This window comes from Archocentrus centrarchus, chromosome 20 (genome assembly GCF_007364275.1).
Source record: "Archocentrus centrarchus isolate MPI-CPG fArcCen1 chromosome 20, fArcCen1, whole genome shotgun sequence".
Lineage (NCBI taxonomy): Eukaryota > Metazoa > Chordata > Actinopteri > Cichliformes > Cichlidae > Archocentrus > Archocentrus centrarchus.
The window spans coordinates 2,572,718-2,716,896 of NC_044365.1; the positions used below are offsets into that span (position 1 = coordinate 2,572,718).

Sequence of the window (144,179 nt, forward strand, 5' to 3'; positions counted from 1 at the left end):
TCCCACACCCGAGTTTTTGCTTTGGCCACTGCCTGAGCTACATTGCACTTTGCCTGCTGATTCCTGTCAGCTGCCTCCGGAGTCCCACGGGCTAACCAAGCCCAATAGGACTCTTTCTTCTGCTTGATGGCTCCCTTCACCTCCGGTGACCACCATCTGGTTCGGGGGTTACCACCACGACAGGCACCAACCACCTTGCAGCCACAGCTCTGAGCAGCAGCCTCAACAATGGAGGTGCGGAACATGGTCCATTCGGACTCAATGTCCTCAGCCTCCCTCGGAATGCTGTCGAAGTTCTGCCGGAGGTGGGAGTTGAAGATCTCCCAGACTGGGGCTTCTGCCAGGCATTCCCAGCACACCCTCACAATACGTTTAGGTGCACCAGGTCTGTCCAGCATCTTCCCCCGCCACCTGATCCAACTCACCACCAGGTGGTGATCAGTTGACAGCTCAGCTCCTCTCTTCACCCGAGTGTCCAGAACATACAGCCGCAGATCTGATGATATAATTACAAAATCGATCTTCGACCTGCGACCTAGGGTGTCCTGGTGCCATGTGCACTTATGGATATCCTTATGTTCGAACATGGTGTTCATTATGGACAAACTGTGGTTTGCACAGAAGTCCAACAACAAAACACCATTCGGGTTCAGATCGAGCAGGCCGTTCCTCCCAATCACGCCCCTCCAGGTCTCACTGTCTTTGTCAACATGAGCGTTGAAGGGTAAACTGTTCCCTTGCTGTTACAAACATAGGGGTCTTCTGAACCGCTCTTTGTCTGGACCCTCACCCAGAACCAGTTTCCCATGTGAGACCTTACCAGGGGGACAAGCCCCTGGGCAACATAGCTCCTGGGATCACTGGGGCACACAAACCCCTCCACCACGATAAGGTGGCGATTCACGGAGGAGTGAATTGTTTGTTTGGCCCACATTTATAAACCAGCGATGATCCTGAATCATAAGTATTACATAAGTATTACTGCATTATGTATTTCCTTCTTTTGTTATTCATTATTCAACAGAACAACATTAACAGGACAAACAACAGCAATAATAACGCAAACAAAACACACAGCAGAGCTACACAACTGCAGAGTCCCAACTCTAAAAGATGAGGTCAAGTCATATATTTGAGTGACAGAGATAATATCAGGCTGATCTATGAATCATCCATATGTAGACTTGATTAGAGCCAAAAATAAAGCAGCTCCAGTATAAAACTGTGCACAAGCAAGAATGAAGTGCATTCATAAAGCTGCATTTATTCCAATCAAACTGCCAACAAGCTGTTTATTGAACTGGTTTAAATGTAAATATGCTGCAGATGTTGGTTAACAGGAGCTCCACAATGACTGCAGCCCTGCATCTGTTTCCTACCTGATAATAATGACAGCAACAAGAACAATGAGACACGTGAGCATAAAGAGCAAAAAAAGGCTGCTTTATTCATCATGGAAAGTTTCAGTTTGTTCAAACATGAAATCATCAAATCCTGAAAAATGACTTTTGTTCAATGGTTTCATGAACAGATCCACTTCATCCACACAGCTCCCAATCTCAGCTGTGTCCAATCACATCCTAAATGATGAGCATCATGATGATCACAGTTTAAATCAGTGTGAACAAGAGGAAGAAGGAACTGGAGTTGTAGATGTGCTGGTTTCCAAAGTGAGACCAAAGGTTGGTGATCAGTGAAGGTCTGCTGATGTCTCTGCTGAGGCTGATGCAGTGGGAGAGAAGCAGCAACATCAAACACGTCAATACAAATATTCCTGAAACATCTGGAGCTCAGAGACATTTACATTTTCATCTGAACAAACATGGAGCTCCATCAAAATGATCAGTGCAGAGAAGTGACAGCCTCCATGGCTGAGCAGACACAGGAAAGAGCAACAGCCAATCAAAGTCCTCCATTAAGTGGACAACAATCAATAAGCAGCAGCCATAAAGTGTGACTGACAGGTGACCTCTGTGCAGAGCAGAAACAACAATGAGCTCTCAGCAACGCTGATGGAGACCAAAGAGAGTGAAACACACCAAACTGTCCCTCAGTGACCTCTGACCCTTTCACTTTAATGACCTCTGCAGAGACTCCAGAAGCAAAAAGCACAAGTCCAGCACAGAGCGGCTGAGTGAATGTGGTCTGGACTCTGTGGAGGAGAGTCCTGGTTTCAGAGATGCTGTAGAAGGACAGAACACCTGCTCTGTGATCCAGGTACACTCCTACTCTGGAGGAGCACCTGAGAGGGGAGCTGCCACTTTGTTGGAGACAGATGCAGACCTGTGTGCTCAACAGCTCAGTGAGCAGGATCTGCCATTGTATCCCAATAAACAGTGATGTGAGGCCCTGCTCTGCTCATCTTTCTGTGTGCGACTGCTACACAAAGCTGCCCCCCCATCCCCCACCCCCCACCCCCAACCCATTTCAGGGCTGACTCCGCCCTCTTGGCTCGTGCATCAGTTTGAATGTGTTTTAAAGCTGACTGAGCCTTTGGCAGCTTCAGACTCCTAAAGGACCACAGCATCGACTGCAACAAAGCATCGCAGCCTCTGCTTCAAACGCTTCTAACAATTTGATCAGCATCAAATTACTGACAGAGACAAACAGAAGTCAGCATTTACTGCAGACTTTAGGACCAGATCTGTGCTCTTTGTCCCTGAGGTCAAAGTTCATCTTAAAGATTGTATTCCTCAGAGACAGTCAGACAGCTTAATAACAGATGAAGGATTCTTTTCATTGAATTTCATGTGTGTAGCAGGAAAAGTGAGTGTAGAGATTAAACATGTCCTTTGCAAGAGAGTCACTGATGATCCAAAAGAAGCTCAAATATCAGAATAAGTCAGTGTCTCAGGCTCAAATATCAGAATAAGTCAGTGTCTCAGGCTCAAATATCAGAATAAGTCAGTGTCTCAGGCTCAAATATCAGAATAAGTCAGTGTCTCAGGCCAAACAGGAGCAGCAATGTTCACGTGGAACATTTGACCCTTGAACTGCCTCCGGCTCACTGAACATGACCTTCAGATTGAAGGTTTCACAGCTGCTTTAGACTCCATTATTCTGCCTTATTAGTTCATCAACTCTTTTCTTGCAGCCGTTTCTTGTGCAACAAAAGTGACAAACAGAAACACAAACAGCTTCAGATTCATCGGGAGTTAAAATGTCTGGGATTTCTTCCCAGGAGTCACCGCCTGGAACGCTGATCAACAACTCCCATCAGGCTCCTGCTGAGACGCACCCAGCACCCCCACTCTGAAGGAGGGACTGGCTGCCACATTAAGACTGCACAATCTGGACAAAGTGGACTCAGAGCAGCTGCACAAATAACCAAATGGGTCGCACCGATCCACGAAGGGGCCACAGCTTGGGTCGAGTGGTTCTGTGCTCTGGATGGGAGGGGAATATCTGACAGTTCATCCACCTGCTGAATGGCATTTACAGCCCAATGGGACAGCCTGGGCTTTGACAAGGGTCTGCTAACCCCCCAGGGTTAAAGCAGACACAGAGCTGCTCCCTCTTCTTAATGCTCTGAGCGTGCCTGATTGATTTAAAGGAGCAGTTCAAACATTTGAAGGGTCACATGGCTGAGATTCCCAGTTTGAGGTTTGATCAGGAAATGATGTGAATGGATCCATGTGAAGTTGTTCCTTCCTGTTTTTAGGACTTCAGCAGCAACAGTTGACCTCATGTTACAATGTTGCAGTAAACACACACTGCTGTTATGGTTTCATTTTCTCACAGCTAAATCTAATGCAGCATTTCTGTTCCTGATTTTATCCACTGAAGCTGCACTGCTGGGATCATGAAGGAGCTTTAATGGGATTTAATCTAAATCAATAAGCTGCTGTAAACAGGCCATTGTGCTGCAGCAGTTTGACATGAAATATATGATTAATATAAAAGTGTAAAAAGGGTTGAATTAACTCTAACACTGGTACTGAGTTAATACTGAAGCTCACTCAGTGTTAGTGTTACATATACTCTATATGAGAGCAGAGCTTTGAACAGCTGAGCAGTTCTTTGTACTCAGGTCTGTATGATGGTCACATGGTCACTAACACTGAGCTGTTTCTGACATGAGCCTCAGTCAGGCTTCCTGCTGTCATTGGCATCATTACTGCAGTTCAGTCAGCAATGAAAGCAGCATTAAAACAGCAGCTTCATTTCAGTGAGACTTTGAGCTCTGATTGGAGTTCACACCTGGATGATGACAGGGACCACACATCCTCATCCTCAGTGTCCACAAGGTTCAGGAAGCTGGTGAGGAAAATGGAGGCAAAAAGATTGTGGCTTTCATTTTGGGCTTCACTCATTTGGTTCCAGTTGAATCGGCACATTGTTTCATTTTTCACTCCAATGTGATCGACGTCGATGAGACAAAGTGATGCTGATGCGAGGTGACTGCTGTGTTTGTGTCCTTGTGACAAAGAAGAATCCCACAGCATCAAACTCAGTGGAGATGAGTGAGGATCCTCTGAGGAGCACAAACTGCTTGAACATTGAGACGTTATTGTGACGAGCCGCTCGGCCCCGCCTTCCTTTGGAGCGGCTCTCCTGCAGCATGGAGGGCTGTGGCTCATTTCCAGTCAGTGACACTGGAACACCTGGGCCCAAGGTGTGCTCTATAGAAGAGCTCACAGCTCATTGGATGAGGGGCTCTCCTTCCTGAGACACTTGCGTGGATGTTGCGTTGCTTTCTTGCACTTGCCAACATTGCATATGTGATTTGTTGCCTCGTGCACTCGCTGACACTCCTGATTGTAGCGACTCCACACGTCATGGTTAGTTTCACTTCTGCCTTTGTTCCTTTCATTTCACACAAACAGTCTTTTCATTGGCGTCTGTGTGTGCGTCTCCCTTTGTTGTCGTGGCCGTGCGGCCCGCTTCGTCACAGTGATGTAATGCAGCTGTGAATATTCAGCATCAACCAATCAAAGGCTTCAGTTGTTGTTTAGGTTGTGAGTTTCCCTCTGGGATCAATAAAGTTCTTCTTTATTCTGATTGGCTCTTAGATTTTGTTAATACAACTACAAAGGTTTAAGCCAATCATACAGAGAGCCAGCACAGGAAGTCTTTAGGAGAGGTCAAAGGTCAGTGTGGAGCTGAAGCTCTGAAGGCCTCCTCCAGCCATCATCATCCACTGAAACATGTGGAGGTGCTGCCACCTGCTGGGAGAACTGCAGAAAACAACATGTTTCTTTGATCCACTTCCTGTCTGCAGAGGTGGGAAGTAATGAAGTACAAGTACTTTGTTCCTGTACTGAAGTACAGCTCTCAGGTACTTTACTGGAGTACTTTTTGTCCTCGTCACATGTTCCAAACAGGCTCGTTACTTTAGCTCTGACACATTTGAGGGAAGTTTTTCTTTGCCATCACTGCGCCTTCAACCTTCAGAGCCATCTGAGCCTAAATGGAGCCAAAGCTCTGTGATGGAGCTCAAACTGTGGAGATACTGGTGCTGTTTGTGTCCACAGCAAGGAGTCGGCCGTGCGCTCTGTTAGGGAATGTGTTTGTGTTTGGAGAAGAAAATCAAAGGTCCAGCTCAGCTCTGGCTTCCTTCCTGCTGTTGTAGTGCCATCAGACTCCACGCAGTGCTGAGGCTGCAGCCTGTGCTGGAACAAGTGAGGGAAGGCCTGCAGCTGGATGATCTTCTTCCTGTCATTAGGCAGGACCCACATATCTGCAGCCCTCTTTGTTCCTGGGGAAGACGGCAAAGGGAGCAAACGCACACTGACAATCTGTTGTGAAGCAGAACCAAGTGAACTGCTGTCAAATGTCATATTTATTGGCTCCAAAAGGTTTCTGGCTGTGATCGGATCCTCGCTGAATGCACAGTTTGTCACGGCGTCCGTTCTTCCTCAGCTCAGTGACAAAGGGACCAGCAGGCATCAGGCTGAGCTGGACATGATGGGCTTTATTCAGGACGTCCTTCATGAAGCTGAAGCTTCAGAGTTTTGGATTCTGTGCAAATCACAGCTTCAAATGTGTGCGATGAGATTTTGTGACCAATAGATTGAAGTGTGTGACTGCTTGTAGTCTTTAAAAACAGTCACCTGCCGCCTGTATCTGTGAGACTGAACAGGTCAAAGTTGGATTGTGTCTAAAGTGTGTTGATGGTAGTAGAAGGTCTATTTTAGAGGAACCCACAGTGAGCTGTGCTGTCTCTGTTTGCTGAGCGAGGCTCTGAGACTATAAAGACAGATGTTTGCACAGAGAAATCAATGGGCCTGAAGCTGCAGCTCTGCATCAACACTTTAACAAACTGCATGTGTTTGAGCTCTCTGTACAAAGACTTGATGCTGAGGATCCAAACACAGAAGGCCATTTTATTGCTTTTATTACTTCCCGCCTGGACTACTGTAATTCTCTGTACTTTGGCATAGATCAATCATCTGTGCGCCGCCTGCAGGTAGTCCAGAATGCGGCAGCTCGTCTTTTAACCGGTTTAAAAAAGCATGAACACATTACCCCAGTCCTGTCATCCCTTCACTGGCTCCCTGTCCGTTTTAGAATCGATTTTAAGATTTTATTGCTTACTGTTAAAGCCTTAAACAGACTGGCACCTTTGTATCTGTCTGAGCTGCTTCACTGTCACACCCCTGTAAGAGCTCTGAGGTCATCGAACCAGCTGCTCTTACAGAGGCCTAAAACTAGACTAAAACAGAGAGGTGATCGAGCTTTTGCAGCAGCAGCACCAAAGCTATGGAACGATCTACCTCTCCATATCCGCACAGCTCAGACGATACACACATTTAAATCTCTATTAAAAACACATTTCTTTTCCTTGGCATTTGGCTGCAGTGCTACCTCCTTTTAGATGATTGTTTTATGGTATTTTTATGGTACTTGTTTTAAACGTTTTAATTTTTAATTTTCTTGTTATTTATTGTTCTTAATGTTTTTATTTATTTATTTTATTTTATTATTTTATTTATTTATTTATATATTTTTATTTTTATTTAGTATAGTCCTTGGGGTTACAGATCTTGTACAGCACTTTGGTCAACGTCGTTGTTTTAAATGTGCTTTATAAATAAACTTGACTTGACTTGACTTGATTTCTAACCATCGTGCTTTGCTCAGGTAGTCAGTGCTCCTCTGACCCATTCAAGAAGCTTCTAATAGAGGCTTTTCATTGAGGTCCAGAACTGAAGCTGCTGGAAACAGCTGCTCTCAACTTCCTGTGCTGTTCAAGGCTGAACTCCATACTAACTGTGAGCTTTCTAAATGTGGAGGAGAAGCTGCTGCTGCTGCTTCATCTCTTTAGCTTTGCTTTAAACAAACACTTGTTGGGAATACTGTGTTCTCACATTTGGAGCATTTGGAAAGTCCAAACAGTCGAGCGCACAAACATGTTTGATGGTTTGATGGCAGCACTCTTCAGCATTGCTCAAAGACCTTAAAGGGAGGAAATGTTGCACAAAGATTTGATCCAAATGAGGAATTTTTCCCTCTTTTTAGTTTTTCCCAGCAAACAAAGATTCAATCCCATTTTTGAACTTGTTCAACTCTTCAAACATTTTTCAAACACAAACCTGAATTTAGGACACGCTCGAGTCCAGAGTTGAATCCAGCTCAGACCTTTGGTTCTGAAGCATCTTTGCATTGTTTGAGGCGCACACATTATGAGCCAATATCATGATATCAGCTTCTATTTACAAAGATGGATCAATGTGTTTGACACACTGTAATGTGTGGTCACATTATGTGGTTTAATTTTGTGGTATTGTGTGAATTTGGTTTATAATTTGGTTAAATTAGGGTCTTAGTTTGTGTAAGTGTAGTGTTGTCCCAAGTTCCAGCACAAGGGGGCACCCTCGACCCTTAGTGTGGCTCCGCCCTCAGACTCTGCAGAAGAAGGAGAAGGAAACACGCTGCTGTCTCCATCTCATCATGTTCCTGTTTTTCAGGATCAAATATAATGTGTTGGCAGCCCCCTCACTAGGGCCCTGTTACAGTTGTGTTACTGAGGACAACATGTCGCACATTTGGTGTGATTGTGTAACTGTGGCAGGGCTGATTTTGTGGGAACACTCAAAGATTTTTATGGAGCTCCATTATTTTTTCAGCTGCTGTTGGACTGAGATGTGCTGGTATCAGTGAATCAGCTGACTGCACCGCCAACCAGTCAGCTGATTCATTCAGGAACGAAGCGTCGCTGCTGCTGACGTCATAGGTCACGTGATGGTTTGGGCCCAAAGCGAGCCTGGAAGCGGTGGTTCTGTGGTTTTGGAAGTTCAGGCTTTGAAGCAGGTATCAGAGCTTCAGTGTGGCACTGCCATCACTGCTGTGGAGGAGTCCCATCGTCCACAGCTGCTGTGGGGGAGTCCCATCGTCCACAGCTGCCGTGGAGGGGTCCCATCGTCCACAGCTGCTGTGGGGACAGATTCTGTTCTTAGAGGCTGATGGTCCATCGAGATCCTCTACACCTACTAGAGTCTAGCAGGTGTAGGGGTCGGCGACCCGCGGCTCAGGAGCTGCGAGCGCCTCTTCAGCCTCCTTGTAGCTCCTCCTTCTGACCTTGATGGAACCCCCCACACACACACACCAATATGAAGATGAAGCAGTGAGCATGTGGAGTCCTGTCCATCTTTAGCTCAACATACTGATGCCAGCAGGAAGTGGATGAAGTCCAAATATGGCTCCCAGCTCCCAAATGACAGCCTGCAGTCCTGTGTGAAGGTCAAAGCCCCATCAGAGAGAAGATGTGCAGAGATGTTCAGAAGTGCCATCAAACAGGTGAGAGCAGCATCATTTAATAGGCTGTTATTGTTCAGAGGAACATTTGTTTCAGAGCTGATTTGTTTGGATGCTCAGCAGGTTAATTGGTGGACGTGGCTGAGGACACAAACAGAAGAGGATGACAGCACACTGACATGGACTTTAGTCACAAACATCACTAATCTGATGGAGACTTTTGGACTGATTCATTTGACAAATATGGAAGGACTCACAGAGGCCTGCATAGTTCAGTGTTTCCTTCATTCCAAGCAGACATACAGTAGTAGTACAGATGCACATACACTTGTGTTTGAGGCTTTCCTTTGTTAGAACAGCTCCAAAGAGAAGAAGAATCAAACTGATCAAACTTTAGAAGCTGTCTTATGTTTGGCAGCTGCAGCCAAACGGCTCTTTTCATAGTAAAGCTGCAGACGGAGCTGGACGCTCATATCAGCCCATGTTTGGACACAAATATGAGCTTCTTTCAGGGCTAATTGATAAAGTCAGTTACTCGTTAAGTCACGTGATTGACGGCAGCCACAGTTTCCCAATAAATATCCCCATTAGCTTCAGTGCAGCTCTATTCTGTATCTACTGGCTCCAGAGCTTCAGTGAAGCTGGATCATGTGATCCTGCATCAGAAACCTTAGGGCGGAGCTTCATTGGGCCTGCTCTCCTCCCAGAACACCTGTCACCTGTGAGAGGAAGCTAGAAAGCTGCAGGAACATCTCCATGATGCAAACACTGCCAGACTCTGTCAGTGAGCAGCGACTGAACAGTTACCCAGAATCCTTTGCTGTCCTCAGTTTGAAAGAGCTGCAAAATCAAAGGCTCATCTGTGTGTGTGTCCATGCTGAAGCATTCACAGTCAGCTTTGGGCTCAGGCTGCAGTGAATGTGGCCCTTTCTCAAAGGTTTCTTTGGCAGCTTTCTCTGTGTTCATGTTTCACAGCCTTCCAGCAGCTGATCTAGAAGCAGGAGGCTCGTGTGCAAAGATCTGTGAAGGAGAGAAAGATGGTGAGGAACATCTACACTGACCTTCAACACTGGAAACTCCAAAAGCTCCTTGAAAGCTTCTTCTCAGCCCTCAAAGCCAAACTTCAGCCACGAGAGCCGAGAGCATCGAGCTTCTTTGTAGGGACGTTCTCAGAAACAAAGACTTCATGTGTGCTGTGATCCTCAAAGCTTTGTTGGTGGACATGCTGGGCTGCTCCCATTAAGGCTTCAGGAGGATCGGGATGTTCAGGAGAGGATCTCCCATTTTCTGCTTCATCCACACAACTTGCACTCATCAGTGTGAGACTGCTGTGTCCCTGAGAAGAAGCATTTCCATGTTGGACACACATGATGCTCTTTTCACAGAGTTGTTCCAGAGAAATGCAAACAGGTGCAAACTGCTGTGTTTCCATAGATGAGCTCTGTATGAATGTGTGGACCAAAGACAGGCAGGTGTTTGGGAGCTCCTCAGGCACAATGAATGATCTCAGGTGGGGAAGGAGGAGACGAGCAGCACGAGTCCATTGAAGAGGCGGCTGCACTGAGGGCACAGGCAGAGGAGCTCAGCCCTGAGACGAGGGAGCCGCCCATCAAACAGCAGCTCCAGTTAGAGGTCTGGAAAGAAGCTTCGCACGCTGGCTGAGGATGACTGACAGCTGTGGTCATGTGACCAAACTGAGATCTGGGATGCACTTTGTCCTCGGAGCGCCAAAAGTCCAGCCTGGAGGGAAAGGAGGTGAGCAGCAAAGGGGCCTCTGACTGCCTCCACTTCACACACAGGCAACAGGTTTGCTGCATTTCAAAGGTGATGTTGGTGCAAATCCACACAAGTGAAGCCGTGATTGGAGCAGCTCCAACATCCAAAGGACACTTTTAGAAAAGCCAGTGTTTCTGTCCCGTCTGCAGCAGCTCCTCAGCAGCAACATCCAGAGACACACATCAAGCTGATGTTCTCATTCAAACAGTGCAGGATGTGTTCAGCCTCCAGTCTAGGAAGCACACGTTCTCCTTTTTCACACCAACATGGAGAAAGTGCTGAAACTTGGAGCTCAACAACCTGATGAGCCTCCATCAATCAGTGGATTCTCCCTGGAATCATCAATGATTTCCCTCATGTGCCCATCAAGCATCAGATTCAGATCCGTCAGCATGTTTCCAGCTCCTACAGCGTCTGTCAGCAGGAGGGGAGAGTCCAAGGGTCAAAGTGAGGAAGACTGTGGAACATGGGAATGATGTTTGTGTGTCTTTGGCACTGAGCGGCTCCCCCGGCAGTCCCTGCTGAATCCCAGCAGAAGCAGGAAGGCTGCCGGACCGCCCGATGGCCTCGGCCTCTAGAAGCCGTCCCGTTATGAAGGAAGCAGCTGGAAGCTGTTTGGAAGGCAGCTGAGCAGAATTCCTGTGGAATAAGTCAGTGATGAAGAGCAGCAGGAGTTTGTTCATCTGTTCTTCTGCTGCCATTCAGCTCCAATCACAGTGGGAACATCAGCTCACTCAAAGTGAGTCCTAGTTTGTTGCTGCTCAGCTGCAAACATTCACAGCATCTTCATTTCCTCACAGATTGTGTGGATATCAGAGATGTTGTGTTCAGGATGTGGCACTATTCCTCACATTAGAGACAAACTCCTTTTTCTCAGAGATTAATATTCTTTATTTTTATTGTGAAAGAGGAAAAAGAACCATAAAAACAAAAGATGGAATAATAGATCTATTTGCTTTTTATTTTTACAAGTTATACATAAACTTTGCAACATTCAGGAGAGAAAAAAATATTTAAAGGAGAAAAAAATTATACATTATACAAATATGCTAATCAGTTAACTTATTTGGGACACAAGAAATTAAAGCCAGCAAATGATGGAGATAAATGGAACAAAGATTATTGATACAATACTTCTGTAAAGTCTGGTTTTAATGGTTTTATGTATCTGACTCATTTAAGCCATAGATCAATAAATTTACTTTTCTTAAGATTGATGGAAAAAGTAAAAAGCTTCCATTATGTAAATCTCATTAACCACATCTATCCAATCAGAGACTTTTGAGTGTGTTTTTACAGGCTGATATAAAAATAGCAAATAAATACTAATCAGCTGATCTGATCAGAAAATCACAATTCCCCATAAATAAATGAAGGAACTGTAAAGGTATTTTATTATTGAGTACAGTAGTTATAATTTTGTGAACCTCTGCCCAGAATGGTTTTATTTTTGGACATTCCCAAAATATATGCCAGCGGTCAGCTTCCTGAGAACCACACAGCCTCCAACACTCAACTCTGCAGGATCCAAATCTGCTTTTTGCTTTGCTGTTATAAAAAACAATAAGACGTTTCCAATGAAACTCCTGCCACATATGAGAATTTGTACATTTCCACTGAGACTTAGATAAATGTAACCATTGGTCTGTAGATACATTACATCCCCTTTCCCATCTTACTCTGCTGTAGTCTGTGGGTATTTTTCATCAGTAGCCCTTTATAAATACTAGAAATAACCCCCTTAACCACAGTGTTTCCATATGCACCCAAAATGAGTTTTAGAATGGGATCATTAAGATCTGTTTTGGGTTTAATATTATATTCAAAATAATTGTGAACTTGCAGGTATCTAAAAAATCTGAATTCTCAAGCTGATATTGTTTTTTCAAATTTTCAGTCCCTAAATTTCTCCTTTTCAGTGAGTGAATAAAATGTTGTTACACCTTTTGGAAATCCAAAATTTAAAATGATTATCCATGAAGTTAGGCCTGAATCCAGGCTCAAAATCACACCATTGGATTATCTGTATTTTATCATTTAACTGATTCTCTCCTGTTATTTTATTCCAAATTTAATTGAGTTTTGATCCATGGGTTTGAATCTCTTTTATAAACGTGTCTAAATGTGTATAAGCCAGTGCTGCAGGTACAGGAGGAACTTTCATGATTGATAGTTCAATATCTTTCCTCCTAGCATTATATTGTGTGGAGCATAAATAAATAAGAGGCCTAACCTGGGCTGCATAATAGTATCCTTTAAAATAAGGTAACCCCATCCCCCCTCCTCCTTCAGCAGCTGTAATGTTTAATCTAACTCTGGGTTTCTTCTCCTGCCAAATAACTTAGAAATAATTTGATCTGTTTCTGAAAATTCTTTTGGAGTGATTTCTACTGAGAGTGCTCGAAATAGAAACAGATATCGTGGGATTCATTTTTACACAGTCAATTCTATGATTCAAACTGATAAAGGAAACAGTTCCATCTATTTATATCTTCTTTCATTTTTGTCAAGAGGGGAACAAAATTCATCTCTGCGAGCTGTGAAACATCACCAGGACAAATTCATCAGAGTGAGGAGGAGGAGGAGGAGGAGGGGGAGGAGGAGGAGGGGGAGGAGGGGGAGGAGGAGGAGGAGGAGGAGGAGGAGAAGGAGGGGGAGGGGGAGGAGGAGGAGGAGGAGGCAGCTGAGGGATGGAGAGGAGAACAGACGGGCTGACCTCTCTGACTCAGGGACTGCTAGAAGAGTTTAAACTCTGAGTTTCCTGCATTCCCAGAGATTCCTATCATGAACTCTAACACTGTGGGGAATTCCACTCAGAAACACTCAGAGATGAAGAGAACACGGATCAGCTGAAAAAAGCTTTTTGGATTCTGTCAAATCCAAAGTTTGATGAATCCAGCTTCAGATTCAGTCTGAGTCATTCCTTTGATTCCAATCAGCACATTTATTGATCATTAGTATCCACATTAAACATTAAGCAGTGTAGGCTCCGCCCACTGAGGTCACATGATTCAAGGATCATCTCCAACCACAAACACACCTCCACCTGCTGCAGTTCTCCCACTGAACCACTAGATGTCTTTATTATCTAAATGATTGCAGACATACAGCCCCCCCCCCCCCCCCCCCCCCCCCCCAGCAGGGCTCAGATCACATGTTTCCTGTTATTATGTGAAAAAGCAGAAAAAAATCTACCAGTGTGCAGATTTTCACACTTTTTTCATGTGCTGAACAATTCTGACCTGATGGACGATATAAATGAAGCAGGTGAGACAGATGGTTGGTATCAATATTAATGTTCTGCTAATATATGAAAAACTACTTTAAGGAAAACACTGAAACTTATAGATGGACACATATTTGATCTCCAAGCACCCAAACCTGATGTGTAATTCCTAAAAACATTGTGTCTATGATGGAGATGTTGTTGGAGGCCTTTCCAGGTGATGTTCTCCTGACTGTGATCCAGAATGAAGCCTGAAAAGCTGAAGCCAGTGTCAGACAGAGACTCTGCAGAGACTGTGTAGAAGGACAGAGCAGCAGCAGAGCATCCAGATCCACTGATGATCCTCTGGCAGATCCACAGGGACACACAGGGATGATGGTGGACTCTACATTGTGTCTGACAGTGGAGCTGTTCTCAGAGCAGTTCACTCTGCAGCACTGACAGTCATCTGCACTTCTTCTCATTCCTCTGTCAGTCACTGCTGGATGAAGCTCTCCTCTCCACTCCACCTCCCAGTAACATGGCCCAGTCAGAGCGTCTCTGCACACAAGCTGCTGCTGCTTCAACCTCTCTGGATCATCAGGACACAGCTCCTCCTCTCTCAGCACACACATTGAAGATTGAAGTTCATCCAAATGTTTTTCCCTCCTAGTTTTAGTTTGGAGTCTCATGAACTCTAATAACCTTGGTCTGTCCACTCTGAGCTCTTTAGGAACCCCAACAACAACCCCAACAATTCATAGGGGATGTTTCAGTCCCTCATGTAATGGTTCCAGCTGTTAACTGGAGGAACTCCATCCAAACATCTGCTCTCACAAAGTTCTTCATCACCTACAGACTGTTTCCTTCACTCCTTTAAGCTGGAAAATGAATGCAGTCATTGGTCCATGCTGGGAAAATGTCTGCATGCTGCTTTGTTCAGAGAGCTGATTGGCTGCTGACAATGAACTGATGCTGCATCAGAGCATGTGAGCTTTCCAGGAGCCGTTACTATGGTGAGCTAAAAGCTCCCAGAGTCAGCCAGTGTTTGTTAGAGCAAAAAGGCCCAAACAGGAAGTGTTTGTGTCCAATCCTGAAGCCTGTCACCATCCTCCTCTCACAGCTTCACTGAGGAAAGCAGCCACTGAGAAGGCTGCAGCTTTACAGGAAACACTGGATCTTTGCTTTCATACTAACTGTGTTTAGTACAATACTGCTGAGAGCAGCATGGACTCCCTCCAACCCTCTACTTACTGCAGTGTCTCCAGTCTGCAGTGTGGACTCTCCTTAAGATCAGACAGCTGCTTCACATCTGGATCCTGCAGCTTGTTTCCCTTCAGGTCCAGCTGTCTCAGATGGGAGGGGTTGGACTTCAGAGCTGCTGCCAGATAATCACAGCTGATCTTTGACAAACCACAGTTCACCAATCTGTATAAAGAATCAAAGATGTGAGTTTATTAGACAAAGTTTGAAATCATTCAGTGTTTCATAATCAGAGCTGAAGAAGGTTCAGAATGGAGAAGTTTAGAAAAACTCCAAACAGCTGAAGCCAACAGGATGCAGCTTCAAACTGGAATCCAAACTGTGCAGAGTTTTCAGACTATCTGCCCGATGCAGCCACTTTGATTTTGGACATTTGAATCTCTGTTCTAGGACTAAGTCCTTCAATCATTTCTTCCAGTTGGTCCAACAAGACAGACTCAGTATTGGACATGTGTTCTGGCTCCATGAGGGGAGCTTCTAAATCTGATGTGATGGCCCCTCTGGCTCTGTCAGATCTCAGTACTGAAGAGAGGTCAAACTGAGCACACAGTTGTTCCAGTCTGGACCAAAGACTCTATACTGGAACTGAGGGACTGCTCTGACTGCACCCACTGGGACTGTTTAAAGGCTCATGTTCTGACTCAGATCATCTATTTCTACTTCCATTTCTTTGGCTCAAAAATGGGGATTCCTTTGAAAACAGGAACTATTTTCCCCAATAACGAGCCCTGGATCAGTAAATCACTGAAACATGTTCTCAGTCAGAAGAAGCTGTCTTGTTCTGAGGGAGATAATCCAAAGATTGAGGCACAGAAACTTGTTCAAAGAGAGATGAAGCAGCTAAAATCAGGTCTAAAAGGAAAGCAGAGGATGAGCTGAATAAAGGACACTCAAGGCTGGCTTGGAAAGGAATGAAGTCCATGGTGGGGATGCAGAACAAGGACAAAAGGGCATTTTTTCCTGATAAATCTGATCCTGAATCAGCAGCAGAGTCAGACTCATCTGATTCCAGCTTTGATCTCATTGATTTCAATGAAGAGCTTTCTGATTTTAGGAAAGGGGTGGTAGGCTCTAAGCTTCACACTTGTAGGGAAAAATGGGGATTAAATAAGCTTAATTCCTTTGGACATAAAAGCAAAGGTAACAGGAGTGTAATGTACTTTGCATATAATGTGTATTGTGTAATGGAAGAGGAATAATGTTATGTAAATATAATATGTTTTCCTACAAAGTGGCTGAATGTAACAGAGCTAACACTCTTAGTTCGTATTTTCTGAGTGGTCAGTGAAGGTGGTCTGTGCATGTCTACCTGTTGTAATTGGCTGGGTGTGATGAGAGAGGAAGGAGAGGAGAACGAGAGAGAAACAGAGAACGGACGCAGCAGTGTTGCGCTAGCACACGATAAACTAACAAAAGAGAACTGACTAGTAAATACTACCCAGTGACTGTTAGTAGGAGGCGTTTGGAGACCCCCTGCCCGACAGCTGTGCAGCCGCAGACGACGGCGATTCAGAGCGAGGCATCAGCATCGGCGGCTAGCAGCTAACGGCTAGCAGGAGCTCGGCGCGGTGACGAGCGCCATCTTCTTTGCCCTGTCGGTGGCGAGTGGTGAGCGGAAACAGACTGCAGACGAGAACTGGTTGACTGTCGTCCGGAGGGGACGAGAGGATGAGCTGGTTCGCCACGCGGAACTGTAAGTCAGACGTTTCTGGTGCAGCTATCGGTGAGTGAAGAGGAGTTTCGCCGCTGTGCTGCAGCACACAACAATCAGGCCTGCAACGTTTGTGTGAATGCGAGCGTGTGTGGGGGGCCCATGTATGAGTACTGTTAAGTGACTGTGTATATTTGAATGACTGAGTAGTCAGAATTAACCCTTATAAAAACTGCGCAGAGCAATTGGCTGAAATTTTTTCATTTCTTTTCTCAAAATCTCTTGAGTTTCATAAAGTGCCACGTATATGGAAGGACTCTATTATTGTACCAGTGCCCAAAGTTAAAGCACCTAAATCATTAAATGACTATCGTCCTGTAGCTTTAACTTCACTTGTAATGAAAATATTTGAGAAACTTGTAAGAAATGAAATTTTTTGTGCCATTGAGACAAAATTAGACCCCCTCCAATTCGCCTATAGAACAGGGAGGGGTGTGGAGGATGCTGTGTGCACTTTGCTCCACAAGGTTCTGGAGCATCTGGATGGTGCACGTAATTTTTCTCGTTTGCTTTTTATAGATTTTTCATCAGCTTTTAACTGCATCCAGCCCCATATTTTAGCGAGACGGCTTATTAGTACATACAATCTTGATTCTGGTCTGGTATCTTGGCTCATGGATTTTTTAACAGATAGACCACAGAGAGTGCGAGTCAACAGCATTTTATCAGATCTGCTTTTATCCTCCACTGGTTCCCCTCAGGGATGTGTCCTTTCTCCACTTTTATTTGTTCTCTACACAAATGAGTGTCAGAGCCACTATAAGAACAGATATATAATTAAATATGCAGATGACTCAGTGATCATTTCTCTGCTCCATGATGCAGATCTTGACCATGGCCCGGTTGTAGACGATTTTGTAACATGGTGTGGGAATTCCTTTCTAGACATAAATGCATCAAAAACAAAAGAAATGATCATAGACTTTCGTCAGAAAACCTCATCAATACCTGCTGTTCATATTCATGGCCAGGAAATAGAGGTAGTGGAGAAATACAAATATTTGGGCACTATACTGGACAACAAACTGTCACTTGATGCAAATACAGATGCCATTTGTGCAAAAGCTCATCAGCGTATGTATTTGTATCGAAAACTTAGGGGTTTTAACGTGGATAAGATTTTTATGAAAATGTTTTATTCTTGTTTTATTGAGTCTGTTTTAACCTTTTCTTTAATCTGTTGGTTTGGTTCTCTGAGCCTCAAGAACAAAAGAAGGTTAGAGAACATTGTGAAACTGTGTAGCAAGGTGGCAAATGTAAGTTTTAATGATCTTGCCCTCCTGTACAGGGTGCGAGCCACCCAAAAGGCAGAAAAGATTCGGGGTGATAGCACTCACCCCCTGTCCTCAATGTATCAGTTATTACCTTTAGGAAGGAGGTACTCTCTGCCACAGTGCAGAACAAACAGATTTAAATTCTCTTTTATTCCCAATACTATTAACTTTTTGAACTCTTTTAGATAATTGTGTCCTTGGTTGTGTGTGTTGTATGTTTGATTGTTTTTATAGATTTATTTATTTTGCTGTTGGCTGCAAAACAAATTGCCCCTCGGGGATAATAAAGTATTTGATTAAATGATTAAGCCTAATCCATTCGGACTGATTGGGAAAAGCTAAGGTTGAGTTCAATATTTTTACTGGTATTATAAGAATACAAGTGTTTTATCGTTTCATTTGTGTCTTACATTTTGCATTTCCAAGTGTGGTTTCTATCTTGAGTTCACGTTCAGTAAATGTTACGTTTCGGAGTTAAAGAGTCGTCTGAGTCAGTGTTATTTTAAATAGTGTGTGATTTAAGTTTCTTAATAGTAAGTCGAGCATCACATCATTGGCCACAAGTGAACCTTCGAGGTATCCACTTTGCATCGAACCCACACCCCACCTAGTTTGGTCAATCCTGGGGTTCCCGGTCTGAACACAATATAAAGCGGTGGGGTGCTACACACTGATGAGGTGTTTGTGAATGTCAGAGTGTTCCTCCTTCTCTTTGCCATCATTCATGGTGGCAGTGGAGGACATTTGGATGTTGGACTGTGTTTTGGATGTTGTGTGTCTGTTTTGTGTTGGACTGCTGTCTGTAAAGCAAACGGCCATTTTGGTTTGGATTTCAGTGTCAGACAGACTTAAGGTGGAATGAAGTGTTTGAGAGTTTCACAGTGAATTATCCAGTGGAGGATTTTTCTTCTTCTTTGAAGCTTTGAAATGTCAACATTGTTCTGCTACAGTCAATGGACTAAAGCAGAGAAGAAGAACACAGACTTTACCATGAAGATCCTCAGTGTGGATCAGTATAATATCAGCCTTATGTCTGCAGTTTAGTGTTTCACATCAGATTCATCTCAGCACAACTAAAACATGGAGACTGACCTCAGAGTTTCAAGAACACATCGTGGACTCTCCAGAAAACCACACAGATGCTTCACTCCTGAATCCTGCAGCTTGTTGTTACTCATGTCCAGCTCTCTCAGATGGGAGGGGTTGGACTTCTGAGCTGCTGCCAGATAATCACAGCTGATCTCTGACAAACCACAGTCCTTCAAGCTGTATAAAGAATCAAAGATGTGAGTTTATTAGACAAAGTTTGAAATCATTCAGTGTTTCATAATCAGAGCTGAAGAAGCTTCACAATGTACAAGTTTATAACATGGAAACTCCAAACAGCTGAAGCCAACAGGATGCAGCTTCAAACAAACACAAGAGAAAATTCTGAGAAAATTCAGAATTTTTCACATTAAAACTTTATAATAAAAACTACAAACACTTGAAAAGTCGTGTTGTTCCTTCAAGGAACCTCATGGCTTCACTTTTAAAGGTGAAGTTCTGCAGAGAACGTTCTCAATGCTGAACAACCTGCTGCTAGAATTCATGCTTTTGACTGTGGCTACAATCAGCAGAGGAACCGTCCACCGAGGGTGAAGCTGTTTGCACTTTGGAAGTCCTGGATTCATCACACTGATGTTAATGTTAGCTCACTTATTGTGCCCAACGACCTTTAACCTTTGTTTTAGGGAGAAATGAGCAGACGGTTCACTCGTTCAGCTCAAAGAAAGGTGGTTTATTGACAGGAGCCAAACATTTGTCCAGTCCAGCAGATACTGGATTTAATTTGTCTCTCGTCTTATTTAGAAGCCCTAACAGTGAGACAGGCAGTCAGTGTGGAAATCCTCCTTCTCTGAGTGTGTTTCTGCAGAGCTTTATACCACCCTCTCTCTGCTTTGGTCTTTCTGAGTGAAAATACAAAGTCTGCACATGTATTTATGAGTCCAAGCAGTGATTTAATCCTGCAGCTTAACACACATTTGATTCCCTTTGTGTGAGAACTGCAAGTGTCCAGAGTGAGGACAGGCTGAGAAAGCCACTGCTGCAGATCATCTGTGGGCTCTTTGAGGGAGAGCTGATGGGACAGAGGCTCTCCACCCCTGATGAGACACCAGGACAAATTCAGCACTGTGTGAGGAAGAGGAGGAGGAGGAGGAGCAGCCAGCAGCAGCTGAGAGATGGAGGTAAGAACAGGGGGAGGACAGACAGGCTGTTGTCTCTCTGTGAAGGAGCGCTACAACCGTTTAAAGAGCTCCTTCAAATCCATCGTTTTAGGACATGTTCGAATCCTTTGACCATCAAAGTGGGAGTTTTCAAAGGTGGAAAAAGCTGCCAAAGTGTCTGATGAAGGACATTAGCTAACTGTAATAACATGACAGTGTTGTGTTTACAGGCCCGTGGTCTCTCAGCCTCAGAGACATCACAGACCAATCAAACATCTCAGTTTCATCTCAGCAAAATTCACACTAATGAGATCAAATGGAGATTTTCACGTTCATCTCTGTCAAACGATGCTGAACGAGACGCTCTCACAGCTGATGTCATGGTCGCTAGGCAACCTGAGCGGCCTCCGTAGGCCGGACCGTCCCGTTTAACGGCCGTTCACTTCCGGCCTTCACGGCTTTAGAAGGATGCAGCCCCTGAGCCCCCTGGGATCCAGCTACATGTTCATGAAAAGGTACCTGATCATTTGGCAGCAGTAACAGTAAAGAGGGGAAAATTAATGCCACAGATATTATTTTATGTTTCAGGAACATTATGCAGTGTTAATGGCTGCTGGGATCTTCTTCCATCACAGCTGGTTTTTCCCTGTAGCTCAGTCATTGATCCTCACAGGACTGTGGAACATCAGCACTTGGAGAGGGATTTGAACCCTCGTCTTCATTCTGTGAGCTTCCACCTCTGTGATCTCTCTGATATACTAATGAGTGTCAGAGCAATCAGAGATCAGGATTGGTCCTTCAGGATGCTGATGACTCTGGAATCAGGAGTCTTCTGGATGCTGTGGAGTCCCATCATGGCCCAGTCCTTGATCAGTGTGTTAGCTGCTGTGACCAGTCTGTCTCCAGGCTCCAAAGAAACAGTCTGGACCGAACTCCCACCCACACCACCCTGTGGCCCCCACCACACCACCCTGTGGCCCCCACCACACCACCCTGTGGCCCCCACCACCTCCACCTCCATGTTAGAGGAACTAATTGTAATGTTCAGACTGCAGTGAAGCTTCCTCCACTAGGTGGCAGTGTTTGATGAGAAAGTGTTAGTGTAGCTGCCCTGTAGGCAGGAACAGGAAAATGCAGGATTTGTCCTGAAATTGGGAAAAGTGGTTAGCACTATGGCCTTAAAGCAAGAAGGTTCTAGGTTGGAGCTTCTTGGTCAGCTGGGCCTTTCTGTGGACTTTGGAGGTTCTCCCACAGTCCAATGAAATGCTGCTTAGGTTCATTGGTGCTTCTAAATTGGCTGTAGGTGTGGATGTGAGAGTGTGTGCTTCTCTGTGATGGACTGCTCACCTGTTCAGGTGTACCACGCTGTTCCCTTCATCAAAGTTACCAATAAAGTTCCAAAGAAGAAAGAATGCAGAGTAATGTGCTGATTTAAAGCCTTTGAAGTGCTTCAGATGATATCTGTCCACTTGTGTCCACTAATTGATGAATGTCAGCTCTCTAATGCAGCTTTGATCTTCACAGTCTGCTTTATGAAGCTCATTCTAACCCTGAATGTCAGAGTGTTCCTCCTTCTCTTTGCCATCATTCATGGTGGCAGTGGAGGACATTTGGATGTTGGACTGTGTTTTGGATGTTGTGTGTCTGTTTGTGTTGGACTGCTGTCTGTAAAGCAAACGGCCATTTTGGTTTGGATTTCAGTGTCAGACAGACTTTAAGGTGGAATGAAGTGTTTGAGAGTTTTCACAGTGAATTATCCAGTGGAGGATTTTTCTTCTTCTTTGAAGCTTTGAAATGTCAACATTGTTCTGCTACAGTCAATGGACTAAAGGCAGAGAAGAAGAAACCAGACTTTACCACGAAGATCCTCAGTGTGGATCAGTATAATATCAGCCTTATGTCTGCAGTTTAGTGTTTCACATCAGATTCATCTCAGCACAACTAAAACATGGAGACTTACTGCAGTGTCTCCAGTCTGCAGTGTGGACTCTCCAGAAAACTACACAGCTGCTTCACTCCTGAATCCTGCAGCTTGTTGTTGATGAACAACCCCACGTTCCAGAACCAGGAGTCGTTACTCAGGTCCAGCTTCTCTCAGATGGGAGGGGTTGGACGTCAGAGCTGCTGCTAGATAATCACAGCTGATCTCTGACAAACCACAGTCCTTCAAGCTGTATAAGAATCAAAGACGTGAGTTATTAGACAAAGTTTGAAATCATTCAGTGTTCATAATCATAGCTGAAGAGCTTCACAACGTACAAGTTTACAAAATCACTTGAATTGAATTTATTTATTTGGTAGGGTCAATGCACATTAATAAACAAATTGTAAATGCGCCAGAATTAGCAAAAGGCTATTTTTTATCTGTTGTCCCTAGACAAATCGCAATTTGTCTTGCTAAAAAACAACTAAGGTTATACAATCAAGGTTAAAATGACTAAACTACACAAATTTGTCAAAATAAAAAGAGAAAAAAGAAAATACAAGCAATACAAACAATACAATAAATACATAGGGAAACTACACTCGATTTTCATAAAGTATAAGTAATTACAACTAAATTAATTGTTCATATTCATGGCAAAAAACACATGTGGTCCCAAGATTGGATTAGGAGAAGGTGCTTGTTATAAAGAATGTTGACAGATGTGATGTGTTATGAACCAATTCTTTAGTTGTTTTTTTTAAATTGATTATAAGTGGCAGATGGTCTGATTGTCTGAGGAATAGAGTTCCACTCCCATGCAGCTGTAACCGAAAATGCACTCTGACCAAAACCAAATTTCCAGAAAGGAACAACACAATCTTCCCGGATCCCCCTCTTGTTAAACAAGATGTATTGTTCCTTATATTTACGAACTGAGTGAGTGGTGGAGATGACAGACCTTTAACAATTTTGTTAGAATCTAATGACATTCTCCCAACCCAAGAACCCATGTTTTTCTAAAATATTGCAATGATGATATCTTTATGTTTTTTTTGTCCAAGATTTTGATTGTTTGTATAATGAGTCTATGGATTTCAGTGCTGTTGTATTTGCTTGTGACCAAGTTGTGAGAAAATAAGTTATGTGTGATAAAACACATGCATGCATGAACAATTTAGAAGCCTGTAGTGATAACTATGGACTTATAAACCTAAAATTGACAAACTAAATTTAACACAATTACAAACTTTTTTAATCTGAGGTTTAAAAGTGAGTTTTGAGTCTATTATGATACCGAGATATTTACATTCATTCACAAATTGTAGTTTTTCCCCATCCACATAAATATTTGCCTCACAATTTAGTAAGTTTAGATTTAGAAAAGAACATTCCAACTGTTTTTACTTGCATTTAGTTTTAAGCAGGACTGGTTTAACCAATCTGATACATTAGCCAGGGACTGTGTAAGCTCATGGGCTACTTGAATTATGTTTGTACCATGTGTATAAATAACAGTATCATCAGCGTACATTTGAATAAAGACATTAGGACAAACTGAGGGAAGGTCATTTATGTATAGAGCAAATAACAACAGCCCCAAAATGGAACCTTGGGGAACACCTGTTTACAAAGGCAGAGAAGATGAAATGTAGTGTCCAATTCTAACTGACTGTGACCGATGTGATAGATATGATTCTATCCATTTTATTGTATCTAAGGAAAAATTTAATTTACTTAGTTTGATCAATAGTATTTTATGATTTATAGTGTCAAAATCTTTTTTCAAATCAAGAAATACAGCACCAACAACACCACCCTTATCCAATAAGTATTTTAAGTTTTCAATGAAAAAACAATTTGCGGTCTCTGTTGAGTGCTGAGCTCTAAAGCCAAATTGCATGGGGTGAAGTGAAAAGGAAGAGGTGTTTAGATGCGCAACCATTTGTTGAGCAAGGAGTTTCTCAGCTATTTTAGACACTGTGGGTACAGTGTATCACAAAAGTGAGTACAGATATTTAAGTATATCTTTTCATGGTACAACACTGACAAAATGACACTTTGACACAATGAAAAGTAGTCTGTGTGCAGCTTATATAACAGTGTAAATTTATTCTTTAGATATTTAGGCATAAATTTTTCCGCCAGGCTCTCAGACTTGGTGCGATTAAATCATATCCCCTTATTAAAAACAATAGAGGATGATCTCACACGTTGGAATAGTTTACCTATATCACTCATGGGGAGAGTTGCTGCCATTAAAATGATGGTTTTACCAAAAATTAATTATCTATTTTCACTGATCCCTAATAAACCTACTCTTCCTTGGTTTCAGTCACTAGATTCAAACATCTCAAAATTTTTATGGAAAAACAAACCATCAAGAATAAGCTTAAAACTTTACAAAAGCCAAAACACAGTGGAGGTCTGGAATTACCAAACTTTTATTACTATTTCTTAAGCAGTAGATTGCAGTATATTTCAAAGTGGATCAAATCCAATTCATTAGACAACCCATGGCTGGATCTAGAACAGGCACTTTGTGGAAAAATAAAAATCTCGGATTTACCTTTCATTAGCCCTAGTATTAAACATCATAACTGCTATAAAAGCCTTAGTATAAATACCTCTCTGACAGCCTGGTGGGAATTTTTAAAAATAACTAAGTCTTCACTTATCCCCTGTAAACTAACAGCCATTTGGAACAATCCAGATATTTGTCAGAAAAAGAAAATGCTGAATTTTCCGTTATGAAGAAGAAGAAACAGCCTTTATTGTCCCACAGAGGGGAAATTTGGGTGTAACAGCAGCCGCAGTTATTATAAATATAAATAAAGATATAATAATTCACACTATTAAGAAAAGAATATATATAAAATCAACAAACAATATTAACCTTAGTACTACTAATAATAATAACACTATATACAATGTACATGATGTGATAAGGTGTGATAAGGGTGTAAATAATTTAAAACACATTATCCAAGATGGAAACCTTATTACATTCCAAGAACTTATATCAAAATATAGAATTGAGAACGGTAGATTTCTGGAATATCAACAACTTACGTCCATCTTACAGGGAAGATTTAACCTTAATCAATTGAATCTAGAAATGCCTACATGGGTAACAGAATTTCTTAACCTCTGTACCCCAAAATTGTTGTCAAAATTATATAAATTATTACTAAAAACTGATGATTCAGTTTCCCTCCCAATTGCAAAATGGGAGCGTGATCTTTCTGTTAACCTGGATCAAAATTTATGGACAGAAATATGTTTAAATATCTTCAAAATGACTAAAAGACCCCAAGTACAACTTGTACAATATAAAATTCTCCATAGAACGCACTAGACTGGACAAAGGATGTTCCAAATGGGCCTTACATACTCGAACATATGCACCTACCAATTTAGAGGAGAATTATCTACATGCTCTGTGGTCTTGTGTACCTGTTCAGAGATTTTGGCAGAGGATATGTGAAGACCTATCCACATGGTTTAGCTGTCGTGTCCCAACTTCCCCAGACTATGCATCTTAGGTGACGTCAGTGAATTAGTAATGGAGTCAAATATATCACACATAGTTCTTACCGCCTTGTGCATCGCTAAGAAAACTATCCTCATGAATTGGAAGTCAAAAAATAAACTATGTATTACTCAATACAGAAATTTATTAATAGACCATGTTAGTTTAGAGAGAATGTCTGCTTCATCTAAAGACCAATTGGAGGAATTTGACTCTCTTTGGTTCCCACCGATCAGCTCCATTACTTAGTGGGGGTGGTTGGCTGTGGGTTCTGCTCCTGATGTGCTTTGTAGGCGGTCAGGTGAGGACTCTGGAGGCCCGTGTAGCTGGTAGCCTCCTGAGACTGGAGTCCTGGGGCGACCTTCTGGTGATGTCTGTGTGCCTGTTCTAGTTGATGGTGGTGGGGGCTTGGATGGTGCTGCCTTACAGTCCTGGGGTGTGGGCCGGGGTGCTTGGGGTGGTGGGTGCCGGCCCGCGGCCGGTTGGCTGGTCTTCCCTGTGTGGCTCGGGGGCTGGGGTCTGGGGCCCGGGCCCTGGGGCCGTGCCGGCTCCCGTGGGTCCCCCCTTGCGCTGGGGGGTCTCTGCTGTCCCGGGTGCACCACCAGGTGGGGTGGGTTGACCTGGCCTGCGTCGGGATGTCCGGTCTGCACTGTTGGGGGCCTGGGGTGCCGGCATTGCGGGGGGTGGGATGGGGGGTGGGGTCCGCGGTGGGGTGGTTGGTGGGGACAGGGCACCATATTTCCAACTCAGGCCAGTATGTTCTGTCGCTTGTTTGTGTCTAGTGTCGAGTGAATGGGCGTCGAGTGAATGGGCGTCTAGTGTGAGCGGGCTACCCTCTGCAATGGGGGCGGTGGCCCCAGTCTCAGGTGCTGCAGTGCTCTGGGATGCTGTCACCATGGCCCGGGGCTCACCCTTTAGACATGGAGGGTTTTGGAGGGGGGCAGTTGGTGCTTGTGGTACAACTGCCCCCTCAATTTTAACTGCACCCTATACACCTCATTCATTCACAAACATAAACACATACACTTACAAGTTGGGCAGGGGGAGGGGGGGTGGGTCATCTCACACCCCGATTTCTTACACCTCGCCCGGGGTGGGGGTCGGGTAGTTCCTTGGGGACTGGGCTGGCGGTGTCTTGGGGTCAGTGTTGGCCCTGGGGTGGTTTCCACTCGCCCCATCTTCAGAGGGTGGGTAGCTATGGATGAATATGTGTCTTTGTATTTGTCACTGTCTTCGTGAGTATGGGTGGGTGAGTGGATGTGTACGTACGGTGTATCTGTGTTTATATGTGTGTGGGTGAGTGTGTGTGTGCATGTATGTGTATTTGTGCATAAATGTTTACATGGGTATGCTTGCCGGTGTGCGTGTGGTTGTATGTTTGGCTGGACCTGGGTCTGGGCCTGTGCCTTGCCTCCTGGCCACTCCTTGCTGGTTGCCTCCTCCCCCCTGCCCCCCTGGGTGTGGGTACCTCCGGGTTCCGGTGGGCTGGATGTTGACGTGGGTGGTGGGTGGGGGCTGGATGTTCTGACGTGGGTGGTGACCTGCTCCCCTGGGGGCTGCGGCGCAGGGCTACATTGGCTTCTTCGGCGTGGGGGGGGGCTCTGTGGGGGCTCAGGCAGTCCTCGAGGGCCGGGGGCCCTGGGGCCTTGCTGCCGGCCCGTACCTGGAGCTGGCCGTTGGGGAGGGCTAGCTTCTCGTTGCCTCGGATTCTCTGGTGCCCTTGCTCCTTGAGTGGAGGGACTCCGTCTGAGACCTCCCTCCCCCGTCTGCTGGGGTGGGTGTACGGTTGTCTTTGGAATGAGTGGCCGCGGGTCTTCGTAGGTCTTGATGGGCTGCTGGTGGCCTGGGCTTCCTGGGGCTCTCTTTGCCTGCCTGTAGCTTCTGATGGGCAGAGCTGTGGCGTTCTACCCTCATTGGTAAGTACATTTCATGACACAGACACAAACACTCACGTAATCATAATACAAAATGGTTGGTTGTGTAACCAAGCAATTTTTTCCCCACACAATTTTTAATTTTGCAAGTATTGTCAATATCTTTTATGTTTAACAAGTGACTAAATTTGGTTTATTTACTTGTGCTCTTTCCTATTTTTTTCTCTCTATTCTCTTTTTCCCCCTCTCTCTCTCTCCCTTTTCTTTTCTTTTTCTTTTCCTAAGCCTGTCAGCTCTGGCAAAATTTGTCACACAGTATCTTAAAAATAACTCAAATAAAATAAAGGGTCACACACTAACACAGTGTTTTTCAACCAGTGTGCCGCGGCAGAGATCGTCAGGTGTGCCGTGAGAAATTATCCAGTTTCACGTAATATGCCATGAGTGTCTGTGCTGTAGTAGTGAATGGAGCATAATCATGTAATACTCTTCCATATCACTAGACTAGCAGGTAGCGAATTGCATTGTACATAGAGACAAGAGAATTAAGCCGTGTTTCCATACAGACCGACTCACCGCGATTTGACGGCATCTCCATTAGAATCAGGTACACTTTGCCGGTCCTTTTTCCTACTCATTCACCCCGGTTCTAAGCGATCCGAAGCAATACAAAAATATGACGCGGAGTACAGCATGCCACCAACTGGCCAGGGAGTATCGTCACTAACGGAGGCATGAGAGCGACTCCTTCACCACAATAATTTTTAAAACCCCACAGCAAGAAACTGGAGTCATGCAAAGCACCGGTTGAATGCCCAGACCGACAGGTTGCAGCGGTAGTTTTGCAACATGAGAGCCATCTGAAACACACACACAGTATACATATATAAACCAATACTGCCGGGCGATCGCCGCTACCAGCCGAACAGCTGGTTAGCACAGAGCCTGAGGCGGCTGATCAAAGGAACTTTGATTTACTGTAATAACGCGACCGTTTGTCCTATCGAAAAAATTCAAACGGTTCTGAAAGCTGAGAAACTGCACTTCACACCCAACATAGGGTATTACTGTGGTGTTATTACGCAAATTGTTGCCGTAACTCCGCGAACGGCGGCACTTTTGAAGTACACTGAGCCGATTATGACGTTCGGTGGTATAGGGTTATAGTTAACAATAACCTTCATCCATTAAAACATTGTACGGGGACTTATGCACGATGATATTAAACTGGCATTAGCTGTGAGCTTGCCTCTATCTCATGTATTGTTGTGTTGTGTTATTCCTGGTAATAGAATGCTGTTGGACAGAATTAGAGTTTGCAAAACACTGAAGTTTTCTACTATAAGACCACATTGTTGTGGCATTTGTTACGTTCAAGCTGTGTTTTGAAGTGGACATGTTAAGTGCACTTTTTATTTGAAAGAAGATATATATTATATGATAAAGTTCTTTTTTGTGTTCATTTGATTCCTATTCAAGACACTTTGATAAGAATGACTATATTGTTAATATAGGCTACAGAGTATCATTTTTTTAAACATTTTTGGCTGGTGGTGTGCCTCGTGATTTTTTTCAATGAAAAAATGTACCTTGGCTCAAAAAAGGTTGAAAAACACTGCACTAACAAGAGAAGCCTATAGAGAACCTATAGAGCTCACCTTGAAATAGCAAATATGTTTGGCACAACAACGCGTTCAGGTCACAGTTCTGTTTGCAAGATCTGCCAGACATGACAGGCTAAAAAAATAAATAAATAAAAAAAATAACTCAAGATACAGCCATTAATGTCTAATCCAGCAGCAACAAAAGTGAGTACACCCCTTAGTGAAAGTTCCTGAAGTGTCAATATTTTGTGTGGCCACCATTATTTTCCCCAACTGCCTTAATTCAATTCAATTCAATTCAATTTTATTTATATAGCGCCAAATCACAACAAACTGTCGCCTCAAGGCGCTTTGTATTGTGGGTAAAGACCCTACAATAATACAGAGAAAACCCAACAGTCAAAACGACCCCCTATGAGCAAGCACTTGGCGACAGTGGAAAGGAAAAACTCCCTTTTAACAGGAAGAAACCTCCAGCAGAACCAGGCTCCGGGAGGGGGGGTCATCTGCCGCGACCGGTTGGGCTGAGGGGAGAGAAAGACATGCTGTGGAAGAGAGCCAGAGATTAATATCAATTAATGATTAAATGCAGAGTGGAGTAAAACAAAGTAAATAAGGTGAATGAGAAACAGTGCATTATGTGAACCCCCCCAGCAGACTAGGCCTATAGCAGCATAACTAAGGGATGGTTCAGGGTCACCTGATCCAGCCCTAACTATAAGCTTGATCATAAAGGCAAGTTTTAAGCCTAATCTTAAAAATAGAGAGGGTGTCTGTCTCCCGAATCCAAGCTGGAAGCTGGTTCCACAGAAGAGGCGCCTGAAAGCTGAAGGCTCTGCCTCCCATTCTACTCTTAAGTATCCTAGGAACCACAAGTAAGCCAGCAGTCTGAGAGCGAAGTGCTCTATTGGGGGGATATGGTACTATGAGGTCTTAACCTGTTAACTGGCAAGGGCCCGCCCCCGGGCCCTCTGTAGCGATTTCCGACTTTGAAGCCTCATAGCGTCACAGTAACGCTGCCGTTCGCCCTCACGATGCTTTTATATGACAGACTAGACCTCAGAATTCGATTGACACCTCATTAGCCAATCATGTTATGAAATGGATTTTCCAGAGCCAATAATATCCAGAGAGCGTCATGTGACATTTAAGGACATGCCCCCAAATGTTCTCCAATCGTTCTTATTGGTCAACTCTAACCTGAAATCTAAAACCACAGATGGATAGCCAATAAAATTCCCGACACGTGGGTATATGGCACTATGGGGTGTGTTTTCACATGAAGGCATAAACTCCCTGCGTATTCAGTGCGTATTTGCTGCGTCCTCCATGCGTAAACCAAACAGGAAGTAGGAGTCTATGCGCTGACGTGCATAAACAGTATTTACAATGTTTTCTCTCGGCAATGGATTGTCAGAATGCATCAAAAACAGACTACATTTATTCAACGAAGTGACTAAATGACTCACGAGAGTGGATTATTTGTATTAGAGAATGTCGTCGCTGATTTGACCAGTTTTATCGCTGCAAATGAACACCTGTTACTCAGAAGGCAGAAGGTAAGTTTTTATTCTCAGCTCTCGTATTATATGCCGTTCTGATGTAAATATGTATGTAATGCTGAGCTTGGCATGCACCATTACACAGAAAATATAACCGTGCGCCGCTGTGGCGCCACTTATATTGTGTGTTTGCGTGGGCGCTGTATAGTGTGGTGATTTACGTATTGAAATGTGCCAGGTGTTTGGGGGTAGGGAAAGGTGTACTGTAAGTATCGATTGGGGGTTTCGCGGGCTTCTCTATTACGTCAGCATCACCCGATAAAAGGGCATGGTGAGGTGGACAACGTCTCAGAGCTTCATTTGAGATTCGTCGTGATCGCATCGTTGTTTTGGAGTTTTGCGAAATGGCACAGCGGGCCGCCGGCAAGACCAAGTTCAGCGCTCAGGAGGTTGTGGAATTGCTCACACGGAGAGAGAGCGACATTTCAGCATCAGACTTTTTGGGTTCAACTGATGATCCAACATCAGAAGAAGATTTGTTTTCCGATGGAGATGACCAGTAAGTGTCTAAAGTTTTACAAGTTGGGGGTGGGGGTTATTGTATGGGAGGAGGTTGTACATTTTGTATCAGACAAGGACTACTGGGAGGATTGTGTGGTTTTTATTTTATGTGTGTATGCATGTTGCATTTACTGTAACTTTTTTGATATACAATGTATTTATTTGTGTGTGTAAGGGAATCACTGAAAAATGACTGGGTTTTTGGTGCATGAAGGCCTGACATTTTCCTTCTTTTACAAATTAGGGGAACCTCTGATCATGAGTGGCAGCCAGCCAAAGAGAAGATGGTGGAAGAGGCTTCTTCATCTGATGAAGAGGATCTAATGCCTGTTACAGCACAGGCCAGAAGGGCCAGTGCACCACATGTGACAAGCCATTGTGCTTTGTCCCAAACAGAGATGCTATAACCAGTGGCACATTGAAAATTCCATGTGAGGGGGGGGGGGGTAGAGCAGAATAATTGTAAATAGTTGCAGTTTGCTGTGCTGTGTTTTTTTTTACATTACTCTGAAAAATAAAATAGCATTTACAGAAATGGTGATTTGTTTTGTGACTATTTTTTTTTTACAATGTACAATAGTGTCATTCATATTTTATTGGATTAATATGGCTTTATTTATGATTTATTCAGTAATTTTGTGTGTAGTACAGGATTCCTCAGGACAGTATCTTTGATTAGAGCCCTCATTGATGACTGTATGTTGAAGCATTGAGGAGTTACAGCCCTTTAAAATTTGCATGTCAAAGGGGGCTAGATGCGGCACTTGGACTATCCAAATGGCACATGAGAGAGCACGCCAGGGCATCAATGCACAAAAACCTTTACAAAACAATAGGCTTTTGTGCTATCTTGATGAAATTCGAAATGCACGACAAAAAGACTTCATTCTACAGCTCCAATGTATTTTCCAGTCGTTACCTTCTATATTCAGTGTGTAGTTATATGATAACAATCAGGAAAAATCTAGGCGAGGCAAAAATTGTCTACTTTTTCTGTGTTCCAAACTTAATAGCTACAAACTCATTACAGTTACAGTGCTTTTGACTACATAAATGAAAAATATAGGTTGTCTGCTTCGCAAAGACACTAAACTTTTGTGTGTACTCCAAAGAGTTCAGGAACAGCAGCTGATTTAATTTGGGTATGCTTTTTCAGGCGTTTTTGTTTTTTTTAGCCGCCAGTTAAGTGGTTAAGATAAGATGGTGCCTGATTATTCAAGACCTTGTATGTGAGGAGAAGAATTTTAAATTCTATTCTAGATTTAACAGGGAGCCAATGAAGAGAAGCCAATATGGGAGAAATATGCTCTCTCTTTCTAGTCCCTGTCAGTACTCTAGCTGCAGCATTTTGGATCAGCTGAAGGCTTTTCAGGGAGCTTTTAGGACTGCCTGATAATAATGAATTACAATAATCCAGCCTAGAAGTAATAAATGCATGAATGAGCTTTTCAGCATCACTCTGAGAAAGGATGTTTCTAATTTTAGAAATATTGTGCAAATCCAAAAAAGCGGTCCTACATATTTGTTTAATATGTGCATTGAAGGACATATCCTGGTCAAAATGACTCCAAGATTTCTCACAGTGTTACTGGAGGCCAAAGTAATGCCATCCAGAGTAAGTACCTGGTTAGACACCATGTTTCTAAGATTTGTGGGGCCGAGAACAAGAATTTCAGTTTTATCTGAATTTAGAAGCAGGAAATTAGAGGTCATACAGGCCTTAATGTCTTTAAGACATTCCTGCAGTTTAACTAATTGATGTGTGTCATCTGGCTTCATTGCTAGGTAAAGCTGAGTATTATCTGCATAACAATGAAAATTGATGCAGGCTTTCTAATAATACTGCCTAAGGAAAGCATGTATAATGTAATAAAAATGGTCCTAGACAGAACCTGTGAACTCATAATTAACCTTAGTGTGTGAAGAAGACTCCCCATTTACATGAACAAATTGAGTCTATTAGATAAATATGATTCAAACCACTGCAGTGCAGTACCTTTAATACCTATAGCAAGCTCTAATCTCTGTAATAAAATGTATGGGTCAACAGCATCAAAAGCTGCACTGAGGTCCAACAGGACAAGTACAGAGATGAGTCCACTGTCAGAGGCTCTAAGAAGATCATTTGTAACCTTCACTAATGCTGTTTCTGTACTGTGATGAATTCTGAAACGTGACTGAAACTCTTCAAATAAACCGTTCCTCTGCAGATGATCAGTTAGCTGTTTTACAACTACTCTTTCAAGAATCTTTGAGAGAAAAGGAAGGTTGGAGATTGGCCTATAATTAGCTAAGACAGCTGGGTCAAGGTGATGGCTTTTTAAGTAGAGGTTTAATTACAGCCACCTTGAAGGTCTGTGGTACATATCCAACTAATAACGACTGATTGATCATTTTTAAGATTGAAGCATCAATAATTGGAAAGACTTCTTTGAACAGTCTAGTTAGGAATGGGATCTAACAAACATGTTGCTGGTTTGGAGGAAGTAACTATTGAAGTTAACTCTGAAAGATCAACTGGAGCAAAAGAGTCTAAACAAATACCAGCAGTGCTGAAAGCAGCCAAACATGAAGAATAATCTTTGAGATGATTATGAATAATTTTTCTCTAATGTCTAAAATTTTATTTGTAAAGAAATCCATGAAGTCACTACTAGTTAACGTGAAAGGAATACTCGGCTCTACAGAGCTCTGACTCTTTGTCAGCCTGGCTACAGTGCTGAAAACAAACCTGGGGTTGTTCTTATTTTCTTCAATTAATGATGAATAGTAAGATGTCCTAGCTTACGGAGGGCTTTTTTATAGAGCAACAAACTCTTTCCAGGCTAAATGAGCATCTTCTAATTTAGTGAGACGCCATTCCCTCTCAAGCTTTCGGGTTATCTGCTTTAAGCTGTGCGTTTGTGAATTATACCACGGAGTCAGGCACTTCTGATTTTGAAGCTTTCCTTTTCAGAGGAGCCACAGTATCCAAAGTTATACGCAGTGAGGATGTAAAACTATTGACGAGATAATCAACCTCACTGGGAGCAGAGTTTAGGTAGCTGCTCTGCACTGTGTTGGCACATGGCACTGAAGAGCATAACAATGAAGGAATTAGATCCTTAAACTTAGTTACAGCACTTTCAGAAAGACTTCTACTGTAATAAAACTTATTCCCCACTGCTGTGTAATCCATTAAAGTAAATGTAAATGTTACTAAGAAATGATCAGACAGGAGGGGGCTTTCAGGGAATACTGTTAAGTCTTCAGTTTCTATGCCATATGTTAGGACAAGATCCAGAGTATGATTAAAATGGTGGGTGGGCTCCTTTACATTTTGAGAGAAGCCAATTGAATCTAACAATAGATTAAATGCAGTGTTGAGGCTGTCATTCTCAGCATCTACATGGATGTTAAAATCACCCACTATAATTATTTTATCTGAACTGAGCACTAAATCAGATAAAAAGTCTGAGAAATCAGACAGAAACTCTGAGTAGGGACCAGGTGGACGATAGATAATAACAAATAAAACAGGTTTTTGATTTTCCCAATTAGGATGGACAAGACTAAGAGTCAGGCTTTCAAAAGAATGAAAACTTTGTCTGGGTCTTTGATTAATTAATAAGCTGGAATTGAAGATTGCAGCTAATCCTCCTCCTCGACCTGTGCTTCGAGCATTCTGACAGTTACTGTGACTTGGGGGTGTTGATTCATTTAAACTAACATATTCATCCTGCTGTAACCAGGTTTCTGTAAGGCAGAATAAATCAATACGTTGATCAATTATTAAATCATTTACTAATAGGGACTTGGAAGAGAGAGACCTAATGTTTAACAATCCACATTTAATTGTTTTATTCTTTGGTGCAGCTGATGAAGCTGTATTATTTATTGTTTTTGAATTTTTATGCTTAAATAGCTTTTTGCTGATTTTAGCTTTGGTTTTTGGTGGTCTGGGAGCAGGCACCGACTCTATGGGGATGGGGTTTTGGGGGGATGGCAGGAGGAGAGAAGCTGCAGAGAGGCGTGTAAGACTGCAACTCTGCTTCCTGGTCTCAACCCTGGGTAGTCAGTTTTTAGGAGGGTTAATAAATTTGGGCAGATTTCTAGAAATGAGAGCTGCTCCATCCAAAGTGGGATGGATGCCGTCTCTCCTAACAAGACCAGGTTTTCCCCAGAAACTCTGCCAATTATCTATGAAGCCCACGTCGTTTTTTGGACACCACTCAGACAGCCAGCGATTCAAGGAGAACATGCGGCTAAACATGTCGCTCCTGGTCTGATTGGGGGAGGGGCCCAGAGAAAACTACAGAGTCCGAATCGTTTTGCAAAGTTACACACCGAGTCAATATTAATTTTAGTGACCTCCGATTGGCGTAACCGGGTGTCATTACTGCCGACGTGAATAACGATCTTACCAAATCTACGATTAGCCTTAGCCAGCAGTTTCAAATTTCCATGAATGTCGCCTGCTCTGGCCCCTGGAAGACATTTGACTATGGTCGCCGGTGTCTCTAGCTTCACGTTTCTCAAAACAGAGGCCCCAATAACCAGAGTTTGTTCCTCGGCGGGTGTGTCGCCGAGTGGAGGAAAAACGGTTAGAGACGTGAACAGGTTGGTGGTGTACCCGGGGCTTCTGCTTAGGACTACACTTCCTCCTCACCGTCACCCAGCTGGCCTGTTTTTCCCTGCTGCTCGGGATCCTGCTGGGGGGGAGCTAACGGCGGCTAAGCTACCATGGTCCGCACCCCGCTACAGGGGCCTGGCTAGATGTAGGATTTTCCAGGGTGCGGAGCCGAGTCTCCAGTTCAGAAAGCCTGGCTCAGATCTACAAACAGACTACATTTATTACAAGTACCGTTACTGCTAAAGGAGGCCGAGGAGTAACTAAACATGTGACACCCAGAGCGGAAGTGCAGGAGAGACAGGAGAAGAAGCCATGCTGGTAGTGAGTCGGCTAAGGGCTAAGCTACTAGCTGAGCTAAGCTAGCGAATTTCTAAAAACAAATAAAGTGAGTAATGTGAATACAGGTGATTCAGCAAAGAGTATGCTATTTAATGTAGGTGAAGATTACACTAAAATATGTTATTAACCAGATAAATCGAGTTATACAGATATAACAGCTAACAGACAGCAAAACACTGTGCTCCGAAACAGGAACAGGAAGTGATACAATACCGCAGTGAGAGCCAAACACCAAGACTCTCTGGTAAACTCTCCTGAGTTTACCAGAGCTTCACAGGTTGCCACTGGAATGCTTTTCCACTCCTCCATGATGACATCACCGAGCTGGCAAATATTCAAGACTTTGCTCTCCTCCACCTTCCACTTGAGGATGCCCCAAAGATGTTCCATTGGGTTTAGGTCTGGAGACATGCTTGGCCAGTCCATCACCTTTAACCTCAGCCTCTTCAATAAAGCAGTGGTTGTCTTAGAGGTGTGTTTGGGGTCATTATCATGCTGGAACACTGCCCTGCGACCCAGTGTTCAGAGGGAGGGGATCATGCTCTGCTTCATTATTTCACAGTACATACTGGAGTTCATGTGTCCCTCAAGGAAATGTAATTCCCCAACACCTACTGTACTCATGCAGCCCCAGACCATGGCATTCCCACCACCATGCTTGACTGTAGGCATGACACACTCATCTTTGTACTCCTCACCTGATCACCGCCACACATGCATGAGACCATCTGAACCAAACAAATTAATCTTGGTCTCATCAGACCATAGGACATGGTTCCAGTAATCCATGTCCTTTGTTGACATGTCTTCAGCAAACTGTTTGCAGGCTTTCGTGTATACATACTTCAGAAGACGCTTCCTTCTGGGGTGACAGGGATGCAGACCAATTTGATGTAGTGTGCGGCGTATGGGCTGAGCACTGACAGGCTGACCCCCCACCTCTTCAATCTCTGCAGCAATGCTGACAGCACTCCTGCGTCTGTCTTTCAGAGACAGCATTTGGATGTGACGCTGAGCACGTGCACTCAGCTTCTTTGGACGACCAACACGAGGTCTGTTCTGAGTGGACCCTGCTCTTTTAAAACACTAGATGATCTTGGCCACTGTGCTGCAGCTCAGTTTCAGGGTGTTGGCAGTCTTCTTGTAGCCTTGGCCATCTTCATGTAGAGCAACAATTCATCTTTTAAGATCCTCTTGAGTTCTTTGCCATGAGGTTCCAACATGGCACCTCATGGCAAAGAACTCTCTGAGGTGCCATGTTGGAACTTTCAGTGACCAGTATGAGAGAGTGTGAGAGCTGTACTACAAAACTGAACACACCTGCTCCCTATGCACACCTGAGACCTAGTAACACTAACGAGTCACATGACATTTTGGAGGGGAAATGACAAGCAGTGCTCAATTTGGACATTTATGGGTGTAGTCTCTTAGGGGTGTACTCACTTTTGTTGCTGCTGGTTTAGACATTAATGGCTGTATATTGAGTTATTTTGAGGGAAGAATAAATTTACACCGTTATATAAGCTGCACACAGACTACTGTTCATTGTGTCAAAGTATCATTTTGTCAGTGTTGTCCCATGAAAAGATATACTTAAATATCTGCAGAAATGTGAGGGGTGTACTCATTTTTGTGATACACTGTAAAATAATAATTGGTCTGTAGTTACTGATGGATAAAGGATCGCCATTTTTATAGACTGGAATGACTGATGCTTTCCAAACACTGGGACATACTGCCTCTGAGAAGGATTGATTTAAGAGTTTGGTTCCCCCGCCTCCTGTATTATTTTCAGATGTTGCTAATTTGGTTGTCAAGAAAGGCCACTGCAACTTTAAATAGTTCTATTATATCCTTTATTTGGCGTAATAAAAAACCCAGATTAAGATACAGCTTTCTCTGTTTACCAGTTAAAAGGGGGGGATTAGCTGCGCCTTCATTTCCTCTTTACCTATGGGCTGCACAGTGTAGGTTCCTTCTGGAATGGTCCATAGATGACCCTGCCTCTGCATGGCTCAGTTGTGAGTCAGCCTCCTTAGACAGGATGCCCCTGCGGAATTTGTTATGTCTCCCCTGATACGGCTGCAGCATTAGGAAAAGACAATGTGCTTTTAAAGAATATGTTAAATATCTGGCATAAAGTCAGGAAATCAGAAGGATATAACCATTGTTTTTCCTTGCTAACTCCTATTCATGAGAACCCTGACTTTCAACCTGGACTTCAATCTGGGCTTGCAGACACAAAGGTATAAAAGTTGTGGGAGACATGATTGAGGACGGCTCAATTCTCACATTCCAACAAATTAAAATTAAATATGGCATCCCCAATAAAGACTTCATTAAATTCCTGCAAGTCAGAAACTTTATTCAGTTTAAGTTGAAAAAGTTCACTGACGGCGTGGCTATTTCTCCAATAGAATCTGTTAGCAAATAATACGCAACTTAAATCCTTCACTCAGAAAGTGTATAGGGCCCTCAATGATCTCAATGTAGATAATTCTGTCAAAGTAAAAGGCAAGTGGGAAACTGATGTGGGCATAATAGAGGCTGAGGAATGGGAGGCCCCGTGCAGCCGACCCTCAAAGGTTCTGGTGTCTAATTCCTTTTGGGAGAGACAATTTAAGATCTTGCACAGGCTATATATTACCCCTGAGGCCAGACACAGGATGAACCCAACACTGTCGGAACTCTATATTAAATGCCAATCTACTGTTGATCCTTTCTTCACTGTTTCTGGTCTTGCCCCGATATCCAACAGTTTTGGGGTGTAATAGCTCAACAGTTGGAAAAAAATTTTCAGCGCAATTTGCTTCTGAGCGCAAGGACTTGTTTGTTGGAACTGACTGAGGAACTTCCTGCTGACCTTCACAACAACAGGCTTTTACATATTCTGCTTCATTGTGCTCGGAAATGCATACTGGCTGTTTGGATCAGCAATAAAGTCCCCACCCTCAATCAGTGGAAACAAACTGTGGTTGGTATCATTCCATATGAAGCGTTCTCTACAGCATTGAAGGATAAGCCCTTTTTATTTTATCGGACCTGGGATCCATTCCTTACCTACTTAGGTGCCAATGCATCCCGCAGGATGAGATCAGGTCTTTTAGACCTGGCCTGGGATAAACATGCAGACTAGGGTTTAATCCCGGGATCCGGGATTCCCGGGAAATGCGATCAGAACCATTTCCCGTTTCCCGGGAAACGTTAGACGGGAAAACCGGGAAAAAAGTCGCGCGCGTCGATTTGACTCTCAGAAAGAAAAGAAAGCTTCAGAAAGTTAAATTTAAGGAAATATTGAGAGAAGGGTTCGTTTAATGCGAAAAGCATTACTCTTCATTTCAGGCACGTTCAGCCTCCGTTTAAGGCTTCAGCTTCATCTCAAGCGTTTTAATAGAGGTATTACACAGTTGTGCTTTTTCCTCTTTAATTGTTGAAATCGTAGGCAATGTGTTTACCCTAAGGTATTTTGTATTATATAATTTTATATTATTATATATTGTTATATTGCATTATATAGCCTATAAAATATGCCTGCCCTGAACAATAAAGAAATATCTGTTTAACTTCGAGTGTTTCTTTTCCTCGTTTGCAGCCGCTTACTAACAATCATGAATTAGGATACGGGCCTAACGTGTGAAGAAAGTATCATGAAATAGATTGCTTTAACATATTTCGCTTTTAAAATGGAGTTGAGTAAAATGTATATTTTTTAGGCTATAAGGATTGGCCAGTTTTTCAAAAGACGATTCACAGCGAACCTACTTTAACCCTCAGACACGGTGTTATAAATTTGCTGTTGCCAGAATGGCAATGACCAAGTCGTAGTGCATTACTCAAGGCCCTGTGTTATGTCATATTATAGTGAAGTACGGTAGTTAACTTTTCAATGACTATTACAGCGTTCCACTGGTGGAGATATAGCGCAACAGATGTCGCCACGACAGCGTGGCTGAGCCTTTATCAATGCTGTGGAGATGAACCGTATTGTTTTGCACCAGCAGTTGTAAAATATCTTGGTATAATTCCATGTACAATGGAGGAATATTCGAATTATATTTGTTAAGGGAGTGTTGAGGAACGATACAACACCGCATAGCTCGAGCACTCGAATGTCGAGATGTAGGTTTTATTGCGTTAATCAAGCCGACGTTGCCCCCTACTGGGCATAACAGGACATAGCTGGAAAGCTACCTCTACAGTATCACAATAGGTTAAGGCCGACACAGGCTACAGAAGGCCTAATTAAAATAAAAAAATAAATAAACTTTTTCCCGGGATTCCCGGGAAATGGCTCGTCATTTCCCGGGATTTGATTCATGTCATTTTCGGGAAAAATATTAAACCCTAATGCAGACCTATAGTTTGATATAAACTTTACCATATTTGCATATATGACTGTTCTTTCGTAGTCTCCCTGAGCTATTCTGTCCAAATAATTTATTTTACATTCCTTGGTGTTTTTTTTTTTTTTTTTTTTTTTGGTCTGTTTTGTTTATTCTTTGTTGTGTTGTTTGGTAATGCAGCTGCCAGCTTCCACACTTATATTTGATATTTTATTTTGTTTTGTGCTGCTTGGTTTGGCTGTATTCTGTACACTGTTGCTTGTACTTGTACTGTATTGTACTTTGTCTGTCTTACCTGCTTTGCAAAAATGTTCAATAAATATATGTTTAAAAAAAAAAAAAAGAGTTTGGTTAATGGGGTTATCAATGTGGAACTAAGATCTTGAATGTATCCATACCATATATGTGTAACACCGAAATTACTTAAAGAGATCTTACCTCAGGATTTTCCTTCCAAAATTTAAGGTACGGAAGCTTGACTGATTTGGGCCAGAAGGTTCGGCTACAGGAAGGAGGTATGAAAAGAATGAGACTCAGACGCAGGTTGTAGTTTTGAATATGGCCGGCTTGTGTATTTTAAAGAAAATATATTGTAACAAAGAAAATAAATTTTAAATAAAAGTTTCCCTTTGGTACCAGTAATCTTATTTTACAATCAATTGGCAATTTCAAAGCTCTCCCGGGTGCACCCTTCTAAATTCACAATTCAGGTCTCAGTTCAAAGCAAAACCTTTTAGTGATAAAATCAATTCCACATTGCATTCAACCATTTAGCAACAACACCTTAATTTGGAGGGATGGTCCAATATGTCCATACCAGGTCCTCTTCCTGCCTGTGGGAGTGTGCTAAGTCCGTAGAAGTCCTTAAGAAAAATGTCCAAAAGTCGCGAATGTGTCCGTGTAGGTGTGTGTGTGTGAGAAAGAGGACAGCAAGTGCCAAATGGTATGGAGAGGATTCTTCCTGCTGCTGCCTTACCACACTGAGCAGTGTAGCAAGGGGAGAAGTCGGCTGGTTCATCTGAGGGGTTGGCTGGCCATCACAATCAGATCGATCCAAACATATCAAATGATACAACACACAAAAAAAAAAACCTGACCTGCCAACGACAGTGTCATAAAACACAGTGAGTTTTCATTAAACTACATTTCACAACTTGTTAGCACTTAGAAGCGCTCCTTGGAACATGAACCATGTTTACAATTCAAAATGAATTAGTGCAAAGTGCAATAACCTTAGCATAGTTTTTAACTGTTTCTTCAGGCTCCTATCAATAGTTTAAATATTTACAATCTCAATCACATTCTTAATAAAAAACAAAACTTATTATAAACCTTTTGGTTTCGATAAATATGAAAACACTTTACTCACACTGAACTAAAAAATTGCAAATAAGCCAGGAACAGGTAAAATAATTTGCTCACCGATCTCACGAGAGGCCAGCGCAACACAAAATGGCGCCGCCTCTGACTCTCTACAACCAGAAATACAGAGAGAACCGATCCAGTCAACATTTGTGAGCTCAACGCATCACTCCAGCAGTTTACATACACAAAATCATGCTTAGCATCAGTAACGTTGCTAACTACTTACTATATATCGCTTTTGTGCTTTTTTTTTTTCTTTTCATCTCCCTTTTCCTTAACAGCACGCTCAGCATCAGAGTCGCAGCCGGAAAAGAAAGAGGAAAGCCTGGCCCCCGTGACAGAAGCGGTGGGCGGGACAATGCGCCACTAGGCAGCAGATCATTGCTAAAGCGATGCTTGCATTTTTTTTCTTTCAGCTACTGATTATAACAATAATCAGTAGCTGAATAATAACAAATAAAACATAACTTATAAAACATAACTGTTGAACTAAAAGCACTGCAATAACACATCTAAACTGAACAGCCTTGCTTCTAGATCTTAGATTCAGAGCTTCTCCAGCTCCTCTGGATCCACTACATTTGAATCCAACATGTTCCACTGGTTCCCTCTCTTCATGTTCCACACTGCCCTGGATTAGGTTTTCCTACAAGCTGCATAGTTGACTTTAATCCTGTGTGACCTTCCTGACCTACAAATACAGCTTCTTCCCTTCTCTTTCTCCCTGTTGTCTTGACTCCATCCACTTTTCCCTCACTTCTGTGGAAGTGTCTTCCCTTTGTCCCTGTGTCTCACCTGTGCTGCCATTTCTTTGGCATGTTGAATCCTATCAGTGCTTTTCCTCCCACTTTACAAAGAGCCACCTCCACCTGGTCTCCTTTAAGTTCCTGTTTAGCCAAAGTGTCTGCCATTTCATTTCCTTTCATATCCACATGTGCTGCTCCCAAATCCATTTCATTTCCCTGCCCTTCTCCACCAGGTGAGGATCCAGCAGGAGTGCTTCATCCAGGAAATCTGGCCGGCTCTTTGAGCTGAAATGATGTGAGCTAGTAAGCACTGAAGCTGCATCTGAAGCAAAGATCACTTTTTCTTCCTGTCACTTTTCTGTCCACTGCAGAGCCGTTATTATTGCTGTCATTGCTGCTGTGTATACTGCTGTGTGCTCTCACATCCTTTCTGATTCACTCACTCTCAGCTTTGCTGTTGCACATCAACTTCCTCCATGACCTGTTTCCATGTCTGCAGAGCCGTCTGTGGAAATGTGCAGGTAGCCTTGGTACAGCTGATCCAGATGTTCCATCAAGAAATGTCTGCTGTTGTTCCTGTTTCAGGTTGATCATCATCCATGGAGGTGGAGCTGCTAGAAATCCTGTTGGACTAAACTGGACTTCCACTGCTGGATTCTCACCTTCCCACCTGGAACCACTCCTCCTTGGCCTTTCTCTCTCCCAGTTATCAGTTCAAAGATATTTGGCACCAGCACCATTTATCATTTTTAGTCCATATTCAGGTAACAATGAGTTGAAGCTGCTGTCCTGTTGGAGGCTGCAGGTCTCCTCGAGGGCCTGGCTGACTGCCACAGATGTTGGGCTGATGTTTGCTCTGCTCTACACTCTCAACACTGAACATCCAGAGAACTGGAGCTAATCTAAGAGCCGAGAGCCAAACTGATCCAGGAACAGCCTCTGAGTGTTGGACTCAGACTGATTAGATTTAGATTTAGGTTGGTTTGAGCACAAAGCCCTAAAGACACATTTCTCATATGTCAGCACTACTGAGGGGCAGCTGGTCCCATCTGTGGACACACAGTACTACACAACTCATCTCATACTCAACACACACACTTTGCATCAATCAGCAGCAGTTTGACTGGTTTCCAGGTGAGCTTCAGGTGAGCATTTAGGATTCCTTCAGTCTTTGAGTCACAGAGCATCACATGACCTCACCAAAGCTGATTGGTCGATTGCAGTGACGGTCCTGGAGCCACATTAATTGTGATGTTGTAGGAAGAACAGGAACACGGGGATATCAGCCTGTTAGTGGGTTTAGTCGTTCCTGTTTGTCCTTCTTATTGAAGTTACCTGCTGAGAGCTCACACTGTTCTCTGTAGGAATGATGTCAGTCTGACTCAGCACATGTTTGGAGGCATGTTTGACTCTGCAGCACATTTTGGGGCTGATGTTTGCTCTTCTGGAAACTCTCAGGATAAAATATGGAATATGCAAAGGAATGGAGACACATTTCAGTCTTTATGGACCTTTTACTGTACCTGCCACCATCATTCTGCATCGTTGTATTTAAATGAACTTCATGGTTTTTCTTCTTGTCTGATGGTTGCTGTTCAAAAATGTTTAATGCCATCAGCTGATCAAATCCTGTCTGTGGTTAAAGTGCTGATTTATTGCTAATTTTTTTCAAATCAAAGCTCTGAAAAAGAAATGCTTGTGTGCTCGTACATGTGAGGCTGCTCATTCACCGCAGTCCTTCCATTAAAGTAGAAACAGCACAGTACACATGCAGCAGGTAATACAGCCACTAGGGGGCGTGCTCGCTCTCAGCTTCCTGCAGCCAGTCAGAAAAAATGCAAATGAGGGAAAATCTGTGACGGCTTCAACAGAAATAACGACTGTTTTTACCGAGCAAAACCACGAGCAACACGTCAGCAATGATCCATCCATACGTTAGAGGAGAAACAGCTGTTAAACTCCAGGAACATCTTCACCTGCTTCACTGTCACTGTGTGGGTGGACCTGACTGAGCCCCGCCCACACAGTTTTATACTTAGAAATGTGAGTAAGAACAGTACTCAGTTAATCAGGGTCCCCTCTCTCTGAATTAGGAAAGGTCGGGAAGTCGGGCGGCACCCTGTGGAGGACCCCATGTGGGCAGTGGACCGTAAATTGAGCATCACATCTGTCAGACAGACTTTAAGGTGGAATGAAGTGTTTGAGAGTTTCACAGTGAATTATCCAGTGGAGGATTTTTCTTCTTCTTTGAAGCTTTGAAATGTCAACATTGTTCTGCTACAGTCAATGGACTAAAGCAGAGAAGAAGAACACAGACTTTACCATGAAGATCCTCAGTGTGGATCAGTATAATATCAGCCTTATGTCTGCAGTTTAGTGTTTCACATCAGATTCATCTCAGCACAACTAAAACATGGAGACTGACCTCAGAGTTTCAAGAACACATCGTGGACTCTCCAGAAAACCACACAGATGCTTCACTCCTGAATCCTGCAGCTTGTTGTTCGAGGTCGAGGACCCGTAGTAGTTACCCAAGCCCAGCTCTCTCAGATGGGAGGGGTTGGACTTCAGAGCTGCTGCCAGATAATCACAGCTGATCTCTGACAAACCACAGTTCATCAATCTGTGTAAATAATCAAAGATGTGAGTTTATTAGACAAAGTTTGAAATCATTCAGTGTGTCATAATCAGAGCTGAAGAAGGTTCAGAATGGAGAAGTTTAGAAAAACTCCAAACAGCTGAAGCCAACAGGATGCAGCTTCAAACAGGAATCCAAACTGTGCAGAGTTTTCAGACTATCTGCCCGATGCAGCCACTTTGATTTTGGACATTTGACTCTCTGTTCTAGGACTAAGTCCTTGAATCATTTCTTCCAGTTGGTCCAACAAGACAGACTCAGTATTGGATATGTGTTCTGGCTCCATGAGGGGAGCTTCTAAATCTGATGTGATGGCCCCTCTGGCTCTGTCAGATCTCAGTACTGAAGAGAGGTCAAACTGAGCACACAGTTGTTCCAGTCTGGACCAAAGACTCTATACTGGAACTGAGGGACTGCTCTGACTGCACCCACTGGGACTGTTTAAAGGCTCATGTTCTGACTCAGATCATCTATTTCTACTTCCATTTCTTTGGCTCAAAAATGGGGATTCCTGTGAAAACAGGAACTATTTTCCCCAATAACGAGCCCTGGATCAGTAAATCACTGAAACATGTTCTCAGTCAGAAGAAGCTGTCTTGTTCTGAGGGAGAGAATCCAAAGATTGAGGCACAGAAACTTGTTCAAAGAGAGATGAAGCAGCTAAAATCAGGTCTAAAAGGAAAGCAGAGGATGAGCTGAATAAAGGACACTCAAGGCTGGCTTGGAAAGGAATGAAGTCCATGGTGGGGATGCAGAACAAGGACAAAAGGGCATTTTTTCCTGATAAATCTGATCCTGAATCAGCAGCAGAGTCAGACTCATTTGATTCCAGCTCTGATCTCATTGATTTCAATGAAGAGCTTCTGATTTTAGGAAAGGGGTGGTAGGCTCTAAGCTTCACACTGATGAGGTGTTTGTGTGTGAATCTCTTAGTGGGCTCACAGAGAGAAAAAGCCCTGGTCCTGATGCTTTGGGAGGGAGATGATGGAAGTGTTGGTGAGGAACTGAGTGGGGGGAGATTTTCAGACATTTTCCTCCTTGGAACAACAGGAAGTTCCAGCATATGGAAAGAATCTATTGTGGTGCCAGTGGCGAAGGCTCAGTCTCCTATGGCACTTAGTGATGATGGTCCTGTGGCCCCCCACCTCCACGTCTTTATTAGAGGAACTAATTGTAATGTTCAGACTGCAGTGAAGCTTCCTCCACTAGGTGGCAGTGTTTGATGAGAAAGTGTTAGTGTAGCTGCCCTGTAGGCAGGAACAGGAAAATGCAGGATTTGTCCTGAAATTGGGAAAAGTGGTTAGCACTATGGCCTTAAAGCAAGAAGGTTCTAGGTTGGAGCTTCCTGGTCAGCTGGGCCTTTCTGTGGACTTTGGAGGTTCTCCCACAGTCCAATGAAATGCTGCTTAGGTTCATTGGTGCTTCTAAATTGGCTGTAGGTGTGGATGTGAGCGTGTGTGCTTCTCTGTGATGGACTGCTCACCTGTTCAGGTGTACCACGCTGTTCCCTTCATCAAAGTTACCAATAAAGTTCCAAAGAAGAAAGAATGCAGAGAAATGTGCTGATTTAAAGCCTTTGAAGTGCTTCAGATGATATCTGTCCACTTGTGTCCACTAATTGATGAATGTCAGCTCTCTAATGCAGCTTTGATCTTCACAGTCTGCTTTATGAAGCTCATTCTAACCCTGAATGTCAGAGTGTTCCTCCTTCTCTTTGCCATCATTCATGGTGGCAGTGGAGGACATTTGGATGTTGGACTGTGTTTTGGATGTTGTGTGTCTGTTTTGTGTTGGACTGCTGTCTGTAAAGCAAACGGCCATTTTGGTTTGGATTTCAGTGTCAGACAGACTTTAAGGTGGAATGAAGTGTTTGAGAGTTTCACAGTGAATTATCCAGTGGAGGATTTTTCTTCTTCTTTGAAGCTTTGAAATGTCAACATTGTTCTGCTACAGTCAATGGACTAAAGCAGAGAAGAAGAACACAGACTTTACCATGAAGATCCTCAGTGTGGATCAGTATAATATCAGCCTTATGTCTGCAGTTTAGTGTTTCACATCAGATTCATCTCAGCACAACGAAAACATGGAGACTGACCTCAGAGTTTCAAGAACACATCGTGGACTCTCCAGAAAACCACACAGATGCTTCACTCCTGAATCCTGCAGCTTGTTGTTACTCATGTCCAGCTCTCTCAGATGGGAGGGGTTGGACTTCAGAGCTGCTGCCAGATAATCACAGCTCATCTCTGACAAATCACAGCTCATCAATCTGTATAAAGAATCAAAGATGTGAGTTTATTAAAGTGAAAATAAAGCTGATGACATTTGATTTGCTGCAGTTTCTTTATGAGGGAGCAGTACATACAAACAGCTGCAGAGGGCGTGTATGATGGATTGAACATCAAACAGGAAGTGTTGAGCTGAAATCTGCTCAGAATGAATCAGAATCAGAATACTTTATTGATCCCAGAGGGAAATTACTATTGTTACAGCTGCAACCGTTTCATTTAAACGAGTAAACCTAAAACACAATAACATACACTAAAGGCATAAAAATATAAAGACTAAAGAGATAATTTGAATATATACACATCTAAATCTATACACATATGAAACTTGTGAGTGCAAAAATTTTTAAATAGGTGTCATTATATTAGGGCTGCATAAAACGATTATTTTAGTAATCGAGTATTCTATCGATTATTCCAGCGATTAATCGAGTAATCGGATACGAAATACTTTTTTTTATTAACAGTTTATCTGCATATTTTAACTTCCGTAATGCAGTTTCTCGCCATGTGAACAAATAGCGGTGAATGGAGCAGCTACAAAGTTCTCTTTTCTTCACCTTAACACTTGCTGATCAGGTGCTTGATGAAGGACCTCCAGCTGTTTCACAGATTTAATGGTGGTTACTAAAAGAAAAAGCTGCTGTTTTGGACGCTGGAAAAACGTTTCCTTTTTCACTACTTGAGCTCACCGTTACAGCTGCGCCTCTTTGCGCTTGCGCAGTTAAAACCGCTGCCTGCTATGAGTCCATCCATCCATCCATCCATTTTCTTCCGCTTCCCGGATGGCCGCACTCCTCACCTTATCTCTAAGGGAGAGGCCAGCCACCCTTCGAAGGAAACTCATTTCTGCCGCTTGTATTCGCGATCTTATTCTTTCGGTCACTACCCAAAGCTCGTGACCATAGGTGAGGGTAGGAACGTAGATCGACCGGTAAATCGAGAGCCTCGCTTTTACGCTAAGCTCCCTCTTCACCACGACGGACCGGTGCAGCGTCCGCATCACTGCAGAAGCAGCCCCGATCCGCCTGTCGATCTCCCGTTCCCTTCGCCCATCACTCGTGAACAAGACCCCGAGATACTTAAACTCCTCCACTTGAGGCAAGAACTCGTTCCTGAGCCGGAGATGGCACTCCACCCTTTTCCGGCTGAGGACCATGGCCTCAGACTTAGAGGTGCTGATTCTCATGCCAGCCGCTTCACACTCGGCTGCGAACCGTTCCACTGCGAGCTGGCGGCCCCCCCCTGATGAAGCCAACAGAACCGCATCATCTGCAAAAAGCAGAGATGAGACTCTGAGGCCACCAAGGAAGAAGCCTTCCGCCACCTGGCTACGCCTAGAAATTCTGTCCATAAAATTATGAACAGAATCGGTGACAAAGGGCAGCCCTGACGGAGTCCAACACCCACAGGAAACAAATCCGACTTATTACCGGCTATACGGACCAAGCTCTCACTGTGGTTGTACAAGGACTGAATGGCCCGCAACAATGGGCCAGACACCCCATACTCCCGCAGAACCTCCCAAAGAACACCCCGAGGAACACGGTCGAATGCCTTCTCCAAGTCCACAAAGCACATGTAGACTGGTTGGGCAAACTCCCACGCACACTCGAATATCCTTGAGAGGATAAAAAGCTGGTCCAGCGTTCCGTGACCAGGACGAAAACCGCATTGTTCCTCCTGAATCCGAGGTTCGACTAACGGACGCACCCTCCTTTCCAGCACCCTGGCATAGACCTTACCGGGGAGGCTGAGGAGTGTGATCCCCCGAAAGTTGGAGCACACCCTCCGGTCCCCCTCCTTAAAGATGGGGACCACCACCCCGGTCTGCCAATCCAATGGCACTGCCCCAGATCTCCACGAGATGTTGCAGAGGCGTGTCAACCAAGACAGCCCTACAACATCCAGAGCCTTCAGGAACTCAGGGCGAATCTCGTCCACCCCAGGGGCTCTGCCACCAAGGAGTTGTTTAACTACCTCAGTGACCTCACCCCCAGTGATGGTCAAGTCATCCCCCTCATCCCCAGACTCTGCTTCCACTACAGAAGGCGTGTCAGTGGGATTCAGAAGGTCCTCGAAGTATTCCTTCCACCGTCCGACTATAGCCTCAGTTGAAGTCAGCAGCACCCCCCCCCCGCACTATAAACAGTGTGAGTGAAGCACTGCTTTCCCCTCCTGAGTCGCCTGACGGTTTGCCAGAATCGCTTCGATGCCGTCCGAAAGTCTTTTTCCATAGCCTCACCAAACTCCTCCCACACCCGAGTTTTTGCTTTGGCCACTACCCGAGCTGCATTCCGCTTGGCCTGTCGATACCTGTCAGCTGCCTCCAGAGTCCCACAGGCTAACCAAGCCCGATAGGACTCTTTCTTCAGCTTGATGGCTCCCTTCACCTCCGGTGACCACCATCTGGTTCGGGGGTTACCACCACGACAGGCACCAACCACCTTGCAGCCACAGCTCTGAGCAGCAGCCTCAACAATGGAGGTGCGGAACATGGTCCATTCGGACTCAATGTCCTCAGCCTCCCTCGGAATGCTGTCGAAGTTCTGCCGGAGGTGGGAGTTGAAGATCTCCCGGACTGGGGCTTCTGCCAGGCGTTCCCAGCGCACCCTCACAATACGTTTAGGTGTGCCAGGTCTGTCCAGCATCTTTCCCCGCCACCTGATCCAACTCACCACCAGGTGGTGATCAGTTGACAGCTCAGCTCCTCTCTTCACCCGAGTGTCCAGAACATACGGCCGCAGATCTGATGATACGATTACAAAATCGATCATCGACCTGCGACCTAGGGTGTCCTGGTGCCATGTGCACTTATGGACATCCTTGTGTTCGAACACGGTGTTTGTTATGGACAAACTGTGGTTTGCACAGAAGTCCAATAACAAAACACCATTCGGGTTCAGATCGGGCAGGCCGTTCCTCCCAATCACGCCCCTCCAGGTCTCACTGTCATTGCCCACGTGAGCGTTGAAGTCTCCCAGCAAGACTATGGAGTCACCAGATGGAGCACTCTCCAGCACCCCACCCAGCAACTCCAAAAAGGGTGGGTACCCTGAACTGTCATTCGGCGCATAAGCGCAAACAACAGTCAGGACCCGTTCCCCAGCCCGAAGGCGCAGGGAAACTACCCTCTCGTCCACCGGTGAAAACTCCGACGTACAGGCAGCAAGCCGGGGGGATACAAGAATACCCACCCCAGCTCGCCGCCTCTCACCGAGGGCAACTCCAGACTGGAACAGAGTCCAGCCCTTCTCCAGGAGACTGGTTCCAGAGCCCAGGCCATGCGTTGAGGTGAGCCCAACTATGTCTAGCTGGTATCTCTCAACCTCACGCACTAGCTCAGGCTCCTTCCCCACCAGAGAGGTGACATTCCATGTCCCAACAGCCAGTTTCGATAGCCGGGGATCGGTCCGCCAGGGTCTCCGCCCTCGGCCACCGCCCGACACACATTGCACCCGACCCCTACGACACCTCCTGCCGGTGGTGGGCCTGCAGGAGGGCGTGCTATGCCTGCTATGAGTGTTTTCAAAAACTAGTGGCTGCGGGAGCCATGGCGCATGTGTGAGTAATGGTGTAATGCTTTGTATTCACAAGCATTCTCGAAAATACGTTTCTACTGCAGGTCTATATTTAGTCACTAATAAGGGATTAAAGTATAAAAAATATTTTGAAGGAGCCCCTCAGTCCTGGGGGGCGGGCCTTCCGGTACCGAACCATCGCTAGTGCTAATGGCCCGCGCTCGCTAGCAAACTAGTTCTGGTAGCTACAGCTGAAGTAAAGACAAAAATAGCAGCTGAAATTCTCAGCGAGCACAACACACACAGACACACAGAGAGCAGTGGAGGCGTGGAAATGCATGTCAGCGACAGTTGCCACCCGTCCCGTAAAGTATGGAACACGGCATGTTACGGAGCCGTATACGGATTCCCGTAACATACGGGGTTCTGTATTTTACGAGACAGGTGGCAACTCTAGCGATGATCCACTCTGTGTTAAATGAAATCCATCGCAGCGACGGAGAGCTTTTTAGAATGTGTGCTTGTGTATACGTGAGTGATTCACACTCCAGTCCAGTAGGTGGCGGTAATGCAGTTCTATGTTGGTTTGCCAGCCACCAATAAACCCACAAAAAAACGTCAGCACTAATGCTGCTAATGCTAGTGAGGAGCGCCGCTTACACCGAGACAGCTGAGCGCTGCAGAGTTTAAACGAAGCATCGACACAGTAAATTTGTGTCGATAAATTTTTAGAATCGATTTAATCGAGTTAATCGATGAATCGTTGCAGCCCTACATTATATATATATATATGCACAGTCCTTTTTTGTACAGTGTATAAGTGTATGTACAATGTATATGGAAATGTAAACAATTTTATGTACAATTGAATACTGATAAATGAATGACACTGATGCACCACAATGTCACCTATTAAGGGAGGAGTTATAGAGTCTGATGGCCACAGGTAGAAATGACCTCCTGTGGCGCTCTGTGGTGCATTTAGGTGGGATGAGTCTTGCACTGAATGTGCTCCTGTGTCCCATCACTGTGTTGTAGAGTGGGTGGGAGCCATTGTTCATAATCGCCTGCAGCTTAGACAGCATCCTCCTCTCCGACACTGCCATAAGCGAATCCAGCTCCACTCCCACCACATCACTGGCTTTGTGGATCAGTTTATCAAGAATCAAGAATCAAGAATGCCTTTATTAGTCCCACAAATGGGGAAATTGCAGTTAACAGAACATCCATCCAAAACAAAAACATAACACAGACAGGGGGGGGACAGATGTCTGAGGTCATGCAACCGTTTCTCAACGGCGCTACCTTTAGCAGAGAGACAGAAAGAGATACATTGGGATAGTTAGGTTCAAAAAAATCATCTCATACTGTGTTCATAAAGAACACCTTACGAGGTTCCAAAAAACACCTCAGCAAAAAGCATATTGCACATATAAAGCCGGGAGAGCAGTATGGTGGGTAGGGTCAGGGTCAGGAGGGGACGCAGACGGAGACGAGAGGGTGGGGGCATTGTGGAGCCCAGATGCCAGCTCCCAGGCAAACAGTTTGCTGATAGTGATGGAAGTTCATCAGCAGCCTTGGTACACCAGATCCAGCTTCACAAATCACAGAGAGGGCTGAGGGGGATAGCGGCCTTCACACATAGTTCTGGAGAGATATGATTGCCAGCCAAGGCCGGCTAGGGAGCCGAATTCTGATAATGCAGGTGTTGTTTTGGAACAGGCTGCTTGTTTTTTCAACAGCCTTCAGTCTCACTGGGAAACCATTCAATAAATCCAATAATCCAAATTCATTAGTTACCGTCCTCACTGAGCAGAACCGTACCTTATCTCCAGATCGAACCCCTCTCACCTGCTACTCCCCAAGTCTACGGCTCAGGTTCATCAGGCTTTGAGTCTGAGTCTGTACCATTCTGGTCAGCCCATCCACCTGGGTCGGCAGCCTCTGCAGATGTCGAACTGCCGTCCAGGTTTTCTTGATTTCACGGTAAATCAGGTATCCTCCAAGCCCAAACAGAAAAGATACCGCTACCAGATAGCCAAATATGTAAGCGTCTTCCACGTCTTCCACCTCTAGGGCCGAGAAGCACACAGGTCTCCACGAGCTCCAAGAGTCGATGACGTATCCAACCGGGTCTGTTCCACTCGGACACGCAGGCTCCCCTTTCCCAGATCTCATAGTGGAAAAAATTCGATCCATGGTCTTGAAGGCCCAGTTTGCCAAATCCATATTGCTCTCAATCTTATTCTTATTCGAACAGTGTGCAAGAGACGCTCTCACAGCAAGCAGCAAGCAGGAAAGATAGGGAGGGCAGGGAGAGAGATAGAATGCGACCGTCCCCGTCAGAGGCTGGAGCAAGAAAATTTTATTATTATTGAGTCTTTTGCCGTCTGCCGCCCTCAGTCTGCTGCCCCAGCATGCAACAGCATAGAGGATGGCACTCGCCACCACAGACTCATAGAAGATCCTGAGCATGCAGGTGCAGGTGTGTCACAGGTGAATGTGGGTGGACTGTCACACTCTGTCACAGCGTAGCACGAGCGCACTAACATCCACTCTGATGGGAGTTTATTAGACAAAGTTTGAAATCATTCAGTGTTTCATAATCAGAGCTGAAGAAGCTTCACAATGTACAAGTTTACAAAATCGCTTCTTCTTCTTCTTCAGCGGCTGACAGCCAACATAAAGATGTATTACTGCCACCTAGTGGCTGCACTGATGACATGAGAGCAGCAGCAAGGATGGGAGGTTCCAATCCCACAAAGCCTTTGGGCACTAATCTGCACAGCCCACTAGTACATGTGACCTTTGACCCCTGATTCTCTGAAGAATTCCTGTTTCCCTTCCAAAGCTCCAAAGTGCTGCTGTGCCTCCATTGATAACCCCCTGCAATAACACATCTAAACTGAACTCCTGCACAGCCTTGCTTCTAGATCTTAGTTTCAGAGCTTCTCCAGCTCCTCTGGATCCACTACATTTGAATCCAACATGTTCCACTGGTTCCCTCTCTTCATGTTCCACACTGCCCTGGATTAGGCTTTCCTACAAGCTGCATAGTTGACTTTAATCCTGTGTGACCTTCCTGACCTACAAATACAGCTTCTTCCCTTCTCTTTCTCCCTGTTGTCTTGACTCCATCCACTTTTCCCTCACTTCTGTGGAAGTGTCTTCCCTTTGTCCCTGTGTCCCACCTATGCTGCCATTTCTTTGGCATGTTGAATCCTATCAGTGCTTTTCCTTCCACTTTACAAAGAGCCACCTCCACCTGGTCTCCTTCAAGTTCCTGTTTAGCCAAAGTGTCTGCCATTTCATTTCCTTTAATATCCACATGTGCTGCTCCCAAATCCATTTCATTTCCCTGCCCTTCTCCACCAGGTGAGGATCCAGCAGGAGTGCTTCATCCAGGAAATCTGGCCGGCTCTTTGAGCTGAAATGATGTGAGCTAGTAAGCACTGAAGCTGCATCTGAAGCAAAGATCACTTTTTCTTGCTGTCACTTTTCTGTCCACTGCAGAGCCGTTATTATTGCTGTCATTGCTGCTGTGTATACTGCTGTGTGCTCTCACATCCTTTCTGATTCACTCACTCTCAGCTTTGCTGTTGCACATCAACTTCCTCCATGACCTGTTTCCATGTCTGCAGAGCCGTCTGTGGAAATGTGCAGGTAGCCTTGGTACAGCTGATCCAGATGTTCCATGAAGAAATGTCTGCTGTTGTTCCTGTTTCAGGTTGATCATCATCCATGAAGGTGGAGCTGCTAGAAATCCTGTTGGACTAAACTGGACTTCCACTGCTGGATTCTCACCTTCCCACCTGGAACAACTCCTCCTTGGCCTTTCTCTCTCCCAGTTATCAGTTCAAAGATCTTTGGTGTGATGGAACCTCTGGATCCTTTCAATGAAGCCCAGTAAACTCCTGCTAGCTGCTGGCGTCTCAAAGCATCTCTCCTACTGCAGTCCCCCTTCTTACCTGCAGGTGTCGCTGTTGGAGGCGTTTTAATCTGAATTTCAATAAGGAATACTTTCCAAAAATGATTTTATAAATGATGGTGAGATTTGGTAAAGATTAGTTTCAGTCACTTCCTGTTTGGAACATTTTGACCTCCCTCATGTGTCACTAAAATAAAGGAGGACCAACCTCCTCTGCTTCAATGGACCAGCCACCACTGATGGACAATTTTGAATATGTGCTGATGCAGAAGTGAATGGATAATATAACTTTATTGATGTCAACATGCTGCAGTCACAGAGATGGAAATAATCACAGAGGTACCCTGGGTAATGATGAGCCAGGATCTGGTGGAGTTTACCTCAAACTGGCATTTCTCCTGAATAAGCTGACGAAGCGTTTCAAATCCAATTCTGAGTCCTGGCACAGCCAGAAATACTCTGAGGACACTGCCATGGTGGCGTGCATCAGGAAAGGACACAAATCTGAATACAGGGATCTCATTAAAGCCTTTAGTGAGTCACAAACAACAACTCATACTGAGCACCTCTAAGATGAAGTACAGTTATGTTCAAAATAATAACAGTGCATTTAAAGCATGAGTAAAGCTTGGAATCCTTAAATTGTTTTTATTTCCAGGCATTGGGGACACTGCAAATTATATTCTAAATCAAAATATGACGAAAAATGTATAATTTTCCAATTACTTAACAGGAAATGAAGAAAAATGAATGTTGGGCTGTTCAAAAAAAAAGCAGTGTCTGCATTTTCCTTTATAAACTCAAATATTCACTTTATGAACTGAAAAATATTTAGGAATTAGCATTCCTGTGAATCACTAAACTAATATTTAGCACCATAACCACTGTTTCTGAAAACTCATTCACATCTGTGTTGCATGGAGTCGACCAACTTCTGGCATCTGTGAACAGGTATTCCAGCCCAGGATGATGTGACAACTTTCACAATTCCTCTGCATTTCTTGCTTTTGCATCAGAAACAGCATTTTTGATGTCACCCCACAAGTATTCTATTGGATTAAGGTCCGGGGATTGGGCTGACCACTCCATAACTTTAATTTTGTTGGTCTGCAACCAAGATGCTGCTGCTTACTGGTGTGTTTGGGGTCTTTGTCTAGTTGAAACACCCATTTCAAGGGTATTTCGTCTTCCGCATAAGGCAACATGACCTCTTCAAGGATCTGATATATGCAAACAGATCCATGATCCCTGGTATGTGATAAATAGGCCCAGCACCATAGTAAGAGAAACATCCCCATATGATGATGCTTGCACCACCATGCTTCACTGTGTACTGTGGCTTGAATTCACTGTTTAGGGGTCGTCTGACAAACTGTCTGGGGCCCTTGGACCGAAAAAGAACAATCTTACTTTCATCAGTCAACAAAATGTTTCTACATTTCTCTACAGGTCAGTCAATGTGTTCTTTGGCAAACTGTAACCTCTTTAGCACATGCCTTTTTTTTAACAGTGGGACTTTATGGGGGCTTCTTGCTGACAGATTAGCTTCACACAGGTGTCTTCTAATTGTCACAGTACTCACAGGTAACATCAGACTGTCTCTGATCACCCTGGAGCTGATCATTGGCTGAGTCTTTGCCATCCTGGCTATTCTTCGATCCATTTGAATGGTAGTCTTTTCATCCATTTTAGAGCATTAGAGATCATTTTAGCTGAGCAGCCTGTCGTTTTCTGCATTTCTTTATGTTTTCTCCTTTTCAATCAACATTTTAAAGAATGCTTTTCTTTTGAACGATCTCTGGAACGGACCATTTTTCTCAGGTTTTCAGTAAGAAATGCATGTACAACATGTGTTGGCTTCATCCTTAAATAAGGGCCACCTGATTGATGCCTGTTTTTTTCACAGAATGAATAGAATAAAATAGAATAGAATAGAATAGAATAGAATGCCTTTATTGTCATTATACAGGATGTACAATGAGATTGGAGGGCCACTCCTGTTCAGTGCCATGCAACAGAAAATCAAACTCTCTAAAATAAAAATAAAAATATAATCTAGTATAATCAAGAAATATACAGAAAATAAACAATGTGTAAAATATACACATTGACCTCACTGATTGGACTCTACACTGCTATTATTTTGAACACACCCCTTTCAATTAATTATTCAATTACACAGACTCAGGAGCATGCATCTCATGAATGTTGGCTCTGTTGGTTTTCTATCACTCTACTACACCTACCACTGCACGTATACTGACGCGGGCGCCAAGAGTAAACGACAGCTTACGGGGCAGCGCATTTGCGTTTGCCTGTGATGGATATGGTCGTTTACGTACCACCAGAAGCAGCGTGGGCGTAAAGGTACGGGGGAGCTGGCTGACGGGAGGTGTTAACGACTCTACTTTACATATGAATAGCAGCGCTGCAAGCCGAAGCAGCGACAACAGACTAACGTGGCTTTGCAGTCATTGGATGAAAAAAATGACATCCCAATTCATCACTCACATGTGATTGGTTGGTAGAGCTGTCCCCCATTGGCCTTTATAAAGACAGCCCTGGGTAAGCCCCTCCCTAATAAATAATAACCCAGTAATAAAAATTATTTTTAAATTATTACTATTTCTGTGATATCTTCTGTTATTTTCTGTGTTGTATTCATGCCATGCTAATAACCTCAACTAAAGGGAATTCAATTATGAAAAACAAATTGTGAGGCACAAGTTAGAATTTTTGTTTTTTATTTATAAATCAATATGCACATACACACACGTCATGTAATATATATATATATATGTAATATATATATATATATATATATATATATATATATATATATATATTATAAAAATCCCAGCTCGCCCCTACGGGTGGTCTCTTTTGCCCTCCAAGCTCGGGTCCTCTACCAGAGGCCTGGGAGCTTGAGGGTCCTGCGCAGTATCTTAGCTGTTCCCAGTATTGCGCTCTGCTGGACAGAGATCTCAGATGTTGTTCCAGGAATCTGCTGGAGCCACTCTCCCAGTTTGGGGGTCACTGCCCCGAGTGTTCGATTACCACGGGGACCACTGTTACCTTCATCTTCCACATCCTTTCCAGCTCCTCTCTGAGCCCTTGGTATTTATCAAGCTTCTTGTGTTCCTTCTTCTTGATGTTCCCGTCACTTGGTATTGCAACGTCTATCACCACGACTTTCTTCCTTTGTTTGTCCACCACTATGATATCCGGTTGGTTAGCCACCACAAATTTGTCTGTCTGTATCTGGAAGTCCCACAGGATCTTAGCTCTGTTGTTCTCAACCACCCTTGGGGGCCTGTCCCATTTTGACCTCGGGACTTCCAGGTCATACTCGGCACAGATGTTCTTATATACTATGCCGGCCACTTGGTTATGGCGTTCCATGTATGCCCTGCCTGCTAGCATCTTGCACCCTGCTGTTATGTGCTGGATTGTCTCAGGAGCATCTCTGCACAGCCTGCACGTGGGGTCTTGCCTGGTGTGGTACACCCCAGCCTCTATTGATCTCGTACTTAGAGCTTGCTCTTGTGCTGCCATGATTAGTGCCTCTGTGCTGTCTCTCAGTCCAGCCTTGTCCAGCCATTGGTAGGATTTCTCTATGTCAGCCACTTCTTCTATCTGTTCTGTACATGCCGTGCAGAGGCCTGTCCTTCCATGATGGTTCCTGTTCTTCATTCTCTTCTTTCTCAGGTCTCTGCTGCCTGAGGTACTCACTAAGCACATGATCCTTTGTGGCCATCTTCCTGATGTATTCATCGATCTTCATTGTTTCATCTAGGACAGTGGTTCTGACACTCACTAGTCCTCGGCCACCTTCCTTCCGCTTAGCTAACAGTCTCAGGGTGCTGGATTTGGGGTGAAACCCTCCATGCATGGTAAGGAGCTTTCTTGTCTTAACATCGGTGGCTTCCATCTCCTCCTTTGGCCAGCTTATTATCCCAGTAGGGTATCTGACAACTGGCAGGGCATAGGTGTTGATAGCCCGGATCTTGTTCTTTCCATTCAGCTGACTCTTCAGGACTTGCCTTACTCTCTGCAGGTACTTGGAGGTTGCAGCTTTCCTAGCGGCCTCTTCATGGTTCCCATTTGCCTGTGGGATTCCAAGGTACTTGTAGCTGTCCTCAATGTCTGCAATGTTGCCTTCTGGTAGTGTAATCCCCTCAGTTCTGACTACTTTTCCTCTCTTAGTTATCATCCGACTACACTTCTCCAGTCCGAATGACATGCCGATATCATTGCTGTAGACGACGTCCTCCATTGTCGTACCAGGAAAGCAGCTCATTGATTGTATGACACTGAGATCATTCCAGTCTATTAAAAAGTTATGAAACAAACAGGCATGTCCACGTGCGATCACAGCAGAACACTGTGTCCATTTTAAATATGAAGTGGCTTACTGATGATGATATAAACATGGAGTTTCCTTCCAGCTGCTAAATGTGTTTAATTCCAGCATTATGGCTTTATTTTGGTCATTAGTTTGGTACGAAAAGTGTTTTGTTAATGGTTGGACAGCGATGAGTAGTTCTCTTTAAATATGAACTTTGGCTCCTCTAATTTTATACACATCATCAGATTAAACAGTTAGTGTCCCCCCTGTAGGCCCACCACCCGCAGGAGGCGTCATAGGGGTTAGGTGCAGTGTGTGTCAGGTGGTGGCCAAGGGCGGAGGCCCTGGTGGACCAATCCCCGGCTATCGAGACTGGCTATTGAGACATGGAATGTCACCTCACTGGTGGGGAAAGAGCCTTAGCTAGTGTCAAAAGTTGAGAGATACCAGCTAGATATAGTTGTGCTCACCTCAACGCATGGCCTGGGCTCTGGAACCAGTCTCCTGGAGAGGGGCTGGACTCTGTTCCAGTCTGGAGTTGCCCTCAGTGAGAGGCGGCGAGCTTGTATCCCCCCCACATGCTGCTGTTCATCGGAGTTTTCACTGGTTTACGAGAGGGTTGTTTCCCTGCACCTTCAGGCCACGGAACGGCTCCTGACTGTTGTTTGCGCTTATGTGCCGAATGACAGTTCAGAGTACCCACCCTTTTTGGAGTTGCTGGGCGGGGTGCTGGAGAGTGCTCCATCTGGTGACTCCGTACTCTTCCTGGGAGACTTCAATGCTCACGTGGGCAATGACAGTGAGACCTGGAGGGGCATGATTGGGAGGAATGGACTGCAAGACCTGAACCCGAATGGTGTTTTGTTGTTGGACTTCCGTGCAAACCACAGTTTGTCGATAATGAACACCATGTTCGAACATAAGGATGTCCATAAGTGCACATGGCGCCAGGACACCCTAGGTCGCAGGTCGACGATCGATTTTGTAATCGTATCATCAGATCTGCGGCCGTATGTTCTGGACACTCGGGTGAAGAGAGGAGCTGAGCTGTCAACTGATCACCACCTGGTGGTGAGTTGGATCAGGTGGTGGGGGAAGATGCTGGACAGACCTGGGGCACCGAAATGTATTGTGAGGGTGTGCTGGGAACGCCTGGCAGAAGCCCCAGTCCGCGGGATCTTCAACTCCCACCTCCAGCAGAACTTCGACAGCATTCCGAGGGAGGCTGAGGATACTGAGTCCGAATGGACCATGTTCCACACCACCATTATCGAGACTGCTGCTCAGAGTTGTGGCTGCAAGGTGGTTGGTGCCTGTCATGGTGGTAATCCCCGAACCAGATGGTGGTCACCAGAGGTAAAGGGAGCCATTAAGCTGAAGAAGGAGTCCTATTGGGCTTGGTTAACCTGTGGGACTCCGGAGGCAGCTGACAGGTATTGGCAGGCCAAGCAGAACGAAGCTTGGGCAGTGGCCGAAGCAAAAACTCGGGTGTGGGAGTTCAGTGAGGCTTGGAAAAAGACTTTCGGACGGCATCTAAGCGATTCTGGCAAATCGTCTGGTGACTCAGGGGTGGAAAGTGGTGCTCTACTCACATGGTTTATAGTGCGGGTGGGGTGCTGCTGACTTCAACTGAGGCTATAGTCGGACGGTGGAAGGAATACTTCAAAGATCTCCTGAATGCCACTGACACGCCTTCTGTAGTGGAAGCAGAGTCTGGGGACAAGGGAGATCACTCGCCCATCACTGGGGGTGAGGTCACTGAGGTTGTTAAACAACTCCTTGGTGGCAGGGCCCCTGGGGTAGATGAGGTTCGATCTGAGTTCCTGAAGGCTTGGGATGTTGGAGGGCTGTCTTGGTTCACACGCCTCTGCAACATCGTGTGGAGATCTGGGGCAGTGCCATTAGAGTGGCAGACTGGGGTGGTGGTCCCCATCATTAAGAAGGGAGACCGGAGGGTGTGCTCCAACTTTGGGGGATCACACTCCTCAGCCTCCCCGGTAAGGTCTATGCCAGGGTCGTCCTGGTCGTGGAACGCTGGACCAGCTCTTGAACCTCTCAAGGATATTCGAGTGTGCATGGGAGTTTGCCCAACCAGTCTACATGTGCTTTGTGGACTTGGAGAAGGCATTCGACGTGTCCCTCGGGGTATCCTGTGGGAGGTCCTGCAGGAGTATGGGGTGTCTGGCCCATTGTTGCGGGCCATTCAGTGTCTGTACAACCGCAGTGAGAGCTTGGTCCGTATAGCCGGTAATAAGTGGGATTCGTTTCCTGTGGGTGTTGGACTCCATCAGGGCTGCCCTTTGTCACCGATTCTGTTCATAATTGTTATGGACAGAATTTCTAGGCGTAGCCAGGTGGCGGAAGGCTTCTTCGTTGGTGGCCTCAGAGTCTCATCTCTTGCTCTTTGCAGATGATGCGGTCCTGCTGGCTTCATCAGGAGGTGGCCTCCAGCTTGCAGTGGAACAGTTTGTAGCTGAGTATGAAGCAGCTGGCATGAGAACCAGCATCTCTAAGCCTGAGGCCATGGTCCTCAGCCGGAAAAGGGTTGAGTGCCCTCTCCGGCTCAGGGATGAGTTCCTGCCCCAAGTGGCGGTGTTCAAGTATCTCGGGGTCTTGTTCATGAGTGATGGGAGAAGGGAGCGTGAGATCGACAGACGGATTGGGGCTGCTTCTGCAGTGATGCGGACGCTGCACCGGTCTGCCGTGGTGAAGAGGGCGCTTAGTGTAAAAGCTAAGCTGTCGATTTACCGGTCGATCTACGTTCCTACCCTCACCTATGATCATGAACTTTGGGTAGTGACCGAAAGAATAAGATCGCAAATACAAGCGGCAGAAATGAGTTTCCTTCGAAGGGTGGCTGGCCTCTCCCTTAGAGATAAGGTAAGGAGTGCAGCCATCCTGGAGGGGCTCAGAGTAGAGTCGCTGCTCCTCCACATCTAAATGAGCCAGTTGAGGTGGCTCGGGCATCTGACTAGGATGCCTCCTGCCCACCTCTTGGGTGAGGTGTTCCGGGCATGTCCCACTAGGGAGGAGGCCCCGTGGTAGACCCAGGACACCCTGGGGAGATTATATCTCTCGGCTGGCCTGGAAACGCCTTGGGGCCCCTCCGAATGAGCTGGAGGAGGTGGATGGGGAGAGGGAAGCCTGGGCTTCTCTGCTTAGGCTCCTGCCCCCGTGACCCGGCCCCGGATATGTGGAAGAGAATGGATGGATGGATGGATGGATGGACAGTTATTGAATGGAGACACATTTCAGTCTTTATGGACCTTTTTCTGTACCTGCCACCATCATTCTGGATCTTTGTTTTTAAATTGACTTTATGGTTTTTCTTGCTGTCTGATGGTTCCTGTTCAAAAATGTTTAATGCCATCAGTTGATCAAATCCTGTCTGTGGTTAAAGTGCTGATTTATTACTAATTTGTTTCAAATCAAAGCTTTGAAAAAGAAATGCCTGTGTGCTTGTACATGTGAGGCTGCTCATTCACTGCAGTCCGTCCATTAAAGTAGAAGCAGCACAGCACACATGTAAGGCAGCAGTTAATGCAGCCACAAGGGGGCGTGCTCGCTCTCAGCTTCCTGCAGCCCGCCAGAAAAAATGCATAATGACTTAATGTGTGCTCTGTGTCAACAGCTGCTGGAGGCGAGGGCGAGTGTCCTGGCAGCTAAGGAGGTTGCCTTCTGGGACGGTGTCACCACTGACCTCATGTTGGATGAGGAAGATGGCATCTCAGAGGGTGTATCGGGCTGGATTAAGAACCCCAAGCTTCCCCAGCCAGGAGCTCAGTGACCTCTGAGCCAAACTGCAAGACAGACTAGAAGCTCACCCTAAATACAACGCCGTGCACCATAAGTGTTTGTATGCTGGACCATGCTCTGAGAGAAAGCCACCACCACATGGCCCAGAAGTAGCAAAGCATTATATGTCATAATGTTTTTGTTTTCTCTCTATATAATGTATGTATATGATCTGTGTGTATGTGCATATTGCTTTATAAATTAAAAAGAAATTCAAACTTGTGCCTCACAATTTGTTTCTCTTAATTGAATTCCCTTTAGTTGAGGTTATTAGCATGGCATGAATACAACATTTCATACAAGGTATATCACAGAAATAGTAATTAAAAATAATTTTTATTACTGGGTTATTATTTATTAGGGAGGGGCTTACCCAGGGCTGTCTTTATAAAGGCCAATGGGGGACAGGTCTACCAACCAATCACATGTGAATGATGAATTGTGATGTCATTTTTTTCATCCAATGACTGAGAATCTACGTGGGTCTGTTGCCGCTGCTTCAGCTTGCAGCGCTGCTATTCATATGTAAAGTAGAGTCGTTAACACCTCCCGCTGCTCCCCCGTACCTTTACCCCCAGCTGCTTCTGGTGGTACGTAAACGACCATATCCATCTCAGGCGAACGCAAATGTGCTTCCCCGTAAGCTGTCGTTTACTCTCGGCACCCGCGTCAGTATGCGGGGTTGAAAATCCCTATTTTCATGGAGTGTTTTTCAACATAAACACTGATAACACAACAACAATCAGCTGTTTTAGTTGCAGTCTGTCTGCACAAGAGCAAAGAGGTGGAGCCGGTGAGCTCAGATGGAGCAGAAGGAAATGTTTTTCTAGCGTCCAAATGAAGCTTTTCAGCCCGGTAACCTCCATTAAACCTTTACTGGGAAACAGCTGGAGGTCCTTCATCAACCACCTGATCAGTAAGTGATGAAAAGAGAACTTTGTAGCTGCTCCATCCACCCTGTTTGTTTCACACAGGGAAAAACTGCAGTATGGAAGTTAAAATATGCAGATGAACTGTTAATATGAAAAAAGTATTTCTTATCCAGTTACTCCAGTAATCGATGGAATAGTCGATAGAATACTCGATTGCTAAAATAATCGATAGTTGCAGCCCTAAGGAAATTTGCAACATACCATAAGCCAATGCATCACCTTCTCACATAGCAGCAACAGGATTCAGGTGATAGAGCGATTGTTGTAAGTAAGTAAAATTCATTTATATAGAGCTTTACACAGACAAAAAGTCACAAAGTGCTGTACAATAATTAAAACACAATATCAAAAAAAACAAAAAACAGATAAAACACCACGTTAAAACATGTTAACATTACCATATTAAAGGAAAAAGAATAAAAATAAAGTCAACAGAAAGTCTGGTAAAACAGAAAAGTTTTCAACTGTTTTGTAAAAAATGCCACAGAGTCAGTGAAATGGAGCTGGAGTGTGTTAGGGATTATTTTTTACTTAGTGAATAAAGGACAAATGTTTAAAGGTAAACTCCAGTAAATTAAATAATAAACAGTGGATCAACCAAATAATAAATAAATAATACATTGTTATTTAATGTATTATCCACCCCCATGCTTCACTCTGGGCATGCAACAGTCTGGGTGGTACGCTTCTTTGGGGCTTCTCCACACCGTAACTCTCCCGGATGTGGGGAAAACAGTAAAGGTGGACTCATCAGAGAACAATACATGTTTAACATTGTCCACAGCCCAAGATTTGCGCTCCTTGCACCACTGAAACCGATGTTTGGCATCGGCACGAGCGACCAAAGGTTTGGCTATAGCAGCCCGGCCGTGTATATTGACCCTGTGGAGCTCCCGACGGACAGTTTTGGTGGAAACAGGAGAGTTGAGGTGCACATTTAATTCTGCCGTGATTTGGGCAGCCGTGGTTTTATGTTTTTTGGATACAATCCGGGTTAGCACCCGAACATCCCTTTCAGACAGCTTCCTCTTTTGTCCACAGTTAATCTTGTTGGATGTGGTTCGTCCTTCTTGGTGGTATGCTGACATTACCCTGGATACCGTGGCTCTTGATACATCACAAAGACTTGCTGTCTTGGTCACAGATGCGCCAGCAAGACGTGCACCAACAATTTGTCCTCTTTTGAACTCTGGTATGTCACCCATAATGTTATGTGCATTGCAATATTTTGAGCAAAACTGTGATCTTACCCTGCTAATTGAACCTTCACACTCTGCTCTTACTGGTGCAATGTGCAATTAATGAAGATTGGCCACCAGGCTGGTCCAATTTAGCCATGAAACCTCCCACACTTTCAGTTTAATTGTCCAACCCCTGTATTTACATCTAAACGGCATATAATACGAGGACGAGCTGAGAATAAAATGTAACACGTACCATAAATACTTTTAGAGTACAGCTGTTCGGTCGTGAGATTCTGTAAAACTGGTCGAATCAGCAGCAAAATCCTCTAATAAATAATAATCCACTCTCGTGAGTCATTTAGTCACTTCTTTGAATAAATATAGTCTGTTTTTGATGCATTCTGACAATCCGTTGGTGGAAAAAATATTGTAAACACTGTTTACGCACGACGGCGCACACACTCTTACTTCCTGCTCAGTTTATCAAACTACATGCTATGTAAACAAAGTAGTCACAATCTGCGTTCTTAGAAACTTATTACCTTCATTGTTTCATCAGTTCGTACAGAGCTTGGGAAAAAAGGTTTTCTGCTCCATCTTCATGGAGCACACTACAGAAGGACTTGCAGCTCTCACAAATGATCTCACCCACTGACTTTAAATTACTCGTAAACGATTTTGTTACTTCATCACTGGGACCCTGTTCTTGTTTTGTATGACCATGTAAACATTTGGCATTTTATTTACTATTTATTGCACTATTTCATTGTTGTAAATTTAGTATAATTTGGAAACAGGTCTCTCTTGCAAATGAAACACTGAGTCTCAATGGGATTACCTGTATAAATAAAGGTTAAAAAAAAAAAAAAAGTTTCACGCACAGAGGACGCACTGACTACGCAGGGAGTTTATACATTCATGTGAAAACACACCCCGTAGCGCTACATACCCATGTGTCAGGAATTTTATTGGCTATACTTCTGTGGTTATGGATTTTGGGTCAGAGTTGACCAATCAGAACAATTGGAGAACATTTGGGGCATGTCCAGAAAAGTCACATGACATTGTCTGGTTATTATTGGCTCTGGAAAACCCAGTTCATAACATGATTGGCCAAATGAGGTGTCAATCCAATTCTGAGGGTCTAGTCTGTCATATAAAAGCACCATAAGGGTGAACTGCAGCGTTACTGTGACGCTATGAGGCTTCAAAGTCGGAGAGCGCTACAAACGGCCTGCAGGCGGAACACTGCCAGTTAACAGGTTAATCAGGGTCTCCTCTCTCTTGAAGCCTTGACATGTGAACATTGTTCTGCTACAGTCAATGGACTAAAGCAGAGAAGAAGAACACAGACTTTACCATTAAGATCCTCAGTGTGGATCAGTATAATATCAGCCTTATGTCTGCAGTTTAGTGTTTCACATCAGATTCATCTCAGCACAACTAAAACATGGAGACTGACCTCAGAGCTTCAAGAACACATCGTGGACTCTCCAGAAAACCACACAGATGCTTCACTCCTGAATCCTGCAGCTTGTTGGAGGTCAGGTCCAGCTCTCTCAGATGGGAGGGGTTGGACTTCAGAGCTGCTGCCAGATAATCACAGCTGATCTCTGACAAACCACAGTTCTCCAATCTGTATAAAGAATCAAAGATGTGAGTTTATTAGACAAAGTTTGAGCTTGAAATCATTAATATTGTACCACTGTTAACAACATCACATTGTGTTGAAATAAAGTTTAGTTTTGTGAATAAATGTGTGAAATGCTCCTAAATCTAAAGTGAAAATAAAGCTGATGACATTTGATTTGCTGCAGTTTCTTTGTGAGGGAGCAGTACATACAAACAGCTGCAGAGGGCATGTCTGATGGATTGAACATCAAACAGGAAGTGTTGAGCTGAAATCTGCTCAGAATGAATGCAGGTGCAGGTGTGTCACAGGTGAATGTGGGTGGACTGTCACACTGTGTCACAGCGTAGCACGAGCGCACTAACATCCACTCTGATGGGAGTTTATTAGACAAAGTTTGAAATCATTCAGTGTTTCATAATCAGAGCTGAAGAAGCTTCACAATGTACAAGTTTACAAAATCGCTTCTTCTTCTTCTTCAGCGGCTGACAGCCAACATAAAGATGTATTACTGCCACCTAGTGGCTGCACTGATGATATGAGAGCAGCAGCAAGGATGGGAGGTTCCAATCCCACAAAGCCTTTGGGCACTAATCTGCACAGCCCACTAGTACATGTGACCTTTGACCCCTGATTCTCTGAAGAATTCCTGTTTCCCTTCCAAAGCTCCAAAGTGCTGCTGTGCCTCCATTGATAACCCCCTGCAATAACACATCTAAACTGAACTCCTGCACAGCCTTGCTTCTAGATCTTAGTTTCAGAGCTTCTCCAGCTCCTCTGGATCCACTACATTTGAATCCAACATGTTCCACTGTTTCCCTCTCTTCATGTTCCACACTGCCCTGGATTAGGTTTTCCTACAAGCTGCATAGTTGACTTTAATCCTGTGTGACCTTCCTGACCTACAAATACAGCTTCTTCCCTTCTCTTTCTCCCTGTTGTCTTGACTCCATCCACTTTTCCCTCACTTCTGTGGAAGTGTCTTCCCTTTGTCCCTGTGTCCCACCTGTGCTGCCATTTCTTTGGCATGTTGAATCCTATCAGTGCTTTTCCTCCCACTTTACAAAGAGCCACCTCCACCTGGTCTCCTTCAAGTTCCTGTTTAGCCAAAGTGTCTGCCATTTCATTTCCTTTAATATCCACATGTGCTGCTCCCAAATCCATTTCATTTCCCTGCCCTTCTCCACCAGGTGAGGATCCAGCAGGAGTGCTTCATCCAGGAAATCTGGCCGGCTCTTTGAGCTGAAATGATGTGAGCTAGTAAGCACTGAAGCTGCATCTGAAGCAAAGATCACTTTTTCTTCCTGTCACTTTTCTGTCCACTGCAGAGCCGTTATTATTGCTGTCATTGCTGCTGTGTATACTGCTGTGTGCTCTCACATCCTTTCTGATTCACTCACTCTCAGCTTTGCTGTTGCACATCAACTTCCTCCATGACCTGTTTCCATGTCTGCAGAGCCGTCTGTGGAAATGTGCAGGTAGCCTTGGTACAGCTGATCCAGATGTTCCATGAAGAAATGTCTGCTGTTGTTCCTGTTTCAGGTTGATCATCATCCATGGAGGTGGAGCTGCTAGAAATCCTGTTGGACTAAACTGGACTTCCACTGCTGGATTCTCACCTTCCCACCTGGAACCACTCCTCCTTGGCCTTTCTCTCTCCCAGTTATCAGTTCAAAGATCTTTGGTGTGATGGAATCTCTGGATCCTTTCAATGAAGTTGAATAAAGCATAATTAACCATTGGCATAATTTTGGGTTCATAAATGTGAATATCCAACTCCAGACGAGTCACTGCCAGTTTGCTAGAGGTGGCTGTCATTAGCACTAGCAATCGTAGTGCCGGAAGCCTCCCAGTACCAAGGGGCTCCGTCAAAATGTTTTTTATGCTTTATTCCCTGATTAGCAACTAAAAATAGACCTGCAGTAGAAACGTATTTAGGAGAATGCTTGTGAATTACAGCGTTAAGCTCATGCAGCCCCCAGTTTTTCAACAAAAACAACAGCAGCAGCTGTTTCACAGTCTGTCTGCAACGCAAAGAGGCGGAGCCGTTACTGAGATGGTGAGGTCAGGTGGAGCAACCGGGAAACAGCTGGAGGTCCTTCATCAACCACCTGATCAGCAACATGAAGAAAAGAGAACTTTGTAGCTTCTCCATTCACCTTGTTTCACACAGAGAAATCTGTAGTATGGAAGTTTAAAAATGCTGATGAATTGTTAATATGAAAAGTTATTTTTTATCTGATTAATTAATAGAATAATTGGTAGAATACTCAATTGCTAAAATAATCAATTGTTGCAGCCCTACTTGTATTCAGAAAGCCATAGTCAAACATTAGTTTTCAGCACCAGTGGAGCTATGAGAGGCCTTCAATAAAAATCTACAGGTGGCTGATATTCGAATGCAGGAAATGCTTTTAGCACCTGATCGATAAAACATCTGGATTAATTTTTTTGCTTTTTATGTGATTTCTGCAAACCCATTAGTGGAAGGAAATAGCACTCGATGACACATTTTGTTAGATCAATTTGTGTTGTAGTTCTAAATTGTGACCTTGAAATATTAAAATAAAATTATTTTATTATTATTTTTTTATTTTTCATCTCTCAGTATATGTGTCACTCGCAGAAGCTGGTAGCGGCTACCAGCTTCCGGTAGTATTTGCGGCTCTCTGTGTTTTCTGTTCCGTAGAAACCAGGTCGGATTGGCTCTTTGAGTGTTAAAGGTTGCCGACCCCTGCTCTAGTTAGATAGCAGCAATATGATGAGCTACCGGCAGGGAAACTTTTTATTCACAAAATGAATGAAGTAAACAAAGCCTCGACATAGGAGGTAGCTAACGCCAGTATCAAGAATGTCACTGAATCCCAGGACAAAAACGAAAAACACAAAGCCAAATAATATTAAAAACATGCAGTACAGTTTTATTCTCAAGGAGCTAAAAGCTAGCACACAGCACTAACAGAAGCAGAAGGCACAATGCTATTACTATCAAAACAATGGCCAGGATGCCAGGACGTCATATCAACACACAGGTTTGTTAGACTTCTTATTTATTTATTCTTTTGACCTGTATGGCTGTTTTCTATGAATATTTGTTAGGACACACTTGAATAAGAGATTTTAATCTCAATGTGTTTTTCTTCCTGGTTAAATAAAGGTTTGAAATGAAAAAAAATTCATGTCTAAAATAAAGTTTGTTGCCATTTTAGTGTTATTTGGAGTTTACCGCTTTGCTGCATCTGTGGTTTCTCTAGAGAGAAGGAACTGACCCCTGAATCAGATGAATTCTTTCAGCAAATCCCTCTTGATACTGGCAGAGGTTGCTGAAGCTCTCGTCCTTGAAGTGCTTCACGCAAACATGGAGAATTTTCCCCACTGATGTGACTACCTTTCCGAGAAAAAGAAAATTTAACCAGGCACTTCGAAGAGGCTCTGATGCCCGTGGGCAATGTAAGGAATTGTGTGGGTTAAAACACCCAACAACCGAACATTTTGACTTGTCTACTTGCAACTTCAGCATAACTGAACTGGACTACAAAATTGCTGCGAGACAAAGAAATGGAGAATTCACAAAATTGGTCAGCCAGAAGTAGGGATGGCACGATACCACTTTTTTACGTCCGATACCGATATTTTACAATTGGAAATCTGCCGATACCGATACAAATCTGATCTTTTTTAAAAACAATTCTTTTTAAATGCCTGGATGCATTTCACATAAGTCAACAGTCTCTCACACAATCGCTCTATCACCTGAAGCCTGTTGCTCCTATGTGAGAAGGTGATGCATTGGCTTACGGTATGTTGCAAATTTCATTAGAGCTGTAACTTTCAATTATTTTAGTAATCGACTCTTTTATTGATTATTCCATCGATTACTCAAGTAATCAGATAAGAAATACTTTCTTTCATATTAACAGTTCATCTGCATATTTTAACTTCCGTACTGCAGTTTTTCCCTGTGTGAAATAAACAGGGTGGATGGAGCAGCTACAAAGTTCTCTTTTCTTCATTTACTGATCATTTGGTTGATGAAGGACCTCCAGCTGTTTCCCAGTAAAGGTTTAATTCCTGGCAAGGTTTAATTGAGGGTACAGGGGGAAAAGCTTCATCTGGATACTATAAAAACATTTCCTTCTGCTCCATCTGAGCTCACTGGCTCCGCCTCTTTGCGCTTGTGCAGACAGACTGCACGTAAATCAGCTGACTGCTGCTGTTGTGTTATCAGTGTTTATGTTGAAAAACTGGGGACTTCGTAAGCGTAATCTTGTAATGCTTTATATTCACAAGCATTCTCCTAAATACGTTTCTACTGCAGGTCTATATTTAGTCACTAATCAGGGATTAAAGTATCAAAAATATTTTGACGGGGAAGGGGTCCTTCCGGTACTGGACGGTCACCAGTGCTAATAGCTGCGCTCGCTAGCAGTATGTCCGGGAGCTGAAGTAGAGAAAAAAATAACAGCTGAAATTCTCAGCACAGCGAGCACAAACATGGCAGAGCGGTGGAGGCGTGGAAAAACATGTCAGCGATGATCCAGTCAGTGTCAAAGGGAATCCATCGCAGCGACGGAGAACTTTATAGAATCTGAGGAGAGTTTTATTCTAACTCCTGATCCCCCACTCCATTCCAGTAGGTGGCCATAATGCATAAGCTCTAAGCTGGTTTGGTCAACCGCAGACCCACAAGAAGAAGATGAAGACAGAGAACTCTAATGCAGCTAATGTGGGTCGGATCGGATCGGATTGCATTTTTTATTTCTTTCCGATATCCGATCCAGTAATTTAGGCTAGGATCGGACTGATACCGATACTGAATATCGGATCGGCACATCCCTAGCCAGAAGTCCATGTTTAATGTTTCACATCAGATTCATCTCAGCACAACTAAAACATGGAGACTGACCTCAGAGTTTCAAGAACACATCGTGGACTCTCCAGAAAACCACACAGCTGCTTCACTCCTGAATCCTGCAGCTCGTTCCAGTTCAGGTCCAGCAGTCTCAGATGGGAGGGGTTGGACTTCAGAGCTGCTGCCAGAAAATCACAGCTGATCTTTGACAAACCACAGCTCTCCAATCTGTATAAAGAATCAAAGACGTGAGTTTATTAGACAAAGTTTGAAATCATTCAGTGTTTCATAATCAGAGCTGAAGAAGCTTCACAATGTACAAGTTTACAAAATCACTTCTCTTTCTCCCTGTTGTCTTGACTCCATCCACTTTTCCCTCACTTCTGTGGAAGTGTCTTCCCTTTGTCCCTGTGTCCCACCTGTGCTGCCATTTCTTTGGCATGTTGAATCCTATCAGTGCTTTTCCTCCCACTTTACAAAGAGCCACCTCCACCTGGTCTCCTTTAAGTTCCTGTTTAGCCAAAGTGTCTGCCATTTCTTTCCACACATTTTTGCTCAGCTTGATTTATTTGCTGCACCCAAGTCAGTTTGGACTCAAAGTGCGTCCGGCAAAATGTCCCTGACTCCACTCTTTCTGTTTCCCCCATACACACTAATAAAACAGTCCTCTCCTGTGTACTTTCTAGGAAACTTCTCCATGTTTGTGTCCACTGAGGACCACAATCCCCATGTAGCTGCAACATCTGGATTTGCCCAGCTGTTTAGGGGTGCCACAGCGGATCATCTGCCTCCATCTCCCCCTATCCCAGCAACCTCCTCTGTCACACCAACCCTCTGCATGTCCTCCTTCACTACATCCATGAACCTCCTCTGAGGTCTTCCTCTGTTCCTCCTTCCTGCAGCTCCATCTTCAGCATCCTTTGTCCAGGATCTCCTCTCTCCCTCCCCTGCACATGTCCAAACCATCTCAGCCTCTCTGACTCTGAGCTGTCCCTCTGATGGATTCATTTCTAATCCTGTCCATCCTGCTCACTCCCAATGAAGATCTGAACATCTTCAGCTCGGCCTCCTGTCTCTGTGTCAGAGCCACCGTCTCCAAATCCTCCATCACAGCAGGTCTCACTACCATCTTGGAAAGCTTCCCTTTCACTCTCAGGATCATTTGATGACTTTAGGATCCATTTACTTCCAAATGCTTCAGTGAAACAAGCTGACAATGATCACACCATCACCTGGAGACACGCTCAACTATCTGCTGAGAACAATGTGATTTTTGTTTAATGTTTAAGATCTGCTGATGAAAAAAAAATGGGATCAAATGATAAATTTATGTGTTTATTTCACAGAGCAGTGGTGGCTGCTATATGTAAATTGGGGGCAAAAATGAAAGTACACTAAGCTCAAATATCTGACAGACATTTAATCCCAGTTTGGCCTCATCCTGGGCCGGATTATCCAACACACACTCTGGCCACAGGCCCGACCCATGCACAGCTGGGGGTCCATCTAAGAGGCCAGAAACAAAAGCAACAAGCACATAAAGCAAATCTTACTAAAACACGAGGATCTAATTGTATCTTCTGAGAAATCTATTGAATTGGTAGAATCCAGTAGAGTGCTGGTGTTCCAGCCTCTTCTATGGTTTTAATCCCATTGAGCCAAAGTGAGAGAAAAAGGAGCTTTATGGAATGAAGAACTCTGATGAATGAGTCATTACAGATACACCTGAATCACAACACTCACAACACTCCAGCAGTCGCACCCATAGGCCATCAGCTGTGCAACAGTGACACAAATATATGAACTGTGTTCAATATTTAGGCACTTTGTTCATTTCTGTGCTTCAGCTCTTCTTCAGTTTCACCACTGCAGCCAAAACGTTTCAAAAGGAGCAGCTTTTACTTTGAAGGCCAGCTGTCTCTGTTTCCTGTTTGTTCCTCTGCTTTAACACACACCTCACCACAGCAGCTGTGTGGGTGTCTCTGTAGCAGCCATATCAGCTTCTGATCCATGAACATCATCACAGCTCCTAACTTCACCTTTATTAGCTTTGACATTCATGTCTTTCTCTTCTTTCTCTGAGCGTCTCTCTCTCTGTTTCCACAGAAGCTCAAAGTCTCTGCAGCCTGTTTGGATCTGCTATCATCACATCTTCAACAGCCTCATTCACATCCCTCACACACTCTACAGCCTCATCAGGACTGACTTCATCTTCACTGACTGATGGAGCACAACATGAACCTGTGGAGGCTGAAAAACTGTCCTGTCAAACATCTCCCCGTCACCGCTCCACTTCTGTCAGCCTTTAAATGAACTGCTCACGTCTGTCACTTCTATTTGGAGCCAAAAGGAAAAAGTGTCGTTCAGTCGTTTGGAAAGACACAACATTTCTGAAAGCACTCCAACTTCTTCACATTTGTCTTCAGACACATCCTGAACATTTAGGAACCAAAGAAAGTTTCAAACATCAATCAAAGATCTGAAATATAGAAACACAACAACAGCTGCAGTCAGTGAACTGACCTCAGAGTCTCCAGTCGACAGTTTGGACTCTGCAGTCCAGCACACAGAAGCTTCACTCCTGAATCCTGCAGGTTATTGTAACTCATGTCCAGCTGTGTCAGATGGGAGGGGTTGGACTTCAGAGCTGAGGCCACAACTTCACAGTGAGTCTCTGAGAGTCGACACAGAGTCAGTCTGTGATTAGAGAAAATATGAACTGTGTTATTGTAAAAGCAGAAATGTGCATTATAAACACAGACTGTGATGTGATGAACATCTGCTCTGCACATCTGTGCTTCAGCTCCTCTCAGCTTCCTGTGTTTGACACAATGATTGTCTGCAGCCTCTCTCAGACCTGCACACTTTTAATGAGAAGCTTTGTTTGGCTGCAGATCTGCAGATGAAGGAGGAAAATGGCCTCACATTTAGGCTCCATAATGTCCACAGTCTGTCAGTCACAGCTGATCCAGAGTCAGAGTCAACACCAACATTTGGACTGTTTCCTGCTTTGAATCTGACTCCAGAACAGTTTGAATGAGTTGAGCTCAGTGAAGAGTTCCAGCTGGGAAAGATGATCTCTCTTTGCTACCTGTTGCTGTCAGGTACAGCTCTGAGACAGGATTTCAATGATTTCCAGCTTCATAGACAGAAGCATCATCTGATATAATCATATTTGCACTGCTGTAGCTCTTAATGGCTGAGAACAAATGTGACTCTCCTGCTTGTTGCGTCCACCTGAATAAAACAAAGTCCTGATCATTAGGATGTGAAACACAGCAGGTAAGTTCCCTGCAGGGATGTCAAACAGCTGTGGCTCTTGGACTTGGAGCTGGCAGAGATTTGTGTTCACCTGTGTTCCCAGGTTTTTACTCTCCCTCCACATTACCCTTTATGTCTTTATTGTCCACGTTCCCTCCTGCTTTTTGTCCTGTTGTCGTCTGCAGCATCTGCTCCTGGTTGTGTGTCTCTCTTTTTCCCGGCTGCCTGAAGTTCCTTGTTGTTGTTTTTGGATTCTGTTCCTTTGGAGGGATTCTGCATGATGTTGCTCTAGAATCAAGTATTAAAGTGGAGTTCACGTAAGCCTTCTGAGTCCACACTGGGGTCCACTCTTTGGCTGCCACACAGCAGGTTTCATGACCCCTTCAGCATCACATCGAGCAGATTGATCAGAAATACTGATAATAATAAAGACGCCTGTTTATTCAAACAACAACACTTCTGCTCTGGAGCTAAACAGCCTCTGACCCAGTCAGAGCTTTTTACAAACATTTTTCCTCTCCAACTGTGGATCCTTCCACATTCCAGCTCCAAATGTTCAGAGCAGGTCTGTCAGCGGTGTCATGGTCCTGGGCCGGTGGCCCAGTATTCTGTGTTCTTGTGATATAGTTCTGTTTTGCTTTGGTTTCTCTGTTTCTGTTGTGCTGGTCTCAGTTCCTTCGGTGTCTGTATTTCCAGGTGTTAAGCCAGTGTGTACTCTGTTAGGTTCTTTCCTGTTTTATTTTGGTAGGTCTTTTGTCTGTGCGCTTTGGGTTTAGTTTTGCTTCCTGTGTTTTTTTCCTCCCAGTTGTTTCCCATTTGCCCATTACCTGCTGTGTATATATTGTCGGTGTTTTCACTTTGTCTTCATCGCGTCGTCATCGTTTGCTCCCCGGCTGTATACCCTCTGTGTTCTGCTTTGGCTTTCAGTTCATGCCCAGTTGTATTTCCCTTTTGTCACTTTGCTCCTGGCTCAACCCTGCACTACGCTTAATAAAAGACTGTTTTATCTCCTACCTCATCTGCCTTGGGGTCCCCTTCCTGCCTGCTACACAGCTGATCCTTGACAAGCGGCTTCTTTGTAGGAAGAAAACCATCCTGACTCCATCTAGATGGTGCTGAGAGCAACCAGAGCTCCCTGAAACTGAACTGAGACACAAAACATGAAGAGGAAGCAGGAAGACTGCAAACAAAGGTCAGAGGTCAACATGAGCGTCAGACTGCAGCCTGTTACACCATCAGGGGTGGGACTCACTGAGCTCTCTGATTAAATAGTGGAAGATGCTGGAGCAGCTACTAAACACCTTTCCAGCCTCACATTTGTAACACACCTGAACCGCTGCCACACAAACACTGGAATATAAAGTCAACAGTGAGCATATGAGGAACCATCGAGGTCCACATAAACAGAACTGTGCCAGTCCCAGTTACACCATCACAGACTTTATGCTCACCACTTCCTTTCAGTGCCAAACCTCACATTTCCATACAGATCCCTGGTTGTGTTTAATATGATGGGAAGCCCTCACTCAGTAGCAGGGTTATTATAGTTAACGAAAACAAACGAAATAATGAAAACTGAAATTGAAAAAACATTGTCGTTAACTGAAATAAATAAAGACTAAAATTAAAAGTAAAAAATCATAACTAACTAAAACTGTATTGTGAGTTTCAAAAACTAACTAAAATTATAGATAAAATGACATTCCTTCTCTTGTTTGTCATTTGATTTCAAAGCCTTGTGGATTGATCATTTTCCGCACTCCGAGTTGAAACTGGGAGCACCGTCGGGCAGCTGTGTGCGTGCGTGCGTGTGCTCACCGAGCTGGTCCTTAAAGTAATGAGTGTCTTGTTGTGAATGATGAAAAATGTTTGAAACACGTCTCAGTGAGGAAAAAACACCAACGTCAAAGTCCACCTGAGAAGCGCACACAAGGCAGCTACGGAAACCGCTCTGAACCGACGGAATCTGGCGTTCAGCTCCGGAGAAATGAGACTACTCCTCACTGCCATGCAGCCGCAACGTTGTGATGAACCTGTTCCGTCCTTGTGCATTTCCACTTTATCAGTGAGAGAATGACAATCAGGAACAATCAATATAAGGACTCACAAATGTCAGCAAATTCCTGGAGGGAGCTGCTAAAACTGTTGGAATGGACACGAGGGAATGAAGAAAGTGAAAAAACAGGGACAAATATGTTTGCAGCCAAAAAACTGAGCACAAAGAGCGAGGACCAAAAGAAGTCCCAGCACCGCATATAAAACACCAGCACACGACTGTAAGTGTAACAATTCCAATTCTTTGTTAATAGTGTTTATAGTTTACAGTTGTGTCTGCCTGTTATGTTCATATTTATTTATATAGAATTTCACAAAAATTATTTCATTTAACTTATCTGATGTGGTTGTATAACTCCGGTTGGTGTGCGGAACCTTTCTTTTCTTATTGTTTTCTGTACCCCTACGTTTTCTGGGACAACTCCTTTATAAGATGGTGGCGCGGCGCGTTAACACGCAGCGGCCACTCTGGGGTCGAAAAACTGTGTTTTTTTTGTTGTTTTCAGGATAAGGTTCTAAGTTTGTTTAGGACAGTTTTGTTTATAAACGTATGGAAACCACTTTCGTCTTAGTTTACAACCGCCAGACACTGCTACAATTGAGAAAACAGTCAGAAACCAACCTGCAAGATGATCTGCGGCAAACTCTGCATGAACTCTGCCTACTTCGCGAACCAGGCCTGCAGTCTTCAGGTGACCGGGGGAGGGGGAGCCGCAAGCGGTGCTCGAGGAAGCAGAAGCATGGAAAGCGAGCCGGGGTCCGTGCTAGGCTAAAAGTTAACCCAAGCCGGCCGGCTCTACCATCGTTATTCCTCGCAAATGCATGGTCTCTGGAGAATAAACTGGACTGTATCAGACTTCAGTGAACTACCCAATGTGAGTACAGGGACTGTTGTGTTTTAATTTTCACTGAAACATGGCTTAGCGACAACATTCCAGACAGTGCCATTCAGCTAGACGGGCTAGCATCGTATTGCGCCAATAGCAATGCAGCTCAGTCCGGTAAAACACGGGGAGGAGGCATTTGTGTTTACATTAACACAGAATGGTGCAAGGACTCTGTGCTTGTTGTGGCGTATTGTTCTCCAATGGTGGAATTTGCTATTGTTAGATGCAGACCTTTTTATTTACCACAGGAATTCACCAGCGTGCTTATTGTCACGGTGTATCTTCCGCCCAGCGCGAACGCAAAGGAAGCTTTGAGCGAACTTTACAGAGCCATCAGTGAACTGCAGAACATTCATCCAGACGGACTGTTTATTATCGCTGGGGATTTCAATCATGCAAATCTCAAGTCTGTTCTTCCTAAATTCCATCAGCATGTGGACTTTGCTACAAGAGGAGTGAACACACTGAATAATGTTTAAACGAACATTGCCGGTGCGTACCAGGCAGAGCCCCGCCCCCACCTCGGATACTCAGACCACATCTCTGTAATGCTAATTCCAGCATACAGAGCACTTGTCAGGCGCTCCAGACCTGTACAGAAACAGGTGAAAACCTGGCCAGAAGGATCCATCTCTGCTCTTCAGGACTGTTTTGAGTGCACTGACTGGGACATGTTTAGGGAGGCTGCAACATACGGCGATTACACTGATCTAGAGGAGTACACGACTTCAGTGACCTGCTACATCAGCAAATGCATTGAGGACGTTACTACCACTAGAACCATCACCTCCAGACTCAACCAGAAGCCGTGGACGACTCCAGAGGTGCGTGCACTGCTGAGGGCCCGAGACTCCGCCTTTAAACCAGGTGACTGGCTCTGAGAACAGCGAGAGCCAGACTGTCCCGGGCAATCTGAGAAGCAAAGCGCGCAGGCGGCCAGAACATCCACAGCCACTTCCAGAACAGTGGTGACACACGGCGCTTGTGGCAGGGCATCCAGGCCATCACCAACTACAGGACGACTCCACCCATCTGTGACAGTGATGCCTCCCTTCCAGATGCGCTGAATGACTTCTACGCTCGGTTCGAGGTGCAGAACAACATGTTGGCGAGAAAGATGATCCCACCTCGTGACGACCAGGTGCTTCGTCTCACCACAGCGGATGTGAGGAGAACTCTGCACAGAGTCAACCTACGGAAAGCTTCTGGACCAGACAACATTTCTGGCCGAGTGCTTAAAGGATGTGCAGACCAGCTGGCAGATGTATTCACTGACATCTTCAACATCTCCCTGAGTAGCGCCATTGTTCCAGCGTGCCTCAAGACGACCACATCATACCCGTGCCAAAGAAGTCATCTGTGTCATGCTTCAACGACTATCGTCCCGTAGCACTCACGCCTATCATCATGAAGTGCTTCGAGAAACTAGTCATAAGGCATATTAAGACCCTACTGCCTCTCACCATGGACCCACTGCAGTTTGCGTACCGTCCAAACTGCTCAACGGACGGACGCCATATCCACTGCACTTCACCTGGCTTATACACACCTGGACAGAAAGAACACTTACGTCAGGATGCTGTTCATAGACTTTAGCTCAGCATTCAACACCATCATTCCTCAGCATCTAATTGGAAAGCTGAGCACACTGGGCCTGAACACCTCTCTCTGGAATTGGATCCTGGATTTCTTGACTGAGAGACCTCAGTCCGTCCGGATCGGCAAGGACACCTCCAACACCACCACACTGAGCACTGGCGCTCCCCAAGGCTGTGTGCTCAGTGTGGTGGTGTTGGAGGTGTCCTTGCCGATCCGGACGGACTGAGGTCTCAGTCGGATCGGCAAGGACACCTCCAACACCACCACACTGAGCGCCAGTGCTCAGTGTGGTGGTGTTGGAGGTGTCCTTGCCGATCCGGACGGACTGAGGTCTCTCAGTCAAGAAATCCAGGATCCAACACCTCTCTCTGGAATTGGATCCTGGATTTCTTGACTGAGAGACCTCAGTCCGTCCGGATCGGCAAGGACACCTCCAACACCACCACACTGAGCACTGGCGCTCCCCAAGGCTGTGTGCTCAGTCCACTGCTGTTTACTCTGCTTACGCACGACTGTACAGCAATGCACAGCTCGAATTCCATCGTTAAGTTTGCAGATGACACAACTCTGGTGGGACTCATCAGCAACAATGATTTGTCAGCGTACAGAGAGGAGGTACAACATCTAACGGACTGGTGCCAAGTCAACAACCTGTTTCTGAATGTGGATAAAACCAAAGAGATGGTCATTGACTTTAGAAAGACACTAAGGGACCACTCCCCACTGCACATCGACGGCTCATCTGTTGAGATCGTCAAGAGCACCAAATTTCTCGGTGTTCATCTGGAGGAGAATCTCACCTGGACCCTCAACACCAGTTCAATCACCAAGAAAGCCCAGCAGCATCTCTACTTTTTGAGAAGACTTAGGAGAGCTCATCTGCCATCCCCCATTCTCACCACGTTCTACAGAAGAACAATCGAGAGCATCGTGGACGGCTGCATCACTGTCTGGTTTGGAAATTGTACTGCGTCGGACCGCAGGACACTCCAGCGAGTAGTGAGGACAGCTGAAAAGATCATCGGGGTCGCTCTCCCATCTCACACGGACATTTTTAACACCCGCTGCATCCAAAAAGGTCTCAGCATTGTGGGTCACCCAACCCATCCATCACATGGACTTTTTACTTTTTACTGGGAGACGATACCACAGCATCCGGACTAACACAGCCAGACTTTGTAACAGTTTTATCCCTCAAGCAATCAGACTCCTCAATTCAGCACTGTAACAATTTCCTCTGTACTGACTGTATTTGACTATGTTATTTGCATTTTTTGCACACCTGCTAGAACTACTTTTTAGGCACTTTATCCGCATTGCCAATTTTACGCTGCTAATGTACATGTCACTACCTCATGAACCATTGTACCATCTATTCACCATCATGTACTAACACTTGTCTTTAGTCCTGTCTTTAGTCCTGTCTTCTAATTACTTGTTTAGATTGGGGAAAATTAGGAATATCTTTTGTAGTTATTTGTAGGTATTTGGGTCTTCCCAAATAGGAAACCCTGGATGACGAGTGAAATCCAGGCCCTGATCAAAGAACGAGATTCAGCCTTCAGGACAAAGGACCGCTCACTGTACAGCATGGCCAGAAAGAACCTAAGGAAAGGCATCCGAAACGCAAAGGAGGCCTACAGGAAGAAGATAGAAAGCTATTTGATGGACAACAACTCTTGACAGATGTGGAGGGGCATCCAGACCTTAACAAAGAGGCCAGAGCCCCACATCCTCTGAAGCAAGCAGCAGCAGGCTGGCAGAGGAGCTCAACAACTTCTTTGCTCGGTTTGAGACCACCACACACCTGGACCACCAGCTCTCCAAAGCTCCAACACCCCTCCTCTCTCCCTCCAGGAACATGAAGTGAGGAAACAACTGAGAGCAGTGAACCCCAGGAAGGCTGCTGCACCGGATGGCATCCCAGGAGCAGTGAACAAAGCATGCGTAGACCAGCTGGCAGGGATCCTCACCAAACTCTTCAACCTGTCCCTGGCACATGCCACTATCCCCACCTGTTTAAAGGCCTCCACCATCATTCCCATCCCAAAAACAAACAGCATCAGCAACCTCAGCGACTACAGACCCATAGCCCTCATGTCAGTAGTCACGAAGTGCCTAGAGCAACTGGTCTCCAAACACATCAGGGACCACCTCCCTCCCTCCTTTGACCCCCACCAGTTTGCCTATAGAGCAAACCGGTCCACAGAGGATGCCATTGCAATAACACTTCACAGAGTGCTGAGCCACCTGGAAAACCAGAAGAGCTATGTGAGAATGCTCTTCATGGACTACAGCTCAGCGTTTAACACAATCATACCGGATATCTTAACCACCAAACTGATAAAACTGCAGATCCTCCTTCCCACCTGCATCTGGATACAGCACTTCCTCACTCATCACCCACAATCTGTCAGATGTGGCCCCCATCTCTCCTCCACACTCACACTCAGCACGGGTTCCCCTCAAGGCTGCATGCTCAGTCCTCTACTGTACGCCCTCTACACATATGACTGCACTCCAACTCACCCAACCAACATCATCATCAAATATGCAGATGTCACCACCATGGTTGGGCTCATCTCAGGAGGGGATGAGACAGCATACGGGGCTGAGGTAGGAAAACTGTCACACTGGTGCTCAGTGAACAGTCTGACACTGAATGCTCTAAAAACCAAAGAACTGATAATGGACTTCAGGAAGCACCAACAAGACCACACCCCCCTTGAAATAAATGGTGAACATGTAGAAATTGTCACCACCTTCAGGTTCCTCGGCACCCACATCTCAGCTGATCTCTCCTGGACTCAAACACCAAGGCCCTAGTTAAGAAGGCTCAGCAGCGGCTTCACTTCCTCCGTGTCCTCAGGAAAAACCATCTGGACAAGAAGCTGCTGATGGCCTTCTGTCACTCCTCAGTGGAAAGTGTCCTGACGTACTGTCTGGGTGTATGGTACGTCAGCTCCACAGCTGAAAACAGGAAAGCAGTGCAGAGGGTTATCAGCAGCGCCCAAAAGATCATCGGCTGCCCTCTGCCCTCCCTGGAGGACCTATCCAGAACCAGCTGCCTCAGGAGAATCAGCGCAGTCACAGGAGACCCCTCACATCCTGCCCACAACTGGTTTGACCTGCTACCCTCAAGACGACGTTTCAGGTCAATCAAATCACACACCACCTGACTCATGAACAGTTTCTTCCCCTGGGCCATACGGACTGCAAATAGACAATGACCCCCCCCCCCCCCCCCAAAAAAAGGGAAAAAAAAGGGAAAAAAAAAACCCCTGTGAAATCTAATGTACAGTTTTGTGTGTATTTTTTGGTGTATATTTAATGTGTATTGTATGTACAGTAATGTACAGTTTCTATTTGTACTGTCAGTATTTTTCTATTTATTTATTTTTATTTCCCTATATTTATAGCACAAAGAAACAGACTTTGTAATGGAGCATGCACAATTTCGTTGTACCATGTACAATGACAATAAAAGGCAATTCTATTCTATTCTATTCTATTCTATTCTATTCTATTCTATTCTATTCTATAATATTGCACTGAGATGTGGGTGTTGCACAGTTAGAGTGTGTGTGAGTTCAGGGTGGTATAGACTGCACAGTGTGTCCAGTTTCTCAGCACAAAGTGCAGCTGCAAACACAGCGTGGAGACCTGCTCTCATTTTATTCTTTTTACCTGAAAAATTTGCACATTTTCATCAGCTTGAAATATATTAATTTTCCTGATGTTACTTTTGAAGAAAAATATGATTTTATATTTTATTTAATGTGTTGAGGAAAAGGTCGCTGTATTCTTGCCACTCAAATGTATATTGCTGATTAAAATTATTATTTTTAATCCTGTTCGGTGACTCAGACCATCTTCAATTTTGGCCCGTCCCATGATTGAGTTTGACACCCCTGCTAGCTGGTCTCTCTGTTTGTCTAAGCCAGGGGTGGGCAAACTACGGCCCGGGGGCCGTATGCGGCCCGTTAAGCTTTTTAATCCGGCCCCCCGAATTTGAATCAATTATAATGGTAAACCTTGTTAATGTTTTACTCTCCCTGCAATTGTGGCATTTATCGCTAGATGGGATACTCTGACACACTGACCCAGGGGTGGGCAAACTACGGCCTGGGGGCCGTATGCGGCCCGTTAAGCTTTTTAATCCGGCCCCCCGAATTTGAATCAATTATAATGGTAAACCTTGTTAATGTTTTACTCTCCCTGCAATTGTGGCGTTTATCGCTAGATGGGATACTCTGACACACTGACCTTTGTTGAGGTGCGCTCTTACGCTGCATTCAAGTGGTGTCGGAAGACCCGTCTTGCCGAGTTGTTTTTCCCAGTGGGAAAGTGATTTTTACGATCATTCCGACACCGCATGAACGCATCATTATTCAGCGTTTTCCCTCTTTGACAGCTCAACACTTCTGCAATGATGAGCGGAGCTAAAAAAAGAAAAGTGGACAGAGAATGTCGAGTGTTTAATAAGGAGTGGACAACTAAATATTTTTTTACCGAACACAGATCTACTGCTGTATGCCTGATATGCAAAGAGACTGTGGCGGTTTTTAAAGAGTTTAACATCAGCCGTTACTTTACCACAAAACATGCTAACTATGCTAGCAAGCAGTCAGAGAAAGAACGGGAAGCTACTGCTCAGAGGTTGATAGCTAATTTACAAGCTCAACAACGTATTTTTCATCGTCAAAGTGCCATCCAAGAGTCAAGTACCAAGGCCAGTTTTATGCTATCATTCAAATTAGCAAAGGCCAGCAAGCCTCTGTCTGAAGGGGAGTTTTTAAAGGAGTGTATGGTGGAGGCAGCAGGTGTCTTGTGTCCAGAGGCCAAAGACAAGTTTGAAAAAATCAGTCTATCACGCAAGACAGTGTCTCGCCGTGTGGAACTGATAGACAAAGAGCTAATTAGCAACTTAAAAAAAATCTGCGGAGTCATTCACGTTTTATTCATTAGCTCTGGATGAAAGCAACGATGTAAATGACACTGCTCAGCTCCTCATTTTTATCCGAGGAATTAACGATACTTTTGAAATAACAGAGGATTTTTTGACAATGGAGTCTCTGAAAGGAAAAACACGGGGGGAGGACTTGAATAACCGGGTGTCTGCTGTCATTGAAAATACGAAGCTGTCTTGGAGTAAACTTATCAACGTCACCACAGATGGATCTCCAAATTTGACAGGGAAAAATGTTGGCCTGCTGAGAAGAATCCAGGATAAAGTGAAAGAAGAAAATCCTGACCAGGATGTTATTTTCCTTCACTGCATCATCCACCAGGAATCTCTATGTAAATCTGTATTACAGCTGAATCATGTTGTGAATCCTATCGTAAAACTTGTCAACTTTATACGTGCAAGGGGACTTCAGCACCGTCAGTTCATCGCGTTCTTGGAGGAAACTGATGCAGAGCACCATGACCTACTTTATCACTCCCGTGTCCGCTGGTTAAGCTTGGGAAAAGTGCTTCAACGAGTGTGGGACCTCAAAGAGGAGATCGGTGCATTTTTGGAGCTACTGGGGAAGGCCGACGAATTTCCTGAGCTGAGCAACAAGAACTGGCTTTGTGACTTTGCGTTTGCTGTGGATATATTTTCACACATGAATGAGCTGAACGTGAACATACAGGGGAAGGATCGGTTTGTGCATGACCTGTACACAAGCGTGAAAGCCTTCAAAGCCAAACTGGCTTTATTTTCCAAGCAAATCCTAAATGAGTCATTCACTCATTTCCCCACACTAGCTACACTGAAAGAGGAGGCTGGCGCAAAAGTTAAGAAATACAGCGAGACACTGGATGCGCTCCACAAAGAATTCTGCCGTCGCTTTGTTGATTTTGAGAAAATTAACAAGTCACTTCAGTTGGTGGCCTGTCCCCTGTCACAAGACCCCGAAACAGCACCAGAAGCGATGCAGCTGGAACTGATAGACCTTCAGGCTGATGCTGTCTTGTAAGAGAAGTTCAACTCTCTTAAACTGAATGACTTTTATGCGTCACTTAATGAAGCGGTGTTTCCAAACCTCCGGAGGACAGCACAGAAGATTCTGGCGTTGTTCGGCTCGACCTATGTGTGTGAACAGACGTTCAGCATCATGAACTTCAACAAAGCCAGCCACAGATCCAATTTGACTGACCAACACCTCAGATCCATCCTGAGAATCGCCACAACAAAACTGACTCCAGACTTTGATGCGCTTGTTAAAAAGGGACACCAACAACACTGTTCCCACTGAAATCAAAAGTAAGTTTCTCTGCTCTTAAACATGTATTTACGTGTTACATGTCATTTCTGTTAAGGTGTGCTCATAAGTGGTGTGCAGGTGCACTGCCTTCTCAATATAAACAATGCACACCAGATATATTTAACATGGCCACATACTGGCATGTTGTCACTGTTCCGATCTGCATGTCCAACAATTTTTGAAATGTTGAGGAGGAGAGTGATAATAATATCCTGAAGGATATCAAAACTTTAAATGCTTCAAAATGGTAACTGTTAGTATTTTTTTTTTAAACTGTATTTTGTTAATGGAATTTTCAGTGTTTTAAGAGTCATGTCAATAAAGAAATACTGTGGGACTTGGAAGAGATATTTTGTTGTATTGCTTTTGTTAATTTTCTATTAAAATTAAAGCACGTTTTCTACATATCCCATGTTATTCTTTCTCTTATGAGGTGAATTACTAAAACACTCCATCCATCTGCTCCTGGTCCGGCCCTTCTGTCAAATTTTAGAACCCTCTGTGGCCCACGAGTCAAAAAGTTTGCCCACCCCTGGTCTAAGCTGTTCCTGCCTACATTCCCAGCCAGTCATAAAGGAGCGTCTGAATAAGAAGCCAATCACAGAGCAGAGAGTTGTGGTAATGAGCTCAGCCAATGGCTGTGAGCCTCAGATGCACTGGACAAAAGGGGACCGTATGGCAGCAGGTTACCGCATCGCAGAGGAGCAGTAAAGAGTTTGCGCTGGTACTTATAAGCATATCACGTATCATTGGGCACTTTAAAGTGGTTTTATATGGAATACAAGAGCTTTTCTAGTGGGTATACGGCGTATACCACCGTATCACGTAGACTACACCACTGAGTACAAACCAACTTCTGCTGCGTATGGCGGCGCTCTCTTACCTGCAGGCAGGGACTCTTGGGGGTCTGGGCGATGCCAAAACGAACGAATGGACGCAGTACGAAGGCTGTATGTACACAAAACACGGTGCCAGCGGAGGATTTCAGGTTCCCAAAACTCCGACCTCACCAGAAAAAGTCATTAAAATTTATTGCTAGTCGCTTTTTGGGGGGGTAAAAGTCGCCAGCAGGTCTGAAAAGCCGTTAAATCTAGCAGAGAAGTAATTAAGTTGGGAACACTGCCATGCGTTCGCTTCCTACATAATTAACGTATGAAGCAGAGAGAGGCAGGGCAGTGTGAAGCTGTGCAGAGACAAACTGGGAGAAGAGAAAGGTGAACTGGTGGAGCTACAAGTATGATTGTAACTAGGGATGTGCGCGATTACTCAACTAGCTGACTAGTCGCTATTGTTACTAGTCGGTACCAGACGTACTAGTCGGTTAGCCTAATTATTAAGGTTTCAGTAAACCAGTGCTGGTAAATGTTTGTTCTAAATGTTATGCAGCCATCTGCCACCAGATGGAGCTACAGCCTTTACATGTCATAGAAAAATGCCATAATGTAAGCGCACCTCCAAAGAAACACCCTTCCTTCCCTGCATTTCCGTTTTGTACAAAGAAGCGAGAAAACTAGTGGCACAAATGTGTTTGCGCCTTAAAAACACTAAGAGTAGGACCCAGGAGGGAAAACAGTGCCAGCATTTTATGTTTGCAGCCTACACTACATGTAAAACACTGGGACATGACTGAAAGGTAATTAACGCACCTGCACAGGTATAAACGCAGCAACATCGGCCACTTACGTCGTAGCAGCTGAAGCCTGAATCAGGGGTAAGCTGGAGGAGGAGGCTGGGGGACGTCTGGGCTCCACTGATGCCGCCCGAACAGGAGGAAGAAAATGGATGAATGTGTGTTTGTATTGTTTTGATGTGTGTCATGAATCATAACGCAATGAGCATCGTTGATGATGCGCAGCACAATACGCCACACTTTTAAGTCGCACTTTATTAGTTTTTCGGATGTTATTTTCTCATAGTCAATGATGCGTGTACATCGTTTTCATATTATTCGTTGTTTGGAGTTTAACGTGCTGTGTTCATAATGCGCGATGCGCAGTGCCGCACAGTTAAGCAGCATTTAAAGTGCAATTCATAGTAGAAGAACATGATTAATGGTTTCAAATGCCTTTAATGGACAGTGTCAAAGCTGTCTAAACAAACAGGCAAAAAATTTATTTTATATCTGAGTGTTTCTTAGTTTTAGACTACTTGGTTACTCTAATTTTTTTCCCCTTTTTTAGTCGACTATTAAATTAGTCACCAGGAACATCCCTAATTGTAATGCAACCTAGACTATATTGATATAAACGGTATTGTCTCATCTTATATAGAGTATGAAAATATATTGATATTTTTTAAAAACTTTATATATCGCCCAGCCCTAGACACAGCCACATCTTTAGGATGCTCAGAGACTTTCTCCTGCCTGTATAATATAATCCTAATCCTGAGGAAGGCTGGCTACAGCAGGGCAAAGGTCAGCCCTCTCTCCTTGAGCTGTTGTTTCACTGCTTCCTGTCACTTTCTTCCAACTGCTGAGGAACAATCCTGGAATATCATGTAGAGCAGAGACCAGCTGTGATGTGTGCCCACTGTTTTGTGTTCAGGTTTTTTTCACTGAGTTATGTTCCCAGTTTGTTTTCCTCTCAGTTCCTGTCTTGTTGTTCATGTGTTTCCATATTTTTTAGTTTTATTCCCTGTGTTGTGTCTAGTCTGCATCTCTGTCCCGTGTCTGTGTTTCTCTTCTCTTTCTCTGTGTTTCCTCGTGCCTTGGTCCGTGTTTAGTTTCCTCTGTGTGTCCTCCGTTTTGTCAAGTCTGCACGTACCTTGTTACGTTACTTCCTGTTTTATTTTGACAGTCTCGTGTTCCCTGTACTTTGTGTTTAGTTTTGCTTCCCCTGTGTTATTAGTTTCATTTGTTTCACCTGTTGTGCCCTGCTGCCTCCTCTTGCCCTGATTACCTGGTGTGTGTATTTAAGCCCTCAGTTTTTCCTCTGTGCTTCGTTGCACCGTCATCAATGTTCCCTGTTGGGTGACTTCCTGGTCCTTGATCCTTAGCTTTAGTTCTGGCTTCTGTCCAGCCCAGTTTATTGTGTACCAGTTCTTTTCTCTTTCAATAAACCTTATTTAAGTTCAGCTACCTGTGTTAAGTCCTGCGTTTGGGGTCCGCCTTTGCCTGCCACAGCAACTCTGTCGCCACCTGTTCTCCTGGAAACTGTGGAACTTCATGGCCTGTTGATGGTCCTGCTGCGTGCCAACAGCCACAGCTGCTCAATGTTTCTGTTACTCAAATCCTGCAGACTGGCAGCAGTCTGCTCCTGAACAGTAGGTGTCACCACTCAGAGAAATCCTCAGTGTCAGCGCTGGTACAGAAGCAGTCAAAGAAGGAAGCAAAGTATTGAGTTTGTTTCAGTTTCCTGGAGAAAGTCTGGTGTTTCTGAGCTGCTGCAGCATCTGAGCTCCTGCTCATGGATCACTGAAACAGTAAAAAGGGCCACGATTGGTCACTCGTGTCTTCAGCAGCTGTGACGTGCTGCTGTTCACCAGGGGGACACGTGGCCTTTGTATAAAGGGCCTTTATAATAACAGCACAGGGCCTCCGTCGGGGCAGAGGGTGGTGTGTGAGGGTGTGATGCAGAGATCCAGGTCAGCAGATCCTCCTTTGAAGCTGATCTTCAGCAGTTCCATCAACCAAATTTGGGAGAAAGAAGCAGGATCATCACCCTCACTTCCTTCAGGAAGCTCAGCCATACGCATGCTGCACCGCCACCTCCTGCTCTCTAGCTCCTCCATCTTACCCAGGCCTGCCTCCACCCTCCTATCAGCTTCAGAGAGCTTTGTGATGCGACCTGCTGTGGCGTCCTCTGAGTCACAGATCAGCTTCCAGCTTCTGAAACTCGTGCAGCTCGTGTGTTCAGATGAGCAAACTTCAAGTGTTTTTAGGACCGCCTCCATCTTTTTACCAGAGGAAACTTCTCCATCTTTGAGCCTTCAGAGCTTCTTCTTTCCACCGAGCTGTTGGCGTCCGCATGACCCAGAGGTAGCAGCGTGCTGTCAGTCATGCTGGGCTGACTGAACTTCTCTAAAGCTGAGCTTTCTCTGAGTATCGGGCATTCTCCGACCTCTACAGGAGGATCACGGCTCCCTCCGGCTGCACTTTCCCTCCAATAAAGACACGGAGCTGCAGGAGCACCGAGAGCTGCTGCTGGAAGGGAAACATGCAGCCAAATGTGAGAGCAGGAGAAGAAGCTGTGAGGATGTGCACACATCATTTTAACCTGGAAACATGTTTCGCACACTTGTGTTTTCATTTTAGAGTCACAGAGAAATCTTTACTAATGTGCAGATTGATGTTTACACAAATATACTGAAAGCTGCAAACTGGGAATTCAAATGAGACTCCGATGGATTTTTTCCTGCTTCCAACCACAACTCTGTGATTCAGACCTCTCAGATCAGTGAACACAACTGCTCCCTCTGACTCACACACTCACACACTCACTGCTGTTGTGGTAAATGCTGCGGCATTGTAACAGCACAGAGTCGTCATTCTGAGTATTAAAATAATAAAATCTGAGCTCCAAGTTTGCAGCTCTCAGTATATTTGTGTGAATCTGCACATTAGTGAAGATTTTTCTCTGAAATTAAAAAAAGTGTGAAACATTTTTACAAGTTAAAAATCTTCCTAGAAGTTCTCACATTTTCTGCATATTTACCTTCATAATAATGCAGCTTTTAGTGTGCGTGTGTGTGTGTGTCATCAGATTTATAAATGTGTAAATAAAGATATTTAAGTTTGAAAAGTCTCAGTGTTTGAAGCACTAAAAATAGACACACACAACATTTAGTCCTGTGAATGTCTGAAGAACTAAAGTACTAATCTACTCTGATTAATGATGTTAATGAGCACATCTGGACTCACCGAGCCTTTCTACAGTTCCTCACAGCTGGAATCAGTCTCAGTCGTCCCTGCTTTGAAGCTTTGTAGTTCTCCAGGTTCAACTCATCCAGAACCTCCTCTGACATCTGCAGCATGTAGGCCAGAGCTGAGCAGTGGATCTCAGAGAGCCTTTTCCCTGATTTTTTGTCTGATTTCAGGAACTTCTGGATCTCCTGATGTACTGAGAGGTCGTTCATCTCCATCAGACAGTGGAAGATGTTGATGCTTCTGTCAGGAGAGATTTCATAACTGTTCATCTCCTTCAGGTTCTTGATGACTCTCTGGATGATTTCTGGACTGTTCTCTGTCTGACCCAGCAGACCTCCTAAGAGTCTTTGGTTGGACTCCAGAGAGAGGCCATGAAAGAAGCGAACAAACAGGTCCAGGTGGCCATTTTCACTCTGGAGGGATTTCTTCATGACTCTCTGCAGGAAAACATCCAGAGATGATTCACCCAGAGATTTCTTAATGTGACGAGTCCTTCCTGGATTACCAAAATGAACATTATTAAAATCATTATGAAGATCTCCCAGGAAGTCCTCCAGCACCTCCGTCCTCCTGCTGGTGAAACAGTGGAACATGAAGACTGCAGCCAGAAACTCCTGAATGCTCAGATGAACAAAGCTGTAGACTGTTTCTGAGAACATTTCACACTCGTCTGCTTTGAAGATCTGTGTGAACACTCCTGAGTACACTGAGGCTGCTCTCATATCGATGCCACACTCTGTCAGGTCTGATTCATAGAAGATCAGGTTTCCTTTCTGCAGCTGATCCAAAGCCAGTTTTCCCAGAGCCTCTATCATCTTCCTGTTCTCTGGACTGCGGCGTGGATCTCTGGATCTTTCTTCATCACTCTTGATGTTCTTTGTTTTTAGGTGAAACAGCAGAAGGCGTATGTACAGCTCTGTGAGGCTCTTGGGCAGCTCTTCATCCTCTCTGGTCTTCATGATGCACTCCAGAACTGTAGCAGTGATCCAGCAGAAGACTGGGATGTGGCACATGATGTGGAGGCTTCGTGATGTCTTGATGTGGGAGATGATCCTGCTGGCCTGCTCCTCATCTCTGAATCTCTTCCTGAAGTACTCCTCCTTCTGAGGGTCAGTGAACCCTCTGACCTCTGTCACCATGTCAACACACTCAGGAGGGATCTGATTGGCTGCTGCAGGTCGTGTGGTTATCCAGAGGTGAGCAGAGGGAAGCAGGTTCCCCCTGATGAGGTTTGTCAGCAGCACATCCACTGAGGTGGACTTTCTAGGGTCAGTCAGGATTGTAGTTCTTTGGAAGTCCAGAAGAAGTCGACTCTCATCCAGACCATCAAAGATGAACACAACCTGGAAGTCTCCAAAGCTGCAGATTCCTGCTTCTTTGGTTTCAGGAAAGAAGTGATGAACAAGTTCCACCAAGCTGAACTTTTCCTCTTTCAGCACATTCAGCTCTCTGAAAGTCAATGGAAACATGAACTGGATGTCCTGGTTGGTTTCTCCTTCAGCCCAGTCCAGAGTGAACTTCTGTGTTAGGACAGTTTTCCCAATGCCAGCCACTCCCAGTGTCAGCACCGTTCTGATTGGTGCTTTTCTTCCAGGTGGGAGTGTAAAGATGTCTGCTGATCTGATTGTAGTTTCTGGTCTCTGTGGTTTCCTGGATGCTGTTTCAATCTGTCTGACCTCATGTTCATCATTGACCTCTGCAGCCCCTCCCTCTGTGATGTAGAGCTCTGTGTAGATCTCATTCAGGAGGGTGGGGTTTCCTGCTTTAGCGATGCCCTCAAACACACACTGGAACCTCCTCTTCAGGTTTGACTTGAGTTTGTGCTGAGGACTCTGAGACGTCTCTGAAACAACAACAATAAGATCATCAGTCTGTAGAGGAGCCGTCTGCACTGTATCAGGAACTTATTCATCTGCATCTATACATCAATCTGACTTCAACCTGCTCACATCTTTAAGTTACAGTTATGAGCTAATGTGATTTATTGGAGCTAATAAACAAATCATTGTAATGCACTCGTCCCTGGAGAGTCATTCAAACACTCAGTGTAGGTTAGAAGTACATGAACCAATACAAAGTTCAGTAAGGAGTTAAAAACCTGGAGTCCAGGTAATAAAGCAGGCTGGGTGTGTGGGTTAGAGCTGTGAGGCAGTTTGTTCATGAGACATAGATGGCGCCGCTGCGCTCTCCATTTTGGGGCTTTTCCTATGTTTTGTGTTTTTTCATTAGTGAAATGTAGAGCTGCCAGAAGCTCTTAAATACAGACATCAGGATGTTAAAGCTGAGCTTCAGCCCTCACAGATCAGAGGACAGGTTAGGACCAGGACTGCTTGTTCTTTGAATTCCAAAGACCTGATCATCCACGCATAACAGATACAGCTATCAAATCAGCCGGCTGCTCAGCCCGCTAACACGAAAGAAAGACTGGATAAGGCAGAGGAGGGAGGTCACTCACTTACATACAAAACAACTGGTGTACCAACAGAAGGTCACCCAGTCTGAGAAACCTGACTGTCAAATGAAGACCCGTTAACCTTCTCATCAGTTTCCTGCACATGCTCATTTAGCTTTGAGCCACCAACATAATAGGGAAGAGAACAGAAGTCTGTCACTATCTTTTTCCACCAGTTTGATTAGAAATGTGCACATGAACCGCCCCCTGGAGGTCATTGTGTGGCTCTGGGAGTGTTTGTCCTGTTCTGCTTGTGTAACAGCCCATCTCCTCCACACTCCTGAGACAACAAACTTTCTCATAAACAGCACTGTCACTGTTTGCTCAGGTATTTAGGATTTAATTAAGTAAATCCTTTCTCTTGGGGTGCCAGCCTGGTCTCTCTCCTGACATGTAAGATTTTATCATTGACAAATTAGTTACCTCACAAATCACACAAAGGATGCAAGTAAAGTAAAAACTCGACACCCTCAACATGAAATGGAAACAACCCAGTTTCAGTTTCACTTCCAAAGTATCCTAAAGGTTTTCAAACACAGGCGGGCAGTCACCCAGATCCACCGTATAAACCAGCTGGACAGACTTCCTGCACCAGAGTAATTTTGGTTATTGTTTAGCTATTTTGGGTTGTCCACTCCTGGATGAATTTCTGATCTGGTCATTTATTTCTCGCTGTGAGGTTAGAGTACCTGCAGACGTACTCCTGAGCCTGGAGGATAAACTTTGCCTGTTTGGCTGAGAATCGGATTCAGAGGACATTCCATCTGCTTCCTTACTGGCTTTTTCCCACAGTGACTCCCTGCCTCATAAGAAAGGGAGTAATGGGCTGAACACAAACTGAAGAGCCAAATCTGTGGAATCTCACTGCCGGATACCAGGAGGGTTGTGGAGGGAAGCTTGATGGAAAAAACCCTGCAAGGCATGTTTAATGATGGGCTCACATGGATGTGCTATACTGGAGCAGGACTACCTGTCCATGAGGTCCATGATCCAGCTCACTCTCCCAGTCATCTCCACTGAGCTCATAGAGGAGCTTTATCAGACTGCAAGACTCTGAAAACTTTCCTCCTTTCTTTGTAGAAACGTCAGTAATGTGAGGACTCATATTTCTCCTTCAGCATCTTCATCGTGTGTTCCTCTGTGTTATTTGACAGAGTTTGTCACCTGTTTCTTTACCTGAGCAGCTCAGATGAGATGATTTGATGATACCATCCTCCTGCTCTCAATGTTTTACCTTCATCGTTGTTCAAAATCATCTTTCAGTCTGTTGGTGGCTGTGTTCATATCATCAACACCTCACTGGTATCTGGTCACGTCGCTGCTTCTCTGAAGGATGCTGTCATCCACCCACTTTTAAAAAAGCTGAATTGAGCCTTCTCTTCAAAGCAGCCACAAACCAATCTCAAAATTACCGTTTCTCACTGAGATTTTAGAAAAGGTTGTTGCTAACAGCTCACAGCTGTCTCAGACAAACACAGTCGGCCTTCGTAGAGCTCGTTCCACTGAAACAGCTCTGACAGGGACATCTTCAGGAAACTGATGCAGGTCAATGTTCTCAATGCTCAACAGCTGATGTCGGACTTGACCTCTACTTCTGATACTGTTGACCATCACATGATGCTTGATAGGCTGAGATGCTGAGAGGGTGAATCAGGGTCTGTTTGGGAATAGTTTGGGGATCCTTGGGGATCAAGACTGTCCGGCCTTTGGTCAGACATTCTGGGTGTGTCTTATCCATCAGCAGCTGGTTCATTTGTGCTGCCAGGTGATCATGGAGTGCAGTTAGCTTCTTTAGCCAGTAGGTGGAAATCATATCAGGGCCTGGTGCTGTCCAACTCTTCATATATGAGACTCTTTCCTGGATGTCTGACACTTCTTTTGTATTTTATATATAATAAAAACAAAAATTCCCCACATGGATGGTCTCTATTTGTCCTTCAAGCTCAGGTCCTCTACCAGTCTGGATTGCCAAAGTATGGTTGGGAAAGATACCTGATGTGTTGATCAGAGTGTGAATGTTAGACAGAAAGCTCTTAGATGTAGAGCTGCTTGTATGAATGTGTGTGAATAAACATATAAAGCACATTGAGAGCTCGTGTAGATTAGAAAAGCCCTCTCTAAGAACCCGTCTGTTTACCAGGTCAGCTGCTCTGGCAGCTGTTCTTAGGGCTTGGTACCCAGTCTCAGAGTGTGGGGATGATAACCCTCCCCCTGACCTGACGTCCCGGCTCCGATAGCAGCTGTTTCCTGTGGATGTTGGAACACTGAGCTACGAGTTGTTTCGATGTCAGTCTGGATGTTGGTGTGGGAGAATCCACAGGTCCCACATCCTCTTCATGGAGCCCCTTTCACTGGGATTACAGGTGCAGCAGCATTCCAACACTTCCAGATTCTCCCCTCGTCTCCACTTATGCCATATCCTTGTTCCAGCAGCCACTGATCATCAGTATGTCCTGGTTCCTCAACACCTGATTCAGACCGTGTTGATCCGGGTGATGTCTGAGCCGGTATGGCTTCAGTCATGTCTGTCACGCTCATATTTTTATAGAAAAATAAAAACTACAGGAAAAACCATCAGTGACACAAACTCTGCTCCACACACTATTCCATAGTTTGTCTCCTTCACTGATTTGTTACAGTTAGTACAGACCGCTGTCCCTCTGCAGCTGCAGAAGCAGCTTCATGTGTTTGCAAAGGTAAGTCAATAACGACTTTAAATTAGGTACAGACACTTCAGGACAAACTGCATTTAAATGGAGCTCTGAAGAGAACAGAGATTTTTGTTGTTGTTTATAATTCAAACCCAAAGTAAAGCATTCATAATATTAACAGCAGAAATTTACAAACACACATTTAATCCTGTTACAGCTGACAAACAAGTTAAGCTCACCTGGCTGAGCAGATGGATCAAACAGCTCAGAGCAGAGAGCGGGATCGATGGTCCGAAGGTGTCGGATCATTATCCTGCAGGCTTTATCTCCCTTTTTCCTCACCGTGTCAATCAAATCCCGAGCCTTATCTGCTGTGACTGTGGTCCTCTCCTCTATCGATGCTTTCTCTGAATCATTCAGGACATGGTCGGTTAGCAGAGCATCGAGGAGCTGCATGAGGATTTCCTTTGAAACCCTCTGAACAAAGTTCCTCCGTACCCTGCGGAGCTCGTCCTCTGCAGGAAGAGAAACAATAGGAATTGTTGGGTCAGGATTTTAAAGCTCCCTGAGTTCCTTTTTGGCTGAAATGAAGTGGATTCAATCCGGTCTAAAACTCAATTAAAACCAGAGTTTCCACAACATCAGTGGGATGAGCAGGATCCAATGCAGGCTGTTTATTAGACATACTGGTTACACAAAACACAGACAGTAACAGAACTAAGACAACAACACACACATAGAGGAGAAGACAGAAGAAAATAAAGAAAGAGAGGAACAAAGAGACAAAGAGCAGGCATCTCAATATATAACCTGAGGATCCTAACTACGCCCACCTGCCTTTGACCCCTCTTAATTTGTATACAGTGTTGTGCCCTGAAACCTGATCACAGACCAATCACCTCCAGGCTCACCAGAGTACCCCATGATTTATGACAATCTGGCAGATGTCATAATGATGGATCTTCTTCTAATTCAAACTTCTGCTATAAAAACACCTTTGGACAGTCAGCTAGAATTCATCCCCACACTGATTCATGTTACACAAACACAGGTGGGTCTGCAGAGCCAAACTTCAGGGGGCACACGGCCATAAAGTAACCTGAAATATAACAAAGGTGATCAAAGGTCATGTGATCCAAACATGTGGACAGATAAGACTGAGGCCTCAAGCATGAATGAGAGTGAATATATCAGGCCTCAGTTTGATCCTTCTAGTCTAAAGCACACAGTGTTCATTAATCCAGTGTGTGTGACCACTATAACTGTCAATAAATGATACTAAAAATAATAACTGTGAATACCACTATCAAAGTAATGAAAAACTCCCAACAGAATTCCTTCCTCTGAGGGAAAAGTGCTAAAGAAGATGCTGCATCCATATTTACAGTCTCTGAGAATCTGAACTCCACACTGTTCCTACATGTGGCCACTGACTGGAAGCTTCACAGCAGCTGACATGTACAGAGAGACCACATGGAAGCAACAAGAGCTACGATTGGTCAGTCTGGGCTTCATCTGTTTCTGTCTTAAAGACTTACTGAGCTTACCTGCTGATGGGGCTGATGGATCTGATGCAGCTGATGGAGCTGATGGATCTGGCTGGTCCAGTTCAGACATCTTTGAGATGTAAAAACTGTGAGCAGAAGGAACAGAGGGCATCAGGATCAGTTTGTTTCTGTTTTGGATGGATTCTTCTGTTTCTATGCTGCAGTGAAGTGATATTAATGAGAAACCTGCAGCTCATACCCAATCACCAGTGATTAGACAGATCCTATGAACCCCTGAGGATGATGAGGTCCAAAAACACCCAAAGGATCTTTAAATCTCATCAGATCCAATCCTAGCTGCTTGGTGTTATCAAGGCCCCTCCTCTGACCTGCAGGGACGGTGCTTCCTGCAGGCAGAGGTGGGCCTTGAGTAATTGGAGCCACCTGGGCTCACTAAGTTAAGCAGGGCTCCACTAACCATTATCCCCTCTCTGCCCCTCCAGGTAACTTTTGTTTTAGTTCGGTTTTGGGTTGCAATATTCATTCAGATTTCCACATACATGTCCACTTACTCATACACTGCATACACAGGACATACTGACATATTCACATCCCATATTTATCTTTCTTTTTGATTTGTTTACTTTTCAATAAAACTAATCTGATTGGCCTATACATTTGCCTCCCCTCATTTTTGTTATGTGCCGTGAGCCAGCCTGTGACAAGTGGGGGCAAGTCCGGGATTTGTTGATTTGGCAATTTGTTGATGGTTGCTGAATTTGTTGAAAATGGCTTCTGTTTTGCATAGTTTTGTTCAGGCTCCTTCAGAATTGGCATTGGAACTGTGTACTAAGGAACAGTTGATTGAGAAAGCTGACCATTACAAAATTGGCATATCTGATAAATAGTTGAAAGATTCTGTTAAGGTTGGTTTAAGCAGGCTCTTTTAGAGGCAGGGATTCTTTGCTGGCAGGCTGCCAGTGATCAGGGTGCTAGTTATCAGTCTGGTCCACCTGCACTGACTTTTGAGCAGCAGAGGGAGCTGTTACAGATGCAGTTGGAGCTGGAAAAGTTGAGATGTTCCACTAGACCAGTTGCAGGTTCTGGAGTTCAGTTTGATGTTGTAAAAAATCTAAGCCTGTTGCCTAAATGTGATGACTCGGATGTGGACACTTATTTCACTCTGTTTGAACAAATAGCAGATTTTAGAGATTAGTCAGATTTGGAGAGGTGTACACTGTTGCAATGTGTTCTGACGGGTAGAGCACGTGAGGCATTTTCAGCTTTGAGTGTGGCAGACCGCAAAGTTTATGCTACTGTTAAATCTGTTGTGCTGAGAATGTTTGAGCTTGTTCCGGAGGCAAATCGCCAATGGTTTTGGTTTAGGAAAAGCTGGACTTATTCTGAGTTTGTTCGTGATCTTATTCTTGCATTTAACCGCTGGTCTATGTCATGGTCCTGGGCCGGTGGCCCAGTGTTTTATGTTTTTGTTTTATAGTTCTGTTTTATTATGGTTTCTGTGTTGGTCTCCCTGTGCTATTGTTTATCCGTAGGTGTTTTGTCTGTGTGTTTGGGTTTAGTTTTGTTTCTGGTGTTTCCCTCACAGCTGTTTCCCATTTGCCCATTACCTCCTCTGTGTATAAGTCTTGTGTTTTCTATGCCTGTTGTCATGTCATTGGTTGTTCTCCGCTGTCCTACATGTACGTCTGTTTGAGTAAGTCAAGTCTAGTTAATTTCACGTCTCTACCCCTGTTAAGTGTATGCCAGGGAGATCTCATGTTGATGTTTGTAAGATTGGTGTAAATAAAGCGTGTGAGTGAATTACACCCTTCCTGGAGTCTGCATTTTGAGGTCCTCCTTCTTGCCTGCACAGCCTCCATCCATGACAGTCTACAGCTTCTGAGGCTAATACTTTTGGGGGTCTTTGTAACTTAATGGTGTTAGAACAGTTTAAAAATTCTGTACCTAAAGCTGTTGCTACTTACATAAATGAATGTAAGGTGACATCTCCATCTGAAGTGACTGCTCTTGTGGATGATTATGTCCTGACCCGTAAAAGTTACTTGAGCCGTGCAATGTGTTGTACCCTAATGATTCAAAACATGGTCGTTTGTCTTCATCTGGGGCCTTGCCTCATAAGTCCCAGCAGATGTTTGGTCATAAGAGACCAAAAGGACCAGTGACTCAAAATACATGTGTAATGGGTGTGACCTGAGTGGAGTGCCCGTCCTCTGTGGGCAGGGCCCTCCCATTTATAAGCACAGGTGCCGATCATCATGGCGTTTGTGGTGAAATCTCTGGAATGCTGGCATACGTCAGAGCGATTAATCCCCAATGTGTGCAATGGGTTCTTTTACTTTCCCTGGTAACCTGAGGAGAAGTTCAGTGCCCTCGTGTTTAAGGTAGGCAGTGGAGAGTTTCGCTCCTACTTTGGCTAGAGTGGAGTTAGTATTAAGGTTTGTGTTCTGGTTGTAGGAAGAGAGTGAATCTCCCACACCAGGTGACATTGTGGCGAGTGGTGCAATCCCATTTTATTCCCAGTGGGGTGGATTCTAAAATTGGAGACAGGTACAGGTAAACACTGCTGGTGTACTAAGGTCGAGAGGGTATCCCCTCCATGGTGTATTGTTGTAAACCCCTTCTGTCCTGTCTTGTCTCCCCTTTTTTTATTATAGAATACTACGCTGCTGTTTTGCCTTGCCCGGCATTGCCCGGTGTTTTATTGCTCCGTTTGTTTATGATGCTGCCACAGACTGTGTGGATGAGGATTGTGTCAACTTCTGTTTTTAGTGTTTTATTTTATTATTTTATTATTTCATCTTTTGGGAGCATGTAGAGGAGTGAGGGGAAATTGGTGCAAGAGCCTTTCTTTTATAATTCTTTCTCATTGTTTGTTCAGCCGCCTCTTGTGCATGCGTAGCGGCGAAGTAGGATAGTGGGAGTGAACACTTTGCATGTGGGTTTATGTTAACCTGTGGTTTTGCTGTGTGTATCAGTGTCTGCACCAACTAAAGAGTTTATTATACCTCCTCCAGCGTAATTGTTGTTTTTTTCATGTCGGTGATTGACTCAGCTGTGGTTTTTAGGGTTAAGTTTTTTTTAAATTCTTTCTTTTATTTATTTTTCTTTTTATTGATCTGTAGATGTTTTTAATGTTTTTTTTTTTTTTAAATCAAAGTCTATCCGGGAGACTTGTGTGTATTTATATATTGTAATAAAGTTTTATTTGTATTCAACTGAATGCACGCCTACGGCAGTTCCTTTTAGAGTGTGTGGTAGGTTGGGCCTCTCATCTGACCTGGGTCACACATGTAGATATTGTTTAGCAGAGGGTCACTGGAAGAGGGACCCAGATAGCAAAATGACTCCGCCCCCGATCCGCCCCGGATGTGCCACTGACTCCGTAACGGACCCGCAAAACCGGTCCGTATCGGAGTCCACTTGCACAGCGGGACGGATCAGTAACGGATCAGGATCACGGTTGAGGAACAGATCAGGACCGGATACAAATCGGACCCGTCCACGTTTCAGGTTATCCAAAACGGATCCTTTACGGAGCCGTCTGTGGAAAAACTGATCCGACACGGATCCGTTTTGAATCCGTTCATATAACAGCTTATTTTGGCCAGAATATTTTCAGGATCCCTTATTAAAAATTGCCGTAGCCATGCTAGCTACAGTTAAAGCTAAAATATCTATTTGGACATAAAGACTGATTTTAGGGAAAATGAAAAATCTTTAACAATTACGGCATCCTTATCTAAAGCCTAATTTTCCATTTGAATAACAAGATGAGCATATGAGTATTACAAAAATAATGGGATCATAAATGTATCAAGAATACTGTTTATTTACTATAAATCCTTTAACACTTCTTTATTCTTTAACAAAATGCAGTAAAGGAAAAAGTAAAATGGCAAAGAAAGGAAATACTATCACAAATTAATTAAGCAGGTGATGCATTGATTCATTACTGTACTTCATTAAAACATTAACAGACAAATAACTGAAAGATAACCATTTTTGGAACAATAACAGTAACAATAACAAACTGAAGTCCTCAGCATTGATTCGGGATGGTAACAGGAGGACGCCGCCTTCTTCCTCTGTCTGCTGCCAGATTGAACCATCGTATGGCATGTTTCCGAATCTCCTCTTCTGTGGCAGCACAGGACACGTGGGTCTTTCTTACTGCATCTATACACACAAGGTATATGTTATATGAAAGCTTTGAAATCTTTCCAGCAGCTTGTTGAATCTATACCATGAAGAATTAAGGCAGTTCAGAAGGCAAAAGGGGGCTCAACCTAGTGCTGGCATCATGTACCTAATAAAGTGGCCAGCAAGTGTAGCATGTTGATTGTAAGCTTTGGACATAGTGGGGAAAAAACTCCAAAAATTTACAACTCATCTTTAATATTTAACAGCATCAGTTATTGCCAATCAATGCAGTCATGTCCGGGTATCCAACTATGTACCACAGAGGAACATCACAGATCTCAAAGGGGAGTTTTTCATTTGAAAGAGTGCTGTGATCAGTGAGTGGAATAAAGGTACACCTGAAAACTGTCCTCCAAAGCCCATAACTGGCATTATCAATGAAATGATACAATACGACTCTCAGAGTTAAAAGATTTGTGCTTCATTAAACCATGACAATCAAATCATTTGCAAAATCTATTACAATTACTTACCCAAGAGTACTGTTTTTGATGCCATCTGGGAGAAACCTCCCTTTCCATTGGCCCCTGTCCAATTTATCTTCTGTCCAATGTCACTGTGGAACATGCGGGAAAGAATGTTCCATGTGATACTTCTTGCATCAGCCCCCCGATGGCTGCCAGTGAAGAAATCTAAAAATGGAGAGGAAATAATGGGAAAAGTTTAAACACATTTCACAAAAAATAAGTTGCAGGCAATTAAACACAACAACAAAAGACAGCTTCATTTGTATTTGAGTTATCAAAAAGGTCCCGTGTGCCAGCTCAAATGTGGGTATATAGAAAAATTAAAAAATAATCATTTTACATTTTTCCTGAAAGGGCTATTCATTTTGCAATTCTTACTACTTATCCCTGGTCAAAATGGTAATATGAAAGTACAGAGTCTGCATAAAAGCACTTTGTGCTGCTGGATGGTCTTCCTCACTTTTATGACAGGTGCTTTAATTAATTTTACCAGTGCACATAAAACAGTTTAATACTTTTATTAAACATAACTGATTGTTGTCAGTGTGATTAAATATAAATTCACTTCAGCTGCACAGCCAACACACATAAATGCAAACATACTTTGTAAATTTATTTACACGTATTTCTCACATTTCATTTTAAAAAGTTAGGAATGCCATTTGAGTTAAGTGGAACATTTCCTTATTCACAAAGAAGCATTTCCAGTCTTTCAGTGAGAGATACAGATTATCAATTGAACACGGGTATTGGCAAATAACCACATCTTATCCGGACTGTAAAAACCTGGATCTGGCTGTTCGTAATATTTAACATTCAGCTTTTCATTATAAACAGCATCATTCGTATTATACTATACCATGACATTGACAAAAATGGGATTTCTTTGTGTTGAATGTCAAGTAGAATGGTAATCAGATGAAAACTCACCACACTCTGCTTCAGGTGAGAGTTAGCAGGATCTTTGAGCCATTTCTCAAAATTCTCCACTTCCTCCATTGATTGTAGTGGAAACTGTACAGGGTCAGGTATTTCTCTTTCTTGGACAGTTGAGTTCAGCTTGTTGGTCAGATAGTTTACTTTGGTGGTTAATTGGTCTTGTTGGTGTTTAATGTACTCCAGTAAGCTCAATATTTGAACTTCTGCAGCTGTTGGAAGAAGAAATGAGACAAATTTGCTGTAATCTTTTCCAATAACTGGATTACATGGCAAATGGCTATAGTGTAGTATTCATATTTACAAAGAATACAATATACCGATTATTCAAGCTTTACTGTATACACTTTTGGAAAAATCAGTGTACATTCAGGAAGAAATGCATTGTTGCATTCGATGAGTTTATTTTCAATTGGATGTTACACTGAGAATAACTGAATTTGTGATGTAATTATCAGTCATTGAAAGGTGAATACTAGCTGTTTAAGAGATTGCTTACCAGAGCAGGTAATTGTGTCTGAGCCATACCGTCCCCCTTTCCAAGTAGGCCTGTAGACATGGCTTGAAGAAGGAGTTGGCTCATCTCTTGGTCTAGTTTCCATCTGGGCAAGCAGTGGTGGTGATGGAGTTTTTGCAGAAGAAGCAATTGTGTGGATGCTAGCTCCAGTGAAAGGTGGTGGTTGGATAACTGGAGCAGGTGGTTGTAGTGGGCGTCTTACTGCAGCTCTGGCTTTCCTTTTCAGGTAAACTTCTTCTGTGTCACTGTCAGAGTCCCCAAAGAAATGACTGTCAAGCAGAATTGAAAAATAAAAATACTTAATACTTCATTTGTCATTATTAAAACATGTATTTTTTTACTTTACTCAAGCTGTACACTACTCTAATTGCTTTCGAATTCTGTGATTTGAATACCATCCATTCTCTTCTGCTTATCCTGTTCAGGGTCATGGGGGGGGGCTGGAGCCTATCCCAGCTGTCATAGGGCCAACACAGAGAGACAGACAGCCATTCACACCTATGGGCAATTTAGAGTGACTAATGAACCTAACCCCAGTAAGTGCATGCCTTTGGACTGTGGGAGGAAACCCACACAGACACGGAGAGAACATGCAAACTCCACACAGAGAGAGGGAGAGAGAGAGAGAGAGAGAGAGGCCCGGGCCAAGGGGGAATCAAACCCAGGCCTTCTAGATGTTATTCTGTTATGTTAGTGCTAACCACCACACTACTGTGCTGCCTGTGTTTTGAATAATGATGACCAAAAAAAGCAAATCTAGAAAGAAAAAAAAAATGTATATACTAACATTGCCTTTGGCTTCCTTTTTGGTCGTATTTCCTCCTCTTCCTCTTCTGACTGAAGGTCTGATGTGCTGCATGTAAGCGATTTCTTCAGAAGCTGTCGTGCCTCAAAGTACTGATCTACAAATTACAAACTTGAGTTTACAACAGATAACACAGTTGTCTTTAAACACATAAAATATAATAGCAAATATATTTCAGTATTTAATTAAAATAGGCAGAGGTGTATTAGAAATTGCATACCACATGATTTGATAATTCTGATATCGTATGTCTTCCAGTCTGGTCCTGGTTCCTCTACATTTTTTACTGCCTTATCCACTCTTTCATCATTTCTATAGTTGGGCCAGTAGGTAGCACCATCACAGCACCAGTTTTCTGGTACTACTGCTACTGCTTTGTTGCTCTGGAACTCGACCAAATGGAACATCTTGAAGTGGAAAAAGAAATCAAACAACAACAAATAACAAAAAAAAGAGCTGCAACCAGCAACACTACCACAATTGCTTTGCTTAGAAAATAATATAACAAAATGGTATCATCCTCGACATTTTAAATGCCTGTTAGAAAAAAAACAGCCTTAATAGCTATTAAGTTATACTGCCAGCAAGGACAATAGACAGGTACAGAGAAAAATCTGATGTTTCCCTAAAAGGCATGGAACATTGGTATGGCCACAAAACCATCTCTATGAGGCAAAACAGTACATTTTACAACAAGCTCTGACACTTGAATGAATCTGATGTTTGTGAAATTTTATAAATATTCAGATAGTCAGAGTTAAATGGATAATCAAAGAACAAAGATTTATCTGAGAATTCCTTGTATACCACATAGACTCCATCACTGCACTCTACAATGTTATGTATACAACAAATATCATTTCCAATAACAAAAACATTATCCCCAGTTGAAACTTTAACAGTCCACTTATCACAGGTCATTTCACCATACTGTGCTTTCACTGACAGTCCATCTATAATTGGTCCAACATAATGTGGCTTTTTAAAAGAGGTACAACTTAAAGGAGCTTCCATAATTCTAATTTCAGACAATCGACGGATTATTTGGGCAAGGGGGAACTCTGGTTTCCTGATGAGCTTTTTAAGCTTATGCAGATAATTTTCATAAGCAAATGCTGAAAATGAGTCCAGACAACCATGTAGTTGCACATGTACATGGTTTGGTCCATCTAGCAGGTGATTATAAACAATTTGATCTTTTCCATATATTTCACCAAAGTGACTAACAAAACATTTCAGCAAAGTACGGGCATACTGTGTGTGGCAGGACAGTCTAGGACTAACTAAAATAGCAACACCAGAGAAGAGTAGCATGAAATTATAGTACATATTTTGATCCAGAAATGTGCCTAGCATTACAGGTCCTGTGTACAGGAGAAACTGTCTAAATTCTGTGGCCTTCCAACGATCCAATTCCCTCAGAGATCTGGGCTTCCGTGCAAACTCTACAGGAATAAAGGAACGCATTTCTAACAGTTTTGCTGACATTCTTTCCACTATGCTCGCAGGCAATCGAAAATTCAGAGGACCCCTGAGCCAGATGTATAGCATTCTTCTAACAACTCCTAAACAAACTAAATGCATGTAATCTAGAGGGGACTGTGAAACCATACCCACACTACTGCCAATAAATGGATGTGGTCCTTCATGATGATGACTCTCATCGGCCATGTTTGTGAATGATTCATCTGTCCGTAGGGCATAGTCTGCACATGGGTATGTCATGCGTCTGTTAATATAGTTTCCAGGCTGCACACATCTGTCACATCCATGGTAGGCATTGTGGTTCTTTGTGTTTTTAATAAAGGACCTGGCTGGTGTGTCACAGATGACTGTATGCAGCTTGAGATTTAACTGTTTACCTTCTAAATCAAAACCATTTTCAAGCTGTTGTAACTCTGTAACAAAGTCTTCAAGGAAGTCTTTTGCTGAACTTGGTTTCTTTGGTCCACAGAACAAACCTATAACTACAGGTTCCTTCATGGGAACACTTAATAGTAGACCAAGGATGGGCCACAACTGCAGACAAGAACTCTTGAACAAAGGAAGTCCATCTATGTTGATTTGTAACTTCAAAGTGAAACTGTCTGCTAACGTGTGTTTGAACTTTAACAATGTATTTCTAAGAGAAGCCAGAATGCCAAAATAGTGGTACTGTCCTCCAGCCCTTTCAAGAATTGAGTATTCTGTCTCAGTTCTGAGGAGTGTCCTAGCATCCTTTGGAATATCAGAATGGTAAATGCGAAGTATGGCCAATAATGCTGTCAAAGCGACCAAGGAAATACGAAATTGTATGGCCCAGTGGGATAAACTGTCAGAGAGTGAAACCGAGTCTTGGAGTTCATCATCAAAATGATCAGACTCAGATGTCTGAGTCTGAACATCACAAGCAGCATCCTCAAAATCCTCAGACAGGCCTAGATCTATCTCCATGCCATCTTGCTCACTAAAACCAGCACCGGTTTCAGTGTCTAGACAGTGTGGATTATCAGTTCCAGTGTGACTTTCATGAAAATGCTCTTCACTGATGTGTCCATGGTCAAGGTTCCTCTCTGTTGTCATCTGAAAGTCAATTAAATTTGTGGCGTCATCCCGCATTTGTTTAAGTCGGTTTTCTACGTCTACACGGGCCCTCCTTCTTAAGGTGGAGTTGGAGACAGGTAGAGTCTTTCTATTAATTTTATCTAAAAATAAAAATTTTAGAAACACATTTTTGTTATTATTCTGAGACCAGACAGGATTTTAAAGCAGGCAAACAAGCCTCAACCTAGACCACAGGACAAAACATTGAAATGACAGAACTTACACATTATAACAGAGAAGAAGCTGTTATAGCCACTTATACTGGCAATAACAGCTATTTTTTTTAAATGAAGAATATATTATAACAGTCAAAGCTTAACGTCCATTACAGTTGCTTTTTAAGTACAGATGTGCGTGTGCAAGATTTCTGATAGCATATTACAAGCTCAGGTTTCCCTCCCCTTGTAACACACACATAATATTTCTGGCAGAAATTATTTGCAGTTTTAGAAAAAGTGTCTAAATGAACTCTAAGATTGAATTTTGGCTTACTTCAGTGAGGTAGCAGACAAGGTGGAGGGGGGAAGGCAGGCTGAATTGATCTGTAACAGAAGACATAAATAAAATTAACGATTATAATGATGAAACTACAGAAAATCTTTCTTTTTGTGGCATGTTGGATATTAAACTTTGGTAATTTAAAGTATTTTAATTGTATCAATAGGGACTTTCAGTAAGTCAGAGTCCAAATATGCATTGTGGAAAAGTTTAAGGTCAAGCAAAGACAATAAATAGGGTTCATACACTTTCAACGCACAGGAGTTGTTGAATTTACTCGCGAGAAGTGAATACCTACGCTTGGGGAATTTGCAAGGATTGTTTTCTTCTGACTTAATTATAATTCCATACTGATCTTATCCATTACTGGAATTTGCGGTTTTCTAGCCAACCAGCCAACAATAATTAAAGCCCCACTCTGGCCAGTTAAAAAAATGTGACCTCCTAAAGGTCCGCTCACTCTCTCACAGACTGTCTTCTGGGGAGATGCTCATATGCAGACGTGCAGGTTCGTTTCCATCTCATAAGTTAACTATTCAGATATTTTTTAAGGCAGTTACAGTTTTAAGCAGTTTCAAGCACTGTGCCCCAAAATCAAGCACTTTTCAAGAAGAAGAAACAGCCTTTATTGTCCCACAGAGGGGAAATTTCAATCCTTGAAAGGACAATTTTAAAATGGAAGCATTTTCAAGGATAAGAAAAAAAGAATTAAATTTGAATCAAAAAGTCTTAGCAGAGACATAACTAAATCCATTTCTAAAGCTTATTAAATACTTTACAGCAACACCTGAAATCGTGAGACCCACTTTAACCTGATGGATGCTCTCAGATTAAATTTGGAGAACAATAGGCTGTGTTAGCTTAACTTTACCTGCAGTCAGTCCTGGAGAGGCTCAATAAAATCCTTCATGTGCTCAGTCTGCTGTAACATCAGCTACCTGGACAGTTAACCAAATCACATCGCCTTCCCCACCGAAATAAATCCCGGAGGAGGTTTTTTTTTTTCTTTTAACCTCACAGCTTCCCGCTGTGTTAGCTAATAGGCCAGTAGCTAATGTGCTATAAGCTAACTCCGCTGCCACAATCTCACATTTCTGAATAAAAAATAAATAAAACCTTAATTATCTCCTACCAGGATAACTTTACTGTACAGGTAAAGCCATGAATGAAGAATATTTAACAGAACAGCTTACAGTTCTTACCTTAGAGAAGCTCTGCTCCTGCGCTCCTTATGACAGCAGTCGTTGACTTTTGAAAAAGAAAAAAAGCGGGGGGTGGGGAAAGGCGCGAGTTTGCTGAAGGGCTCCGCCGTGGAGCCGTGGCGGAGCCGCGTTTTGATAATCCGCTGTCAGTAGGTGGGGCGGGCCCAGTCCGGAGAGCAAGAAGGGTGGGGCGGATCGGCTGACTTGAAGGCGGATCCGCCCCGAAGTGTTTTGCTATCTGGGGAGTGTCCCCTACTTAGATCCAAGAGGTCAGGTCAAGTGAAACCTGCTGTAATGGCAGCTCCCAGTGTGGTTTCTGACCATTGGGATGAGATTTTGCAGTCACAGGTTAGGTCTGGTTCTCAGTCTAATGATTTTTCTGCTTTCATTTCAGATGGTGTTGTGTCGTTGGTTGGGGATGGCAAGCAAGTCCCAATCAAAATTTTGAGAGATACAGGAGCCTTAGATTCTTTTATTTTGGAGTCTGTGTTACCATTTTCCCATTTGTCAGATACTGGTGTGTGTGTGTTCTGGTACACGGGATGGGTCGGGTTCCATTCTCCTCTCCTCTACATCAGATTAATTTAATCTGTGGTCTTGTAGCAGGTGATGTAGCAGTAGGGGTACGATCCCGGTTGCCAGTGGATGGAGTACACATGATTTTGGGAAATGACCTGGCTGGGAGTGCAGTGTGGGCAGGTGGCAAACCTAGGACTTTCAACAGGGAGCTTTCTGTGTTCCCAGCAACTCCATTTTCTGACGGCTGTTGTGTGCCTCCTGATGTTTTTCCAGTTTATGCAGTAACCCGTGCTGCTTCTCGAGTTAAAGAGGGTGTGGTTACACCAAAGGATCTTGAGTTGCCGGTTATGCTCCAGACAGACCAGTCTGGGTACTTCTAAAGATACATTAATAGCTGAACAGGGGGTGGGTGCAACCTTGTCTGATCTTTTTGCCAGGGTTGTGCCCGAGTCGGCAGTAAGAGATAGTGCTTTGTGTTATTTTCTGAAAGATGGGGTCTTAGTCAGGAAATGGGTTCCACATAATGACCTGGGTTCAGGAGATCCGGTATTTCAAGTTGTTGTGCCATCTGTGTGGCGAAATAAGGTGTTACAGACTGCACATGGTGATGGGGCAGGTCATATGGGTGTCCGTAAAACTTATGATCGCATACTTCGCCCGTGGCTGTCCATGGAGTTCTGGACTTTTTGGAGGGGGGAGAAGAGGAGATAGGTGTTGGTTCAGATGAGGTTCTTAAGAGGTCATTTGAAAAACTCTCAGACTTTGCAAAATCTTGGCGTATTGGTTGACCACTTAGATTGTGACAAACGTGATGAGTTGGTGGCACTCATAAGAAGTTATCCTGGTTTATTTTCTGACACTCCCACACGGACCCGTCTGATAGAGCATGACATAGATATTGGAAAAGCTAAACCCATTAACCCTTTAACGCCGGGCGATCGCTGCTGAAGCGCCCGTTACTTGCCCTCAATAGCTGCGAACAGCTGATTGAGAAGTGGCGTATCTGCACGGCTGATCAAAGGAACATTGATCAGCTGGCTTATTACTGTAACTCCGCAACCGTTTTTCCTATCGAAAAAATGCAAATGGTTCCTGAAAGCCCAGAAATTGCAGCCATATAGGGGTATTACGGTATTTGTTGCCGAGTTCAAGGGTTAAACAAAGATTTTATAGAGTATCTGAGGAGAAGAAACAACAGTTGGAGACAGAGGTGAAATATATGTTAGAAAATGGTATATCTGAACCCTGTTCTTACAATTGGGCATTGCTATGTCTTCTAGTTAGGAAGCCTGATTCAACATTTAGACCTTGTATTGACTATGGGAAAGTCAATAGTGTCACTAAAACAGATCTTTCCCGCTTCCTAGGATGGAAGATTGCATTGATCAAGTCGGGCCAGCGCAGTATGTTAGCAAATTTGGGTATTGGCATTTACTCAGATTCTTGGGAGGAGCATGTCCAGCGAATAAAGACCTTGTCTGAAAAGTTGGTCTGGGCCAGGTTGGGCCGACCTCAGGCCACAGCGTTCCTTAGGCTCAGCCTAAATGAGTCACATGGGCCAGTCCTCTTGTGGGCCCACAACCTGCAGGAGGGGCTGTAGGGGTCTGGTGTAATGTGGACTGGGTAGTAGACAAAGGCAGGGGCCTTGGCGGTCCAGTCCCCAGTCCCTGAAGCTGTTTCTTGGGAAGGGAATGAGCCCATGCTTAGATATGATCAGGTTCACACAGCTCATGTTTGGGGAACAGTTCGGAGTACTCTGCCACCCTGGAATCCCTGGACAGGTGCTGAAAGGTGATTGGGAAGAACGGCCTACCTGATCTGAACCCAAGTGATGTTCAGTTGTTTGTAATTGTGTCATCAGACCTTCACCTGTATATCCTGTACACTCAGGTGAAGAGAGAAGGTGATCCTTCACTTGCTCACTACCAGGTGGTGAGTTATATCAGATGGCAGAGAAGGACACAGGATGAACCTGTGATATTAAACCATGTACTGGGAACATCTGACAGAAACACGAGTCTGGAAGATCTTCAACTCCCACCTCTGACAGAACTTCACCTGCATTCTGAGGGAGGCTGGACACACTGAATCCTGATGGATCATGTTCCACATCTTCATTGCTGAGGCTGCTGCAAGGAGCTTCAAGAGTTCTTAGACTGCTCAGACAGTCTCGGAGCACTTCTCCCACTGAAAACATCATATCCAGATGAACTGGATCAGCTTTCTGGGATGCCACAATCTCCCCAGGAGTGGATGTTCCTGTGGGGGCAGAGCGCAGGTTTCAGGACTTGTGCTGAGTGAGTGTGAGCAGCGGGGGCCGTTTCATCCACAGCAGTCAGATTAATGTGTCAGAGTTTCTGTGTCACTAAAGTGTCTCTGTTTTACCTGTTAAATCACCATGGTAACTGATGCTGAACACCTCACCTGGTCAGCAGCAGGTGATGTTCAGCTCAGCATGTTCTCAGTGATGCAGACTCTGCTGTGAGCAGCTCATTCAGCTGCACCTAAAACCCCGAATGAAGCACAAACTGTGGCTGCATCGTGACGGAAATGTGTTAATGTTGTTCTGCTTGATGCTAACCTGCTGCTGAGACTCTGCAGGAAACACACACACACACACACACACACACACACACACACACACACACACACACACACACACACACACACACACACACACACACAAAATCCAGTGTGTGATAAGCCCAGTGGAGCCTCATAAAGAAACAGATACTGATTTTCTCTTCCAGCTGTCTCAGTGACAGTAGAAGAAGAAGGTTATGGACCTCCTGTTCTTCCTGCCTGCAGCCCGCACCTGGATCACCTACAAAGCTGCCCCTCCCCTGTCTGTTTACAAGAAGTCACACGACTGCATTACAGGAAGTGAAACACTGACAGATGAAGTGTTCCCGTGTGGAACAGAGACAAACCGATGTTTTTCCTACTTTAGGAAGTTTGAGATCCAAACAGCACCGAGACCAAAGTGGAGAGCAGCTTCAGCTTTACTCTGACTCACATTTTACATCTAGACTTTAATTTGGTTTAGAAAGATCCTGAAGTTAGAAATCAGACACCAAACAGTTTGTTAGAGCTCTGAGAAATCTGAATCTGCTGTTTCCACTGAACATGGCTCATAAAGAGAGCCGAGGGTCACCATCACACACTTTACACCTCAGAGTCACTGAGAGCTCAGAGCAGGAATCAAACCAGTTTGTTCAGCTCTGATCACACAGATGCTGATTGGCTGCTGCTGTTCACTGTAGCCATGCATCACCATGGCAGCCATGTTGGCCACATGTTGAGAGATATCAGATGAAACTAAGAGCAAAGCTGCTCAGCGGTGACCTGCTGCTCAGTTTGTTCCATCAGAACAAACTGCAGCTCAAAGTTTCCCATGTTACACAGAGACGACTCAGAGGGAGCCTCCAATCCTCCATTTCTCTGAGGAAGCTTCCTCACTGAGCACTGAGGGTCCTGAGGATGAGACTCAGGTGGAGCTCAGGATTTATCCAGAGGAGAGCTGCATGATCCCAAAGTGAACTCTGACCTGCACATGAACATGATTTCCTGTCAGATCCTGTTACTGTGTTACTGTGCCACGCTGCTCTGTAACAGCACACTGCAGCATTAATCTAACACACTAACAGGGATTCATTAACAGCTGCAGGTTCACTCTGATTGGTTCAGACTGAGCAGAGAGGAGTGGCTCTCTGTGTGCACTGCTGAAAAAAAGCAGCTCAGCTCAGTTCATTGGTGCTGTCTCAGTAACATCAGCATCACTGAGGAGCAGTCAGGAACACTCAGCGTGAGGACTGAGTGAAGAGTTTAGGACAGAGTTTTGGCTCTGCTCACAGCTCTGAGCTGAGACCAGCCACACAAATCCTCCTGTCCACAAGCTTCAGTCCCAAACTGACTCTGAGCCTCTTCAGTGAATCCAACAGCTGTTTCAGCTCACAGAAGGCTTCGTGCTGCTGCAGACGTCAGGAACTCTGGACCTAAATGTTCCTGATGTCTGGAAAACTCCAACCTTTGGAATGAAGGCAGATTTTTCACAGGCTGCTCTCCTTTAAATGACCTACTGAGAACAACAGGGTCAGAACAAGATGCACATTTTGTAGTTCATCTTCTGCAGATTGTAGTTTCAACACAGCCGACATCCAGAGTCACACTGTTAGGAAAAGAGAAGAGCGCTCTTCCTAGGTCCTTATCTCCTACCCTCCTTAGGAAAAGGCGATAGGAGGAACACATCCAGAGACTGACGGTGCAACATGGCAGCAGAGTCTGAGAACAGGAAGTGAGTCAACAGGAAATTTGTACCGAGTCAAAGTTTCATCATCAGCAGAATCATTCTGATCTGTTTCTTTGAAGCTTTATTGAAGCAGACACGTTAGTCAGAACTAAATCTTCTTCCAGTAAAAGTCAAAGCCTCTGGAAGCGAATCAACCTGCTGAGCTGGGACTCTTCTTCTTCCTCTACAGTCCACAGAGACAAACACACTCAGAGACTCTGACAGAACAACAACAATGTTGTGTTACACTCACCCTGCCTCAGCTCCACTTTCCTCCTCCTGCTCTCTGACACTTAGTGAAGGTTGAACTATGAACTTTGCCTGTCTCTGTTTTGAGCTTCTTCTGTCCTCCTGCCTGTGTCTGAAATCAGTGTCAACACACCATGTTGATCTCACGTCCTCAAATACCTGCACAGGTGTATCTTTCGTGTTATTTAAGAGCTTTGGGTTAAAAACGTGATATCCTGTCACTTTGTTCCATGTTGTAAACTGAAGTTAAAGTAGCCATAAATATCAAACCTGTGGTGCAGTAAAATGTTACAATTTATGACACTACTGAGCCACACCACAGATTTAACCGATATCACTTTAAATGAGGCTCCAAGTCAAAGATGTCTCATGTGTTAAATGGCTGCTGCCTTTGTAAACATCCATCAGAGAGGAGGAGAGTCAAACACACACCTGAAATCCTCCAGTAATATTTATTTATAGAAATCAAATATAGCAGGGTTTTACACTCCCATCTCATTTCTACATTTAGTTTAGTCATTGAAGTTGTATAGTACAGTTAAATGTGGTTAATGGATTATACTGTATTATGACACATTTCAAATAATGCTGCATATATTTGATTGTCAGTGAATTATGAGCTGCAGTAATTATTTTTCCTGTTTTCTTGAGTTTCCTGTCAGCTGTTGCAGTTCTTCCTGGTTTGAGCAAAGAGGGTGGAGCTGGTTTAAGTGCAGAGGCCAATCAAATAGACTCAACCATCTGTTGTGACCACCACCTTTAGCTTTGATTACAGCATGCATTCGCTGTGGCATTGTTTCAATAAGCTTCTGCAATGTCACGGAATTTATTTCCATCCAGTGTTGCATTAATTTTTCACCAAGATCTTGCAGTGATGATGGCAGATTCTGACCACTGCACAAAGTCTTCTCCAACACATCCCAAAGATTCTCAGTGGGGTTGAGGTCTGGACTCTGTGGAGGCCAATCCATGTGTGAAAATGATGTCTCATGCTCCCAGAATCACTCTTTCACAATTCGAGCCCAATGAATCCTGGCATTGTCATCTTGGAATATGCCCGTGCCATCAGGGAAGAAAAAAATCCATTGATGGAATAACTTGGTCATTCAGTATATTCAGGTAGTCAGCTGACCTCATTCTTTGAGCACATAATGGTGCTGAGCCTAGACCTGACTAACTGCAGCAACCCCAGGCGACTTTTTTTTGGCCAGGCAATGCAGTTATTGTCTCTTTGGCTTCCGTGTGGCAACAGTTTACTCAGTTACTGCACAGGCTGAGCTGTCGCTCATTGGGCAGATCAGATTGTTGACTTCTGCTATTTTATGTAAAGTTTTGTTGCCTCTTTTATAGGCCCACTAATTTATTTATTTTTTTTAGAGAAGATCTTATTTTCATTAGTTTGCTTAATTTTTTAGTACAATAAAACCCACAGTTTGGAAATCCCGTGAAGAGTCAAAGACATCTGTGAAGTGAGAAACTAACTGAACTCTATGTGTGTGTGTGTGTGTGTGTGTGTGTGTGTGTGTGTGTGTGTGTGGGGATAAGGGCAGTTGTTTGTACGACGGTTGCGATTACATAATAGGAGATGGTACGACAGGTGGTGGGGGGGGGGGGGGTGATGGACTACTGTTAGTGATGTCAGGGATTGGGGTAGGGGGGTGGTGGGGGGCAGTTTTGGTTTGAGGGGGGTGTGGTTGGGGAAAAAGAGGAAGTAGGGTGGGGGGTGGGGTGGGGGCTACAGGAAGTGCATCATTATACTAGTACTACTCGAGAACGTGCTCATTTGCTAATGTTTTCATTTGTATCATGAGGAGGCTTTTAAATACTCAGATTATCTTAAGTTAGTAGTAGTAAAATAACAGGTCACTGTTCTGCAACTGTGTACTGTAGTTACAATATAAGTTCTATTGAGAGGATGCGTTATGTGTGTGTGTGTGTGGGGGTGGGGGTGGGGGGGTAAAAATGTGTCTGCATACACCTCAGAAAGTATATAGCTGATACAGCTGCATATGGAGTAAATTTCCTGCCAAAAGGTTGCACTCAGAGAACACATGCTGCACATGCAAGAAATGCGCTGAACACAAATAAAAACTGTTGCACGCAAAGAAGACGTTTTACAAACTGTACTCAGACGTCGCACACACACAAAACATTTTAAAAACGTATTTAAAAACACACAAGCCTCGATACACGTTTCACAAAAGTCTCCCTCAATTACTCGATATGTGCTTCGAAGCCTCGACACAGAAAGACACATCGCTAGTGTCTGGCTTATGTCTTGGAGAACAGGAGAACCACAATCAATGCCATGCCACCAGCTGCCCAGCCTATCATTCCACAGACAACCTTTATCTGGGACGGGGATAAGCAACGGACCATTGCCTCGCCCTCAGGCGTAGGCTCACTGGACCCAGCTAGGTACTGGGAAATGAATGTCGACCTCACCCAGAGACTCACATTTCCTTTAGAAGTTGCTGTTACCAACCTGCGGCCAGATCTGGTTCTCTGGTCCAAATCCTACCACCGTGTCATCATAGTTGAGCTGACAGTCCCTTGGGAGGATGCCATCGAGGAAGTACATGAAAGAAAAAACTGCGTTATGCCAGCTTGGCAGCAGAGGAACGGGGCTGGACTGTGAAGGTCCAGTCCCGTTTTTTCAACATTGCACAGGCCTGTCTCATATCTATAATGTAAACATATCTATAATGTTTAGAACAAGCATATATTTAATTAGCCAAATCAGCAAATACTGCTGTAGTTTTATACTGTTTGTTGAGTCTACATTTGTTTTAAGAGATGTGTCCTAAGACTCACGCAGCACCCAAACGTATACTGTTTTAATTTTGCTGTATTTCCCCTATGAAGATCCAAGATCCAAGGTTGATATACGTAAATGTTTCTTGTAACTTTTGCCTGTGTGAGACCCACAATTAGAGCTTTTACAAAACTATGCATCGCTTTATAGATGCCCATCACATCCAACTAGAGGAGACTGTGTCTCTTCAAAAATATATTTAATTACCTTATCATTCAAAACAACACTTAAGTGCTATGTCCAAGCAAAACTGTGGTTAAAGCAGTAGGTGTGTATTTTCCTATCTAAGGGGACAAAAGGGTTCTTCCAGCTCTCCTGTATTTCTGTTATCACCTGTGCATTTCTCAAAACAGTAGCTGCCATTAATTTGCAGTCACAAAGACAGAGAGACCAAAGTGATCTGCACTCACAGGGTGCATTAGGTGACCTCACTTTAACCAAGCATCCCCTAACAGAGTCAGAGCTACTTTAGTTTGTGTTTTAAAATCCAAAGTTAAAACTTCTGAATACTCTGCTGTTTTTATTCAACCATAACAAACTCCGTTGGCTCTGTGAAAGCATTATTGCAGCAGGTTCTTCACATCCTTTTCTAATAGTGTCTAATTTGACTCAAAGTCAGAACATAAAGTAAAACACCTTTAAAACATCACAGGTCAGCAATAGTATTACCTGTATAGTGTACAGCCTAATAATCAGCTAAAAAACAAAGTCTCTGCGTGTGAGGTATAAAATGTTTTTATTCATAAAAGAAAAGGCCTCACAGTCACATACACATTGACCAACAATCCCAACTAGCAGGGTCTGAGCTACTTTAGTTTCTCCACAACTTGATGGTTAAGCATATCTTGGCATTAGATAAATAAACTTTAACTACTTTTTCACTAAATTAGGATGATCATTGGTTTTATTTTTTCCTGAAAGGATCTATAACAGCTTTCAGCACCATGGGTTATATCTTCTAACCGCTGCCAACAGAAAGAGTCTAAAGTCAGAACAGAAGGATGCGGTAAAAACATCACAACTTAAAATACTGTTTTTCTGCAGCACACTAAAACTGAGCCTGATCTTTTTCTTGGTCCTGATGTGTTTGCTTTAATAAAAACATTTTTGTTTGGAAGTCAAAATGTCACATTGACCATAAACCATACTTCTGTACTTTTCTTATTAACACAGTTTTTATGGCATAACAAAACATTTTTGCTCATTAGAGCCACATATCACTCATTTCACAATAGAGCAGGCCGTGCACACACAGAGTTTTTATATATCCTGTAATGTACAGGCCCACAAACATTGGGTCAGGCCTGAGGAATCTGCTGCTGCCATGGCTCTTATGCTGGACCATAAGAAGTTTGTGTCGTGTACTGTTTATATTTGTTGTGACCCATACCTGCCACATTCTTCTGAATATTCATGTTTTGACAGTTCAAACTGGAATATTTCCACATGTTTTGCTGTAGAACAGACCCTCTAAAAAAATACTATCCCTATTCTCACTGTGTGAGTCATTTAAATAGCTGAAAATGACCAGAGTGAGGAGCCTGAGTCTGTAGAAACTGAGCTGTCCTCATTACTTTATGTGCCCCAAATAGATGAAGAACATCTTTGATCTTTGTAACAACAACCTGAGTGTTTGTGTCTACACTTGTTTTTAAGAGAAGACGCGTCCTAAGACTCACGCAGCACCTCTGCACAATTATAACGTCACACCCCCGCGAGCATGTTTTGGAAACACAGCGTATAGTTAGAGGCGAGATGTAGCTTAGCAAAGATGGGCAAATTACAACGCATGTGTATTTTTTTATTCATGTTTCCCAAGTATAACACTCTTAGGAGGACATATGTGGATAGGGCTTAACAGAAAAAACTTATCACACGCACACACGAGTGTCATAAAACCTATAAGACCTTTTGGTGGCACCCTCCACTAAAGTCACAACCACCCCCAGTCTTTCCTAAAATGTGACAGTTCAGACGGTCGTAAACCAAACTGTCGTTGAATCAGGTTTAGGGCATAGGTTGGATATTTCCCTGCTTCATCAAAAATCTTGTTGTCCATACACAGATTAGCTGATGCCAAACGATATAAGACATGATCATAATGTGTTATTGTATCTGTCTCATTAACCTTTGTTTACAAAACAGCACAAAGAAAGTGTGTTGCGTGCTACAACAACACTTTTTCCACCCACACACACGCGCAGGTTGTTCATATTTAATCAGACTAAACACACCTAGTTTGATTTCACTGTAGTGGACTTAAGTATTTTCATAGTAGCATATCACTGTTTGTTGTTGTTGTTGGTCAAAGTTTGAAACAAGATGTTTTTTTTTAAATAAAAAAGTTTGTAATGCAGTACTGGTGAGACAGCTGCAGTTTTATACACAAAACTGGACATTTTCACCTGTCAAAGTATTGATCAGACATTCAATGGTTCATTTAGTTATGATCCATGCCACAAAGACCAAAACATGATGTATTTATATATATATTTGTATTTCTGCTGTGTGGTACAGAGTGGGCATTGAGCTTAAAAGGTAAAAAAGGCCACACAACGCTACTCATAAATCCTAAAGGTGTTAAAGCATCTTTGTACTTCAGCATCGCTGCAGCATCTCTGCTGTTATCAACATTATTCGTAAAAGATAATTACCCATCTATTCATCTGACGATGATCCATAAAGAGTTTAGGTGTTTTGTTTGCATAGATACGTTCATAATATATCTGTAGATAATCACAGCATCCATTTCACAAATTCCATGTTAGACACACAGGACTACTGGATGTGTAGACACACAAAGTATTTAGTTTCTCTCCAGAGTTTGTATAGCACTCATATTTGGTTTAAATCACTGTAGAAAAAAACTATATTCTAACAGCACACGTGAAAGAAAGCTCAAAGTTTTACTCAAACCAGCGCTGCACCTCTCACATCTACTGTGAAATGGGTGAATATCAGTTAGGATTAGCTGTCAGGCATTGTTTTATGAGTAAAATCATTGTACTGAATTATACTACTTAAAACCATGAGGTGAAATTAACACATCACACACATGCTTGTGATGTTTATGTATGCAAAAATCAAAACATTCAGTGCTCTGAAAACATTATTGCTGCAGGTTCATTTATACACACTTTACAAGTTTGTCCCAGTAAAGTTCACAGATTAAGCAAAAATGGACTCTAAGCAGTGCAAAATGCCACAGACTGGAGGAGGAGATAACTCAGAAAACCTCATCCACACAGATCAACAACAACTACCCCCACACCCACAAATCCTACCAACACCAACAGTAGTCCCCCTGTTGTAACACCCCCGCTATTATGTAATCACACCCATCAGACCTACATCAGCCCCTCTCCCCCATCAGACCAATACTACCCCACCACATCCCATACCAACAGTCCTACGTTTGATTTAAACCTACTGCCTGATGTTTAATTTTTGTTGCAGATAAATGAACCAATGTTTTAACTCATTCAGTATAACCACACGGTTTTATTTTGCTCATGAATGGATCTATAGCAACTTTTCATCAGTACAGACTACATCCAAAGAAATATGTTTGTCTCCACTAAACCCAAAAGCTTCATAGGAATGACAGGCCTATGAATTTACTGCTGTTTTAATTGTTTTTTATTCATTTCACAGTAACCATCAAGAGCTATGGCTGAGTAAATTATCCACGTATTTTCAGATCCTGCAGCAGTTGTAAGTGCATTCTGAAATTAAGTTAAATAAAAAAATAATGCAGATGCACATAAGGTTGCTGGGTTCATAGATCTGATGAAGTAAAGGAAGACCAGGCTCATGTAGTTGAAGAAAGAATTTAAAACATTTATTTAACAAGATACATTAAACAAACAACCATATTTGTTGTACTCTTGTAATAGAACAGGTCTCATACAGTTAGTTTGTAACCACAACTTCATTCATAGTAAACAGTATCGATTTTATCTGTCTAACAGTTTTTAATTATCAGACACACCTGAACAAATCTCTCTCTGACATGAATGTGAAAATACTCATTAGTTTGGATGTTTCAGGTGGAAAAAATATCAGGTGTATAGTTTTGTTTTGTTTTTTGAAGATGGTCGCTATGTTTTCAGAAACAGTAATCACAGAAAAGTCCTTTTCTTTTGGAACAAAAACTATAGCTTTTATCCTGTACACAAAGGTGTATCCATCTTTATGAACGTTTATTCCATCACATATCACAAAACAACATGAGACATCAAATGTTTTATACACACAAGAGATCATTATTGCAGAGCCAACAGGGTTTATTATGGTTGAATATTCAAGTATGGTTGAATATTCAAGTATTGAAGTATTCAGAAGTTTTAACTTTGGATTTTAAAACACAAACTACCGTGTTTTTCAGACTATAAGGTGCACTTAAAATCCTTAAATTTTCTCAAAAATCGACAGTGTGCCTTATAATCCAGTGCGCCTTCTGTATGAATTTTTGTTGTCCTTTCTGACCTTGAACCAATTTTATGTGGTACACTGCACTCAAAAATCTGTCAAAAGAGCCACTTTGGTAAGGGACGTTTAATAAATATCGACATTTTCCAGAGAATACAAAACGTTAGACGGGAGCATAGGGGTAACACCCAGCATACGCTTTTCAAATAGTTGAGCGCTGCCATCTGACCGCCGATGGCCGAGGCATCCACACCACAGCACCATTGCGTGGTCTGCAGCGATACGGCCTCAGGTCTGGCAGATCAGTTTAAAGGCCTCATTGAATTCTGTAAAATAGTCCATCATAGAGTCATAAAATGACTCTACTGACGATATTAGACAGGAACAAGCTGTGTGTGCGGCGCAGCAGGTGTGGAAAGCAGCCAAAGCTGCCGGAGATAAATTGGTGAGATAAATTCAACAAGAAGTGGAAGCATTGTTCCAAAAATAGAAACCGTACACAGTAAACCGCAGAAAACTGTGATGGATTTGATTTCATTTATGCTGGCCCGTATATTTGTGCGTAATCTGGCGATCAGCAGCTGATCCGGCATGCTTGATGCCGAAATCGCCCAACTGTTCAACTCAAACACTGAAGATGAGGAATTTGTTGGATTTGTGGAAGATGAATGATTTAAAATGTGAGTGTATTTTTCTGCATTTGTTACAACTGAACAATATTTTGAATGAGCAAACTTGTGAATGAGTTGAATAAAGTTCAAATTACCTGATGCTTTTGTTTCGCTCTTCATATGTTTTATGTAGGGGTGGGACTTTAACGCATTAATTTCGATTAATTAATTACGGGGAAAATAACAAATTAAAAATTTTAATGCATTTTAATCGCACTTTGCACCGTGGAACGTTTCTCAGTGCACGAATTCCAGGCATACAGATTATATCGACGCACGATGTCAAAAATTCAGGGGCCTTCGAAGGACCCGGCCCACGTATACCGGGTCCATTGCAGCCCAGTCTGTGTAGCAGACTGGTGGGAAAATAAACAAAATTTTGAAGTTTAAGCTTATGTATATTGATTCATTCATCAACCAAACTTAAATTAATATTTATCATGCTAAATATTTAAATGTGATTAAAATGCGATTAATTTCGATTAATTAATTACAAAGCTGGGCAGCACGGTGGCGCAGTGGTTAGCATTGCTGCCTCACAGTTAGAATACCATCTGGAAGGCCTGGGTTCGATTCCACCTTGGCCCAGGCCTCTCCCTCTCTGTGTGGAGTTTGCATGTTCTCCCCATGGGGTCCATAAAAATTATGAACAGAATTGGTGACAAAGGGCAGCCCTGACGGAGTCCAACACCCACAGGAAACGAATCTGACTTATTACTGGTTATATGGACCAAGCTCTCACTGCGGTTGTACAGAGACTGAATGGCCCGCAACAACGGGCAGACACCCCGAGGGACACGGTCGAATGCCTTCTCCAAGTCCACAAAGCACATGTAGACTGATTGGGCAAACTCTCACGCACACTCAAATATCCTTGAGAGGATTAAGAGCTGGTCCAGCGTTCCACAACCAGGACGAAAACTGCATTGTGTATATATATATACATACATATATAATATATATATATATATATATATATATATATATATATATATATATATATATATATATATATATATATACTCTCCGACATAAGCGCTGGAGTATGAATGTGAATGTTAGACAATAAAAGCACTTAGCTTAGATTCATATGGAAGTGCTTGTATGAATGGATAAATATAAACGTGTTGCATAAGCGCTTTGAGTGCTCAGAGTAAAAAAAGCACTATATAAGAACTAGTCCATTTACCACTAGGTAATCAGGGCAAGTGGAAACAGCAGGGAACAACAGGTGTAACAAATGAAACTAATCACACAGGGAAAGCAAAACTAAACACAAAGTACAGGGAACATGGGACTGTCAAAATAAAACAGGAAGTAACCTAACATGGTGCACACAGACTAAACACCACAGAGGGACCTAAACAGGGGTCAAGACACGGGGAAACAGACAAAGAGAAACACAGACATGGGAAAGAGATGCAGACTAGACACAACACTGGGAATAAAACTCAATACAGAAACACAGGGGGTCAGGGACACGACAACAGGACAAAAGAGACACAAGACCACAGACGCAGGTGACACAGGGACAGAGGGAACTAAGAAACCAAAATGAAAAGAAACAAGAAAGGAACTAAGATCAATGATCAAAACCAAAACAACCAGGAACATAACAGAACTCAGTGAAAACAGAACCTGCAAGAATAAAACACAGAGCTGGGCACACGGCCCGGGACCATGACAGCATGTTTATGTGGGAGCATCATTAATCTGACAGACAGTATCAACCATCAGCAGCATTTTAATGTCATCATTATTTGTTACATTAATTCATGACCTGCAGCTCCTGAATCAGCAGTTCAAAAATCACAGGACAAAACAGGAACACACACACACACACACGCAGTTTTAGTTTCTTTTGTGGATCAGTGGAAATGATCTTGTGTATTATTCAGACAATTGAAGCTTTCTGTCATCGAGTGAATGAATCTAACGACTTCATTCTGACTTTATTGATTTCTGCAGTCAAAAAGAACAAAGTTGTGTTGCACTCACCCTGCGTCAGCTTCTTTCTTCCCCCTGCCTCTAAATGGACGCTCTGCTCTGTTCCTTCTTGTTCTCACGTGACTGGAGATTTTTCTAAGTTCTCTATTTTGAAATCAGTCCCAGTACTTCATGTTGGAGGAGGTCTCAGTTCCTAAAAAGCATCAGGAGGACAGAAGAGAAAGGAGGCTGCAGGAGGAGGTATGATGGAGGACACACAGGTGTGTGTTTTACCTTCAGGTGTAAAAGAGGCGTGGCCACAGCAGGACTCTCCAAACCATGCAGGGAGGAGAATTCTTTTTACTTTTATCCAGGAGTTGTTTCAGTTCTGGGAGATGATCAAACTTTCTGCCTTCACTGTTTCTCTGAGTGTCAGTCAAAAATGTTTAATGTTTATGAAAGCACTGAATCTGAACCTCAGCCACGACTTTTGCTTCCCACCATTAAATGAGCACGACTGAGTGAAAGTGGAAATGCTGCAACACGGTCGCTACCTGAGCACATCTGCCAATCACAGCTGTTCCTGCACCCCAAAGCAACACAACTCACTCTTTCAGCCACCTGAACACACAGTACAAACTGCAGTATAATTACTGAATGAAGGCCAAGAAAACTTCATCCTTACAGCTTTATGCATCGCTAACAAAACTCTCCTCATGAGCTGGAAATCAGAAAATGATTTATGTGTTATAGAAATTTCCTTCTAGATCACATTAGTCTGGAGAGAACGTCCTCAAAACAAAAACTACTGGATTGATCCGATTCTGTCGGCCCCGCCGATCAACTCCATCACTCTGTGGGGGGGCAGTCAGCTGCACTTATACCTGCCTTGTGTTTGACTCAGTGTGAGTCTGAGGTTGTGTTACACTGAACGTGCAGCCTTTCTCCTGCTGTTTATGAGACCGTTACACCAGAAGCATCAGTGGGAATAAAACAGGAAAAACTCATTTGGAAGAGAAACAAAATCTTTGTGGAAAAGAGCTCCAATTTCCATATTGCTGTTTGGATGATGGGAATGAAAGCAGATCTGACCTACAGGAGAGTGTATAGGAGTGAGAGCAGGAGGCTGATGGAGCTCCAGTCTTTGATCAAACAGCACCAAAGACCTTTGTACATTCAGCTGGAGTTACAGGGAGGTGACAGTGTGCTAGAAATCCCTCAGAATTGTTTGTAGATGAGTGAGCAGGAGAAGAAGGCCTGACAGGGAAAAGCTGGAAGATTAACAGAGATTTTATCAATATTGGAATTACAGACAAGAAATTCAAGCCTCCAGTTTTAGAAAGAATGTGGAGAGGGAGGTAACTGAACTAAGAAAGGCTTAAGCTACAAATGAACTGAACAAAACTCAGAAACCAGAAAACCAGGAAACAAAACAAAGGAAGCTCTTAAAAAGGAAACAAAACTCAAATCAAAGTCCACCCTAAACAGACCCAGGATCAGATCCACTGGCTGAAACATGTTTCTTCACTTATTGGACTGAAATTTAAAGAGCCTCTTCTTTGCTGATCTTTAGTTTGAATGAATCTCATTTTAACAGGAACATTTTAAAAGCTTGTTTCAGAGCAACCTTTAATGCAGATGCACTGTGTGTGTTAGTCTCTGTGTGGTCCTGTCCTGGTGTTTTAATGCTGCACCGGCTGACAGAAACCAATCAAAGCTGGGATTTTCCCTCCTGGGTCCTCGCTCTTTGCTGTGCTCAGTTTGTTTCAGGTCCAAACACATTTGTGCCTCTAGTTTTTGTTCATTCCCTCACGTCCACTCAGATAGTTTCAGCGATCTTTCTCCAAGAATCTGCTGACATGTGTGAGTCCTTATATTAATCCTGACCCTTATATGATTATAATTCCTTATACTAAGACTAGGATTGTTTTTCTCTCACCAATGAATTCAAAAATTGTAAAAGTAGCTCAAAGTGCACAGGAGGAATCTACAGTGCTGAACGGCCCAATCACGATCTTTCCAGCTGCATCAACCCAACATGTAGTTACGTTTCTCGGGGGTGCACGTCAGGTTACGCTGGGTTCAGAGGGGTTTCTGGTTTCTTTACATATGTAGGCCCCGCAGAGACCCAATGCAGAAGCCTCAATCACACCTTACTGTGGTTCCTCCTGTGTGAACGACTCTGCAGTCTCACACCTGTGTGACAAACAGCACAAATATTCAGCAGGTAGCAGCCAGTGAGGTCTGTGCTACACCTGAGTAAAAAGTCTGACAGGTATCAGATGGTTCAGTGGTGAGCTCTGTCTCCCTCTGCTTCCATTTCTCCACATTTGGCTCAGAAATCAGGAAATCAGAAGATCTGATCTGAAATAAATCCAGGAGAGAAAACTGGTGCAGGAAACAGTGGCTCATGTTTTCGGCTGTGTGCCCTCATGGTGGCGCTGTCACTTGGTGTTGGCTCTCACTGCGGTATTGTATCACTTCCTGTTCCTGTTTCGGAGCACAGTGTTTTGCTGTCTGTTAGCTGTTATATCTGTATAACTCGATTTATCTGAATAATAACATATTTTAGTGTAATCTTCACCTACTTTAAATAGCATACTCTTTGCTGAATCACCTGTATTCACATTACTCACTTTATTTGTTTTTAGAAATTCGCTACCTTAGCTCAGCTAGTAGCTTAGCCCTTAGCCGACTCACTACCAGCATGGCTTCTTCTCCTGTCTCTCCTGCACTTTCCTGCTCTGGGTGTCACATGTTTAGTTACTCCTCGGCCTCCTTTAGCAGTAACGGTACTTGTAATAAATGTAGTCTGTTTGTAGCTCTGGAGGCCAGGCTTTCTGAACTGGAGACTCGGCTCCGCACCCTGGAAAATCCTACATCTAGCCAGGCCCCTGTAGCGGGTGCGGACCATGGTAGCTTAGCCGCCGTTAGCTCCCCCCCAGCAGATCCCGAGCAGCAGGGAAAACAGGCCGGCTGGGTGACGGTGAGGAGGAAGCGTAGTCCTAAGCAGAAGCCCCGGGTACACCACCAACCTGTTCACGTCTCTAACCGTTTTTCTACACTCGGCGACACACCCGCCGAGGAACAAACTCTGGTTATTGGTGACTCTGTTTTGAGAAACGTGAAGCTAGAGACACCGGCGACCATAGTCAAATGTCTTCCAGGGGCCAGAGCAGGCGACATTCATGGAAATTTGAAACTGCTGGCTAAGGCTAATCGTAGATTTGGTAAGATCGTTATTCACGTCGGCAGTAATGACACCCGGTTACGCCAATCGGAGGTCACTAAAATTAATATTGACTCGGTGTGTAACTTTGCAAAAACGATGTCGGACTCTGTAGTTTTCTCTGGGCCCCTCCCCAATCAGACCAGGAGCGACATGTTTAGCCGCATGTTCTCCTTGAATCGCTGGCTGTCTGAGTGGTGTCCAAAAAATGACGTGGGCTTCATAGATAATTGGCAAAGTTTCTGGGGAAAACCTGGTCTTGTTAGGAGAGACGGCATCCATCCCACTTTGGATGGAGCAGATCTCATTTCTAGAAATCTGCCCAAATTTATTAACCCTCCTAAAAACTGACTACCCAGGGTTGAGACCAGGAAGCAGAGTTGCAGTCTTACACGCCTCTCTGCAGCTTCTCTCCTCCTGCCATCCCCCCAAAACCCCATCCCCATAGAGTCGGTGCTGCTCCCAGACCACCAAAAACCAAAGCTAAAATCAGCAAAAAGCTATTTAAGCATAAAAATTCAAAAACAATAAATAATACAGCTTCATCAACTGCACCAAAGAATAAAACAATTAAATGTGGATTGTTAAACATTAGGTCTCTCTCTTCCAAGTCCCTATTAGTAAATGATTTAATAATTGATACACGTATTGACTTATTCTGCCTTACAGAAACCTGGTTACAGCAGGATGAATATGTTAGTTTAAATGAATCAACACCCCCGAGTCACAGTAACTGTCAGAATGCTCGAAGCACAGGTCGAGGAGGAGGATTAGCTGCAATCTTCAATTCCAGCTTATTAATTAATCAAAGACCCAGACAAAGTTTTCATTCTTTTGAAAGCCTGACTCTTAGTCTTGTCCATCCTAATTGGGAAAATCAAAAACCTGTTTTATTTGTTATTATCTATCGTCCACCTGGTCCCTACTCAGAGTTTCTGTCTGATTTCTCAGACTTTTTATCTGATTTAGTGCTCAGTTCAGATAAAATAATTATAGTGGGGGATTTTAACATCCATGTAGATGCTGAGAATGACAGCCTCAACACTGCATTTAATCTATTGTTAGATTCAATTGGCTTCTCTCAAAATGTAAAGGAGCCCACCCACCACTTTAATCATACTCTGGATCTTGTCCTAACATATGGCATAGAAACTGAAGACCTAACAGTATTCCCTGAAAGCCCCCTCCTGTCTGATCATTTCTTAGTAACATTTACATTTACTTTAATGGATTACACAGCAGTGGGGAATAAGTTTTATTACAGTAGAAGTCTTTCTGAAAGTGCTGTAACTAAGTTTAAGGATCTAATTCCTTCATTGTTATGCTCTTCAGTGCCAACACAGTGCAGAGCAGCTACTTAAACTCTGCTCCCAGTGAGGTCGATTATCTCGTCAATAGTTTTACATCCTCACTGCGTATAACTTTGGATACTGTGGCTCCTCTGAAAAGGAAAGCTTCAAATCAGAAGTGCCTGACTCCGTGGTATAATTCACAAACGCACAGCTTAAAGCAGATAACCCGAAAGCTGGAGAGGGAATGGCGTCTCACTAAATTAGAAGATGCTCATTTAGCCTGGAAAAAGAGTTTGTTGCTCTATAAAAAAGCCCTCCATAAAGCTAGGACATCTTACTATTCATCATTAATTGAAGAAAATAAGAACAACCCCAGGTTTGTTTTCAGCACTGTAGCCAGGCTGACAAAGAGTCAGAGCTCTGTAGAGCCGAGTATTCCTTTCACGTTAACTAGTAGTGACTTCATGGATTTCTTTACAAATAAAATTTTAGACATTAGAGAAAAAATTATTCATAACCATCTCAAAGATTATTCTTCATGTTCGGCTGCTTTCAGCACTGCTGGTATTTGTTTAGACTCTTTTGCTCCAGTTGATCTTTCAGAGTTAACTTCAATAGTTACTTCCTCCAAACCTGCAACATGTTTGTTAGATCCCATTCCTACTAGACTGTTCAAAGAAGTCTTTCCAATTATTGATGCTTCAATCTTAAAAATGATCAATCAGTCTTTATTAGTTGGCTATGTACCACAGACCTTCAAGGTGGCTGTAATTAAACCTCTGCTTAAAAAGCCATCACTTGACCCAGCTGTCTTAGCTAATTATAGGCCAATCTCCAACCTTCCTTTTCTCTCAAAGATTCTTGAAAGAGTAGTTGTAAAACAGCTCACTGATCATCTGCAGAGGAACGGTTTATTTGAAGAGTTTCAGTCAGGTTTCAGAATTCATCACAGTACAGAAACAGCATTAGTGAAGGTTACAAATGATCTTCTTAGAGCCTCTGACAGTGGACTCATCTCTGTTCTTGTCCTGTTGGACCTCAGTGCAGCTTTTGATACTGTTGTCCATAACATTTTATTACAGAGATTAGAGCATACTATAGGTATTAAAGGTACTGCACTGCAGTGGTTTGAATCATATTTATCTAATAGACTCCAATTTGTTCATGTAAATGGGGAGTCTTCTTCACACACTAAGGTTAATTATGGAGTTCCACAGGGTTCTGTGCTAGGACCAATTTTATTTACATTATACATGCTTCCCTTAGGCAGTATTATTAGAAAGCACTGCATCAATTTTCATTGTTATGCAGATGATACTCAGCTTTACCTATCAATGAAGCCAGATGACACACATCAATTAGTTAAACTGCAGGAATGTCTTAAAGATATTAAGGCCTGGATGACCTCTAATTTCCTGCTTCTAAATTCAGATAAAACTGAAATTCTTGTTCTCGGCCCCACAAATCTTAGAAACATGGTGTCTAACCAGATACTTACTCTGGATGGCATTACTTTGGCCTCCAGTAACACTGTGAGAAATCTTGGAGTCATTTTTGACCAGGATATGTCCTTCAATGCACATATTAAACAAATATGTAGGACCGCTTTTTTGCATTTGCGCAATATTTCTAAAATTAGAAACATCCTTTCTCAGAGTGATGCTGAAAAGCTCATTCATGCATTTATTACTTCTAGGCTGGACTATTGTAATTCATTATTATCAGGCTGTCCTAAAAGCTCCCTGAAAAGCCTTCAGCTGATCCAAAATGCTGCAGCTAGAGTACTGACAGGGACTAGAAAGAGAGAGCAGATTTCTCCCATATTGGCTTCTCTTCATTGGCTCCCTGTTAAATCTAGAATAGAATTTAAAATTCTTCTCCTCACATACAAGGTCTTGAATAATCAGGCACCATCTTATCTCAAAGACCTCATAGTACCATATCACCCCAACAGAGCACTTCGCTCTCAGACTGCTGGCTTACTTGTGGTTCCTAGGATACTTAAGAGTAGAATGGGAGGCAGAGCCTTCAGCTTTCAGGCCCCTCTTCTGTGGAACCAGCTTCCAGCTTGGATTCGGGAGACAGACACCCTCTCTATTTTTAAGATTAGGCTTAAAACTTTCCTTTATGATAAAGCTTATAGTTAGGGCTGGATCAGGTGACCCTGAACCATCCCTTAGTTATGCTGCAATAGGCCTAGTCTGCTGGGGGGTTCACATAATGCACTGTTTCTCATTCACCTTATTTACTTTGTTTATACTCCACTCTGCATTTAATCATTAATTGATATTAATCTCTGGCTCTCTTCCACAGCATGTCTTTCTCTCCCCTCAGCCCAACCGGTCGCGGCAGATGACCCCCCCTCCCTGAGCCTGGTTCTGCTGGAGGTTTCTTCCTGTTAAAAGGGAGTTTTTCCTTTCCACTGTCGCCAAGTGCTTGCTCATAGGGGGTCGTTTTGACTGTTGGGTTTTCTCTGTATTATTGTAGGGTCTTTACCCACAATACAAAGCGCCTTGAGGCGACAGTTTGTTGTGATTTGGCGCTATATAAATAAAATTGAATTGAATTGAATTGAATGGAGTCCATGAACAGTGGCTGCAGGAGAGCCTGAAAACTGCTTCTTGTTGTTTTTCAGTGTTTTTCAAAGACCTCAAACAAGAATTTAGATCCAGAATCCGACTTTGAAGAAGCTGACGCTCCTTTCCTGTCCGCAGAGTCACAGAGTGAGACAGGACAAAGACTGCTGCCTCTGCCCTCCACCCAGAACAGATGGAGCAGAAATGTTTTCTTGGTAAACGCAGTCCTCGAGTCCTAAACGCGTGCAGAGGAATGTGCTTTGATTTGGAACGAATGCATGAGGACATGAAGTGGGCTGTCAGAGAACTGCAGCACTTTTCCAACCTTAAAGCTGCTTCATGGAAAATCCAAGAGGAGCATACTGAAAAGTCCTGGATTTGTAGCTGAGCAGGAAAGAGTCAGGAGGAAAATAAGTGAAAATCATTCTTAGTTAGTGATGAAACCATGAAATTCACAGCAGATGCCTCAGTGGGAATAAAAAAAATCCTACTTTGTCTTGAAAATTGTTAAGAAACATGTGGATGTGGGCTTTTTGGATTAAGAAAAATATTTGTTTGTTTTCAGCAGGAATCTCCTGCTGTGCAGTGTGTGTGGGTCACAGGTTGCAGCATCAGCGTATAGACGGGCTTCGGGGGTCCAGACCCATCCGATCACTAGAGGAACAAATCAGAGCCAGGCAGGGGACGGGGCAAATAATAAAGCTCATCATAACATCAGTTTAGAACATACACATGCCCACAACAGCGGTATTGTGTATGTTATGAAGTGCCACTCATGTTAGCTTAGTCCGTAAAAATGCTCCACTTAGTTTACTGTTGCCAAGTGACTGATGATCTTTCTGCTCCACATTTGGTTCCTTCGTGTTTGTTTGCTGCATGGAAATGAAAGCATTAAAGAACAATATTTAGATGCAGCTTTGACTCTTTAAATGATGTCATCAGGGGCTGTTGGGGCACTTTCACACTGTCCAGTCTGCCCTCCTTGGAAAAAGTTTGGACCCCCCTGATCTCCATGGTTTTAATGTGAGCTGCTGATAAACGCTGAGGAATCCATGAAGTCCAGGTCAGCTGATGGGACTCCAGCAGTGTTTCTATGGATTCACACTGACCCTCACATCACATCTCCTCCTCCACAGTCAGACAGTGTCCAGTGGAGCTACAGAGGAAACCTGCATTAAACAGCTTCAAGTGTTTGAGGGCTTTGAAAAGCAGCAGGTGTCATGGTCCTGGGCCGGTGGCCCAGCATTTTGAGTTTCTTTTGTGTAGCCGCCTTTGTTATACTTTTTAGGTTATGTTCCTTAGTGTTTCTTATAGTTATATTGTTTGAGTATGCTGTTTAGTTTCCCTTGTTGTTTTTTGTGTATGTTCCCTTTGTCAAGTTTTCAGTGTTAGGTCTGCGTCTGTTATGTTTAGTCAGTTCCTGTTTTATTTTGACAGTCTCGTGTTCCCTGTGCTTTGTGTTTAGTTTTGCTTCCCCTTTGTCATTAGGTTCATTTGGTTCTCCTGTCATCCCCTGTTGTTTCCACTTGTCCTAATTCCCTTGTGTGTATTTAAGCCCTGAGTTTTCCTTTGTTCGTTGTCGTGTCGTTGTCATTGTTCTCCCCAGTGTTCCCCTCCTAGCTGTGTGTTTTGGTTTTTGGTTTTTGGTTTCTCCCAGGCTTCCGTTTGTTTTTGCTCTGGTTGAGATTTTGGGTATTTTGTATTGTTCGAGTCCCTGTGAATAAACAAGTTTTAGTTTAAGTCTGCGTCAGTCCTGCACTTGGGTCCTCTTCCTCTGCACACAGCCCCTCACCGTGACAGAACGACACGACCACCATGGACCCAGCGGACTACCGCTTTTTCGAGCCCGACGTGTGTGAGCCGTGGCTCACTTCTGAATGCGAGTCACAGTTCGTCGGCACGCGCCTCTCCCTGGGAGGGCCCGGCTGGAGGAGGAAGCCTCGCCGTCGCCGCTCCCCACCTCCGTCGCGAGCTCATGCTTCGTTTCGGCAGCTGCCTGCTGCAACAGCTGCCTATACGCTGCCCGCCATGACGGAGATTAGAGAGGACGGGTATTTCTCCTCCCCACCTCAGTGGAATACGTCGCCTTCGTCATCGGCACCAGCCTGCTCTTCACCCGCTGCGTTCCTGGCACGTCAGTGGGAGGAAGAGCCTGCCGCCGCTGCGCTTCCTGTTCATACAGGCAGGAGGAAGCGTGGCTCTCCGCAGCAAAAACCACCATCATCTACCGCGCCTGTGTGTGAATCCACCGGACAATTTGTGAGTGCTACAGATACCCATCTTACTAATGATAACACCTCATCTGGGATTGTTTACACATCAGAAAGACGCAAACAGGATATTGACACTGTCATTTTGCTCTGTGAGCACTGGATTGAGCTGCCTGATGAGGCCTGTCAGGATACCATTAAACACATTATGCAGAGACTTGTAACCACTCATTTGGGACTTTTAGATGACTTACCTGAGGTAATTAGGCTTTTCGTTATAGAAGTGATTCTCCCTGGCTTTTTAGCTCCCTCTGCTCCCTCTGTCCACCCTTTAGCTCCTGCTCGCTTAGCTTTAGTTTCAGCTCCAGCTCCCTTAGCTCCAGCTCCCTCTGCTCACCCTGCTCCAGCTCCGCGGGTGGGGGCAGCCAGGTCCAAGCCTTCACATCAGTTTTCAGCGTTAGCTGCAGCAGCAGGCACTCAGTCAGCTCCTGTAGCTCCAGCCCCTGCTCCCTCTGCCTCAGCTTCGGTCCCTTTAGCCTCTCAGCTCCCTTCAGCTTCGGCCCCCTTAGCTCCCCCTCGCACTCAGTCAGCTTTCCCTCGCTCTCAGTCAGCCCCCGTAGCTTCGGTCCCCTTAGCTCCCCCTCGCACTCAGTCAGCTCCCTCAGCCTCAGCGTTGGTTCCCCTGGTCCCTTCATCCCCTTCGGTCCCTTTAGCACCTTCAGCGTCAGTTCCCTTAGCTCCTTCGGTCCCCTCTGTTAGCGCTTTGGTCCCCATATCCATCTCAGTCCCTTCTGCAGTTTTTTCAGTGTTAGCTTCGGTCCCCTCTGCTCCTTCCCCTTCGGTCCTTTTAATCGCTCCCTCTTCTTGTCCCTCGCCTTTAGCTTCGCTCCCCTCGGTTCCCACTTTAGTCCCTCCGGTCCCCTCGGCCTCCGCCTCGGTCCTCTCAGGTCCCTCGGTCCCCTCTGTCCCCTCTGTCCCTCAGGTTCCCTCTGCTCTGGTCCCTTCAGCTCCCTTAGTGCCTTTGGTCCCTTTAGCTCCCTCGTTAACCTTGGTCCCCTCGGTCCCTCAGGTCCCCTTAGTCCCCTCCTCAGCTCAGTCCCAGCCTTCTCAGTCTGCCTCAGCTCAGCCTTCTCAGTCTTCGTTAGATCCCACACTGCCAGTTTCCCAGTTATCCTCCACGCCACCACCATCAGACTCACCTGAACAATCCCCTGTGCAGCCCCTGCTGTCCAGGTAGACGGACACTCAGCCTGCACCTCGGGCCTCTGCTCCGCCTCAGCCTGCACCTCGGGCCTCTGCTCCGCCTCAGCCTGCACCTCGGGCCTCTGCTCCGCCTCAGCCTGCACCTCGGGCCTCTGCTCCGCCTCAGCCTGCACCTCGGGCCTCTGCTCCGCCTCAGCCTGCACCTGCACTTCATCTGCCTTCACTTCCATCTTCAGACTCACCCAATCCATCTGCAAAGCAGCCCCAGTCGTCGGAGGAGATGGCCGCGAGCCCTCCAATGCAGCCAGGGAGTCCCGCTCAGTCCGAGCCGTTGGGGTTTTCCGCTCAGTCCGAGCCTTCCGAGGGTCCCGCTCAGTCCGAGCCGTTGGGCTTCTCCGCTCAGTCCGAGCCGCCCGTGTCTTCTGCTCAGTCCGAGCCTTTGGGTGGTCCCGCTCAGTCCGAGCCTTCGGGTGGTCCCGCTCAGTCCGAGCCTTTGTTGTCTTCGTCGCCGCCGCCGCTGGGAGCGCGGTCGGCCTCCTGTTCAGCAGCATGGCTCTTTCGAGTTTCCTGGCTCCTTTCAAGTTCCCTGGCTCTTCTAGTGGTTCTGAGCCTTTCAAGTTCCTTGAGCCTGCTTGCCTTCGTCCTCGTCCTCGTCGCTGCCGCTGGGAGCGCGGTCGGCCTCCAGAACTGTGTTTTCTTTGTTTTGGACTTTTTTCCGGCCTTGTGCTGCCGCCTTTTGTTTCTTTTCTGGTTTGTTTTTTGGACTTTGTTGTCTTTTTGGGTTTTTTTTGTTTCAGGCCCTCCTTCCTGGCCCCCTCCGGCCGCCCTGGTCGATGTGCCGGGTTTTGTTTGGACTCTGCTGCTCTTTGGGGGTTTTTTTTGTAATAAAACAAGTTTTAGTTCACCGTGAACGTTCAATGAACGTCTGTGAGGATGTTCACTTAACGTTCAATGAACGTCTGTGAGGATGTTCAGTGACCGTTATACTTTTGATATTTCCAACATGGCATGTTGAATATATTTTTAAGGTTTGCCTGTGAACATATGTCCTCCATTTTCCAGTGAGATTCATCCGCACTTGTATCAAACGTGAATATAGATTCCAGCCACTTAAAATTAACACTCAGCAAAGAACAATTTAATTTAACCGGTAGGGAAGAATTTTGCCGCAGTTTTATTTTATTTTATTTTTTTTGCAGAATAAGCCATTTCCCACAAAATTTTTAGATTTATGTGCACAATTCAATTTGTAATGATCTATGATTCAATTTAAAGAAAAATCAATGTTAAAATATTTTAACTGCATAATTCAAGACTGCAAAATACTTGCAAATGTTTTCCATGTTTGACCCTACGTGTTTGCCTGAAACTAGTGTGAAGTGCAGGCCTAGATAAGATCAAAGCATTAATAACAACCGAGGCAATGCAATGATTTGATAAACAATTATGCTTTAATTTTGTTTTTACTATATACATGTACATTTTCTAGTATGTTTAAGCAATGTTTTTGGATCACCACTAAACACCACTAAACAAAAACACAAGTCTTCTACTCTACAGTAGAACACTTGTTAGTACAGAGAAACAGGTCAAACTAGCAATGCTGCAGCTGCATAGTCCCGAGTAAGGGTTCGTCTTCCTCATCATTCCTGTCCTGTCCTTGATTGGCCGACTTGTCTTTACGACACTTCGCATGTTTCAGCCAATCTCCCAACACAGCCTGGATCTCAGTATCACTCAGAGTATCTGACCCTTGGTTCTTTCGTACAGCCCCTGAAACATATACAGACAAAAAAGAAATTGGAAGTGTGAATTGGAGTACCGTGGTTGGTGTCAGGAGGCAAGACAATATAATTTTCATGGGCTATAGAGAAAAGTGCACAGTGGCTAAAGCTTCAGTCTAAATTCTGACCTTTTAGTACTTACTAAATATCACGGCCACCAAGTGCTTGTGAGCAGAGAAATTCTTTTTGCCCTTCTGTCCATAGAGGCTGTATTGTTCTGCAAAGCAGTTTGTGACGATTTTTGGTAAAATATTATACACAGCAGCTCTCAGATCCCTTCCTCCAATGACCGCCAGATGGTGCACCTAAAATGTGAAACAATACAAAAAATTTAAAAGTCACTGTTTACACAGAAGGTAAAGGCTCATTTTGACTGTCATACAATATCCAGCTTTATTGAACTTATTGTACAAGACAGATGTCAATAAATTACGCATACCACTGTTTTTCTGACTGCTCCGGACTCAAGTGCCCGGTTCAGAGCTTTGTGAGTCTTCTGAGCTGGAGGCCGGAAGCGCGAGCTCATCCAATGGGTCCAGCTCTTCCACAGAATTATTAGCAGCCTGTTGGGTCAGAAGTGCTTGCAGCATCTTGGCATTGTTCAGGGCTATTGCCTTGACCTCCTCTATGGCCCTAAAAACTTTAAGCTGAAAGTTGTATTCTGAAAAGAATGATGAAAGATCAGAGAAACATAAAATATCAGTTGTAAGTAATTATTACCTAGTTTAAATTAGGCAACAAGGAATCATATTTCTGTTTAAAAGCACACAATTAATTTGCCATTGCCCTACCATTTTGATATTTATTTACAGAAATGCTTTATATTTATAACGTGTTATATGACATGATAGTGCACTCACTAGAAGTGTCCTCACTTCTTGTGTGCACTTTATTTGTCACATTTACCTGATAGAGGAGTTCTCGTTCCAGATCCCGTTTCACTTTGGATGGAGTTGGTGGGCGTAGCGAATGGATGAATGATATGCCCAGTAGGTGCAGATGGGTGGCAGGTGGAGATGGTAACTGTGTTTGATGTGTTATGAAAGTGGCTGCTGGTGGTGGATGATGTCGCTTGGTGACTTCTGATGATGGGCACCACAGGTGGTTTAGGGGGAGCTGGTGGTTTAGGAAGGTTTTTCCTCGACTGTCTTTCCTCGTCCTCACTCTCAAAATCAATGTTAATTCGCCTGTAAGAAAGAGACATTCCATAAGAAATTACTACAACTTCTTTACAGACATGAGAGGTTTAAATGGCTCCATGTGACACATCTCATTATTACGACAAGGCAAACATACATGACCATTGTCTGGTTTCACAATGAACAATTGAGTAAACTTTTACTCTTTCAAAGTGAATGATTCACACCTTAATCGTCATTAAATACTATATTTGTAGTGAGTGCTGAGGGTCGGGGACCGTCATGGCTATAATGATGCAGGAGTTCTCAGAAAGAACCACCTTTGATAGTCGCATGTTCGTTACGTGTAGTAAATGCAGGTTTGTTTGTTTTTTTAAATCCAGCTCAAGGACATCACGAATCAATATCTTCATAGCAGCGAACAATGTTAATATTAGCTGTAATTAAAAGAGGTTTGTTATAGTAGATAAAGTAATGTTTTTTCAAATTAGTTCACATAATGACCGCTATATAAACTACCTACTTTCTTTTTCTTTTACCCCTACCCTCCTGGGCTTCTGGTTCCGTTTCTGTTTCTAGGTTTGAAACATCCTCGGCCAAGCAACACTTTTGTCGTGCTTTCAGGTAGTCGTCTGAAAGATAATTTAAATAAAAAGTAATCATTAGTTTATATGTCATATGTTCCAAAGAAATTATGCACAAATGCTCGGCTAGGCCAATGTAGAAGGTAAACTCATTAACATTCAAGAAGGAAAAATGTTGTCATGGTTAAAGAACAAAGCAATCAATTATCAAAATATTTTGATTTTTGAATAGCACTACTTACCATGGCGGTACAGAATCTTGATTTCATATGCATTCCACTCAGATGGGTCACTGACTTCCACTTTGTTTTTAGCCATCTTTTCAGCCATTGTACTTGTGTAATGGCTACCTGGCCACCAGCAGAGCTTATCATTGCCATGGATCCACGAAGAAGCCACAATGTCAACCTCTGTTGTAAGTTGCTCCTCACCATCGATGGTTTGTTTGTGCTGGAACTCCACCACAGAGTAAGCCATTCCTAATACAGACCAAAACAAACTTAAACTAACCACTGGCAGATCCAACAATTACTGCTATATCCTAAAACCATGTGGCTACATGTACTGGTCAGGTTTATTCACTAATAAAGCCCAGCCCAGCCCAGGCATCATCAAGTGGCAAATACACTTGATTCTGTAAACATAAGCATCAGGGTTTTTACTTTACTTTGTGAACATGTTTCAACATGCCTATTGGCAACTCTTCATTTAGACTACTACTAACCAAAATAAAGGCTGCTTGGCACCACCACCTAAGTTATAATCCATGTGCCAGTAGGACAAACTCAAATTTAGTACATATCTACCTACTCAATAGTCTAATACATGTACTCAAAGGACTTCAGAAGTTAATATTTATCAAAGCCATCTAATACTACACGATGATCTGAATGTCCAGCACAGCTAAAGGTTTCTAATCATTTGTATTGTTCTGTGATAGTGAGTACAACAGAGGCATTGCCACAAATGTGGGTTTGCCTTCTTCAGGGAAAAGAGCACATTTACAAGTGATGTCACTGGCTCTGACTAGTTCCATCTCTAGTCTCAAGTGCGACACTCGATAAATTGACAGAGTACTGGAATGCACAGGATAAGTGAAGAAATCACCACACTTACCAAAGAACTTAACAAGCACAAACTTTTCATCATCAGATGTGATGATGTTCTGAACCAAACCAACCTTTTCATTCACCTACACACAATTATCTCCCTCTGAGGAAGCAATACAACCAAAGTCCAAGTGCAGTTCACTGTACTGCTCATATGCAAGTGCTCTGCCACCCAAAGGCAATGGGCCATGAAAATGCTGCCCTGTTGCTGCATTTACCTCTGGCAGGTGAATGGGAGATGTTTTTCTCTTCTCTGATAGTCTCCTTATGATTTGTGACAAGGCTGAGTTTGGCTTCCTAAGCATGCGCTTAATCCTTCCCCGAAAATTCTCAAAAGGGAATGCTGAAATATTTTCCAAACAACCATGTAATAACACTTCATTTGGTAAATAAATCAGGCTATGGACATTATAAACTATGTTTCTCTGGCCATACAAGAGACCAAAATGCTCAACAAACTGAACCAGAAGTTGAGACGCAAATTGGCAGTAGTCCTGGTACAGTGCTGGTGAGAGCAAGCAACGCATTGCCACCGAAAGCAACAGGAAGTTCTGGTACACTGCAACGTCAAGCACTTCGAGCAAAACAATAGGCCCGGTGTAAAGCAGAAACTGTCGGAACTCAGTAGCTTTCCACCTGTCTACTTCCCAAAGAGAGCGTGGTTTGCGTGCTAATTCCTTAGGAACTGCAGGCTTCAACGTTACCATTGATTTTGAAATGGTACTGATCTGAGTAGAGCCAAGACGAGTAGCACCAGTGCCGGATTTCCACAAAAAAAATCAATTTCCTCATGACACCCAAACAGACTAAATGCATATAGTCTAAAGGGAACTGAGTCACCATGCCTATGCCAAGAACATTCCAATGACAAGGCCTTGTGTGGTGTTCATCATCTTCATCCACAACGACAAAATCTTCATCCTCTCTCAGTGCAGCATCAGTTTCAGGGAATGTCATTCTTCGTTCATGATGGACACCAATCTGTTTACACTTATCACAACCAAAATATCCAGAATGACCCTTGACACATTTAACAAATGCACGTGCAGGTGCATCACAAATCACTGTGGAAATCTGTAATTGGTAACAATGACCAGTGAAGGAAGAAGTGTAAATAAGCCGCACACTAGACATATCATAAATACAACAATTTAAAGAGAAATATAGTAGCATATTGCAGCATTAATCTTCACAACAAGGTGAAAGTGTTCAAATAACTCTGTACAGCAGACAGAAATAAGACTGCATAGTAGAGAGACAACAAAATCACATGCCGATGATATACTGGAAAAGAATGTGTGTTTTGGTCTGATGTTTTGTGTCTACAGGACCCAGATGAGGCTGTTAACAGGCGACAGTGAAGGGCACAGAAGAAGGAACTGATAAGCTGCTACATGCTTACATATTTCAATAACTGTGTAACTGTGTCAGGTCTGTGTATAAAAGTTGAACTAATATAGAGAGCGGTGTCAGACTTGTGTGAAGCTGCACTGACTGCATCAGACAGCTCTGACAATTCTGAACCAGATTAATCTGTAAACTGTTTGAAATGGTTTTATTAAACTTAATAATTGGACTCCTTATTCTGTCTTATGTCATTCCTGTTCGAGAAACGAACACGCAGAAACCTAAAGGCTTAAACAGCAGCACACACACACACTCTTATTATTAAAATTCCTTCACCAGCAAACACAATACCACTTTCAGATAGTCACCATCTCTGTTAAAAACTTGTCAAGGTATAAACCAACATCAGTAGGCTTATGTTTTCCACAATACAGACCTATTATGAATGGGTCTTTTTGGGGAAGCTCCTCAATTAGACCCAAGATTGGCCAGAACTGATCAGAAGCACTTTTGAATAACGGAAGGCCATCAATGTTTATTTGCAATGAAATCTTATTAATGGAACTAAATAAGCTATGGTGCTGATATGCATGAAGTTTCTGAATAACACTATTTTCCACACCGAAGTGATAGTATGATCCACCAGCAATGTTCAGGATATTTGAAGCATAGCTGGTATCTGTCTTCAGCAAGGTTCTTGCATCCTTAGGAAGATCGGTATTGTCATGACCGGGGAGGAGACGGGCGAGGAAGGGCAAACACGCAGGACACCAGAGGTAAACATAACTTAAAAGGGGATTTATTTATGTAGGGAGGAAAACATATACAAAAACCTTGGAAGGCAGATGAGGGGAGACGAAGAGAAGCCACAGGGAACACAGGAACACACGGGCACAAAACATCAACGACGCGACAAAGAACAGATGGAAACTGAGGGCTTAAATACACACTGGGTAATCAGGGCAAGAGAAAACAGCAGGGAACAACAGGTGAGGCAAATGAAACTAATTACACAGGGGAAGCAAAGCTAAACACAAAGCACAGGGAAAACTAGACTGCCAAAATAACACAGGAAGTAACAAACCAAGGTACATGATGACTTAACATGAGGAACTAGCATACAGACTCAGGACAGAGACGCAGACCTTAAATACAGGGGAAGACAGGGACAAAGGGAACAAGGATCAAAACATGCTAGGAAGACAGACTCGGGAAACATGAACTAAACACAAAGCGCTGGGCAAACGGCCCAGGACATGACAGTACCCCCCCCCTCAAAGGCCGGCTCCCGACGGCCAAAACAAGAAACAAAACCAGACCAGGGCGGGAGGCGGGGGACCAGGAAGGAGGGCCCGAAACAAAAACCAGGCAGGGAGCAACAAAGCCAGGAACAAAACCCAAAACACAAGGAACAGCTCAGGAGCTATAACAAAACAAAAACAGCAACCGGCAAGGGGGTTAAACAGTCCACAGTTCAGGGAAGTCCATGGGAAAACCAAAACAAAAATACACAGGTCAGGGGGCCGCACAGGCCAAGGGGCCACAAAGCAGAGTCCGGATGAGGGAGGCCGACCGCGCTCCCAGCGGCGGCGGCAACGACGAGAAGAAGACAGGGAAAAGAGCACATTTACAAGTGATGTCACTGGCTCTGACTAGTTCCATCTCTAGTCTCAAGTGCGACACTCGATAAATTGACAGAGTACTGGAATGCACAGGATAAGTGAAGAAATCACCACACTTACCAAAGAACTTAACAAGCACAAACTTTTCATCATCAGATGTGATGATGTTCTGAACCAAACCAACCTTTTCATTCACCTACACACAATTATCTCCCTCTGAGGAAGCAATACAACCAAAGTCCAAGTGCAGTTCACTGTACTGCTCATATGCAAGTGCTCTGCCACCCAAAGGCAATGGGCCATGAAAATGCTGCCCTGTTGCTGCATTTACCTCTGGCAGGTGAATGGGAGATGTTTTTCTCTTCTCTGATAGTCTCCTTATGATTTGTGACAAGGCTGAGTTTGGCTTCCTAAGCATGCGCTTAATCCTTCCCCGAAAATTCTCAAAAGGGAATGCTGAAATATTTTCCAAACAACCATGTAATAACACTTCATTTGGTAAATAAATCAGGCTATGGACATTATAAACTATGTTTCTCTGGCCATACAAGAGACCAAAATGCTCAACAAACTGAACCAGAAGTTGAGACGCAAATTGGCAGTAGTCCTGGTACAGTGCTGGTGAGAGCAAGCAACGCATTGCCACCGAAAGCAACAGGAAGTTCTGGTACACTGCAACGTCAAGCACTTCGAGCAAAACAATAGGCCCGGTGTAAAGCAGAAACTGTCGGAACTCAGTAGCTTTCCACCTGTCTACTTCCCAAAGAGAGCGTGGTTTGCGTGCTAATTCCTTAGGAACTGCAGGCTTCAACGTTACCATTGATTTTGAAATGGTACTGATCTGAGTAGAGCCAAGACAGTCCACAGTTCAGGGAAGTCCATGGGAAAACCAAAACAAAAATACACAGGTCAGGGGGCCGCACAGGCCAAGGGGCCACAAAGCAGAGTCCGGATGAGGGAGGCCGACCGCGCTCCCAGCGGCGGCGGCAACGACGAGAAGAAGACACTGGAGGCCGACCGCGCTCCCAGCGGCGGCGGCGACGACGAGAAGAAGACACTGGAGGCCGACCGCGCTCCCAGCGGCGGCGGCGACGACGAGAAGAAAACACTGGAGGCCGACCGCGCTCCCAGTGGCGGCGGCGACGACGAGAAGAAGACACTGGAGGCCGACCGCGCTCCCAGCGGCGGCGGCGACGACGAGGAGGAATCCTTGGAGGCCTACTGCGCTCCCAGCGGCGGTGGCGACGACGAGGAGAAGACACTGGAGGCCTACTGCGCTCCCAGCGGCGGCGGCGACGACGAGGAGAAGACACTGGAGGCCGACCGCGCTCCCAGCGGTGGCGGCGACGACGATGAGGAGAAGACACTGGAGGCCGACCGTGCTCCCAGCTGCGGCGGCGACGACGAGGAGACAGGACTGGAGGCCGACCGCACTCCCAGCGGCGGCGGCGATAAGGAGTGACTGGAGGCCGACCGTGCTCCCAGCGGCGGCGGCGACGACGAGGAGTGACTGGAGGCCGACTGTGCTCCCAGCGGCGGCAGCGACGACGAGGAGGAATCCTTGGAGGCCGACCATGCTCCCAGCGGCGGCAGCGGCGGTGAGAAGACACTGGAGGCCGGCCACGTGGCATGCGGCGGCGGAGACGGGCGACCACGGGCGGACGGCCGCTTGGCATGCGGCGGCGGAGACGAGCGACCACGGGCGGACAGCCGCTTGGCACGCAGCGGCGGAGACGAGGAGCAGGCACTGGCGGACGGCTGCATGGCATGCGGCAGCGGAGCCGGGCGACCTTGGGCTCTGGCGTGGGACCCTCGGGCGGCGCGGAGCGCTCGGACTGAGCGGAGACCCCCACCGGCTCAGACTGAGCGGGACCCTCAGGCTCGGACTGAGCGGGACCCTCAGGCTCGGAGCGCTCGGACTGAGCGGAGACCCCCAACGGCTCGGACTGAGCGGAGACCCCCAACGGCTCGGAGCGCTCGGACTGAGCGGGACTCTCTGAGGACTCGGGCGGCTCGGACTGAGCGGGACCCCCTGGCGGCTCGGACTGAGCGGGACCCCCTGGCGGCTCGGACTGAGCGGAGACCCCCAGCGGCTCGGACTGAGCGGAGACCCCTGACGGCTCGGGCTGAGCGGGACCCCCTGGCGCGGAACGCTCAGACTGAGCGGGAACCCCTGGCAGCTCGGACAGAGGTTCAGGACTCCCCGGCTGCAGTGCAGGGCGCACAGCCGTCTCCTCCGACGACTGGGGCTGCTTAGCAGGGCATAGTTCAGGTGAGTCTGATGGTGAGAATGATGGCGACAGGGGAGCTAACTGGGACTCTGACTCAGAGACCAGAGACTCTACAGCAGTCGACGGGAGAGACTGGGGCTGAGACAGAGAAGCTGCTGAGACTGACAGGGAACCTGACTGGGAAGGAACTGGAATCGGGGAAGCTGACACTGGGGAAGCTAAGGGAACCAAAATTACAGAGGGAGCAGGAGCTGAGGGGACTGGGACCAAGACTGAAGGGGCTAAGATAGGAACCGAGGGGACCAAAACCGAGGGAGCTGAGACAGGAACCGAGGGGACTGAGACTGGACTAACCGGTGGACCCAAGGGGGTTAAGGAGCCAACTGGAACAGACACTGGGGGAACTGGGACACCTGACACTGTGGACTGAGGGAGAGCAACTGGACCTGGAGCTAACCGAGAGCGAGGGAGAGCTACAGGAGCTGACGGGGACGGAGCGGAGACTAGAGCTGGAGCTGACTGAGGACGAGGGAGAGCGGCTGGCTGCGTGGAAGCAGACTG

At 44.2% G+C, this 144,179-nt stretch overlaps 2 protein-coding genes across 3 annotated transcripts; both read right to left on the reverse strand.

The window, feature by feature from the left end:
- Positions 1-1,447: 1,447 nt before the first annotated feature.
- Positions 1,448-96,077, reverse strand: LOC115799968 (NLR family CARD domain-containing protein 3-like). Its single transcript, XM_030757272.1, has 7 exons — positions 95,917-96,077; positions 90,569-92,417; positions 74,231-74,348; positions 71,706-71,770; positions 66,632-66,805; positions 14,933-15,106; positions 1,448-1,722 (listed from the first exon to the last, which is right to left on the reverse strand). Exons 1-7 carry the CDS (start codon positions 95,984-95,986, stop codon positions 1,611-1,613), a joined length of 2,562 nt encoding a protein of 853 aa, XP_030613132.1. The 5' UTR covers positions 95,987-96,077; the 3' UTR covers positions 1,448-1,610.
- A 4,827-nt stretch (positions 96,078-100,904) lies between these two features.
- LOC115799971 (uncharacterized) lies at positions 100,905-108,455 on the reverse strand. Of its 2 annotated transcripts, XM_030757278.1 has the most exons (8): positions 108,394-108,455; positions 107,186-107,235; positions 104,331-104,517; positions 104,093-104,207; positions 103,288-103,574; positions 102,783-103,000; positions 101,859-102,017; positions 100,908-101,361 (listed from the first exon to the last, which is right to left on the reverse strand). In XM_030757278.1, the coding sequence occupies exons 3-7, from the start codon at positions 104,515-104,517 to the stop codon at positions 101,922-101,924; spliced, it is 903 nt and encodes a 300-aa protein (XP_030613138.1). In that variant the 5' UTR covers positions 107,186-107,235; positions 108,394-108,455; the 3' UTR covers positions 100,908-101,361; positions 101,859-101,921. The 2 variants fall into 2 exon arrangements, with proteins under 2 accessions (XP_030613137.1, XP_030613138.1); XM_030757277.1 differs by lacking the exons at positions 107,186-107,235; positions 108,394-108,455 and adding an exon at positions 105,724-106,794 and having other exon boundaries at positions 100,905-101,361.
- Positions 108,456-144,179: the final 35,724 nt, after the last annotated feature.

What these genes read in the sequence shown, in the direction of transcription:
- LOC115799968 (XM_030757272.1), bottom strand. Translation starts at nt 95,986, where the DNA reads ATGATCCGACACCTTCGGACCATCGATCCCGCTCTCTGCTCTGAGCTG. An exon ending in ATAACCTGCAGGATTCAGGA is followed by an intron (nt 71,771 to 74,230) that starts GTGAAGCTTCTG and finishes AACGAGCTGCAG; the next exon opens with GATTCAGGAGTGAAGCAGCT. An exon ending in TGTGTTCTTGAAACTCTGAG is followed by an intron (nt 66,806 to 71,705) that starts GTCAGTCTCCAT and finishes TTCTTTATACAG; the next exon opens with ATTGGAGAACTGTGGTTTGT.
- LOC115799971 (XM_030757277.1), bottom strand. Translation starts at nt 105,813, where the DNA reads ATGCCCTACGGACAGATGAATCATTCACAAACATGGCCGATGAGAGTC. An exon ending in AGACACAATTACCTGCTCTG is followed by an intron (nt 103,001 to 103,287) that starts GTAAGCAATCTC and finishes TTCTTCCAACAG; the next exon opens with CTGCAGAAGTTCAAATATTG. An exon ending in CTCACCTGAAGCAGAGTGTG is followed by an intron (nt 102,018 to 102,782) that starts GTGAGTTTTCAT and finishes CTCCATTTTTAG; the next exon opens with ATTTCTTCACTGGCAGCCAT.